The sequence below is a fragment of the Mchenga conophoros genome, linkage group LG4 (assembly GCF_057382185.1).
Source record: "Mchenga conophoros isolate Kocher_MC1m ecotype Shallow Benthic linkage group LG4, M_conophoros_male_GT1.1, whole genome shotgun sequence".
Lineage (NCBI taxonomy): Eukaryota > Metazoa > Chordata > Actinopteri > Cichliformes > Cichlidae > Mchenga > Mchenga conophoros.
This window is the reverse complement of record NC_140529.1, coordinates 25,999,861-26,136,146: the sequence shown is the minus strand read 5'-3', so window position 1 is coordinate 26,136,146 and position 136,286 is coordinate 25,999,861. Positions and strand designations below refer to the sequence as shown.

The 136,286-nt window shown below is 41.2% G+C and overlaps 1 protein-coding gene and 1 long non-coding RNA gene across 2 annotated transcripts; one reads left to right on the top strand and one right to left on the bottom strand.

Moving 5' to 3' along the window:
- The first annotated feature begins 38,079 nt into the window (after positions 1-38,079).
- Positions 38,080-41,996, top strand: LOC146576192 (transcription factor Sox-9-like). Its single transcript, XM_085271272.1, has 3 exons — positions 38,080-38,850; positions 39,200-39,447; positions 39,769-41,996. Exons 1-3 carry the CDS (start codon positions 38,423-38,425, stop codon positions 40,536-40,538), a joined length of 1,446 nt encoding a protein of 481 aa, XP_085127398.1. The 5' UTR covers positions 38,080-38,422; the 3' UTR covers positions 40,539-41,996.
- A 40,186-nt stretch (positions 41,997-82,182) lies between these two features.
- LOC146576191 (uncharacterized) lies at positions 82,183-129,174 on the bottom strand. Its single transcript, XR_014892225.1, has 6 exons — positions 129,077-129,174; positions 128,073-128,756; positions 97,226-97,287; positions 84,760-84,814; positions 83,933-84,003; positions 82,183-82,985 (listed from the first exon to the last, which is right to left on the bottom strand). It is a non-coding gene; the product is annotated as an uncharacterized LOC146576191 (long non-coding RNA).
- Between the last annotated feature and the right edge of the window lie 7,112 nt (positions 129,175-136,286).

Below are 136,286 nucleotides of genomic sequence, written 5' to 3'. Positions count from 1 at the left end.
TGCTGCAAAACTGACAGTGCTTCAAAGTGCAAATAGACCCAAAGCAAAAAGCAAATACAACCAGCATGTTTTCACTTATTAAATACAAAACTGGATGCATAGAGACCCATAAACGTGCAGTAAATGAGGGGGCTGCAAGGCCTAACAGAGTAAAAAAAGAGGAATCGCAGTATGTGGGGGTGGTCTGTTGCTTACAAAAAATGCACATCCACTTATTAAAAACACTTATCTTAGCCTGTCCAATGTCATTTAAGCACCTGAAACTTGGGCATTCTGTATAAAAATGTCTGTATTTTTTTTTTACTTAAACCTCCTGAACTATATCTGAAAGTCTATATTTCATTCACATCTTGACTGCTTGATGTAAATGCAGTTTAAGACTGTACAGAGCCAAACTTGTAAATGTCCATATTCTTACAATCTAAAATAAGCTACTAATTCATTTCTCCATTAACTAATGATTGCAGCAACTGTGGTACCAACATTATGACTTATAACAACCTTATTTTATTGCTTTTCTCAGGGGGGGCATTTTTTCTATCTAACCTTGAAACGCATCTACTTCCTTTTTGGCCTCACACACACAGAGTACCCTCCTACTCATTTGACCTCTGACAACTGGGGCCCCCTGTACCACAGACTATTGATTCCGTGGCATTGAACTTGAATCTTGGGGCTACAATCAAAGAGGCATTGTCTCTCTCAAAGACAGATTGCAGTCCAAACAATACTTGTTAACTTTCCCTCATTTTTCCATTCAGAGAAAGAACCACTTATCCTCAGCTGTCCTGGGCTTTTTAACCATTCAGTTCATGCAGAATGTATGCATTTCCTGTGCATAGAAGACGTCTTATTTACCCTGATTGATCACCGGATGATAACAATCTTCATACACCCTTTGGTGTAACCCAACCATGGTTGGTGGCAGGAAGTCTGAGAGGTCGCATTGAACCAGCTTAGAAAGATAGAACAAGTAATCACACTAGTTAACATCTAAATCCTAGCACAATGTGAAAAACATTCAATATCCACTTCCCCAGTTTAATTTCGATTTAGTATTAATCTACATATTTCCTCTGACTGCATTAGGTCGCACTAATTTCTTCATCAGCAGCACAGTGACAGTAAGAGTAAATGGCATAAATGAGCATTTTTTTCACTATAATTACAGGAAAAAGTAATAATGACCCAGTGAAACCAATGGCTGGAAAAATATTGTTTACTTTACAGTGAGCGCTGTTGAAACAAATCAAAAACCCATTTTCTGGCTTTGGCTGGTGTAAACATCACAGTGACAAATAAGATCAACGGCAGTCTGAAGAAGACTGGTGGATGCATGCTTCATTAAAAACCCATGTTGTTGTAAGTTTCTAATTAACATGGGGCACCTTAATGGTTTGCTTAATGTAAATACACAAATGAATTAACATGTGTCCTGATTAATGTGGAGTTATCCCAGAAACCACTTTCTGTACAGATACTGTGCAAAGACTTGGAAAAAAAACTTTACGAAACATGAAAAATTAAATACTGATAATAGACATTTGGAACAGTAATTATGGACAAGCATTCTTGAAATGAGTCAAATTGACAGAAACATTTGCAGTACTCAGACTTTTCTCTATTTCGTTTTTTTGACGTCATGGAAATATTGTTTCACTTTCCTGATGATTCTGTGTCACTGCCTTGACCTTCCAAATGGTAACAGCAAGGATGCTACTTTTAATTTCAAAAAAGCGCTCAAGTTCAAGAACCCTGCTTATGACAGTTAAAAATAGAAAGAGCAGAAAAACTTGCTACTGATTTAAAGGTTTGTAAAAGAACAGAGTTCCATGGAGTAAATGTCACTGATGAAAAAGACTGTGCAATCCACAAAACAAAAGTTAATAGTGTTGAACTGTTTCTTCCTTGTGATTGGAGAACTGAGCTCTGACATTATTTACACTTTATACTCAGAACGCTTTACCATCCAACCCTTTCTCCTGGCTGTACACCATATTTGGACGATCCACTTATGGTCCCCATGCACAAAAGCCTAAAGCTTAAAACTAACTTTTATTCCCTTATTTCTCTCTATAAAGATCTGGACATTACTAATATATGTTCGGTGCCTATTGGTATTTTATGAGTTGGTGCTTTATGAATAAAACTGAACTGACCCTGGGAAATCCTAATTCAATATATCCTGGTAACAAGATCACATTCACAAAGATTTCTACATTCCATCCGATGCAACAAGAAAAACTAGCCTTTCAGGTTGAGATTTTGCAGCACTATTGTCTTCTATGTGGCTCATGCAAACATGACCAAGCACACAACCTAAGTATGTGGATGAAGTTGAACAATGGCAAGCATTCCTAACAGAGAAAAAACTCAGGAGGGACTGCAACTGCGTAATTGTTTCCATCATACAGATTAGACAGTTCTTACTCAGCAAGCTCATAGTTATGTTGTCTAAATCTGCAGAGTCAAACATAATGCTCTCTGCAAAAAACAAGGGCTCTCAGGGTGTGGACATTTTTGTTCTCTCTTTGTGTCATCAAGGTCTGGACTATTGTTTCCTGCTGTGACTAGGCAACTGCCTAGTTGAAGTATCTTAGGATTTTTAGCCAGCCAGAGTCTAGGCATGGGCATGGCATGGGAAACTAAATGCCAAGAGTTATGCCATTCAATTCACATTTAGTTAGCCTCAGATCCTGTAGATGTCATGGTCCTGGGCCATGTGGGCCCAGTATTCTTAGTTCCTTGTATTTTTGTATTTCGTTCCTTATTTAGGCCATGTTTTCTGAGTTGCCCTGTTGTGTTGTTCCCTAAGTGTTTTCCCTTCATGGCTTTTACCCCCTGTGTGCCCCTCTGTGTATCTGTGAGCAGTGGCGTGTCTAGAAAATTTTTGTTGGGGGGGCCAGGTAGGGGCACAGATTTGGAGAAGGGTGGCAGATTTAATTGGCAGATAATGTTTAAAAAAAAATAATTCTACCAACCCTTAACCATAATTCAATAATCCTATAAACCTAATAACCAAATGCACTTTTAACTCTTATTAGAATGAGATTTTAACCACTACGGTGCAAAGTTTTTAGATACTGCGTTGATAAAGTACAAGAGATACAATCAGTGCTTTGTCAGTGCTTACTCAGCATTCAAGGACATCAATATTTGCATAGTATTTTTACTGACATATAGTGCACATATGTTTTGGGCAAAAACATTTTTGAAAATTAAAATACGAACATTTGTAACAAACAATTGACAAATTAGCCAATGCCAATGCAAAACTTTATCTGCCTGTTAAAAAAAGAAGATAATCTTCTCACAAACTGGTGTTTGATTTTGAAACAGGAAAAAAGTGGGGAAACAACTGAAAAGACTAACATTTGAATGAAACCTGAAAGCAAGTAAATACTTTCTATGCTGCCTTATGGTAAACTTTGGTAATATTGATGTATGAAGAACAACACTGGCTGATGATAAAATACAGTCAGCTGGCATGGTGACACTGCCAGTATTAACCTGCAGGGCTGGACTGGGACAAAAAAATTGGGCATTTTTACTACAGACCGACCCACCAGGTATTAAAGCCATAAAGCCTTTGAATGAAAACAAATGCTGTTGTGACAGTGATGTACAGTCTTGTTGGTATATGTATGATTTCTATACATTTTACGTCAGATAAAAACTTTGGTTGTAAGATTTAGATAATTATTTAATAAAAACTAGGTATTTTAAATGAGAATAAGAAAGAAAAGTATTTCTTTGTGCCCACCTTTCCCTGTTAATGCCCTACCTGGCCCACTGGCAAAACTTTGCTAGACCCGCCCCTGCACAGTTACCAGCTGTCAGCTACATAAAAAAGGATCCTGGTGTTATTTATCTCTCAGAAACAGTTGATAACTTCAACTCATTCATGTCACCTAAAAGGTAAACCTGTTTCTCCATCACCTGTTCAGCTCTGATGGTTCAGTAAGGACATCTCCTGGTTTCATCTTCATGTTTCCCTCTCACCACATATCTAAACCGATATCATGACCAGCAGCTTTACAGCTGTGGCTCCAGCAAACATCAGCTGATACTGGAAATTAATATTAAATAAATTCTAACAACAGCTGATCAAGCTTAAACGTGCTGCTGTTGTTTAGCGCAATATCCACTGGTTTCCTCTTTCTGGCGCAAAGTGGGCGATAAACAAACAAGAGAGAAAAGCCGATCAGCTGATCATTGATCAGTTTCATGATTGAAGTAGCAACAGGAGAGGGAGGGGGAGAGAATGAGAGAAGAAGAGGCAGCTGTGCAGCATAAAGACAGAATAAATCCAGCTTTGTGTCTTTTTCCATTCTAGCTAAAGTCCGGGACAAACTGCGTCTCTTCTCAGCTCAATACGAAACGCGTAATATTTTCTCTGAATGAGGGACCATTCCATTTTTTTAAGGAGCCGTTGGCAACTCTACTAACCTTATGAATAAAATAAAGTTCACTATCAGTAACATCATAGCACCCACCCAGCTGTATAAAAACTCCGTCAAACTGGCTAGAACGCAGTACAAGTTATTGCAACTGAGGGTAAAAAGTCAGCAACATGAAAATAAACTCCACCTAAACTTGGTTTATATCTGACCCAGATAGACTGCAGGTCATAACTTCTTACCTGAAGTTCAGTTCACCTGACACTCGGACTGGCGGCTGCTTCGGGTCTCTCCTCCTGCCTCCCCTTCCCTCATCCACCTGTTGCCTCTGTGGAAGCCCCGTCATAGCCACCACCAAACAACGGAGTTATTTCTACACATCGACCTGCATCTGGCCAATCCACCACCTCTCATTGTTCATGCCATTACAAAAAAAATAAAAAATAAGTCACTGGGGATATGCCCGGTATGCCCGATGGCCAGTCCAGCTATGTTAACCTGCAACCAAATCTGCAGCTCCATACAGCAATGTTACGACTTAGATTATATCTTATAACTCATAACTCTTATGTTAGCTGCCCTCAGTAGCATACTGTCTGAAATATTCCACAGCTGCAATAATTCTTTAAGTGTTATTTTTTTTCCTTGGTATTCTAATTTCACCGAAGTTTACTAAACTCAACAAACTTGATATTACTTACCGGGACATTTATTCTGTCCTCATTTTCTTTCACCGAAAAATTGTTTCCTGCAGTGTTGTCTTTCGCGCTTGGCTCTCCTACCTTTGCTAACGTGATGCGCATAGCAGAAGCGATGCTGCATTCAATTACACTCGGATATCTGAGCGTCACCGTGAAAACATAATCGGACATTTGATATTTGATTGAATTTTATTGTTTTGCCTTTGGGGTGGCACCTGGGGTGGCCAGTCTGGTTTGGGGGGTGGCCTGTGCCCCCCCAGGCCACCCCGCTGGACACGCCATTGTCTGTGAGCCCTCGTCTCTCCTTATGTTTTATTCCATGTTTCCCCTGCCCATTATGTCTAAGTTCTCCCCGTGCTCTCTCTCCCCCCTGTGTGCCCTCTATGTATTTGTGAGCCCTCGTCTCCCTTTGTGGTTGTTTCATGTTTCCCCAGCCCGTTATGTCTGTGTTTTCCCCGTGCTCTCTCTCCTCCTGTCTGAACCTCTGTGCCTGTACATGTCATGTTCAGTTCACCCCGCCCTGTCTCGTTATGATTATCAGTGTCACCTGTGTTCCCCGTGTGTGCCCACTTTCCTCGTTTACCCTCTGTGTATTTCTGTCTGAGTCTCCCTCTGTTCGGCGTCGCGTTCTCCCTCATGTTGTGTGTAATTCTCCCCGTGGTTCGGTTCCTTGTACAGCTCATGCTTTAGTTTTCCCAGTTTTAGGTTATTTTGTATGACTTCTCGTGGCCAGCAATAAAGCTGTGTTTTTTGAGTTTATCCCCGTGTCTGTGAGTCTGCATCTTGGGTCCTTCTCCTGCCTGCCACACAGCAAACCATGACAGTAGATTATATTTAATGAAGGTTTATTGTAGTTTTAAATGTCAAGACATAATAAAAAAAATCTACTCCTTATCAGGTCTTAGAATTTGACAACTACCGCAAATAACAAAACCTGACATATTACACTGCGTCATTATTTATTTAATAAGAATTAAGCTGGAATGCAGAAGCACTGTGTGAAAAATTAGTTAGAGCACCTAGTTCCTGATAATCACTTGACCTGAACACGACAGTAAGGTTAACTCATAATTAGGTGATTAACACAATGCCAAGGAAAAGAGGCAAATGCAATGATCTTACAGATGTAACTGTTGGTGCCCAACAGCAACAAAAGATATTCACAAGCAGATTTGGCAAATTTCAGGCAAAGGTCAGACCATGCAATACTCAGAAAAAAAATCCAAGTGGTACATCTCAGACTCCATGAACCTCAGCATGTTAAATGCATTAGAACTTTGACATTTGCATTAAAAGACTGAACAACTATGTTTGTAAAGTTTGCCAGAAGGAAGCTTCTTCTATATAAAAGGAACATGGAAGTATGGCTAAGTTTGAAAGCAAGTTTCATCTGAACAAACTGCAAGACTTCAAGAGGAATGTTCTTTGGTGAGAATAATGCAAAAGAGCCACGTTTGGTGAAATCATCACAAACACTTCACACCAACTATCAAGCACAGTGGGGGGATTTGGGTTTGGACTGCTGCCACGGGACTGCGGCATTTTGCGGAACTTAAGTGTTCACCAAAATTTTCTGGGGTCAAATCTGGCCAACAGTGAAAGCTTGGTCGAAATTACATTCATGCAACAGGACAAGGATTTCAAGAACACCAGGGAATCTAGAACAAAATGAATCAGAATACTTTATTAATCACTGAGGAAATTATGTGGTTACACTTGGTCCAAGAATGGAAGACCGAAAGAACAGAACAGAATGTTATTGCAGCTAAAAATGGTTCTGCTATGTGTTGAATCATTGTGTTTCACAATTAAATAGGAACACATTTTAAAATGTCATGTGTTGTTGTCTATCTCTGGTCCTATTTAGCAAATTTCAAGACCTGGCTAGAAGGTCATTTTTCTTATGGCTACTATGCAAAACTGTTGAACTGACAGCAATCTGAAAGAGAACAGATCAGGTTTATTATCCTCAACTTCAAGCTAAATAAGTCAGATTCATTTATCCCCTACATTTGCCATGCTATAAAACTGCTCTTACAGTTTTATAGTGTAATTTTAAAACTGTGTATGCACTGTATATTCTGTGTATTTATTATCTCATTCTTATTGCCTGTTTATGCCCGTCCTTATCTTCAACGTCATGCTACTCTGTTGTATCTTAATTGCCTCTTGGGGATAAATAAATTCTTTCTGATTCTGAAACTGAGAAATTGTTGTTATTTTCAGAATGTATTACACAAACTGCTCCTGAATATATGTGGTTTGTTGACTGACACCTAGTAGACAAAAAACTCTGGGAAAACTGAGATGAAGTCATTATGTCAAAAGTGATAAATCATGCACCAGACCTAATAGTTAAAACATTCATACCAGGCCAATTTCCAGGCCTTCAGTAGCATAGATCATATCAAAATGTCATAATAATTCTTGATAGAAACAAAGATTAATATTGAATCTATGTGCTGATTAAAAAAAAGGTTACCACAGAAATATTGGATTTCATGTAGCTTATGGATTGTATTTTTTTCCCTTAGTGTTTCTCTCCACAGTGTGAAATAGGGGCGCGACAGTGATTCAATCTCTCACACGTCAACCTTTTGCACACTTCCCTGTCCAAATAGCCAATCAGGATTCATTTAAGCAGCAGTTGTCTGGAACAGGATCTGACAGGCCTGGCAGAGGTGTTCTGCACCACATGTGAGTCATGGAAGTCCTCAGCAGTCCAGGTCTGAAATCCATACTGTGGTGTGCACAGACATTGCTGATTACCACACCGCTGTTGCAGACGTGTAGGACAAGGTTGTCATGCCTAATCGTCTAATGAACAAAGAGTGAAGTCACACCAATAATTAAAAAAAAATCTCGCGTTTTCTTTTCTTTTTTTGTTTTCAAGTATATATTTTACTCTGTCTTATTTTTTTAATGTTTACAGCACTTATATTTGATCGGTTGAATTATTTACTCGTTTCTTTCTTTCTTTCAAGGCTTATTTTAGAAATGTTAGAAAAGTTTTCTACTTAAAATTTTTTTTAAAATGGTAACGCACACATGTGATAAATTTATAATGAAAAAAAAAAGAAAAAGAAATAAAAAATCTCTCATGACTGAACAAGATAAATGCATGGTTATTTGGCACTCAGCACTGTTATTTTGTTCTTCATTATTTTTATTTATTCTATGTAAACTTCAGTACTTAGACTGTGGTTCTGCTGCCAGATCACCTTTCAGGAGGCCTGCAATTTCAGTGTCCTGCCTCGACGCTTGGATTAATTTGGTTTAAACAAACCGGCTCTGGGCTTTGTGAAGCCATTCAGAGCACAATCATTGTTGAGAACCCAATCACACACCAAGGCAAGTTTTTCTTGCCTCAGTGTTTTACACTTCTGTAGACATTTGAAGTATCTTTTTACATGAAACAATGCGATTCATAATATCATATTTGTCATAATTAGACTCATCCTGCAACAAAATTACAAGAAGCAGCGAGAGATTTTATCTCAGTATTCATCTCTATATAATTTTATGTGATATGTTTCATTCATTAATTTATTGTCCTATTGTTGTTATTAATGTTCTGTTTGATACTGTTATTACACAGTATCACACAGAGCCAAAGACATCAGCTCAAACTGACTGGATTAGATTTGACATGATTTCATGTTTTGAACCCTTTCCATATTGCCACATTAAGCAGCCTAAAATCTAAATAATGTCTGCTCAGAGTTTCTAAATATCATGGATAGCAATGAAAATATTTCTATGAGGGAAAAACTGGCTAACGTTTAGCTTGTTCTCAATCCAGTGCACAATCCCATAAAAAAGGTTATCTGTTTACATTCCATTCAACATCGCATCAGGATATTTCCAGACATGTTGGATTTGTGCGCCGAATGTTTGAAAAAGCACTTTAAATTTGAGGATATTATATGCCTCGCACAAGTTTTCTCATTAGTTGAAACGGGAGGCTTAGCTTTATTTGACATCTGAAAAATGAATTTCCAAAAGGTAATTTGGCAAAAAGGCAGGGTCAAGAATTTGTCAGGACTATCCTCCAGGAACGAAGCTGTTTATTAAAACTGAGAGCTTGACTGTTTTTGCAAACTAACCACACACTATATATTATGACACAAAGGTGTTAAGACTGTGTTTAATGATGCACGGGCACGGTCGTCACCAGTGTTCCGGTCGCTACTGGATGTATACAATACTTCTTATTACTTTTGTAAAATCTAATACATCACTTCACTTACTTCATGAAGAAGAATATTTGAGTCAATATATTTTCCATTACTTTTAAGTTACTCCACAAAATCAGCTGAAATGCTTTAACATATAATTGTTAGCAACACATCTCAACATAAACTCCTTTCCTGGTGATCACAGTAAAGATAACACTGGTTATTACATACTGAGGCCTTTTGTCAAATGTGATGTTTACCAACATGGAAACTTAATGCTTCGTGTTGTGGTACAAGAAGGGACCATGTGGAACCAAAAGCCCTGTAGCCAACGTGACTTTTTTCAAAGGCAGGACTTCTTAAGTTGTGCTTTATTGCAAAGACTTTGGCTCTAGCTCTAATTAACAAGAGCAATTTAATGAGGTTCAGTGAAGTTGACCTACATCTGTGTTCCCTGTTCGCAATACACAAAACAACTTTATGAATGGTCTTTATATGAGAGAAGTAATCGCTGAAGGAGCTTCTAACTTTGTCTGAAACTCACAAAGACTGATGGAAAGCAGGACAAACACAAAGACAAAGGGCCAAAGATTTCACGCTGCACATTCTGTTTATGACTGTGAAAGCGCTTTTCTTTTTTTTCCATGCCCAAGCATCCCACATACTTTATAAATCAAACCATCAGTGTGAGGACAGGTTGATGACGTCATTCACGGTCGATTTCCAGCAGCCGGCAGGGCTTTGATTAGAGCAGTAAATCTCCTCCTGTTTGACTGTCCTCCTGAGTGAAAGGGCATTTTAATGGTCACTCCTCCATATGTTTTTGGATTTTATTTGTTTTGAGCTATGCTTTGTAGGTCAAACTTGCATTTGTCATCATTGAGATGTTATTTTTATTTTCATTTAATCTACCTTTGTTGATAAAAAAAAGAATTTAGTTCAAGTTTGAATCCCTATAATCCTGATTCCTAATTTATTGTCGTATGCACCACAAAGCTATGCATATTCACTGAAACTACTTTTGATGGCTTTGACAAAAATGACCTTTTACACAGTGAGACTGTGCTATCTAATGTAATACAGGTTCCTTCACAATTGTTACCAAGCAACAAAATCAACACCAAAACATACACAATGGCTTCCTACACGTGGATGTAAAAAATCCCCTTCTCTTTGCATATAAGGTTAAACTGTTTCTTCATTAGGTATATACAAAACAAAAACCATTGATGAGCAGTACTGGGAAGAGGCTGGAGGAACATTTCCCCATTTTCTCCGGCAACTACTGGACTCACTTCAGTGGCAAAGAGGAGAAAATAGACCAATTAAATCAAAGATTTAAAAGAATTACAACTTGCATTGCAATATGTATGATATCTACATTGATATATATATTGCCTATATCATGGTGGCTTATCATAGACACCAAAAATGGTTTGCCCTCAAAGTTTCAGGTGTTATTCCACAGAGTCATTAGTGATGGGAGACCACTATTGCCTGATTTCTTATCAGTTCTGTGCACCACTTAAAGAGATTCCTGTTATGGGCTAAGAGTCTAAAGACCAGCAGTAAGAGCAAAGTCCAACATCAGGATTATATCACCGAGCACCAAAGGAGAAGGGAGGATACTATTAATATAAAACCAACTTCCAGCACTATGTCAGATAAGCTGGGTATTGCATTAGTTTCATGCATCTTGCTTGACTGATGAGGTGAACAGTGTTGAGTGTAATAGTTTACTATAATCACATTACATTTTTCTGTAACACAGTAATCTGATGTTTTATTGTCCTAAATCTAGTTGTTCTAAATTTAGTAATCACTTTGCAGTTACAATTATGTCATTAAATCTTGCGTTACAAAGGTTCTTAAGTTATCTGCATGATCGGCCAATAGAGCAAAAAAAAAAAGAGAAGCATTAAACGTGTCGTTTTAGACGCACTTGCAGTTTGTGAATAGCTGAGACATGGGCATTACTTTTATTTTTATTGACCCAAAGAACAACAGGGCGATGGTAAAGTGCAAAAACTGCATCCAGGACAGAAACAACTACATCATACTGCTAACACAATATCGACTCTTTGTAAACATTTGCACAGACAACAGAGAAGAACCCGGAGTTCATGCCGCTCCAGCTGATCTTCAACGTGAAACAAAGGCAGTGATGAGCTGTCAGGCTTTTCTACCTGTACATGTTCCTACAGCACAGTCTGTTTGGCCTGGTTTTTGTGTTAATATTTAAAAACTAAAGAAAAGTCGCGCTCTCAGATGAGCAATTATGTAATGTACTTTGATACTTTTAAGAAAAGTAAAAAGTAAAATTAATTAATTTCAATTCATTTTTTTTTAGTAACAACGAAAACACGGCACATGCTATACCGTGAAAGTCAAAATTCGGCCCACGCCACAGACTATAATGGACATCCTGGGTAAACACTGAGAGTAACGCTGCATCTCAACATGCATTTCACTGTTCAAGTTGTCATTGCTCCGTGAGCCTGTCAGTGTAAGTGCTCAGCTGGTAAACAAATCAGAGTTTATTAAATACACACTTGTCACTCTCCACTAGCCAAGCGTGGAAAAATTTATTTTGACAAACATTGCCCCACAAGACTTAAGTGTCCCTCGCTGACGCCAACAGATAAATACCTCTGAATTAGGAGATGGATTTCAGCAAATGTATGCTTTTAAAACATGAATTTCACGCTGTCCCTGTGGCTTATCTAAGGTCAATAAACAGCCAGTGAGTGACACACACAATTACTTAATCTAATTCTCTTCCTCAGGTTTAAATATCTGACTACTGTACACTAGGGCAAAGTGGTTAGCTAGAAAAAAACAGTCAGAATATATGCATCCACAGAAGTATGAATTAATGTAGAACAGTCTGAATCAATTCTTTTCTGTTTGAAAAACAAAAAAAGAACATATCTCAGCTTGAGCGTGTTTATTGCACCACATACTTTTGCACACTGGTGTTGACAGAAGTGCTGGAGTTGATGGTAAGCTGCTTGTTTCATGTTCTATAATTGAAGTTTTTAAACTAAATATAAATAATTCAGCATTTTATATAGTGTTGGTTATTTGGTTAGTTTATGTATTTATTTATTTTTTAGGGGACATGCTCAACCATCTGTCTAATCTTTGCAAGGTAGACAACTGAGCTGTCAAACCTACAGCTCTATAACAGTAGCAGTTATTCTGTTTGAACTGTATTGCTTTAACTGCTAGATAGCTTGTCTATCTAAGATTCTCTTGCTCTTCAGCATTGCTGAATGCAACGGTTAGGCTACAGACTTTGGGGAACTGCAATGAGAGCTTCCAGACCTGAAGGAGACCCTCAAATATGCACGCACACACATATCGTGTGAAGTTCCACTGCAATCATGGTATTTGACGCTATATGAAAACACCCTGGAAAGGTGGGAATGATAATAATAGCTGCTGTGCATTTCTTTACTTTGTACAATTCTGGCTGACGCTAACCTTTTCAGGCCTTTTTACAATTTCTGTGCTTTAATCGCACATGCTGGACTCTGTCACAAAGCTATGAAATGTAAGAAAATAAAATACAGTTATGTTTCCATTCTCCTCTTTTTTTTTTTCCACTGGTAATGTTTAGGTTTCAGTAGGGAAAAGGTCATCACAGCCTGTCATGTATCTTTGCTACTTGGTTTGTATTTAGACAACTTTTCTCTAGATCTCTTAGCTAGTGCTATCTGATACGTATGCCACTGTTGCATTCCTTATACAAATATCTGCTCTACCCTCTTTCCTTTACTCTCTTTCCATGTACCTTTCTCAATATGTCCACCTGAGCCACTTGTTGCTCATCTCCAGTTACTGAATCCAGTAATCTGTCAAATGTTCATCGTGATTTTGTTTAAACTTTCTCCATGCTCTTCTTTTCCGTTATCACTTTCTCTTATTTTTACCAGGTTAAGGGAGATAGCCACTCTCCATGAGCATGATTCTGCTGGGGTCTCCTGTCTCCAAGTCAAAGGGAAACACTGAATAAATTATTATTCTTGTGATTATTTTCAATTAATAATTTTCTTTTGTAATTAAACTCTGCATATATTAAACCACACAGGAGGCTTGCAACATAAAAGATCAGGGAACTCTGGACAACTACATAATGTATTCAAATTAAATTATATTTACCCTTAAACAAGCCCAGCCAGTCCTCATGTAAGTTAAACAAGACAGGGTTGTTTGCATTCCATATGGGACTGTGGCTGTGTGTATGTGCGTGCATGTGAGCATTAATGCTAGTGTGCTAGCTCTTTTGTTTGGAAAGACTGACTTGACTTTCTGAGAGGAACTCAATAATTAATTAAGAATTCTTTTATATTTTGTCCTCTCTTTGTTTCCTATTGGTTTTCTCTCTTTCAATTTTGTCTGCAATCAACTTTTAACATCTCTCCTTTTTCTTCATCCCTTGTGGGCTGAAACATTACCATAACAACAGTCAGGCACAAAAGCCCTGTGGGCATGTGACAGACTTGTGGGACGGGGACACATGGACTGCAAAAGCAAGAGAGAGAGACAGAGAGAGAGACAGAGAGAGAGACAGAGAGAGAGAGAGGGGGAGACAAAGGCAGGGAGAGAGAGGCTGCCCATGCTAATATCTGCAGCTGGGCCTTTGGTTTTGTTCTCTATGCAGCTGGGCTGGATGAGAGAGCCTGGATTCCAACACACCCCCGTCGGCATAAATCTTGCCATGCTTGAGGCTGCACACACTGCAACAATGCCACTGAGTCATTCTATGCCAAGTCGGCTGGCCCTGCACATACACACACAAATGCACACAGACGCACACATGCTCACAGATAATTTGTTGTTGTGTGGTCATGTTTATAGCTACCAGGACTTTTTTTTTGTCTTTTAGATGGAATATATTAAGCATTTATCATCTGTTCAGACTGAGGGTAAATGAAATCCCAGACGATGCTAATTATTCCTTTCAGCCTCATTTGCATTGTCTACAGAACAAGACCAGACAAGATTGTGTCATGTGCAGGGGTCAAGTCCAAGATTAATTTTGTCAATCTCTTGTCAGTAAAGGTCTGGAATAATTGCAAGATATCCCTGCAGTTGTTGATGTAAGGTTGGGTGAATACTTCTGTATCGAAGCAGATCCCGGACTTTAGACACAGTATGACAATTTGATGTGCCGCCTAACCGCTTAAAAATTCAACACCCACAATATTGCTCCTCCATACCACTAAAATGCATCCTTACCAGGGCATCGTGCATTAAAACAAAGCAAAACCCACACACAGTAGCAAACTTGTTTCCAAAACATTTGTCTGCAGCTTTCAGCCTATCATTAATAACCCCATAAAGAGGTCTTTATGTCTGAGTGGACAGTGTCACTTTTTGGAGTCAACTTTGACGAGATGAATGTGCATGGTGAGCTTGAATGCTTCGCAGCTGGGTGTGAGCAGGGTGCTGGTGACAGCGGGTACCAGGGCACAAATCCCATGGCAGAAAGGGCATCTTTGTTTGGCCCAGGTGCTCTCTCGATGCACTGCCCTCACATCCTGTTTAGGCTTATTCATTATGCATGAGCCGTACATTTAAAATCATGAGCTTCCTGTCAAAAGCCAGAAAGGGCCAGCTTGGCCAAGTGTGCTTTCTGTGGCTTCAGAGGGAGAATAGAAGCGTAACATTTTCAAGGCTCTGAAAAGGCTAAAAAACGAAGGCCATTGTGGCATGGGGAAGCCTTATAAAACACATTATAGCTCTTTCTGAGATACAACAAGGTCTCATAAACCAGTCAAAGCTTTCAGCTCTGTTGACATGGACTTTCATAGTTGTCTGCCGCCTCAGGCAGCTCTGTATGGACCACATAAATATGCATGATTTTAGTGACATGCAATGAATTTTGTGCAGCTTCTTGGGAAACTTTTACTTGTATCAGTTTGTCATCATCATTGGCTGCCATAATGAATAAAAATGCAAAGTCCACTCCCCTTGTGTGCCCCACTGCTCCCATGAGAAGATGTGGCTCAGTAATTACTGAGGGATTACAATAATCTACGTTTAGAAGCGTAACCTCCCCCTAGCCTTTGTGGCTCAGCACGAGATGAATCCAGTACAATTAAGCCATTTTGTTTCACTGCATGACTGTTAATTAGCATTATCTACACCACTGGCTTCAACTCTCAGACTGGGTTTCTCTAAGGTTCTCATCATTTCGTCAGTTCCCTTGGTTACAGCTAGATCTCCCAGGGTCTGGGGTCACAGGGGTCACCACCTAATGTCGTGATCAGAATACAAGAGTTTTGCCTTCAAGTGTTAAAACTATCTAAGAGACTTTTCTCTTGTATGTCATAGCCTGTTGTACTCATTATGTATGTCGTCACAATACGCTTGCTTAAAATACTAATGTGGCTGACTGTATTCTATAGTCAGCAAATTAGAGTCTACGCTTTGCAGTTCACAGTGGGTTAACCTCAGAGCAGTGGGTTACCACACCTCTGGTAAAAAGTGTCACAACCCCAAGTAAATGCCATAGCCTGGAGGAGCTCTCCCCAGTTGCCACCAATCAATATAACCAGGATCTGAGCAACAGTCAGGAGCACCACAGGTGGAGACATTAACCATTAAGAAGACATGTCTACTGAGTGTCTGGGGATAAAGTGGACCCTGTGGCCTCACTGCTTGAAGTGATCTTCAGGGCAAGTTAGCACACTTTGGCTTAAACAGGATTTGGGGAGTGAAAACCCCTTTATCATGGCTTACAAGGATGAAACTGTAGAGCTACTTAAAGAGATCCCAAAGTTCTGTGCTCTCTTAAAAGTGGAGACATAATAAAATAATAGTCTGTTATATGATTATGTGGGTCAAACTACCAAGTAGAAACAAAGATTTGCAGTCGTGCTGAATAATAATTGAAAAATATCACTGTGGACCCATGAATATATTGAATCTCTTATTTCATTTCACAAACAGACAAAAATTAACTCAAGCTACAGAAAGAAAAAAGCAATAATAGGCCTTCGTTTTCATCCACTTTAAGTGGCTTCATTCCAGTTCTTGTACAAACTTGTGATTAACTTTAATATGAGTCCATCATTTCTTAATTTAGGCCAAACCTGAGGTCACCTGGCCCACTGTTGTAGCTTTAATCATATCACAAGCAAAAGCTCAAGAATGTTTTACGCTTTTAAAATGTATTGCACATTGTTTCATTCGACGGCTATTCCAAATAAATGTAATATAGGAATGTAGGAATGTAATATACGCACACCCAGACACACACACAGAACAAAATCATACAAAAAATGCCTTTTAGCTCATAGCAGGGTGTGTCGATATTTAGTTTGAGCTTCCAAGTTTGACTTTCATTTGCAGTTCTTACAAGCTGTCATATTAAATATGTTACTGGTATAAACTGAGATCACCCATTAGTGAAATGGAAAAATTAATTTGGCTGCGAAGTAGATTCCACAGTGAAGTCAGTGTCTGACAGCTATAATCTGGATTGCTCGCAGCCTGCTGTGGGTCTGTCTGTCCCTGCCACAGGCAAGATATCCAGTCATAAGATCCAAAAAGAATGGCATCAGTCACACTTTAATGGATCCTGGATTATTGGGCCTTCATTCCTCCACCCCTACGGGGCCCAAGGGTGGGTGGTTGGCTCCGCCACAGTCTCCAGAAGCAACCTACATCTTCCCTTGTGACCCTTTCATCTGCCTGTGGGCAAACTCAGCATGATTGCTACTAACCACAGGGTCAGAGCCTGCTGTGTCATGCTGCTCACTGGCCTCAATTTTGTCAAATTAGTAACCAATCTTAACTCTTGTTCATTGAAAGTACTTAAAGTCACACTGGGAGCACTGAGGGATCGGTTTTTCCCACTGCAGGTGGACAGACAGAAACAAATGCACTCCCCCTTATCCTGCTGATAACATTCTTTCAGGTTAAAACTGGGAGGAAGCCACTCAGGATGTTTTTTTACATTTATATCTGATCATTAATGATTCAGTCAAACTCTATATTTGAAATTATTTACATTTAAACTTATACTTGCTCTCACTTTCATCACATTTTACAATGGTGGCTTTCAAATGAATGTGCATTATTGTGACTTATTTAGCCTAATACAGCCTCTCAAACCAAGGGGCTGCTATCTGATCATTGGTACCACTTAGTGCAGACCAGCTGAGACCTCTGTTTATGCTTTAACTGGGCAGCAATAATGAGCACTGGTCTCTCACAGTGCATGAGTCAAATTAAATTCCCTTGCCAATTAAAGAGAGATTTTCACAAGGCCCTGTAGCACTGACGCTAATCTACTTGGGTGATCTACAGTGTCCCTACACTAAAACACCCTCTTATATTCCGGACCACTGGTGCTAGCCTTCGTGCTGGGATTTGTTCCTGTTTTCATATGTTTCTGCAGGACTGGGAGGATGGAGCCAGTCTGTGTGTGAGCATCCTGCTTGTGGAACAAACTTGGTAAATGGCCTACTCAGGACATTTGACCCTGTGGATTTTTGATTCTTCGGTGTGGGTATTTTGGAGCTAAGACTTTTCCTCTAGCAAGGGCTAAAAGGCTCAAAAGGGTGGAAAGCAAAATATTTTTATAAGTCCTGGACGCCTGGTTGCATAAAAGGTTCCACAGGCGTTTGCATCAAACCTGGGCTGAACTGTTGAGAATACTGATTCTGTTTCACACACACACACACACACACACACACACACACACACACACACACACACACACACACACACACACACACACACACATATATATGTATACAAAACTCCATGATTTAGAGTCATGTAGAAACACTCTTAGCAGCACTAACCTGAAGTAACTGTTTTATGTATACTGATCAGTCTCTCCCTCAATAGAGGAATCTTAGCCCACTGTTCTTAACAATGTTGCTTCAGTTCATTGAGGGTTGCAGGGATTTATTTTTGCACGGCCTTCTTAAGGTCCTCCCCAAATCATTTTATTTGAGCTCTGGACCTTGATTGAGCCTAACACTAACACCTTGGTTATTTTTTTCAGCCATTTGTTATTGATTTACGAGTGTCTTAGTCCTCTTGCACAACCAAATTTAGTCCATGATCTGTGGCTGTAAAACAAGCCCAAATCACCACGCCTCCACCGCCGTACTTGACAGCTGATATGAGCTGTTTGTGTTGATATGCTGCGTCTGGTTTTCGCCAAATGTGTCACTATGTGTTATGGCTAAACATCTCCACTTTGTTCCTGTCTATTCAAAGTACATTATTCCGGAATTTGTTTGTTGCAACCCTTCTAACCAAAAAGGGTTGTTCAGTTGTTCAGTCTTCTTTTCTTTTTTTTCAAACTGCTGCCATGAACTTTAATATGTAACTTTCTAGCTGTGGCCTGCAGAGCCTAACATGTAACTCTTGGGGTTTTTGGACATCCTCCAGTTGTGATTACGTAGCAGTTATGATAACTGCCATAGTAACAGCTTTGTAACAGAGGTGCTAAATTAATTTGTCTAGGGAACACAAAAGGAAACCCCTAAGAATCTGGAGACCTCCCTTGTTTACTAATTCTTTGTGCAATTCTCCTTTGGTCTTATAGGGCAATGGACAAATCAGATATGTGTATGTGTGTGTGTGTGTGTGTGTGTGTTAGGGGGTGTTCCTCTGTCGGCTGTTCCATCTTCCTACTTTGCCTGATACTAGTGATTATAAGCTAGTTTGCTGAGGTTGTCTGGTCACAGTAAATGCAGGTTAGTTGTCAGTCACTCCGTGGTCTGTTGGTGGTGAAAAGAAAGAAAAACGCAGAGTGCTGGGAAGTATAGGATCCATTTAATCAGAGGGGGAAAGCGGACTCATATTGCATGGGGACTCTTCACAATGACGTGAATTCAAATAACTACAATATTGAAACGGGACTGATGCATCTCATAAATATCATATAGGATATTTTATACAGAACATGCAATATATTTACTGTGTGTCCTTATATATAACAGTGTTAGCATAAATACTGTGATTTTACTCCCTTTTTTAAAGGTTATTTGAGAGAACAGTTTAGCCATCAATCATTGCATTAATGAGGCTCACTGGTTACCCAAAAGTTAAAAAAAGAAAAATGTTCCAGTGATATTTGAGGGTGTGAAGTTATATAAGGCTGTTTATAACTTACAGCTTTATTCACTGCCTGGGCTTTCAGAGGTGGCTGTGCTGCCACCTGGGAGCTGCTAAGGTTGGAAAAGCTATGAATAACTTTTTACCACATTCCCAGCCTTAAAAAGAAAAGCCACAATATGGATATAAACTTGGATTCTGGGAGTGAACTGAAAAATCTACAGGTATGAACACAGGTATATGTTTACATAACAAGAGGATTCTAGGAATAAGGAGGTGCTCTGTACCCGCCGTGTATTATCAAGGTTATCGAGTCTTCAATAGGAGTTATAGGCTTCCTCGTGTATTGTCACTGCCTTCATTTTGTGTTTTCAGCGTAAGACTTGCTTTCGTGACTTTATCAGCGACTGGGATTAAGTATATTTGCTCAGGAACAAGAATGCAATTAGCACAGTCACACTCACTGATCAATGCTGGCCTATCGGTAACAGCTCATGAGCAAACACAGTTTTTTTTTTTTTTACTTTAAACAGATAGGAAAGGAATGTCAAATACAATTAAAACTCCAAATAGTTGACTGCAAGTGTTCAACTGATGTTATGTAAGAGAAAAATACAATTTCCCATGTAGTCTGGCTACAATGGCCACAAACCTTTGTGAAGTCGCCTGTCTAATGTGTGCTCACAAAGCCAGGGAGTCTATTTGTCACCCCTCCCTAGTTCTCATCCCTGTGTTTCAGGTAAACAATAGATATGGGACCCCCAGCTGCTGTGCCAGGTGACCTCATCACAGTTTCGCCAATCAGCCCTCGCTCACGCAAACAAAGGTCAGCCCGGTGAAAATGCCAGTGTCGGTTCTCACAGTCACCCCGATAATATCTCCGTCCTTCCAGCCACACACTCATTGACATGGAGCAACCACACAGATAGGGTTGCAAATGGGCACTTCTATGAGTCAAAGCAGGGGTGGGTGGGACACTGGACATCCCCCCAGCGGATACCTTGTTCTCCCATTAATTGATCGCTACTTGATCTTGGATGGTGATTCAGGGGTACTCTCTAGGGCAGGCCACCAGTCTCGGTGATATGTGTGGGAACTGTTCGGAGGCCACGAAGGTGCACCTGTTAAATGGCCGTTTCGACCTATTCCCCCGGCACTCTGCCCATTGTTGGGGATTTATATTCAGTTTCCTTCTCAGATGGACACACAGTAGAGGACTGGTGGAGTGGAGTACTCTCTTTTCAGAAAATGGGCTGCTTAAAGGCAGACCTGCTATGGTAGGGAGTAATGAAAGAGTGACATAGATCTTTATGATTACTTTATGTTCCACAGATCTGATCTTTTCAAATATTTCTGTAGCAGTCATTTATAATTTGATTCTGATGGAAATGTAATGAAACAATATAGTCATGAAGACCAAACAGAATCTTTTGTGGGACAGAGGACGATCACAAGCAAGCAATTAGCCTTAATGACAGCCTGATGTCCCGTGGCCTGCTTGTTGACCTATGACCTTCAGTTTAATGAAGGCTGTAATAAGTGCCATTACTCTGTCAGCGTGGCATCTCGGTCAAAGGTGAAAAGCTAGATGACAGGTAGCCACTGTAGTGAGGACTGCAGGTGGGATGACAGTTTAAACAGACAATGAGAGGCAGGTGCAGTAATGATATCTAACAGACAAAGTGTGACAGTTGCCAAAGTGGGAGGTGTCCATGCCAAAAAGTATTTGCTATGTACAGTATGCACATTATAATAGATGCAAATTTGTCACCATTTACAATGTTTTGCCCACTTTTTTAAAAAAAAATGCTGTTTTTTACCTCTTCGGTATCCACAGTATAATGAGCAAAATAGGTCAAATTAAACATTTGGAGGGAAAATAAAACTCTGTGCATCCTGAGATAATTATTTTAGTACATTTCTCTGTTAAACTGACTTTAATTTTATTGTTGCGCTCCTTTCAGCGCTCTCTCTGTGTGTGAATTAAACCGTAATCCATATCATCGCCGTGTCATTCTAGCATGTCCACGCTAAGCTGAAGCTGCTACCCACTGACACACCACTGCTGTGATCTTCAGAGAGAAGATAGAAAGGCAAAGGAGTGGAGGAGCGGTGGGAGTGGAGTGTTGTGGGGGGTGGGGAGGGGTAGGGAAGGAGCCGGAATTACCAGATTTAAATAAAGTCAACTTTCCGGCCATCTGGCCAGTGTTTGGGATAGAGGGGAAAGCCTTGAAGGCTTGTGGAGCCTGAGTGAGAAAGCTGTATTTTTAATACTCCCGATCCAAACCTCTTAGCAAAACAAGATGCATGGTAGGTCTACCTTACAATATAAAGCACCTTGAGGCAACTGTTGTTGTGATTTGGTGCTGTATTGAATAAATTAAACTTGCTTTTGTCCTTATCACAATACACCAGCTACAGAAATAATGTCCTTCAGTAGCATTTATGATGGGGGACATATTTGCCTAAGATCAGATACAAACAACTGTGATACTAATAATGAGGTTTAGTTATCAGTATCAACTGAGTGAATTTTAGATTGATGAGTCAGTCACAGCACAGCCTGGAGTCAGTGTAAGTGGATCTTGAGACACGCATCATGGTCCAAGAAAAGTGGCACATGGGCTGGTGAGAGGAAATCAGGAGAGGGTGACCAGGAGGACATATCCCTAAACCAAGCACTCTAAAATTAAAGACAAAACAATGTGTCAGGGCATGATTGATCAGTCTGTAGCGTTTTGTCAAAATTCAGCCGTCTTTGCAGCCCCACCCCCAGGCACTTCCTATAATCAAAGGCCATGCCCACCCATGGCTAATTAGACATTAAGCAAACGTCAAGAGGGTCTGATTTAAAGCAGCCATCCTAGACCTGAGCAAAACAAAGGGAGCAGAGTGAGGAAATGGGAAAGATCCAGATCAATACTGAGCGGGACTTTTGTTTGCTGAAATGCCATAGAGGCTGAAATAAATCAGATAGAGGAGGGAGAGAAGGCCCAGCGATTGCGTTCTCACGGCTCCCCGGGCACTGCACTGAGAACAGGCACACCTGGCCTAACAAAGCCCAGAAAAAGGGGAGGGATGAGCATGCAGGCAGGCATGCATCCACAGAACCACACACCCACAGACGCTATCTGACTTCAACTAAATCATTTGAACAAGAGGGGATTTAAAAGGATTTCCTATTGACGCCATCAGACATATAGCGTGAAGTCTCAGTAGAAGTAATACTAAAAATAAGAGGACAATAAGAGCATTCATGATAATCACAACTTTTATATGTATGTATATTAATTATTGTCAGCATCATTGCCAATACAACTTCACCATAAAAACACTCTGAATTCTGAATAAAGCGAAAGGAGAACAGCCATGATAATTTGATAAATTGATAAATTGAAAAGTAAATTAGAAAATTGATTAAAGGGCTTCAAAAGATATAGGTGGCATTTTAATTGGCATTTCATTTCATGTGATGATGCCCGGTGGTTTCCTGCTAATGCAGATTTAAGTAGTAATATTCATATGGCGGCACCACCTCTTGGTGTTCACAATGATGCCATCAAAAGGAGTTTAATTCAGCTTTGGGTTTTCCCTGATCAGTGATCACTCCAGAGTTTTCTGATATAAAACGCCTCACTTCACCCCTCCTTCCCCCTTTCTGCAGCATCTGTGGCAGGGCTCCCCCTGTAAATCATACTGTCACTTCTCACACTCGGCACCTCTGGAGCGTGAGCACCCGAGCTGGTTTCAATTTGTGCCTTGAGCAAAGTTAATAAGTTTGAGATAAATTTAGCTGGCCTGGCTGGAGCTGATTTGGCACGGTGTACGCTTTCACCCCCATGATTAGCCGTGGTCCTAAACTTCACTGGTAAAGCACAAAGAAAGAGTCTGTTTCACCCTAATGCGGTGTGACCCCATGCAGAGAAGCCTGTTATCACTGCTTTTTAGTGAGTTCAGGTTACAGGTGAGCCAGGTACTAAAAAGATAATACTGACATAGCGTATGCTGCTTATGTGGGCAAGGGGGGGTTCAGTTAGGAGGAAGTAGTAAGAACATCCACAAAACGTTCTCTAGCAAAGAAGAAATTCAAGCAAGTTAATTCGCCGAGGAAAGATGAAGGAGGAAGCTGTCACAGAAGAGAAACTGAGAAGTAGCACAAGTCAGGATTATACAATGACTGAAATTGTTCACAGTCGACGAGCTGGGTTTAAGGGCCACTGCCATTTAGGTAAATTTACTTTACATCAAGCTAATACTCATCTATGCTAACCTTCAGCAACTGGCGAGATGCTAGTAAGCAGTCACTTGGCTATTAACCAGCTGGAAGTGACTAGAGCCCTTTTTGCTTACAACCACATGATTGGGGGCTACCCCCAGTAACCTAATGCAGGGACCAATTATACATAATTTAAGACTTAAGCAATTTCGACAGATTTCTGGAAATTACTGTAGAGCTCTTGTTGCTGTTGCTGAAGAGAAATGACAGTGGGATATTTTGACAGGTTTTTACTACAAACCAGTTCTCAGATACACAAAAGTAGGGGTACATGGCGGCTAATATCCATGTGTTGATTGGGGCTAAAGTCAGGGGGTTAAGTAAGGTCTAGTTAGCTGGGTTCTGAATTACCACAGAGGAGGTTAAGCAAAACAACAGGCCTTCATCCCACCTGTCTACAAATTACTGCTACATAAACACGATGGCCGGTCGGCTGCATGCACACGCATAAGATAAATTTACCTAGGTGGTCGAACGTCACGTAACACAGCTGACAACTGGAGACGGGCTCAAAGATCGTGAGTTTGAGCCTAATGCTAAAAAAACTGCGAGCTGTGCCAATCTTTGTGTGTTTTGGAGAGGCTACTATTTTATTCACCACAACTGTATTCCATGGTTAAATGGTTGTCATTGACATTACAGAAAGAGAAGCGTGAAACTGGAACAAAGGTTTTCTATCATGGTGTAAAAATACAGTTCAGCCTGAACCCTATAACATGCACATATCTCCATTAGGAGCTGATCCTGTCTCCCCTGCTGTTTTTGGCTGTGTGATTTGGCACTGTTAACAGGTGGATGCCCCTATGTTTACTACCCGTCTCTCTGTGTTTGCTGATGGTCAGACAGGAAGCTGGCCAGACTGTGGTCAGCCTGAGTCAGTACTGGAAAAAAAGAGACAATTTTCAGATTGGTGTGAGGAAGACTTGGTGACATCACTGTTATGGGATAGCCTTCTGAAGGTGGAGGCAACTTGAGTATTTCTGGCTCTGCTTATATACACACTATCCTAAACATGAAACGCTGAAGTAGTCTCAAAATATCTGAGCAATGACATCATTTTGGATTGGAGCGGTATCTGCCTCCGTGTAAGCGTCATGATTAGGTGAAGCTTAGTATGTGCCAGGGACTTCTGTGGACATTAAATATCCCAAATTAGTCATGTCTAATCCCTATAACTGTGATTGTACTGCATACATATTAGTATTTGTGTGAATGTGTGTGTGTGTGTTTGAAAGCATGTAATTGCGGTGTGTGGTCCTATTCACATCACACATAGGTGTCAGCTCCCCACTGCTGGGCCGCTACCACTTCACCTAGAGACACAATTAAAAGCCCCGGCCGGAAAGCGGGGCTGAGCGGGTGGATGCTGAGATGAGACAGGCTTACTGAGCAGTTCCTTTCCCTCCTCGTCTCTGAAGGCTACTTGGCAAGACGCAGACGGCCCGACATGTCAGTTCCAAACAAAAGTCCAATCTGTCTCAACACAGTTGGTTGACTGCAGGACTTGAAGCAAGCCCAACACGTAGCATCTCTGTGCTTGCTTTGCACTGAGCCATGCATGCTCACACAAAGGGAAACAGGAAGGCCTGATCAGGTCAGCATTTCACAGCTATTCAGGTGGTCTGCATGTAGAGCTGCAGAACTCAAGGGACACAGCCACTGATAATTTTCTCTGGCATACGCTGATTTTTCTTTAGAGGCAGTGAGAAAAGTGTTCTTTCTCATCAAGGCCACTGCTACATGGTCAGTAATTACCAACAGATGCTTGCCCTTTATTTGTATATGTCTTTAATTTTATTTTAATATGAGGCATTAGTCAAACACAATCAATCTAATAACTGAGATTTTAAAAGGATTTTTTTTTTTACCGCTGGAATAGTTTCCTAGCAAACTTTTAGATAAACATCATAATTGATGTATGAATAAGCTGTTGATCCATGTGGCATCTTAATTATTAGATCTAAATAACATTTTGAGGATATAAATCAGGAAACTGAGACAAATCATCTGATAAATTTCTGTTCCTGGGATCCAGTGGCAATCCTATAAAATCCCACATATAGAACGCTGTTTTGTATTGCCTCTAGCAGTACATTAACCTCTGACCTTAAACTTACATTTAGGACATCTGGTTTGTGTACTGGGACCAGCGATCATTCACCTGTCATACAGTCTTAATGCACTCATATTAACAAGGCTAACAAGACTAAAAGAGCTTCTCCAAATAGATGAAATCAAATGAGGGGAAGATTTGTTTTCAAGCCTCAGACGTGTACTCGGAACAAACAAACAGATTTACTACTCAGACAAGTAAGTGCTAAGTGAAAGTGTTGCATTTTGTTAGGTAATCAAGAGAGTAATCATCAAACTTTTAAGCTTCTCTCACATCAAGTGTTTTTTTTTACTCTTTTTCACCCTTTGATGTAACGACAGAGAAAGATTTGCTTCCTTTATCAGTTATGGTCCCTCATAGCTCATAGCTTTCCAAAGATTACATTCATAGATTTTTTTCCCTCTATAAAAAGATGATTCCCAGAGTTTACAGGGGAATACTCAAATTCCCATTTCCTAAATTCTATCTAATTGGTTTTTGGCACTTCACACCCAGGTAACAGGTGTTTGTAGTATTTCCCTTCCTGAAACCTACAGTGGGTTTATTTAGGTTTTCACACTCACACTATATCCACCACCCAGCTCCCACTTTTCCCCATATAACAGGAGAAAAGCATCACTTGCGTGACTCACAGCCCAGCCAGTCTGTTACACAGCTGAGGTCTTGGATGCAACTTAGCCGTGCGCCTCTATAACACAAGCTGTAAAATGACACAACTCCTCAAGTAGCTCCTCAGCAGCTATCAAACCCCAAGTGCCTGTTAAAGCTCACTGACTCCCCCTCACCTCTACCATTCCACCCTTGTCTTATAAAACCAGGAGCCATAAAAGTGCCCCAGGGATCACTCTTTTTTTCTCCACGTGTTCTCAGTGTTGTGACAAATAGACAATTCATACATAAACATGCTGTGGCAATATTTTGGACATGATTCTTTCAATTGGGGATTAATAAGAGCTGATTTATTTGCTGAAGATCAGAGGTCAGACCACAGATGGAGAAAAATAACCACAGTGGATGCTTTGTTTCAACGTGAGTAATTTCCAGTATAAGCAGGAAAAGCAGTGATTATTCACTAGTGAGGGTCAGAATCAAGCTCGCCTGATCTGCAGTTACCTGATCTGAGTATGAAAAATATCCCAGTAATAAAGCAATAAGTCAAAAGACAATTTTATGACCAGTGTCCGTGTGGACATGAAGAAAATATTACAAGCCTAAATAGGGCTGAGGACTTGGAATGTCAGCTCCAGCAGCCCCTCCCAGCCACTGCACCACCCCTCCTACCCAGTGTTTCCACCCTTTTCCTTTTGTCACTCCTTTCCCTCCCAAACTTTTCCACAGGATTGCCAACAAAATTCAAGTTTTAGCAACTGCTGGCATTATTTTTAAAAGAAAAGCAAAAGTATTGATCGACTGATCAAATGTTATGAGATGAAATAAAAATTGGACTTATAGCACAAGTAATTTAACCACATACCAGGTGCAAAGTCTGCTGTGTTTCCTTCCAAGATTCCAAGATAGGGTTTTATACCAAACAGTCCTACTACAGGTCTTTTAAATTGCAACCTTTGCAATATTGCTTCAATTTGCATATGTTTGCAGACACTTGCAAAGAAAAAGCTGCTGAGTTCTTATAGCGCAACATGGAAATGATTACCTCCTGGCAAATGCAGATTTGTTGGCAGATTTCTGCTTGAGTATGTGTGTCTGTGCACATTCAAGTGTGTAGATACACTTGAGCACAAAGAGACTAATTGCCACTTAAACATCACTAGGTTTCATTTGACAAGTGTGCTGTGCATCAGCCAAAGCAACATCTGGACTCAAACAGAGAAATGAGATGACTGCCAAGCACATGCGTTACAGCTCAAACCTCAGCGCAGGAGAATGCCTGCAAGGCTGAAAATTAGCTGAGAAAGTGTAAAGGCTGCACAGCAGAAATGTCTTTCTGTCTCTCTTTCCGTGCTGATTCTGCAAAATACATTCGAAAAAGGAGTTGAAAACAATATGGCAAATGTTTTTTAAAGTATATGACTGTTAGATGATTTTCGAGAAAGCCTCCACAAATACAAATAAAAACTACCCTAAAGGTAAAGGTTATAGTCACCCCGAGGAAGCGTAAAAAAAACCCCTTTAAAATAAAGTCATCGAATACACAAAGATCTAATAAATATTCATTTCACTACTTTTAAGGGATACATTTATTTTACAAGTGGCTTTTACGACCAAATCGATGTACCCCTTACAGAGTGGTGTTTTCTTTTTTGGTGTGTCTGTGTTTTCAAGGATTCAAGCATGGCTAACGTTTGTGGTAATGACAAAATATAGTTACGATTAGTAGCTGAGGAAAGGTGAAAAGTGGAAGAAGATGTAACAGATAGAACAGCTTTGGAATGGCTATGGAAATATCATAAAATCTTCTCCAAATGAAATGATCTCAGGAACATTTGCCTTTAAATATTAACAGTAGCCAACGTGACAATTTTGACATGTACTTAAATACAAGGCTACAAGCATTTCCTTTTCTTGTCTTCTGTAAAATAAATTATTACTAATGATTGTAAATATGCCATACAATTAAAAACCATAACATTATTTGCTTGAGGCAAATCACACATTGTGCTACAGTAATGAAAATGGAGGTGCTATAGCCAGCCCCTAGGATTTAAACATTCAGGGTGGAACACCTCGTGCCCTTCAGGAAGTAAGGCAGAGGGGACCGTTCAGCTGCCCGGAAGACGTCGGCTATCCTCCCACCTTATACCAAATTCAAGTTGCAGTTGTTACTTGGTTTCTATAATGCTGCACACTCATCAATTCCCTACAAGAGTACGAATTGTAATAGAAACATTAAAGCAATGTTGATGTTTTGACTTCAAATACTGCTGTTATCTAATCTGCTAATGGTTTCATAATTAAAAACTTTATCATCAGACAACTTGTGTTTCCTGTCCAATGATGTTATCATAACCACAAAAACTTGCAAACTGCACAGAAGAAAAAGTGATAAACTGTTGTTGGACCCTAACTATCAACATTGGTTTCTTGCTGTAAAATTTTTCTATACATATCATAATTGTCATGTGCAATATTAATACGGCAACAGAGCTACATCTGAAAATGCAGGTTAATCGCTAAAGCTGGAACTCCTAATGCCACCGAGTGGCTAATCAGCTTATTGATGCATTTCTTTCAAACCTAAATGCATGCTTTTTTGGCAGCGGTCCTGCTCATGTGTCCTGTTGTAACTTTGTTGGCCTTTTTCTTTCAGGCAGGCGGTGATCACACATCTGTTGTTGGTTTCACCGTATTCTACCTTTTCATATGCAATAGGTAACATTTTGCAGAGCATAAGCAATAATTGGTGAGACAACTGTTAAATGGTGATCAGGCTCTGAGTGTTGCAGAAATCTTATGACAGACTGTAAGGCATATCTGGCCTCCATTAGTCTGTCTGAGTGAATGGCTGTGAGGTTTAGTAATCTGGATTTTCATTGAAGGGTAAAGCAGGGAGATTTTTTATTTTTTATTTTTTGGTTTTTTGGGAGAGGAGTAGAGGAAGAACAGGGAAGAGACGGTTTAGGGAATTGCAGGCAAGGACATTCCTTTATGGTTTTGATTTGGGAGTGACGCTTCATCAATTGCATAGTAAACTGCCTGAGTAGAAAAAAAAACTTAATACCACTGAGCATCGAAGTGAAGTGATGAATCCAGCAATGCTGATGCTTTTTTCCCCAAGTAATGTGACTTTTCAGGCTGCCTCAGTAATCAAACTGTGGATTTTATAGATAGTGGTGATGATAATGATGATAACATTGATGTCACAGAATGTTTTACTGAAAAAGATAAATTAATAATTCTGCTGTTCATAGTAAAAAACTGATCCAAATAATACAGATGGAGGCAAAACTCTGTTAGCATTGTGTCTACCCATTAAGCAATTTACATTAGAGGGATGCTAATCCTCTCTAGTCTCCACTACAGATGGATGAGAACATTATTTATGCAATTGGCTCCACCATTATAGTTTCACTGAAACTGTAATGGCAATGCAGAGCACTGAGATCCACCGTATTTGAGACAGCCACCCTGCCAACCTTCAGGCAAAGAGCACCTCACTGGCTAATTAAGACCAGAAGTCCTCCAAAAACAAAAGAAGAAAAAGAAGAAACCCAGAGGATTTTCTTTAATTCCATACACAGGAATCCAGGTTTCACTCAGCACTCACCCAGATGCAACAAAGGGATTACTTTAACCTTCAGCTGCTAAATATTCATAAGCAAAACAGTATCCATAACAAATATATCAGCAACATTCAGTCACCAAAGACCTATGTATCTTACATAAACGCTGATGCACGGCACAGTTCAAAAATGGATTGCCTTAATGCGAGGATGAAAGCAAAACAAGCTATGCAAACAAAAACAAAACAGAATAGTATCAACAGACTGGAAAATCCATTTTACTCTGCTAGATTTGCTTAATGATGGGTTAAGTAGTAGAGTAAGTAGAAGTAATAACTGCTTCATGATCAAGCCAAAAGATGGTAGATTTTGGACCGGTCTGATAAAGAAATACCTGACTTCAATCATGCCAGTGAGAAATGTATGCAGAACCCCAGAGAGCGGAGAAGTTGGGGAAGCGGAGACAGTTTTCAACACAGATAAAAATCAGCTGGCGCCTGCTGAGGAGGCGCCCGAGTACAGTATGTCCTGTCACCGCCATGGACAAAACTCTTCCTAGTCACGCCTAAAAAGAGGATTTACATCTCCATTTTCACATTTGGCTTTTGGTTCATACTAATATGAAAGTGGCCAAATGTGTGCCATGCAATATGAATGAAGGATTTCACAGCTGTTTCTTAAAATAAACAAATAGTTGTATATGTATATGCTTTCTGTTTTCTCTCTTATATCTTTAAGTCAAAGCCAGATGGCAAAATTCATAAACAAAATTCTTATTTAACTAAACTAAAACTGCCAAGTAACGTTGCGTTCTTTCCCTTTCACCTCATATTCTCCTTTTTTCCTTATGTTGTTGTTTTTTACTTGCTGTTAGCCAGCACTACTGCCCATTTTACCCCCTGTGGGACTGCACGCAGTCTCTGTTGCAAGCTCTCCCTCCCTTGCACTTGTGATCTTTGGGCTGGTGGGAAACGTGCGGAGGTATTCCATTTTCTCCCTGCTCCGTGCACTACTTTAAGCGCCATCCCAAGAGATGTGGATTGGGTTTACCGTCCAGACCTTCCACTCCCCACATGCTCATCAACACTGTATACATCCACTGGTTTTCATCAGCTCCTTCTCAGGGTCTGCCACCTGCATGTTCTTCTAAATAGATACTATTGTTAAAAAAAAAAAGAGTTAAGCTTCAGTGAGCAACTTCAACCAAACCAAAGTGCGCTGGAGCCACAGTTTCAGGTCACAGGAGTGCGCTGAGGTGTAGGTGCTGTGTAACTCTAGATGGTTAATTACAGTGTGTCCGTGGCAGTGAAATAAGAGGGTCATAGCTTCCCGATACTCTTTTTCATGATTCAAATGTTCCTTTTCTCTGTCCAGATGGAGTTATCTCTCAACTTCTTCTAAAATCAAAGCAAGAGTCACCATCTGCTTGCTTCTCTTGTTTTGGGTTTCATTCATTCAGTCATTCAGTAATAAAAAAAAAAGCTTGTTTGTGGCTAAATTTAATGATGCTTTCTTGCCTGCATGCCCCATCATTAGAGTCATCTGATCTGCTCCTCTGCTGCACCCGCCTCACTTCACCATCTCTTGTTTGCAAGAGTTTCTTTGAAGCTTTACCACAGTGGATTATATTTACCTGTTACTTTATTTTTTACTTCAGCTAATATAGAGAACATATTTATGCATTTGACTATTGCCTCCTTGTTTTCACTTTTACATGCATGCTTGCAGTTTCCCAAACTGACACGTTCAGACACTCATTTAAAGGTTAAAGATAAATGATCCAATTCTGCTATAGTTAATTATTTGTGAGCAGGAGCAGTGCTTTGCTTTGTGCTCCAGTAGTTCCAGTAGTTCTTTCTAATAGTGTAAACTCCTCTTTAAAATACAGGGCCAATAATCAGATAGCCCAGAAACTGATGCCCGGACACAGCAAGCTACAGCAAACAAGATGGTACTCAACTGTGCAGCAAATCCAGTAAATCAGTTAGAGTTTTCTTACTCCTACTAAGAAAGGTAACCAAACTGCTCAAATATTGGATATCAGGAAATAGTGGAGAACAATTTCCTTTCAGAGTAACATTAGAATGCATGAGCCTGGCTCCCGGAGGTTCAGGGCCAGCACCGCTGGGCTGCTCCAATTAGATGGCGCTTCCCTGCTGTGTCTGACCCAGCCAGAACACAGAAGCACCCAAAGGGAGCTGGAAGGAAGAAATGGAGGAATGAGAGAAGGGAGACATACATACACACAGGCGTGAGAGCTGTGTTATGTTTGGCACGTATCACCTTATGTCTCTCACAGTCTACATACGCTGCGTGTCATGCTGCAAAGTGATCATTAGATAACTCCAAAAGGTTTAGCAAAATAAAAAGATGAAAACTCAAAAGACTAATGTGAGGAGAAAGCCTCTCATATTTAAGAACAGTTTTCATGCTTTCTGTGTATGAAATTATTGGACTGCATGGTGTAGGAACAGTAAAGAAAATAGTAAAGGTGATATTGATTGCTCCTTTTTTTAAACCCAATTAGGTCATTTGTAACTTACTGAGTTTTAAAACGTTGTATTATTACACTTAACCCACTATGTAAACCATTAATAACAAGTTTTAACTATATTTTAAGAGGTCTTTGTTTTCCACAGCACATAAATGATAACAGTAAAAGCATCATATTTTGTGGAAATAAAATCCAAACTGTCTGGAGTCAGAATCTCGCAGTCAGTTGTCAAAATTCAAATTTAACCCCGTCTCCACAGGTTACAGTCACTAAAAGCAATTTGTTCACCTTCTCTTCCTTCTCTTTTTCCTTTTCTCTGAAATAAGTTTTAACAAGAATAGACTTGGCTTCCCCCCCCCCCTGTAATAAGACACTGTTTTAAAGCCCTTGAAGTATGTCATTGTTCATTTCACCTCTGCCCTTTCTGAATGTAATAATCTTATTGCCACGGTCTAATGCTGAAATCCCTGAACACTTAAGAAGACTAGTTTTTTTCTGACCACACAAGATATTCCTGCTTCTCCTGCAACAAGCGGTATCAAAGGCACATGGTGAGCAGCTAAGAGGAAGTGCATCTGTAGAGCATCCGTTTGCGAGATTTCTGCAAAGGTTGGGGCACTGGCTCTGATGCAGGTGCTATGCTCTGGAAGGTGATTAGATATCATCACTCTTTCATTAACTTGGTATTTCTAGTATCTCCATGACCGTGTGGAAAGAATGGCCCCTTTTCATCGGTGCTCCCAGAAAATGAGCCGTGCTGAAAGAGCCAGGTTAAGTTGGGAGGATAATGAAACAAGAGAAAAGGGGGGAGAAAGCTGACAGAGGAGTAAATAGGTGCAGTGTGGGTAATTTCTTCTTAGTATTTAAACCCATGTGTTTAACAGTGTAAACACTCTAATGTCACTGAGAATAAGCAAATATCAGCCAGCACATAAACAAATGCTGTACTGAGAAATAAATAAATGGGGATCTAAACAGGCGCAGGTGACGTAGACAAGAAGGGGAAGTAGGGGAAACACATTAAAGTTTATTTTTAGGTTGCGACAGTACGGGCGACAACAAAAGTCTCCATTTCACCTGATCGCTGAAACAGGTGGAGGGAGGGGGTATGATATTCCATTTCGTAGACCAGACCCAGGCGCATACAGGTTCAACGTGAAAAGCGTCTCTGTGGGTAGGCGCTGGTCTGACATCACCCGGAGTCGTGGATGGGAGCTTTTATGTGTAGTGGTGCCAGGAAGCTGCTAGCACTGTCAGCCAGTCTGAGTCAGCGCTACGCTCTAGACACAAACGTGCAAAAATCCATGACAGAGACGAGTTTCACAACTCTGCCTGCATTCTGCTCAAAATAACCTAAACAAGAAGGCCCGGCCCTTGGGGGGTAAAGTATTTCACTGGCAACAAAAAAGAAAAACTGCAATTTATTAGTGTTTGTTATGCAAATTGTCACTGTGACATTTTTATCTTGGTGATGAGGCTTTTTATGGTTGTTTGACTGTATATTACACTGAACAAGAGTACAGCTTATTGTGTATGATTTTCAACTTTCTACTTTCTTTACGTAGTCTTCCAAAACTTATCTACTGTGTTTCTTTAAAAAATAAAACTCTAGACGTCAAAAGAAAAGCAGCAGCTCATTAATGTTGTTCAAGTAATGCTTTGTGACTGTCACCTGCTCTCGTTCCAGAGGTCCCCTGTTGAGAGCGCAATCACCTTAGCGACCTCTGCAAAGACTCGGGTAATGTCATAACATTTTGTCAACACCTTCCGAATGAGCTATTGTCATTCAGACATAATTATAGGTCAAGGCCTGTCATTGGAAATGGAGGCCAGTGACCTACAGATATCACACTCTGCTTTCATTAGCATTTCATTGTCATTCAAACTGAGTCTGAGCCACTTCACCTGCAGGCATGAAAGGTACCTGAAAGTCACTCAGCTGAGTTCAATATTGGATTTTCTTTTCAGGTGTGCTTCCAGGAAAAAAATACTTTAAAATATTGTTTAAAAACTGATGCTTGGCAGTTGCACCTATCCAAACAGCTTATGTTTACCAAGTACCATTGGTTCCACTGTCTTCCCAAATCAGAGTGTGTTTCCTTCCTTACAGATACACTATCAATAGGTACCTTCAATGTTTCAGTTTACTAGAAGCCAAGAGCAGATAAGACTGAGATTACTGCTGCACTATCTCCAGGGGAGGTCAAAGCAAGAAGAAAATATGCAAGAAAGTGCACAGCAGTGACTAGTACACACAGCTGAACCTGTACAGGGGTGAAGGCCAGAATACATCTGCTTCTCAGTTGGAAGGTATTTCCTTAGTGACATAGATAAGCTATAATCTGATTTGACCTCATGAGTGAGGTGACTGCATGGTGCACTTTAGTATCATTTTAAATCAGCTTTTTAAAAATTATGTTAATTATAAATCAGAATTTTCCTGAAATATTGACCTCTAAATGTATCTGCAGTGTTTTGGGCGGAAAGCCGTTAGGCTCTGTTTTTGTCTCCTCTGTCTTTCTGATGAAGTGGAGCTGTTGTGGTTCTGAATGGGATATCAGGGAGGTGCAAGAGAGTCAGAGCAGGGAGTAAAAGGCTGGCAAATTCTTAAAAAGTCCCTCTTAAATTTTACTCACCGCAAAATGCCAAAGCAGTGCCGAAGCACTCTGACCTGGAATGGCAAACACTGAGGAAGCCCATCCGTATGAGAATGCCATTGACAGTGGGTACTGCAACCAGTGTGGTCTGTTTCAGACATAACTTGTTTAAGAATCAGTTACAGAGAAACTGAGGAAGTACCCGGAAGGACACTTGATTTGTTTTGCCAAAAAGGATTTTGTTAGTTTTCCCTCTTGTGGTCTTTTGCATTTCTAGTGAATTATGTGCTAGTTGTGGTACGTCTCAAACAGATGTGATGTCAGTTGTGAGTGCTTGAAGCCACTTCTGGGGGGATTTTTTGTTTTTATTTATTTATTTTATTTTAGATATTTGGATAAAATCTTTTTTTTTTTAAAGAACAAGAATATGGAAAACAAAAGATCAATGCCAATACCAATTCTCCTCATAAAAACTATAATTTCTATTTCTTTCACACACTTCAATGGGAACACCACAAAGATTTGCACACCCACTAAACTAACACATCCACACACAAATGAAAGGGGGAAAAAAAAGAAGGAAAAAAATGAGGGGCGGTCTGTTCAGACGGTTGCAGTGGAATCTGAGAGTGCTAGGAGAGGTGGAAGACATGATTTGGCAGTTTACCCCCAGTGTTTGCCTCAACATTTTGACGCCATGGCTCGAAGTCAAGCTGAGAAGTTTCCCAAGACCTGCTCAGCCTGCAGGTGGGTGTTCCGCGAAAGCGCTGAGCCCGGCCCCTGAGGATGTGTGTCCCCTTGACCGAGCGTACGCCACTGTGTAGGGCACCTCAAACTCTTAGCAGTCAGCACTGTGAGGGTGCGAACATGTCCCACTCCTCTGATGCCTCTGTGTTAGCCATCACAGGGTTTACTCCTCAGTGTGTCGAGACGAGCTGCCTCGCAAACTGACAAGGCAGCAGCTCTCTTTGCACTTCCCATGTCTGTTTAAAAGCTGAAAATTCTGTAAATTAGATCAAATATTCAGTTTCTAATGAGATTATGTATTAAAGGAAAAACAACAAACCTCTACTATGTTCCTCTACTGCTTGTATTTCTCTCCAACAGCCTTTTTTACATTTGAATCTATGTCATCTAGTTATATGAAGGGAAGCTGTAAGGGCCGTCTGCCACAACATCTGGTCGACCAAGAAGGCAAGGAGCACAATGAGAAGGGAATTAAAATAAATGTAATGAAAATCATGGGAACAAGACGGGAAACAATAGACCTTTACCTTTAAAAGAGAACACTTAAATGGGGGGAAAGGAGTTCTTTAAAATATATAGAGATTAATCAACATGTGTAAAATAGTTTATGTACATGTTTAAAACACATATTTTGACTACACCATACCATGACAAATATTCTCTATTTAAGCAACATTAAAGCTATATCAACATGTATTAACAGCAAAGATTTTGAGACTTCTCACAGTGGCATTTGTAAACGTTCACTAATAGAAATCCAAATCATAAAGTTTTGATAAAAATGGGAAGCTTTCAGTCCCTTTCTGTGTCTCCATGTGATCTCATAACTTACAGTTGGATTTCATTTCTAAAATTGAATACATGGATTAGAGGGACTGAACTCTGAACAAAGTGTCCTTTGTCCACAGGAAAACAAGTGTTGGAGGAAATCCAGAAAAGTAGATTTTGCCATTGTGACATGTTTTTCATGCACTCTTTTTTATAAAAAAATAAGTTGCCCTCACTTTGAATCTGTGAAATGTATAAACAAAATCAATGAATGTTTTATGCATTCTGATTTTTTTAAAGACAGTACATCTACTATTAGTAGAAGTTAGAGTCTAAATATGTAGAGAGTGACAAAACCTTTTTTTTTTTTTAAATATAACCTGCGTGTAAGTTCTTAAGACAAATCACCCGTCCAATTCTAAATCCAAAGCTAACCTACCTCACTCAAATAATACTGAAAGTCTGTCTAAATGACGTTAGAAATAACCACCAGTGATGTCACTTGTTGAGTTTGTTTAGGGGAAAACATGAGGGTGAGCGGTCAACCTGTTTGGACCACTAATTGTCCACAGATAGGAAGCTACAATTTTTAACTGGCGATTACATTTAAATTATTAAAAGAAAAGAAAAATTAAATACCCTCCTGATTTGTTTTAATCATTGCAGCACCGCCACAAATCCACGGCTTCCTCTCAAGTTTCTGGACTGCTGTCTCCCCCTGTTGGTCAATGTGCACTGTGCAGGGAGCTGAGATGACTGAAGGCTGCCGCTCCGGAGCAGCTCTGCAGGGACTCACTGGCAGAGCTGTCTCTGTGCAGCACTAGTTTTTTGACAATAACAGCCTCCCTGTATTCAAAGACCCATAAACATCAGCTCTACTCTTCATCGGTTCCTCAGCTCTGATTTAACGTAACTGACCCTGTATTTATAAAATATAAATAAATAAAATGTTTTACTTATTTCCTGTAAATTACTCACACCGCTGAATATTTATCATAGAAAAATAGCAGAAACACAAGGATAAACTTAGTTGGTAGAGCAAAGGATTAAAACTGCAACATCCCAAATCTACATTCCACCAACAAATGTATTAAAATAAATCTAAGAAGAAGAAGTTAAAGAAAAGTTGAAGATTTGTAAGTATGACTTCAGTAAAGAAACAAAAACAAACTTGATTTTATAATCAAGTTTTTAAAAAAGAAAAATACAAGAGTTTTAATGACAATCATACCTTTATTAAAGATGGGGCGGGTTTTGTGCCTGTTACCATAAAAAGGAAGTTCATCTTATCTGATTTTAATGTACGAGTAACTAAATCAGTTTATATCATAAGCATGCTCTTTTAAAAGTTACAAAGTTACAAAGTTGAAATGAAATGAAAGACAATAAGAGGGGAAAAACACGTTTTCCTAACTTGAGCTGAGTTTTCAGTTGTTGACTGCAAGACTGCTCTGGAGCAGAGTCAAATTACGTCCCGCCTACTAAAAAAGTTTCCCCCAATCATTTCCTTGCCGTTAAAACATAAATCCAGGCATCGCCTCCCGTGTCTATAGACTCTTCAGCAATCCTGCAACAGCAGTTCTCTCACGTTTGTCTTCAAAGTCACAGTTTCGAAGCTAAGTATTCGAAAGCGACCACTTACAGATGGTTTTCTTCTCTGCGAAATTGTGAGCATTCAGCGGAACAGAAATATTTCCATATTTACTTATTTTTTCTTATTTTTTTGTTTATTTTTATTTTTTCATTTTAAAGTTTGCCCCCGGCAAGCTGACACTGCAGCTTTGGGGCATATCACCTGGATATAGAAAGAAGGATTTTTCCTCCTATTTTTTTAATTATTTTTTTTAACTGCGAGAAGCTGTTCTTTAATTTTTTCGCATGAATCTCCTCGACCCTTACCTGAAGATGACAGAAGAACAGGAGAAGTGTCACTCTGACGCTCCCAGCCCAAGCATGTCTGAGGATTCCGCGGGCTCGCCTTGTCCGTCCGGGTCGGGTTCGGACACTGAAAACACTCGTCCGTCCGACAACCACCTCCTCATGGGTCAAGACTATAAGAAGGAAACCGAAGAGGAAAAGTTTCCCGTGTGTATCAGAGACGCGGTGTCTCAGGTGTTGAAGGGTTACGACTGGACGCTCGTGCCTATGCCGGTGCGCGTCAACGGCTCGAGTAAAAGCAAACCCCACGTCAAAAGACCCATGAACGCGTTCATGGTGTGGGCTCAAGCTGCACGGAGAAAGTTGGCCGATCAATACCCACACCTGCACAACGCAGAACTCAGCAAAACCCTGGGCAAACTTTGGAGGTAGGCTCGCTTTAGTTTATCGTTCACTTTTACAATGCACTTTTACGCGCCGCTGTGCGCGGCACATTATTTATTAACGTATAGATTCCTGCTCTTTCAAGTTTAGCTTTGCAGTATTTTGGTTTGAATGCTTTTACTCACCTATGCTTTTGATTTTATGAGTATTTTAAGTTCATTGTTATGCATACAATGACTTCTAAAGAATTACGATGCTAACTTTTTTTTCTTCTTTTTTGTAATGATCAATGCTAATTACCAACTGCACAGATTGAATCAGTGTGCTTAGCTTCTGCAACTGTTTACCAAGCGCAGTTTAACAAGTTTGTACAATTCCGTGTGCTATTTTCAGATTGCTCAATGAGGTAGAGAAGCGCCCGTTTGTGGAGGAGGCTGAGCGTTTGCGAGTGCAACATAAGAAGGATCACCCCGACTACAAATATCAGCCAAGGCGGAGAAAGTCTGTCAAGAATGGGCAAAGCGAACCGGAGGACAACGACCAAACTCATATCTCTCCAAATGCCATTTTCAAGGCGTTGCAGCAGGCCGACTCTCCGGCTTCAAGTATGGGCGAGGTGCACTCTCCGGGAGAGCACTCAGGTGAGGGAACAAGAAATAAAAAGCAAATATATTTTCTGTAATGTTTATGTTTTTTCAAAAGTTCCGGTTTGGATTAAAAATATATTTTTTAGAAGCCCTCAGGGCCTTAACTGGAGAACTGTTAATGATTAGTAGTTAATGATTATTAGGTTTTACAAGCCATCATGCAAATACACCTGCCTGTAGTTACAATAAACCTCTCCTGGAGGCATGTACAGTTAAGCTTTTATATCTCATGTGGGAAACATGTTCTTAAATTCAAACTTTTTTAACAAAAATGTTATGCTAAACAAATGTCTAACTTTGCCTTTGTCTCACTAGGTCAGTCACAGGGTCCACCAACACCCCCAACCACCCCGAAGACAGACCTTCCCTCCAGCAAAGCTGATCTGAAACGTGAGGGGCGGCCCATGCAGGAGGGCACTAGCCGCCAGCTCAACATTGATTTTGGAGCTGTGGACATCGGTGAGCTGAGCACTGATGTCATCTCCAATATAGGAAGCTTCGATGTTGATGAGTTTGATCAGTACCTGCCACCACACAGCCATGCTGGGGTGAATGGTGCAGCGCAGGCTGGCTACAGCAGCGGCTACCCTATCAACAGCTCCTCTGTCAGCCAGCAAGCTAGTGTTGGAGCCCACGCCTGGATGTCCAAGCAGCAGCAGCAGCAGCAACAGCAGCTCTCTCTGACCACTCTGGGTGGAGGAGGAGAGCAAAGCCAGCAGGGTCAACAGAGAACCACCCAGATTAAGACGGAGCAGCTGAGCCCCAGCCACTACAGTGAGCAGCAGGGCTCCCCACAGCATGTCACCTATGGGTCCTTCAACCTCCAGCACTACAGCACCAATTCTTACCCCTCCATCACCAGATCACAATATGACTATTCAGACCACCAAAGTGGTGCCAACTCCTACTACAGCCACGCAGCTGGCCAAGGCTCAAGCTTGTACTCCACCTTTAGTTACGTGAGCCCCACTCAGAGGCCGATGTACACCCCAATTGCTGACACCACCGGGGTGCCCTCTGTGCCGCAGACCCACAGTCCGCAGCACTGGGAGCAGCCCATTTACACACAACTTTCCAGGCCCTGAGGAGGCAGTCTGAGCACTGACTATATAACACATATATCCCAGACTTCTTTCTGCTCGGTGGCCTTTGCACCGTTACGTCACACACCTTTCATTGCCAACAGAAAAACATGACAAGAACTTTTTTTTTTAAGGTTCTGAAAAAACACATCTTTGGATTGGCTCACAACAGTGCCTTTTGTATTGGTTTGAATTGTGATTATATTTTTTTAGATATAATGTTTTAAAAAAAGTTAAATCCTCTGTGAGGACATACTGGCTATAAATATATTAGTATGTACTGTGTATGTGTTCTGCTCTTGTCATTACTATCATATTCAGTGTCATCAGCACCCTCGTCGTCACGATTTGAAGGTTTAACAAACGTAACAGAGCAGGAATGCCGGGTAAAAACACCCTTCAGTGGCCTTACTTCTGACTAATGTATTTTTGTACAGGAAGTAAGAAACCGTTTACTGACACTGCCGTCTCATAATAGCCTATATTCTGCTTTGAACTTTTGTACTGTACATATTTTAATGTAATTCCAATGAGATGCAAGGATTGAGCGACGCACGTTTGAAATAGATGAGAATTTTTGGCCATGATATGACCGTGTCATCAGTGAATTAGTCAAATATTCTACTTCTTGTTTGCTTTAGCTCAAGTTTATTGTGTTGGAAACGCTATAGCAGGTGCCATGTAATTCTCCTAAGGGCCTTACTGTGTTGCTAGCTGTAACAGCAATGCTTGCTTTGTTTTGTTTTCGTTTTGTTTTTTTGCCTTGAAACCATTGGTGCCTCAAGAGCTACGGCAGTGAGGCTTCGTCCACTTTGAATTGCAGTGTGAAAACTACAGCATAGTTCTGACTTCCTGCTTGATGAGATACAAGAAGTGACCTTTGACCCCATTATTCTCACCAACCATCAAGTCTGAGTCCGGTGTGTTTCTATCAAGCCTTCTGCCTCAACTTTCTTTTCCTAACCCTTGTCTTAATTTATTCTTTAGCATTAATTTTATTTGAAAATAACTATTTGCAATTGTCGTTTTAATTCAGCAGCAGCTAGCTGAGGAGAAATAGGTTGCTGTCATATGTGGTACAAATTTGTTTATTTATCATTTGTAAATGTTTTCCTTATAAAAGTTTCTTTTATTCATGATCTAGTTATGTACAGAATACTTATAATTACACGAGTAAGTAAAAAGAAAAACTGGAAGTCTTTCCTTTTGTCACTCTATTTCTAACAAATGTCTAAATGAATATAAAAGCAGCCGTTTTGTAAAGAATTTGCTGGAATCAACATGTTTTTTGTTTGTTTGTTTGTTTATCAAAAACATTGTGTTCCCCATTTTATATCCTGTCTCATTAGTTCCCATTTTGTCATCTTCTTAATGCAGTTTCCCTAGGTAAACATGGCATTTTCTTAAAAGCTTATCTTTTGTATTATATTTGTTTGCAATAAAAGCAAAACAGCAAAACGTCTTGTCTCGTCCTGTGTTTTTGTACAGCGCTGCTCGTGGTTTCCATCTGTCAGCATTTCTCACCAACACATCTGAGAGTTTCGGGGGCACTCTGGCAGTACGGGTACCTTAATACGGTGTGCAATAAGTAGTTATGGAAAAAGGCATCTAGTCATCACTGGAGATGGAGAATAACAATAGGTGGTATTTTTAAAAAAAGGATTTAGTTCAGCTGATGTGAGAAGAGACATCCCCATCAAACCAGTTACAAAAAGGTGCTGACATGAGATCAGCAGATTGGCGATGCCACTGGATGAGTCTGAATTACCTTGGAACAGAAAGGGGGGGGGGGGGGGGGGGGGATAATAGATTGCACAGATAATTTAATTTGTGCATTACTTGGAACCAGCTTGTCATCCACCAACAGCAGTAGTTTGGTAACGCTGCACATCGACACTTCTCCCTTCTCAGACCGTGAGGTCACAGGTCCATTATTACCGTGGACTACTGCCAAGATGTATGTCCACCCCCAGCCCCCCTCGCCTGTATACTCAACGGCTTAAAGAAACAAACTAAACACTGAATATTTTTTAGTCATTACTGGCCTCGTAACATTGGAGCACGGCTGACCTTAATAAATCAGTGACAGTGTAAACACAATCAGGTACTATAGGTTTGTGTTGAAATTTGAGGCACATTCACAGATGACGTCTCTTTCCTCACGTCAACTGGACTAAAATCTTTTTTTTCTTTTTCCTGCCATCCACTGCTGCACTTCATTTCACTGTGATGACTGGACATTTTTTTACCTTGTTCTGTAGCTACTTATTAGACATCATACTAAGGTACACAAAACCTGTATTATGGATAGAGAGCCAGATATATTAACTAGACCCATCAACCATTTCAACACCTCATTGTAATGCAGACTGGAATCGGTCTGAGTGACTTTCTCCCAAAGTTTTTTTATGTGTTTTTTTTCTTTCTTTTCTTTTCTTCTTTAACCATATTTTGCACTCTTATGTAAAGAGGGGGAAAGAGAAATTGCTTCTCTAAAAATATGTCCATCAGACTAATTTATTTATTAGATAATCTAAACTGTTTGCTATTCTGAGAGAAAAATGTCTAGTGGCTGTTTAACATTTAGTTTTATGATCAGAGTAATAAAAAAATACAAAAGTAATGCTTTGTGACATCATAACGCCAGCTTTACTTCGTTCATCTGGTCTGGGATTTTCTGTGGCTTCTGGTAAAGCGTTCAGAAACTGATATGCGGTCACTTAAGGTTTATTGTGTTGAGGACACAACACTGTCCTAAGGCTTGACTTTGGTGTCTCTGGTTAAATACAAAGGTAGTAAACTTCCCCTCTAACGGTGAGGAGCATGCGGGGCATGTGAGGCCCTGAACCTACCTCCCACAGAGAGCCCCTGAGGCACATCCATCACTGAACCTCCAGTGGCTCAAACGTGGAGCTAGGCAACAGGGCAGCAGGGCCTCAGGGCTTAGGCAGTTACCGCTGATTCAGAGCAGGGCAGAACGGTGATGTGGGCGTTCATGAGAAAAGGACAGAAGAACATTAAAGAAAAGCGCCCCTTTTATCATTAAAAGCACTGATTGTCAGAAAATCTCAGGGAAAAAAATCCATCAAGAGTTGTTAAGCACGAGTTCTTAATGAAAATAAAATGTTACCTGACCTAAAATGTCTTGATGCTGCCTGAGCTTGCTCCAGCAGGCGTGACTCAGTGCTAAGGACATGATTGGCTCCTCGTGAAAACTGCTGCCTGAAAGTTAAACTGGGGCCAACATTTCTGTTCAGTAAACAAAGAAAAAAAGTCAACTTTAGTAAACACAGGTTCGCTAGTTATAGGAAATGACCAAAACATTTTTGCTAAATTGTTTCACTCTCAGGTTGTTGGCAGTGTTAGTGCATGGGAAAATGTTAAGTGTTTACACTTGCAAGTCCAGCTCCCCCCAAAATCAATCCAGATCAATTCAGAACACATAAGGTGATCATATTAACACTTCTGGTAAAATATTAGCCTGCCTTTTTTGCTTTAATATTTCTAAAAAGTATATTTTTGATCATTTCTTTTAATTGATCCTTTCTCTGAGTATAGTTTCTGTTGTTCCTTCTATGCGAGTTAAACTCACTCACTTGATTCAGGGTGAATCAAGTGAGTCTAAGTCACTCTGTTACAGAGGAAAGGTGTTTGAATGTTTATCTTTTATTATTCACAGAGAGTCTGGATAGGACATGTTTGAATTTCTCTGACTTCAGTAGAAAAAAGAAAACATAGAGATAATAGAGAACAAGATGATAGTGACTTTCATCGTATTTCATCAGAATGATGTGTCATGTAGTTTTGTCAAATGGTAGCACCACGCCAGGAAATGACATCAGTACTGAGGTTTTCCCTGTGTGAGACCACAGTGATTCATTTCTCAGGCTTTTCTGCAGGCACAGGCGGTCTTGGCCAGAGGCGAGTCAAAAGTAATGTTAAATTTAATGTAATTCATCCCAAAAAATTGCCACAAGAAATGATAATAACGTTTTCCCTGATTATAACTTCTGTTAACAATTCAAAGCAACTGCACAACATCAGATATTCAGGAAACGACATATACAGTCACAGCCTATCATTACTGGGGATCTATATTAAAAACAAATCTGGGCACAGCAAAAAAAAAGAAAAAAGAAAAAAGAAAAGCATCTTTCTAAACTAAGCGTCCCAGCCTGCTAGCTAGTGAGTGGATTGGGGCTGAAATGGGTCTGCCCACCAAACAGCAGGAGTGCCCTGATGAATGTTTCCGAGAAGGATCGGAAACAAGACCAAATTTTTCTTTCTTTCTTTCTTTTTTTTTTCAGACAGGCCTTTCCATGGGCAATTTTCCCAGGACGACTCCATTATTATTCCGCAGAGACGTCTGCCCCCTCCGAACCCTATGGGTGGTCTTTCTAAAGGCAAAAGGAAGAGGAAAAGAAAAGAAAAGCTGAAAAAAATCTGGTGATACACCCACGGTGAGTGGACGACAATAAGATACACAATAAAGTAAAACGAAACAAACCAAAAGTCGATCTCAACAACATACTGGAAGCACACCGTACGCTGATGGACTTTGTGAGTGCGCTTTCTTTTGCTTGGAACATCAATTTTAAAAAACAAATACTGCAGATGTTCAATGAAACCAAATATTATGGATGATATTTAGTTTATTGATGACAGGATTGTTTCAATGTCCTGTATAAAGAATTTAAATTGCTCATCCAGTCCATAAAGTTGCTTCTGAAACTATTAAGACACATCCAGATGAACTACACTAAATCACATGGCAAGACAAGCTGACTACAAGGCTGTTTCCATGGAGGCTACACCCTCAGCTGAAGAACTACTGTGGGAGTAAATGGGGAGCAAATAAAGGGCACATTTCCTCCGTCCTGAACTGCATTAGGTGGTGTATAGCCGAAATCGCAATGTGATCTTCTTTCTATTGTGAGATTATATTTACAATAAAATTTCACAACCGTCACTGCTCAGTTTTGCTTTGTTACTGTTGGAGCAGACTTAGGAAGTAAGACTTTGCCCCAAAGCCATCCATCTTCCACAGGCCCTAGGAGGAGAGCGGCCTGTGCCAAGAGGCCGAGCCGGGCCAGCCTGCTAGAACCCTTGGTGAGTTTTGTGCCTTTGTCTGAGGATGTGGAAGAAACCTGGCACCAGCCCGAGGTCAGCGGCACAAAATTATATTACCATAATCCCATTAAGTGTGTCTGAGGCCTCATGAGCCCCAGCTCAGTCTGGGAGGAAGGTAGGTGAGGTCTGGCAGTGGGTGGTTTGTGCTAAAGTGCACAGCCAATGAATAAGATGAGACTGGCAGTTTAGGCATTTATATATTTTTTTTATTTTTTTTATTTTTAAGAAGTCAAAGATCAGTCAAAGATAAATAAATGAGTAAAATCTTGGTGTCAGTCAAAAACATGCCTAAAGCATGTGTTTTATATGAGTATGTGGTACGTAAAATGCAAAAAAAAAAAAAAAAAATACAAACAAAAAGCATGTATTACAGAAAAAAAACATGTATAATTGAATCCAGGGGCCTAAACAAGAACATGGATCAACTGGGTTTGTCTATAAGCTTTATTTAATCAAGGTTTCTCATCCTTATCTCTATTATCCCTCATTGTTCAAAGAAGGATTCTCTCCAGTAATAGAGATGAGATTTTCCATCCATGTTTCCATTTGTTTCCAGTTAAGACACTTAAAGTTTTGTTGACGAACCAGCCACAGATATAGTAATTTGTCTCTTACTGCGACTCTGTACCTGACAAGTCTTGACAGAACATATCATTTAACTGTCCATATTTGCTTATTTGGGACAGATTGTTTGAGAAAAGTCAAACTGACATGTCGGTAAAACTGATGCCATTCTCGCAGGGCATGAGGACTTGAAATAAGCCAAGCTCTGCTAGCTGATCCTTGAGACAAAGCCGAAGCTGTCATGTACATGGAGAAACTATGAGGCATGTAAGTCAGGCATGAAACCTAGTTCCTGTTTTGTTTCAGTGTTAAACCACACCTATTTATAAAATAAATAGAGTGGAATTACTATTGCATTCATCTTTTTAATAAGACTTTTTAGCTCATAAATTAGAAACAGGAGAAATATTAGGTTGCTTTTTTTCTTAGATCATAATTGTCCGTTTCTGTTATTGCATAAAAACGACGACTTCTTAACTATCGAGTTATCTAATTCTCTTCCTGGGGCACAGGCTGGGAGAATTTTTACATGAAATGGGAGTGCACTGTTTGTGTTTCTTATATCTTTGTTGGTTGTCTGCAAAGCCACTGCTGTGACACAAGCTGCAGAGCATTATTAGCCGTTCAGCAGCCTGTTCTTTACTGACAGACCCCGGTATCTCAAACATACCTCCCTTATGTTTGTCCATTCCATCTACGGGACAACCAGTAAGCCTTAATCCCCAGTCTAAATAAGTTAATACCTCAACCAACATGTAAAAGTAAAGTTCATGGCCAAATGCAGATTCCAGAGAAACAGCCACTACCTAACCTGGCAGTAAACCAATTAATCAAACACAGAGAGACTCTTTGTCACAGCAACAGAAAGTGACAACCAAACCAGCAGCCAGTTTGTACTAAAGGAAGAAATGAAAGAAATTTTGCATGGTCATGTGTATTTATTTGTTTTTAGCATTTATATGTGTCCTACTTTTTTCCTCCTTTCCTTCTGTACAGCTCTTTCTTTTGCTGAACCCAGTGGCCTGCATGTGTTAAGATATGAGCTGTCTCTTTTCCTTTGAGAGTGGAGCTTTTGAATATCAGCAGAAGGCCAGGAGTATTACTAACTAGAGCCAACAGCATATTTACCATCAGAACTTGCTTAAATCACTTTTATCATTATCATTTCACTGCGACCAAAATAATCAGTAGCCTGGTTTTAGTTTAGAAGCTAGTCTCTGACTTGTGTCTTGTGATTTGGTGCTCATTGTTTGCCGACAGATTATAGCTGCAGGAAATCTGACTTTTTACAAAACTGGCTGACAACAGGGTGTAAGCAAAGTCTACAGACAAAAGCAGAGCTCTGGTAATTATAACATTTTATCATATAATTTTATAGGTCTGTCAAAGAAAAATAATGTATCCATGCAGGCAGCCTCTTAAGAGCATTAATTGGTAGCAGTACTGGGATGGCGATCGGAAAGGGCTTGGTATGATTCAGCTGTGTGCCTCTATTATTTTCTCCACAGGTAGTTTAATGCTTTCCAACTACCTCTGAAGGATCAGCAATTTTAGCGTCATTGTGAGCAGAAGGGAATACTTTAAAACAAGGTGCAGGAGAGCACGCTGATGTTAGCTGTTCTGCAGCTCCGACTTTTTTGTTTTACAGATACTTCGATGGCCCCCTCCCTTTGCTGGTGATTGTCTGGCACAAACGCACCCTGTGATTTAAAGCTCTTCATTAGGTGTCAAATGTATTTCCAAGAAAAGAAAACGTTTCTAAAAAAACATTTCTAGTGTTTTTTCCCCACAAGAGGTTTGGAAAACATGCAATTCGGATGTCCTAGAGTGCAATGAAGCTGCAGCAGCTGCAGGGAACAGGTGTTTGTAGTGAGCACAGGGTGAAGGGTAATGAGGTCTGCAGCAAGTTAGATGCATAAAACACAAAAAGGCAACTTAAACAGTGCAATAGTGAAAGAGAAAGAAAAATATAACTTAACCTCAACGGGAGCCATGTTTTTGTGTCTCTGTCAGATTATAAGAGTAGAAGAAAGTAGCCAGTACATCTGGAAAAAAACAGACAGTGGGAAAAGAATTAAAACTAGAAGAGACTGGGTGTTTCTTTTTTCTTCTTCTTTTTTTCTTTTGACGTGGGCTAGATGAAGGAGAAATTTGAATCGCTCACTTTATAGCAGGATCACAGAGTGGGATTTCAATAAATGGGTGAGTGCTGTGCCCAGGTACAGAGCCAAAAGTGCCAGACAGTACATCCAGCTCTCTCTTTCTTTCTCTGCCCTTCTCACTTTCTGTAACTTGCTGTGAAATTCCAAGTAGACGTCAGGAAGTAGAGAATCAGTAGGGACACATTTGTTTTTCAAGAACAGAAAAGAAAAAAAATGCATGAATTGAACGAATAATTTTAATTTCTTGTTGTTTAACCCCTGGCATTGAAACTATACTACAGAACACTGTTTCTTCTGACGCTCTCATAATTTGCTTCTGTGGTAACGCAGCCCGGTGTCACTGACCACCAGAGAGTGACATGAAGCCCTGGGAAAAATCATGCCCCTTCCTGATTTATGATACCTGTGAACACTTCGAATTTCTCTCCCAGACGTGTCAACAAACATCACAGCGCAGGTCTAGTTATGCGTGTGCTTATGTGCGCAGATCCAACGTGCCTGTTTAACACCTTGTCAAGGTTTTCCTCTTCTTCCTCGCGCATTCTCTACCTCTGTACATCCATGCTCAGTGTGACCTTTTGATCTTTGGTCACTGACCTCAAAGCCCTGAAGTCCCCTTAAAGGAGCCTCCTAACAATCTTGGAACATTTGGCTTCCAGATTTTTTTTTGTTTTTGTTTTTCCCTGAACCCTAATCTAAAACTGTTCTTTATTATGTTTGACAATGGTTTTGCTGGACATATTTTTACAGCTATGAGCCTAACAACGATACATGTCAAACGCAGCCTCATCAGCATAAACTATAAAAGTGGAAAACAAACTTGTTTTTCTACGACTTTAAATCAAATTTGATTGGGAATAATTATATGAAAATACAAATAACATGTATATGCATGTATTATATGTGGTGGATATGTGGTTAAGAAAATGAACAGATGGATAGATATATATAGAAGCTATATAAATATTTGTATGAGTGTGTCCAATTTTACAAATAGAAATTGATGGGTCTGCTGCAGGCTATATGTATATGATAACATGGACCCAGGAACCTGCTTCCATGTGTCTAACCAGCCAAACTACACCACAAAACCCATGAGAACAGACTCTCCTGTAAGATCCAAGAATGCACTGTTGCATATAAATGACCCACAACAACACAGAAAGACAGAGAGCGAGAGAGAGACAGAGTGAGAGTGCAGGAGGGAGAATGAAAGACGGAGGGAGAGACAACAAAATACAGAGGAGAAAAGGGCCCCTTCCTTACTGAGGCACACACACAAGCACGCCACAGACACACACAGGCAGGCAAGCCTGTGAAATATGACAGCCCCATGGTGAAGAAGGTGGGGGTGAGGGAAGCCATATTGTAACAATCTGATTCTGTGGTCATTAATCGTATCCTGCTGTTCCAGTCTCCCCGACCGTGTGCGCTGAGCGTATGTCAAACACATTTCCCCTCTCGCGGTGGGCGCACTCCCAGCCTGCTCTAATGCTGCACAAAGACACAAACCCAGAGAGCTCCTGAAGGCAGACAGGCCAGATAATCTCCCCCTCGGACTCCAGCGCCAAGTCCAAAGCCAACCATAAAGACACAGAGAGACACGGGCATACAGGGAATGTCCTTTGGCCTGGCTGCCTCCGAAGCTGCTATTCTATTGTCACACCAAATGCTATGACAGATAATATCATGACTGAAAAGGATATATTTCGGCAAACTCCTTTAGCTACGTCCCTACTGGCCTCATAACTAAGAGCTACTGTTTAAATGTACACTGTCTCTGTTTCTTTCCACATGGCTTTCCAAATAACTCTAATCCTTTCAGTACAGTGGCATGGTTCAAGTATCTGTCCTAAGACGTCTATTCGATGAGATCAAAAGGACACTTAAATGTCAAATTAAGCTGGAAACAAAAGCAAAAGCAATCATTTAAGAAAAACTTCCTTTATGTAACTGATTATAGTTTTATAGGTCTAGTATTCCAGAGCAATCCTAAAATCTATTCCTTGATAAACATAGACAATCTCTGGGCAACCGTCGGTATTTGGCAACTATAAAGTGGTCTATCTTCCTTTTATCCATCTCTCCCTCCATACTGCTTGTCTTGTTCCATCTTTTCCCCTCCTGCTGTGAGCTCCCTCATTAGGGAAGTGATGATGTAACCCCTCTGTTTCATCAAACGCTGTCATTTGTCATTATGACTGATAAGTGCCGAGCTGGGCCAGCCAGGAGGAGGAAGGGTCTCCCTCTGACCTCCTAGCTGTGTCACTAGCTTCGCCTATCAATACAAAGTTCTATCACTTATCTGCCTCACTGCCCATCTCAATGCCTAAGTGTACAATGACAGAAGAAATGAAAAAGCTAAAATGCCTCCAATACTGTTTCCTGGCATCAGTACCAATGCTGTCAAATGTAAAAATATGACAAATATTGTCATCATCTCTCAATCTTTGCATTCCCATATTTTAAACTAGGTCTGAAAACATCTCTGAAACTGCACCGGATTACTATTGCCAGGAACCTGAGAAGCTTCTTGACATACGGAGTCTCCGGAGCAATGGAAAATCTGCCTGAAACCTCATCAATCACAGAAAAGCAGATTGGATGAAAAAAGTGCTTTTCATCAACTACTTTAAGATCCTGACAAGATAATACATTGTGAAGTTGTCACAAATACTTGACTGAAGACACATATTGATTGCAAGCCTAAGATTTTCCAGACTGCAGCTACTGTAAATGCTGCTATTAAGAGAAAATCTCTTTTATGGCTTTCATTAGAGTAGTGGAAATTGTCAACTTTGTAGGCTGAAGAATGCCACATTTATCCGAGTACATAGTCGTTTCCTGGATTTTCCACATGCGACTCTGAATCAGTTGGTTTAGGAAAATGAACCACATCAGAAACAAAGAGTGATACATCAGTAAGTAAGACTTGAGTATCTAAATAAGACGGCAGTAAGAAAATGAACAATGAACACTTGGTGTATGAAGACACACTTAAAGTGATCAGATTAATTTGCCTCTGGTCAAGGGATGAGTGTAAGGAACTGGAGATGTCTTGACAGAACCCTTGACCTGTGGGTCTCGGTTTGGGTGGGTGCTCGTCAGTAGGGACAGAAGAGTGGGGTGATTGATTGAGTTTCTGTTTGTGGGCTCAGCTGGACATCCTGAAGAAATTTCCCCATCCATCAGATCGTCCAGAGTTGGGAAGGTCTGTTTCCAGATGGGCATCATTGTTCCTGGGCCACCCTGACAGACATTTGAAGGACCCGGCGAGAGCCAAAATGTTGTTGACAGCAGCCACAGACAACCCACAACACCGGCAACTGCGCCTGTCTGTCAACAACCTTCAAAAGTTGTGGCTTACACCACCCTAATCGATAACATGCACCAGATAGGACATGTAGAAACAATAAGTGTCATTACAATTACAAGCCATAACTCAGTAATCATGCACAGAACGCAGATAAAAGGTAGCAGCAATGATGCCCTGGCAATGATCGCTGTGTCTAGTGACCAGTGAGGCGTAACATAGAGACTTAATTGTGGTGCGAGGCCTAATTGCATGGTCAGGATAGGGGGTAATGAGTTAATCGCAAGCCAGTCATCCATGATGAGAAGAAACAGGTCCCTTGCACAGTAATTACACGGATGGTCATTAACCTCTATGCTTCAGGACTTGAGAGAGGAGGATGTCTTTTGGTATCTTTTTTTACAGTCCAACCTGTAAGCATTTGGACAAGTATGCAGCCTTTTGTACTTGATCTTGAGTATATTTGAGTCAGTTTAATTGCATCTAACATATAATCTAGGGAGGATAGATGTTCATTCAGGGATGTAGAAGTACTCTTGTCAGTTTGCAAGTCATGTTGACATATTGAAAGAGCTATTCAAGAAAAAGGACCATGTAGATATTTAGGGGAAATAATGGGGATGGAAAGCATGTGATCCCACAGTTCCACTGCAAAAGGCATAACATTACTGTCTATTGGGTGATTTCCTCCATGTGGATCCAGGAATAGTGTGTGTGTGTTTACATGAGCTGATCCCCAAAATGTGTCCAGAGACTTGGCACTGCAACTGGCAAAGGCAACTGGCAAATCAGGGCACCCTAATGGAGATCCATTAAGGCCGTCTTCACAGTGAGACCAAGCAGACCAAGAAACACCTATGCACTTTGATCCATGCACTTAAACACGCAAAGCACTATGAAAGATTCCCCGCTTCATATTTTCATAATTGTTGGAGGCTACTTAAGTCAAAGCCAAGTCAGCAAATTTTACCTGGCAACGTATGAAGAGAGCCATTTGTGTGGAGAAGTGTATCAAAAAAATTTTCTTCAGTGTTTGCTTTATAACACTGAAGAAAATATGAAGGTGTCACATTGAGGTGGTAGAATATGAGCGTCTTTGTCAACCTTGGACTGAAGAAAGTGTCAGTTCACGTTAACAAGGTGTAACCATAAAGTCTCCTAAGTTCTGCTGCCAAACTAAATTCTAGTGTGGAAATTAGACCTGGTACGACTGACTGAATTACTTACAACTTCCTGTTTAAAAAAAGGAGTCAACTTTGAGCAGTAAGTACTTTTGGGGAATTTAGTGTTGGACACAAAATAAGGTACACTAAACTGCTTGAGGGATTTATATTAAAACTACTTGAGGGATCTCACAGTCACAGAAAAAATCTGCAATTTGGACAACCTACAGTTATCACGCCTTCCTCCTCTGTCTTCCTGATAGCGGTGCCTTAATTTACTGGAGATTATGTATCTGAATTTCAGGAGCGGGACCACGCCTCCAAACATGCTCCTTCCGGTTGTCATCTATATAGGTTCCCCCAGTTCTGCAAGCTGTTCATTCTCGTTTACGTGCTCCACCCTCACTCCCTCCTTGTTCCCAATTCTTAAACTCTTTCGCTCCTATTTAGTGCATGGGGATCTGCCAGGCCCAGGAGCTGTCGCCAGTCCCCTTTGAGGCCTTCCCCAAACCGCAGTTCAGTTAATGTCCAAGCATTCACCTTTACCTACTAAAATGCTGTCAAGCCTAAAATGAGGACGTGGGCCCAGCTAGTGAAATACATCATTTCACGATCAGCTTAAAAACCCCTCCGTAGATGTTTCGAGAATGTGGGCTCTCCCTATAGTCTACTTAAATAACCACTTCTTCAGTAATGAAAAGAGATCCACTGGAGGATCGACTACACTGATATCTCCTTTTCTACTGGGGCACCTCTGTTAGTGTCCCATCCTTTCTGTTTTCAGAGGCTAGACAGGATGGGATGTCATGGCAGAAAACTGCCCATTCCCTGTTGACTCAGAGCTGGAAATGAGTAAGCTGAACTCAGACCAAGTCTCACTAGGGACCAGCCGCACCTCACTTCAGACATCCAACCCTTGACATTCTTAAAAAGTCTTTGGTTATTAAGGAAAACAAACAAGGACATCAGACACACACCTCTCTGTGTGATACTGCCCTGGGTTAATCACAAAAATCAAGTGAAGCTATGATAATTTTTAACGTTCAGAAATGGTGACCACCATTTAGTCTATGAAGGAATGTGAATTTGATGCCAAATAATATTTGGAGTAAATGAAATGTGTCTATTTCACATGGAGGCTTTGCAGTTTGTTACCCCAGAAGGAGACACCATGTGCAACCTCACAAATATTTGCCTCAGTGCAAGGGGCTGCACGGTGGGATGTGATTCTCATTCCATAGGAGGGAGCTCTTTCACCCCTTCAACCTACCCCCACATCCTAAGCTCCTATTCTGCTTCCTTCCCTCCCTCCCATCTTGCCACACATCATTGCCCCACTAAACGCTGACAATTGGTGACAAATGGACTGCACTGCACACTGCGCGTCAGTTGCCCCAGGAGACAGTGGCAGACTCAGGGTAGCGAAGAAGTGCAGAGGAGGAGGAAAGGAGCAGGGAGCCCTCGCAGCAGCAGGGCGCCTGGCACAGGTGGCTGAAAATCAATACAGATCCGGCCACTGATTGGGCATGACAGCACAAGAGCAGTGGAGTGTGGGAATCCACTGAGTACCACACACAGCAGATTTGGATGATGGAGGGAAAGAGAGCAAAGAAGAGCCAAGGGGAGAGGGAGGGGAAAAGAAACATTATTCCACATTATTGCAACTAGGGCAGTCCCATTTAAAACATACTCGTTCCAAACTGTGTCTTGCAGCATGAGTGAATGATTGAAGTCATTAGCAGCAGGGAGAATGGGTTATGTCAGCAAAATACACAACTGATTTGGAATGACAGCATTTCAATGAAATGATTCAGCAGCATCAGCCTTGAACTGCAATCCAGATATATGACGTTATCAAGATTGATATCACACACATAGGATAGCATTTAACAACAATGGCTGAAGTGAGCCTATAGAGCAGAGCTAACACACACACATGTGCACGGCATTGCTGTTCTGAAAAAGACAGCTTTGAGGACACAGTTACTCTCATGGGGTTGAATGCATGTGTCTGTGTGCATTTGGAGCAGAGCTAATGCTAACCAAGCAAGCCACCCATTTTCTAAGAAGCTTATGCAACCACAGAGTCTAGCTGTTGTGGGACAAGAGGCAAAGTACTGCTCACTAGTCCATCACAGAAGGCACAAAACCGCATGCATACATTCTACAGCCAACTTTGAATTGCCATTTACCCTAACGTGATTAACTAATGTAGGACAAATATGTCACTCAACTTCACCCAGGAGGTCCAAATCAGGAACTTTCTAACTGTGACGCAACAGTGCCAGCTACTGTATCACCCCATGACAAACTAAAGGAAACTCCTTTTCTCTGACATAACCTTTGAGGTGATAAATACTTGGTGGGATGGATGATTGTTATTAAAGAACATCACACGTCAAGCGCTAATACCTTTTCCTACATTCAATCTCACTTTAAAATAAACTTTAGTGAGTAAATGAGCTCCGAAGGTTTCCTGCCGAGGTGCAAATTTGTGTGTTGGCTGAATGGGATGGAGATGGTTGTGGTCACAGTAGTAAATTTTGAAACCTGGAGTAAAATTTGTCAGCCCTCATGGTCTACTAACAAGTCACAAATTTACCTCTTTGGCTGCGAGTCTGACTGTTATGAAATTAGAATGGAAAATAACCTTTAACCAAAATATGAAGACAGCATTTTCAAACAACTTTATGACTGACAGTCCACTTCAGCAAGTTCCTGTTATCCACTTGCCAAGTCTGAAGCAAACAGTGAACCATAGAAAAGAGAGACCGTGTCGCACATACACTCAAACAGAGAATCCCTCATTTGTTAAATAGATTACATTCTGACAGGACGATAAGGTATACTTAATAAAGAAGGATGCAGTTGGCATTTGGGCAATTCAAGTTTTGCATATTTCTATAGCTTATGTAAATAAATTACACTCCCAAAGTAATCACACTGCTCAAGTTAACAATGCAGCTGCTGATATGTTGAGCATATGTTCCGGTTCAGTGCAAATAACAAGGATTCATGTATTCATACATACAAAACCTTAATGACTTTCTGTCAAACAAACTCTTGTTGGGCATTCCACAAATTTCACTCAAAGCTGAGTGCATGAAAAACTGTCACGTTGACCACTTCACTGCTGCTTGGCATAATCATGTGACCAGATGGATCTGCAGGCCAAGAGAGATGCAGGTCAGTGAAAGAAGAGATGCAACAGCAACAAGTCTTTAAAAACTACAAATAAACATTATCTATCATAAGCAGACATAAAATACATCATCTTATAATCACAGAATTATCAAAAATGATGTGACTGAGTCATTTCAGCAACTTGAAGAACTTAATAAACTTCATCCCCAATGGGAAACATTTTTGCACTGTCAGAAAAGATTTAAACTAAGTTTGTAACCTTACCTTAACAGTTTTCAAAGCTTAATTAATGTTACTAACACATTATAAGCTGTTTTAGAACATTTAATTTAGTCAAGCTAGAGGTTCATGTTATTTATTACCAGTAAGTGTACAGTGCAATGTACACTGGTGCATTGAAGTTTACCCTGTAAAACATCCCATTATTTTTCCAGTGGTTTAAACAGCTTTTACTGAATGATTGAATTACTCCAATATTAAAACTCATTGTGTAACATAGAGTAATAGAGTAGTATCTATTTGAATTGAACTTTCCCTTCTTCAGCTTAAAAATCACAAGGCGAAATATTTTCAAGTATATAAATTTCCATTTGATTTTGATGAATGGTGATTCTTTAACGAGTCTGATGCACTGGCAAACTTAAACTTGACATAAAAGAACTTGGGTGAGTTGGGTGAGTGGCATTCCCACCCTCGTAACCCCTGGCGAAGGACCCCTCCCACATATGACAGTACAAATTAATCACGATCCCAGACAAACCCTCACCCATCATGCAACAAAAGATTTTCCCTGGCACTGTATGGCCCCCTCCAGGCAATAAATTACACGTGGGAGTGTACGTGCACATATGAATGAAACATTCAACAACGGCATCGCATGTCATAAATTTTTATTCATGCATTAAATGTTTCATTTCATTTATTTAAAAGGAACAACGCAATTTAATATAGATCCAATATGAAGCATAGCTGTTGCTAATTTTCAGCTCTTGCTGTCCCTTGTTGGGCTTTACATTCACAAAAGACTCAATTACATAAAACCATTGTACACTAAGATGATAAAACTACAAAACTTACACATGAGCAAATATCTGTGTCCCACCAGCAATGTATGTAGAGTGCATGTGAGCATTGGGTTTGTAAGCGTGTGTGTGTGTGTGTTGACACAAGCATGTGAAGGAAAATTTTTTTGTGCAAGTGTTGTGAGTGGGGATGGGGGGGTGTCGCAGCAGGGGACCGCGATCAGCTGTGTGCAGGTTGCCGTCTTTGAGCTGTGGCTGGGTGGGGGTGTGTGGACATGTCGGCCCTGTGTGTGGGAACCCTGCGCTCCTCACTTCTCATACATTGTTCTCCCGTTCCTACAAACCGTTAATGCCACAAAAGATGCTCAGCCTATTGTGGCCCGGGACAGCTGAGGGAGGGGGGAGGCCAATGGAGCGAAGGCAGGCGAGGGAAGAGAGGTCTAGCCAGACCTGAGCATGGTATAGATGTTTTGGTTACCGGCCCACCTTTTCTCTCCTCCCATCTACACTCCTGCCCTCCTCAACTATCCTCTCTGCTTCCATGCTCTTTCCTCTCCTGTCCTCTCCTGTTCTCTCTCGTCTTTGCTCCCCTGTGCGCCCCACTCCTCTTCTCTTCTTTCCTCTTCTCTCTTCACTCATCCTTGCCACTTAGACCCTCTTGAGAGGATTTGGCTGGGCCGGATTTGGAGGGGGGGGTGCTTATCATACAAAAGAATTAAACCAACTCAAGGTCCAAGCTTTCTCTTCCAGTCTGCAATGGCTAATCTGAGAATCTGTGAAGGAGGGCTTAGGTGATGTTATATTTTCATTAGACTAGATGGCAAACAGGCCACTAATGGTAAGAGCTGTGCGTACCATTGTGATGCAAATGCTGATTATTTCTTTAATTAAAGCACTGGAGGGGGGCAAGAGGGGAGAAGGGGTGGAGTTGACACTGATAGAACTGCATGTACTTACCCCTACTAGACAAGAATTCTCACGTCCGGCCCAGACTGGATATCTGGGGCTTGGGGGGCGGCGGGGTTTAGCTGGTGTGTGAAGTGCTGGGGATTGAGGCTGAGTCTTTCAGTCTGTGACCCAGGGTTTTCATATATATTTATAATGCCTGAAGGCATACATTTTTCTGAACCTCAAAAAAGATCTTTGACTCAGTTACAAGAAAAGCTGACTAACTACACATCCAACAATACATAGAATGCATAACCTGCACTGACAATGCCTATTGAGCATTTACGGGTGAGGTAATATCTTTCTTATTATGTTTCGTATCCTGTTTGTACACATGTGTGTATATTATTTTTATTAATACCACTCTATGCATTTCCAAAGGGGGATTGCTTTGAGCTGAACTGGAGCTGTTCATGAAAACAAATAAATAAAAACAACTGATTGTTGCAATGCTTGTGCGGTTGGAAATTAAGAGACATTTGCTGATGGCTTATACCCATTCAGATAATGTGCATTACAAAGGAAGAAGGTAGAAAAACATTCACTGTTGTGTAGAGGAGCCATCCACCCTAAGGATCTGTACTGTTTGTCCTTGCCACGGTTCTGGTATTCATGGGAAGTCTCTAAGGCTGTAGACCAGATGTGGTCCTAAAGTGACTGCATAGCATGACAGGAACAACTGTAGGCACTGGAGACAGAGGGAGGGAGACAGAAACAGAGCGGTGGGTCAAATGGGTGCAAGAAGTCTCCCAAAACACCTCAGATGGTGGGTGAAAACTGTGCGTATGCATCATGATTGGTGGTGAGTGAGCGCTGCTGCTGCTCATGACTGTCGAAAGTGAATATTTGGAGGTGGTTGAGGGCGGGATAGGAAGGGGTGTGTGAGGAAACCCTGAGAACGTTTTTTTTTCTCTCTTGGCATAGCTGTGCTGCTCTCCAGGACCACGAAGTGTTGCACCCCTGCAGCTTAAGCCTCTGTCTCTTTTTGTCCTCAGCACAACAGCCTGTGGCATTCCATGGCAGCAAATCTGGCTGTGCTGTCACATGGGGGAGATTAGCCAAACTAAGACCTCAATAGAATGCTCACTTTACTCACCCATTCCAGTAGTGGCTGCCCCCCTCCGCTACACCCCCACTTTCCAGGGCCCGAACACCCTCACACACCCAATTTAACCGTTCCTCGTCTAGACAGAGTGCAAAGCGATTATTATTGTCATTATTAAGACTTATAAGCAATGCCCTTTTTGGTCATTGTCACATTCCCAGCAGTACACATGAGCTGCCAAGCAATGAGCCCTATTTCCCACTGGGAAGGAAACTTCCTCCATGGTTGGGCCAGTGCAGCAGACCACCCGGCCAACCTTCAGCTTCTGGGAGTAGATGCAAATATCTTGCAGTGGATTTACATCTATTTCCTATCTATTTTCTTCTCTAACTGTGGCTTCTCATGGCTTCTGGCTCCTCCGGTCCACCTCCCTTTTATAATGTAGTTTTTTTGGGCTTGGTCACAGATATTTCACAGGATTATTCTTGCAACACCGCCACTACCCACAATATCCTCATCTGGCTGGGGACACTGGGAGGAGGATCTTCTGGGAAACAAGGCTCAAGCAAGCAAGAGAGGTTTGTGGCTGCTTGAAGGGACCCGGGCTGAGCAGAACTCTCTCCTAGGGGGTACTGCAAGAACAAAGCCATCTGACTGCATTTACAGACAAAGAGAGAAACACATGTGGTTCATGTTTGTAGCATGTAGGACTTACACCATTTTTCCCTTTCTGTAGAACCCCTTCAGGCTCATTTGCATATGCATTCATGCCCAAATGAGAATTATTAGATTAAGATTTACGAGATTCTCTCTGATTTTCTTTTTTTGACAAACATCTTGCATCAGATTGGAGTCAATACACTGAAAGAGGACACTTCACATATTATTATAGTAGACAGAATCTGATCATGGTTATGATTTGAGAGTTAAGCGCATTGGTACAGTTATTGGCTAAGTGAATCACTCTTTCTTTTTTGGGTTAGTTTTACAGAGATGGGGAAGGCTGAGCTTCATTAGGCCCCGGAGCTGAGGCCAGAGCACGAGTCTAAGTTTGCAGCTGGGGATTGGGGGCCACAGTACAGCAGCTCAGAAAATAATTAGGTTTACTTTCACATAATGGTCTACTGGTCAGATCAGCACCATTGCTAAGCACAGGCAAAAAGCAATTTTATCGCTTCTACATAAAAGGATCTAGCTCACTGCCTCCTAAAATGGATGTCATTAATAGACCAGGTCTGGCTAAAAAGGGGTGAGGGCAGGGACACTGCAGGCAGGGTGATAGCCAATAGATTAGCAAATGATATATGGGCAAGAGCTGCACCTTTCAAACTGGGGAGCCACCTATGCTGTGCCTCAGTGGCACTGCCTCCACCTGTTTTGCATTACAGGCAGGGCAAAATAAATGGTAAACCTCAGACCACATGGTATATCTAAAGTCATATATACCTAAGTTGATGCATGCATGATAATATAAAAAATCAATGCTGCAACTGAGGATAGTGAACATTTTTACTACCTATCTAATCTCCCTTTCCTTCCAGTACCAGTTCAGTGCTTTCTCTGAAGAGTTTAACTATGGGCACATAATTCACTAACATTGTGCACCACAAATAACAGCTCACTGGTTACTGGTTTCACCAATATGTGTACATTAATTTCTTATAACATCACCATATTTTAGATTCAACTTTAAACACACCATGCAGGCTGACTTTGTTTATCCTCATCTTTCGGTCTGCTGCCTGCTATAGTCAGAGATGTCTGCCAGCTGCAGCCAGCTGTAGCCAGCTCAGCACACTGCAGCCCAGCAAAGTCCCGGCCAAGCCTATGCAGGCGTGTTGCACCAGTGGGCCTGCTGGCATTAACTGGACAGATTAAGTCATGCTTTTACACTTGGGAGATATTGCGAGTCCCAACAAGCATTTATGCCACTGATGATCTAACACACCCAATGAAAGATAGCATCAGCCACTCACTGAAATTAAGTAATTCCCATAATATCTCCTACTAATGGCCAAAAATGACTCCTATCAACTTCAATCACAGAGCTAAGCTTGGCTCTGATTATTCTTTTTGGAATAAAATGCTGTGTTGTTAAAAAAAAAAAAAAAAAAGTAAAACTGATAGGGCTAATATGACATTAATAGCTATGGCTCACTGCAGTGCTGGGGGTTATGGTTGCATAAATGATCAGAGTTACTGTGCTCTCTGTCACTAAATGCGTATGGCCTTTTGGGTGTGTGCCTTCATCTTTCACCTCCATGAAAAATAAGGCGCCAGAGTTAAGTTTACCTCTCTTTGTCAGGCTTTGGGTTCCTGTCAAACAGACAAACCCTAATCACCTCGTCTTGGCAGTTGACCCAGTTAGGCTGGCTTTGCAACATGGAAGCCTTGGGCATATCCAGCACATCCATTATGAATTAATCCCAACTCATTACATCCCCGGGGTCATAGGATTACTTAAAAAAATCAAAGGAAACAAGGAGCAGATTATTTATGGGGAGACCAGGGAATGTGTTTGTCAGAGATGACCTCTTGCAGCTCTTGTGACGCACTCAAGAGCAAGAGTGAAGTAAGCGCTTGGCAAAATGAGCTAGTCTAGCTGGTGTGGGTACCTGAGATGAAGGTTCCTGGCTCTCTGAGTTTTAGCTGTTTGTGCTCCTTTCCATGTTTCCATACTTCCCATTTTCCATTCACACACAACGGTGTCTTGCCAGTGGGGTCACCGTTTCACACGACAGCTTCACACTGCTGTATTTTCTGTAACATGCCAATTTTGGTAGTAAAAAGAAATGATTTTAGACAAAATTGACAGGTTTGTGATGTTGCTGTAGCAACAATTAGCCATTATTTGACAGTCCTACTATCAGGCTGTCCAACTGGCTTGTGTGGCACCCTTTAGCCTTATAGCATCATAAGTAGTGTACAAAAAAAACAAAAAAAACATCCTACACTTCTGTTTGCTTTCTCAGTGCTCGATACTTACCATGAATTTGGATCCCTACAACACTAACTTACACAAGTTTCACTAGTACTTCTTGTTTGTGACTGTGCGCATGTGCGCCTGCTCACAGTTGTTATGTACAAATGCACAGGATCATATTTGCTTTATTTGCATGTGAGATTCCTCGCAAAAGCTGCAATGCAAGAAGTGATTCTGGAATTTCCGAAACAACATTTGACCTTTGATGTTTGATTAAGTCTTGTTGTACTTTACAGGAAAGCTTTTGCTGATGCCTTTCAGTTCTGTTCTTGTCAAAATCCTGACATTTTTCATGCAGACACACAAACATTAACTTTAAATTGAGGCAAGTGGAAATTTTTAACCCTTGGTGTGGTCTGGAATTCATTCAGCCACAGTGGCATGTAGGAAATGGGAACAAGGGAGTAAACATGCTGAGGCACAAACTGTGAATCCCCATTTTTAGGAGGAGCTGGGAATGTGTGAAATATGTATAACCCATGACAAAAGGGGATGCACCTCTGAAGACCACAGGGCACTCCCAACCAGCTCCAGAGAAAAGAGAAGCACAAGCCACAGAGGTTATATTAGATTACTACTTAGAAAGAAATTGTCATGCATGTTACGTCACTGTGCAGTGGAAATGAAAAATGAAAAGTGCATTTAGGCACAGTGAGAGACTCAAACTTCCCCTCTTGAGCAGGGTGAAAAATAAAAAGTGCTTGAATCATATCAGTAATTTCAGACAGGCATGAGAAAGTAAAGAGAAGTGAAAGAGCATAATGTCTGTGTTCAGCCCACAGTGATGATGTCAAAGCGTCTCATGAAGATCAAAAATCTGATCACTCTGACATTGTCTCCACCATGTGAAACATGACTTGGGGGGAAAAACAACAACTTCTGAGCTTAAATATGATTCAGCCAAATTAAATTATTACCATCTGACTTTGATTTAAAAGAGACGCTATTAGTTTCAAAGAGGAAATTAAATGATGAACATGACTTTTAAATGACAGTCTGCAGTAAAACCAAGTTCTTTAAGTGTTTTATGTGTATTTGTTAATATCTAACTCACAGAGTTATCAGGTGTTTCATTCTCTTTTTTAAATGCATATTTTGGTAACTTTAAGAAGAATATGGGTACAGCTCTGCTAATTTAATATTTATAAGATAATTCATATATAGCTTTTAGAGGAAGTGAAATATTCTTTCCTCAGCTATACTCTTGGATGCTGTTTGTTTGTCTGTTTGTCTGAGTTTGTCTTGGCTACTAAGTAAATCTTGTACATGCTGTTGTCCTTGATTTATCTTGTACGTTCAGGTACCGCTGCTCAAAACAACAAATTGCCAATGGAACAATTGAAGTAGTTGCAGCCATAATATTGTACAATGATTTTTTTGGGTCTTTTTTAGCACTTTTTCCTGAGTGCAGTGGAACTAAAGTCTCATACTGGGTATCAGTTTCCACTTTCCAGCTCCCTATAACTGAACAAATTGCTTTGAATCAGATTCACTGGCATGGTCTGTTCTTTGTTATATTGGTTCAGTGTGATTACAGGATCAAGACTAGGCTTTGCATCAAATGATGACAGACTACATGGATTCTCCTAGTAATGTGTTCTCCTGTAGCCAGCCATATGTTGCTAAATTCTTGGCTTGTTGCTTGTTGAAGAGCTCCGCTGACTTTGGATCATAAAGGAAAGATTAGAAAGCTTGTATGATTGAATAAAAAGCATAATAATCAAAAGCATTATCCCATTCAGGTACTGGCTGCACTTGAATTGAGTGCAAAATGTTTTTCATTATAAAATCATTTGGAAAGTGTTTTTCAGCCAAGTTGTTAAGTTATTAATATGCCACTTGCTGCTAGTTACTAACCAAGCCACTATAAATCCCAAAGTAGATTATTTGACAAATGCATGTTACCCTTCATCTGAACCCAGACGCACACCCTTTATAGATACCTTAAAACATATGCAAGTGGTGATACATGCAATTGCACAGAAAGACACAAATGTACAGATAACTTCACTGGATGATTACATTTTATTTATTGCAAACTTATAATTACCAACGTTGTCAGCTATGGCAAATTTGCTCTTCATGGCAGAAGAAGAAAAGGTTCAACTTCACATATGAAAGGTACTTTCAACTACTCCATTATTTTCCAAGAAGTCATCACAGCAGTAGATCTGCCCTGCAGGTTTGATTTGGCACAGATATTGCACCGGATGCTCTTCCTGATGTAACCCTCCCAATTATCCTGGCTTGGGACAGGAACCAAGAGTACACTGACTTTGACCTCCTGAGGCTGTATTTTCGTCTCCTCCGGGAATCACACTGTAAGCCAGTTTCACATGAAAGGCAAATGTGTTATTCACTAACCATGGAAAAGCCATACTTTACAATACCTTACTTTATTATTATTATTATTATTATATTTATATACATTAACATAATCGAAGCATAGACACAAAGAAAAAACAATAACTGGGAGGATATTGAGATGTAAGAGCTGCTGACGTCTAAATAGCAGTGCCTGAGGAAGCCGGCACCAAAAATAAAAGCAAAGTTGGGGCAATGCAGTTCTACAAATCCTGCAAATAATCTTCATCAATCCATTAAAGAAAAAGCTATGAAAAGTTTTCTTTTCCCATAAGAAAATCACTTCACACCATGTACTCCATACACAATAATACTATACAATCCTACAAGTGCCTGATGTTTCTATTTGACAGACATTCCCATGGTATCAGCTGTCCTAGGTGCTTGCCAGGATGTTGCTGTCCCACACAGCTATTTCCTCTCAGGGCCAGGTGATTGACAAAGACACAACAGACCACAGAGCCAAAACGACCCAGTGCTTTACTGCCAAGCACTCTGGGTTACAGGACTATTCCCATACTGAACAAAAGCATTGAGCAACTGAGCACAGAGAGCCATATCAATTTCAGCTTTAATGAGCACCTTCTGTAGTCAAGCCTAATAAGCAGCGTCACCAGCTATCATCTCTGTGTATACTTACAGGAACATGAAAAAACACATTTTATGATTGCGGCTGTTACTCTAAGACTAACGCACAGTCAGCCAGTGGCAGATTTATGTTGCGATAATGATAATATAGTTTATATGGAAGTGAGTAAAACATGTTTTTCAGCTATCGTACTCATCTCATCACAGCACAAAACGCGATTGTGAAGCGACATCCGTCGGAAATGAAGGAAAAAGTGCAGATGTGACAGAACACCTATCTCTGGGTTTGGGGGCTGCCTTAAGTTGTAAACAGCTGCATGTCATCCAGCTTAGAGCAATGAGACGTGACCAAGTCTCCCTCCCTGCTGCACATCTCCCAGGACCTCTTCAAGGTGAGATACCATCAGAGTGATAACATCACATGCGGGCCCCAAACATCCCTTCGTGAACAATATCACTGATTTTCTTTTTTTTTTCTTTTTTATCTCTCTCAGTTCTCCTGAGTTCCACTGAACGTACGTAAGCTCTTTTTTTTTGTCAAGCGGAGACACTGAGACAAATTTTCTGTCAAAGCTCTTTTCCTTCAGGGCCCTTTCGTGAACAGTTTGATGTCCGCATCAACTGCGCTGACGATTCTCATCTGTGAGGTGCCTGTGAGTGCACAGTAAACATAAGCCCGTGCATTTCCACAGTAGTTGTTGAGCTCATCAAATTTCACAGGACAGGCTTTCTTTGACAGGTGTCCTTAATGTTTGAGTATCCGTGCGCGGGAACGCTTACGCACTCACAGTTGCCTATTATTAAAGAAAACAGTCTGCCGTCACCATAGCGATGGCAGCGCTCTGAGATGGCTGCTGGGAGCGCTGAGAGCCCCTTGTCAGAGCAGAGTTTCCACTCGGCCATTTAGGATCACACCATCTCTTCACCTCTACTCCACATTCTGTTAAACAACTGAATCTTTCTGTAAAATTACTTTTTTCTCCCTTTCCTTCCACTCATTTTCATTTTCCTCTTTCCATATAGCTTCTTATTGGCAGTAACTCTATTCGCCAACACGCTTACACTCTCTGAGACACACCCCTATTAGTTTTTAGCTTAACAGACAGACAGCACAAGAAGGAAGGACATTGGCTGTCCAAGTTTTCCCACCTTGGACAACCATAATATCCTCTTAAGGCCTCATTATCTGGCATTACTCAGGGGTTTTTTGCACCTCAAACACAGTTTTCATCCTCAGTGAACTACAAATGTGTTTTTAGATTATACAATTTATTCAGATAAAATAAAGCATGTTCCTAGCTGGCAAGTACAACCCACAATAAACACTGTCGCTCACTTTAACGTCAAGGCAAATGATTCTGTCTAAAAATACGTGAGTGTGAGTATAGCATAAAGCAACAAGTACCCGTTCATGTGTTTCACCCACCAAGCACAGTTGACTGGGCACAAGCTGTCAGCTTATGTGTTCTGCATGACTCAGATTTTCTGATTAGTGGCCTGTTTGCATAGATACTGAGCAACAAGAAACAAATGTGGCTGAAGAAAAAAGTATTCAATAAAGGAAAAGATTTGTGCAACTGAAGGTTCACTTTACCTTTGGCTTTTGACTCTTAAACTGACCTGGTTTAATTGGTTGTGTGTGAAAAATGCTGCAGATGTTCACAATCAAGCATCCATTAGCCTAAGATCTTACATATTCTACATTTTGCATCCTTGCTAAAGTGAGGTCACTTCCTGAATGTTGTGTATGCTCATCTTTGAATGCATAGCAACAAATGTGTCAGTCCTTTCCAACTCTTTCCAACAGGATGTCAGACAAAAAAGACAGTGATCTGTGTATCCGAATTCTTCACAATTACATGCTCTAATTTTCACTCTCATATGAAATGAAATATGCTGCAGAGAGCAGCAGCAGCAGCAGAGAGAGGTGGAGAATAGTAAGCTGAGGTGGACAACACACAGCAAAAAGGCTGGATTTTATATGGCTATGATAGGCTGTAACTATCAGATCATGGGTAAGTAATAAGATATTTTGTGGTATGCATGTTTAATATGTTCTTTTAATGTTTATGCATTGTTTTCTTAATAGTGCACGATATATATGCTAAACTTCACAAGAGATAAATTATTTCTCTATACCTGATTGTTCATGTCTTACAAGACATTGGATAAAGTTCATACATCAATTATGAAGCAGGTTACAACCTGGACAGAGCACCGTGTTGTTACTGACACAAAGAAACAGGCAACAACTCACATGCATATACACACCAACTTCAAGATTTAAGTTGCTGGTCCAACCTGGAGAATATTCAAGCCAATGAGGAAGAAACATCTAAACACCTTCTATCTATACAGCACTGCTGCATTAAAATTGTTTACAATTTATTAAAATGCTTTAAAAATATTTTTTCAGACATACCCCATCTCGTCCATGTAGCCTGTTTAGCTTTGCTTTGTTTCTTTTTTAATGTGTTCTGGCAATCCAGCATATTTCCAGGTCACGGTCCTGCAAGCGAGCCTCTGAGAGACTGGTCATAGTGCAGCTACATGACTTAAGAATAATTTTCCACTAATGTGTAATCATCACCAGTGTGCTTTTATGAGCCGGATAATACTGTAAAACTTTGGCACCCCTAGCCAAGTTCTTTCATCTCGTTCTCTTCACCCTTAATTTTGCTCTTAATTTTTAAGGCAGCGGGATAATAAAATAGCTAGTAAGAACTGGAATGGCTGCAATCTGATGACAGAACTTCGGAAGAAGCTTTTTATGTGATGCGCAATAAAATAATCACATTTCAAAGAATGAGGGAGCGCTATAAAACCTGCTGGATCCAATCTGTTAACACAAACAGCTGTCAATATATGCTGAGTACAGAAGAGTACACATCGCGCTGTACACATACATGAGCGTTGGGAGAGCATGACGATGAAGACAATACACAAACACACTTTATTCCTGTTAATCAATTTTGCACAGTCATGCGGTTCTAAAAAATGTATGCCAATTTGTGCAAGTGTGCAAACTTATACACACCCAGCACAAAGCCACTGGATATAGAGCTACTGACACTTCCTCTGGGTTGATACTCTTGAACTACAATGACAGGCAAAACAAGTCTTAGCAGAGTATATTCATGCACTATTTAATAACCCTTGGCCTAAGGCCTTCAGCATACTAGGCAGGCAGTGAAGGGTGTGGCTAACGTACTTATTAGTCTTGGACCAGACCTGGCAAGACAACAAAATATTCACACTTCTGGTGAGCAAACAGTAGTCCTTCAATTCAACAAAACTTTCCACTGATAATAAAAGCAGTATTTTTGAGCATTTTATTTGAGGATCTCTTTTTGATTAAATGAGATAAAAGTTTGTTTTGCTTGAAATGCCTGAATGTCAAGTCTTCTTAAAACCTTTGTGAAATTCAAGACAAAATATAATTGCTTAGTTTCCTGGGAAAACTTTGTATAACTGCTGCAAACTGCTGACTATTCCAATACATGACATCCCATAATTTGAGTTCCGTCTCATTCTCTAGCGGTTGTGTATCACAGAGACAACATCAACAGTAAGCCTGTCCTCCAAGTGAACTGAGCTCTGTGCCCTGACGAAGCGAAGGGGAACAACAGCCCTTATGGCTATGGGACAGGTAAATTGCACGGGGAGACAAGGAGCTGTTTGTGTGAGACAGTAACATGACACTTTCTAATGCAGGAAGTGATTTTTTTCTCCCACTGTAAAATAAAGAATCAGACCCTGAAAGGAGGGAGCGTTATAGAAACAATACTGGCACCTTTGTGTCTGTTAAGGTGTTAGAACAAGGTGATGTATGACTGACAAGCAATATGTTCCCAAGCCATGCGTGTCTCATCGTGTATAAAAGTTCACCGCAGTTTGAGCAGCAGTGGCGATATTACCATTCAACATGGTATGGTACAAGAAAATTGCCCTTGGAGCTTGCCCAGGCAGTAACTGAGCTGTGGAAGTGTAACAGACTTCTGTGTACAAGTCGCTGCAAAGGAGACCTGGAAGGAAATTTAAAGTTCTCCTCTTTCCTGTTTATAATTGCTTGTTGCATTGGATAACACTGTCAAACTAAAGCTACAGATCTGAATCCAGCATGCATTGTAATTTGCATTCAGGTATACAATTGTACCTGGTTGCGACTCATCAGCTTCCCTCCTTTCCTTCCCTGGAAGAAATCTCTTTTTGATCACTGAAAATAAACACCAGCACCGTCCCAATGATTAAATCTCCGTCTTAATGTCTGAGCTTTATGTCCAGTTTAGCAAGGCAGTCATGTAGAGAGATGAGGGATATGGTGCTTTCTTAGAGGTTTGGCTCGAGACTTGATAGGCCTCTGTGGCATGTAACTGTACCCAAACATAAAAAGCTCCTCTGCCTTACCATATAGCCACCTTGGCAGTGCTGGTGTTATGCTAACATATCACGTCATAGCACCATCCTGTAATGCCAAGAAGCAGACACACTAATGATTTCTGCTGTGTGAAGATGGATGTGATCTTGATGAGTAACATGACCATGATACGGATAACATATGTTCTGTTGCTTCTTCCCCAGATCAGGAGGTTGAAGGATGATGAAGTGTTAAGATGCCAGATCCCTGAAAGAAAGCCGGGTGATAGTAGAGAGAAAGAAGCGGGAGCAGAGGGAGAAGAAAAAGGAATGGGAGGTATGGGATTTAAAACAGTTCTCATGCAACATGCCAAGTATTAGGCTGGGGCACGCAGTCTATGACCTCACAGCGAGGTAGAGCCTCTCAACAGTCTCACTGCATCAGCCCCTCCGCTTTTGTGGTTTTGTTTGGGACGGATCAAGAAAGCCCAAATTGAGCACAGAACATGGAGGTGGGATGGCAGCCCGAAAATTTACTGAAGTCGGCCAAGCGCTTGTGGTCGTCTAGTCAGGTCAGCACTGGTCAAGGCAGAACATTGCCCCATCCATCCAGTAAAGCAGGCTTACCCTTGTTTTCTGGCATGACTGCGTCACAAAGAGAAGCCCCTGTTTCTGACCCAGAGCCTTTGTCTTTGAAACCTTTTTGGACAAAGCTGCCATGCTGCAGTAGTGGTGCAGACCCTGGACCTGGAACAAGAATCACAGCCAACAGCTTTTGAGGTGGAACCACTGCTCAAGCCCCGCACTAATGTGAAAAGTAAGGCTGGATGTGAGAGCAAGTAGAAGGACCATTTTGGGATTAAGGAACTGTACTCTTAGTGGATAAAGTGAGGCAACCTCACATCATGCTGAGGCAAAAATGGGAAAATGATTACAAAAAAAAAAAAAAACCGCTACGTAAGTTGAATATACAGTTTATTTTAACCTAAATCTCATTCCACTGACAGAGAGACTGGAAGGGGTTTTTCTCACAATTGCTGTCTCATTTTTTGATTCACAACTGGGAAATACATGACTGTCAGTTACTGTTTGTGTTCTCATCAAATATTGTGTATCTTCTCTTGTATTATTTGTAGGGCAGGTCCACACACAAACAATGTTCGGCGGGCCTGTGTGACGCAACTGCAAAGTGCACTCTGAACATGATGCTTGGTAAGTGAGACATTAGACTGTGCATGTGTGAATTGAGAACATTTGGTGTCAATCCTGTTATGCTTACATCAGAAATCTCCTTCTGTCTTTGTAGATTTTGCTCCTCTCCCACAGAGCTGAAATTTATCCAGCAGCAATGTCAGCTAGCCAGGATGCTAAACAGTCCCAGGTGCTGTCAGAGCTAAGCTAACACAATAGGCCCACCTAAACTGTAAGGCCTTTGGTTTTACCTCGAGCTGCAGGCACCTCTCACTTAAGCATCCAAACTATAACATGAAAGTAATGGGCTAAGTAACTGAGCTAACCTTTGTGCACTCATACCCTGTCATGCATAACATCTATATTTCAACTACTATGAATCTCAGTTACATTTCTATGTTTTATGGGCAGGGACTGTTTTGTTTCGTTAAGTCCTCTGTAAGCTTGTTCAATGGAGGTGCTCAGTGCTTGCTGCCAATCACTTGGGCAGGTTTAATATAACTAAAGGATGCCAAACCCAAAACCACTCTAGATAAATTTGTTGGCTTTTGTAAATCCTGCTCCTGTTTAACCAGTAAGGTTAAGGCATTTTGTTGAACTTCCTACATTACACACAATACTTCCTGTTTCTGTTTTAGAAATATATGTGTCTGCGTGATAAAAGAAGCAGAACAAACTTGACTTTTTGTTTGAGTTTCTGCTCTGAATTTGATACACACTTTTAATCTTCAGCAACTGAGCGCGGTGCAAAACCAGAGCTGTGCAGCTGCTACTTTGATGCTTGTAATCCTCCTGTTTGTCAGGTGTGGGTAGCATTGGAGTCAGTATGGTATCTGCACTGCTTAAATGGCTATTTGCCAGCAGTATGTGAGGGCAGTGTGATTGCAGACATAAGCAGGTGAAGGGAGGGGTGCAGTGACTACGTGCTTGCAGAGTGGTTTTACAGAGGCCAGGTTAAGGGGACAGAGGAAGAGAAAAAGCAGAGGATAGATCATGATAAACTACGCTCTGCCACCATGCTCTGACTATAGATATGTCATTCACATTATGCACAAATGCATACCAAGAATGAGGTAAACAATATAGTATAGTTCGCACCATCAGAGCCCTTCTTATATTCCGAAAGTCATAGAAACTCGCCACCTCTGCACCTACAACCTTTTAACCACTCTTATCTTTTCTTCCTTTTCCTTTTTTTCTTTTAGTTCTAGGAGACCAGCGGTTCTAGATAGCAGCCAAAATCCCTCGATGACATCATTGTTTCCACTGCTACCACATTACCCTAAAAATCTTTTCAACAGTGTTGTTATCTCCTCTGGCACCAGGCCAATCATTTGTTGATGGTGCTCTTTGTTACTCCATCCCCTAGTAGGAAACATAAGCATCCCTATACAGTGTATACACACACACACACACACACACACACACACACACACACACACACACACACACACACACACACACACACACACACACACACACAAGCATACTCGCTGCCACCTCTGCCATGGAGAATGAGCCAATGACATGTTTGTGAAAACATGTCAGCACATATCCACTTTCTCGGAGGCCATTTTAGCTCGTTTAACTTGTCTAAAACGGAACACAAACAGTGCAAAGCTGCTCTGAACCTGTCTTCCAGTGCAGCTGAAATCTTTTTCATATCGTTTTACATCAGCAGCACCACGCAAAGAAATGGGCTGGGAATAGTGCACATCTCTCTGACTTAAGCTTTAACACAGAAAGCATGTCACCATGCCAAGTGGATCCCACCCCACAGCTGCAACACTGCAGCTTTTGGCCTGCATTGGAAGCATAGACACAAATCACTAATGTAAACCCTCAAAGACAGCCAAAGAAATAAACCCAAGCAACAGCAAAAAAAAAAAAAGAAGAAGAAGAAGAAGAGAGGGAGAAAAAAATGAATCATTGCAAGAGATACAACCCTATTCCAACATAATGAGATCATTTACTTCATCCTTTCTCTTCTAAACAGAGCTCTATCACTTCCTCTTACATGTCTGATAAAACCAGTGTTTTCTTTTTCTTTTCTTTTTTTATCTCTCCAAACGTTTGTTGCAGCATTGCCGGGTCAGCCACAGGCCAACTGATGTCTTCCGATTGTGAGCTCTGATTTGTTGTAGTGTCTCTATCAATAGTCATCTTTATTCAGCTACTGTTTGTTTTTCAACCCACACAGAAGCTAGACACTTGTCAGCGCTCACACATGACATAATGAGCGAGAGGTGGCTCATTAGTGTGTCAGTTACTCGGAGGATACGACCATCTCGTGTCAGACAGAGAAGCACAGAGACAGAATGGAAGAAATGGGGAGAAATGCAGAGCACACAGTAGGCAACGAGTTATGAGGAAATGAAACATAAGCTGCCTTTAAAACAGTGCCATGTGGAGAGAAGCCCTACAGAGAGTAAGGTAGAGGCCTTTAGTTCCCTCTGTCATATCTTTCACAAAAAACGATCCTATCCTTAACCCTTAACAAACAGAAGGACCAATCTAATTGTTCAAACTGTGTTAAAAGGCTGCGGCACTATCGTTTAATGCAAAACTAACATTAAAGAAGTGTTTGTAGATGCAGGTAGATAGATTTGGAAATCATCACTGATGCACAGGGTAGGTAGGAAGGGTGATATGTTACAGATAAACCAATAAAGTGGTGCAAATAAATAAATTAGCTAATTAATTGAATGAATTAATGCTGCTGGATCGACAATTAAAACGAGACAAGAAATATAGGTGCTCAGACTTTGTCTTCACATGTCAGTCTTACATTATGTCTCTTTCCAGATGCTATCTGAGTTGATTAGTGAGTGATGAGTGTGTGAGTGTGTGGATGAGTAACTAAAATGGCATTAAGACAGAACACGAAAAACAAGTATTGTTTCCTGTCTGTCACTGGGAGCCATACATAATAAAGAACAATAAAGCTCAAGTGTTCAGCCTGCAATGACAAGACATTTGTTATGAATTCATTTGTGAATTTGTTATTAATTAATCTATTTCACAGATCATTTGTTCGGTGATTAGTTTAGTCTTTATTGTCTCCCTCAGGAGAAATATGGCTTGGACAAATGTGACTATGAGAGTGAGAGAAAGAGGAACACGGCTCTAAATTCACTGCTGCTGAAGTGTACTCAACATGTTGAGTACTGACAACGAAACTACGGTGCATGTGTGCGTGTGGGTGACCTGCCTGGAGTCAAGTTAGAAGGGCTGGAAGAAAGGAGGTGAGTTATGGGTAGTGTGGTGTTGCATTGCAAGCAGGCAGTGGGTGGTAGAGGTGGAAGTGCAGTGGAGATAATCCCCGGCTTTTGCCCTAAGTCCTGTGCATGCTGGGCAGATCAGTGGCGAGGGAGGGAGGAGTAGTGCTACCCTGTGATAGTCACCCAGCCTCAAGCCTTCCACCTGACCAGCCTGGAAGCCCTGCGTCCCGCAGGCCTGGAAATTGAGCCTTCAGCTCTAATCAGGAGCTGCTGAACAGTTCCTGCTAAGTCTAGCCGAACAGACTTTGAGCTTGTAGTTGGTGCGGCTATGTCCTAAACTGCCCCGTCCACTGATGATGCTATGATCTTTTGCTCACATGCAAGGGGACCATTTAGTCTTCAACCTATTATTCATTATATCTCACTATTTGCAAATCAGTGTGTATAAAAGCCATTGCTGCTACTGAGTGAAAATGGAGTGTACTAAGGAGCACAGAGCAGGTCAGTGGGTTAATGTGTTCAGTATGGCTATGGGTTTGACCCTGGGGAGAGATGAAGCTGATAGGTTAACCCAGGGGCCGAAAGGTCAGCTAACCCCATAGCACTCTTCGAGGCTGAGCCCCTATTCAGCTGGAAATCCTGAAGAGAGACCCCTTCAACCCACACATCACCCTGCATGCAGTTGCGAGCGCCAGCTGTTTAGAAGAGAATGGAAGGAGGGAGAAAAGAAGAGGAAGTTCAGCTGACAGGATGTGCTCCAGTCCCAAGACGCTCGATCACTCCCATCCATCCCACACTATTTGTTATCAATCATACCAAGAATTTTCTTATGTTCATTTCAAGCTATTCCCCCTCATAAAAGCTGAGTTGTAATATTTTTTTAGTATCACAGCTATAAATAATGCATTTAATTGGGATACCAGTTTCTGAAAAGGTTCTGGTGTTAAAAACAAATACATACAATGCATTCCTCCCAGTGGCAATAAACTCTGTCTCTTCCTCAGCCCATCATAACCTCTTGGTAACCTCAACACCATCACCACTGTCATTATGGCCATCACACTAATCACGCTTGGCCCCAGCTGTAAAGCCACAGTATAACTCCCATGTCCGTTGCTAAATAACTCCAACATGCCCCGGTTGTAAACATTTAAACACTTAGCACACTGCTATACTGGAGGGATTTTTCAGATTGCTAAGCTGACTTTTTTTCCCCCTACACCATAAGGTCATTGTTACTTCCCTCTGTTTACTGATTAAGTTCATCTCTTGCTTTCCCTCTTTCTGGGGAGTTCCCAGGTGCTTTAAAGGCATAGTGTGAAGTGTGAGTAGACTGTATCAAAACAGGAAAAGAAAGAGTTTGACATCACTATGGGGAATTTAATGCTGTGATTCTTATTCTATGTCAAGCAAAAGCTCAGCACCAGGATCAGACTGAATTTGCATTTGGTTTCTTAGATGTTAAGAGAAAGATCAGATGGGAGCGTAACTGTGTGAAAAAAGGTTGAATCACTGGTTAGCGTGCTTCTTTCTCACAGCAAAAAAGCAAATAATGAAAGGTGTTCAGTAAGAGTAGTACATTCTAGACGTTAGTTGCATTACATTGTATGCCATGAGAAATTGGGCCTAGTCCAAACAGGTGCCAAATAACAATAACCTGCAGAGATGACAGTGTCATTCAAGCTGCTTCTGGTGGAGATGGGACTGTTTTCTAAAAGCCATTCTCAGGAGGATTCAACATGGGTACTCCCATGAGTACAATGAAGCTTCACAAAAAGGGCTGAATCATTCAATGCCGGAAATTAGATTACAAGCACATGACAGAATCACATAAACAAATAAGCTCATGCACAAATACAACCTGTTACATTCTCTCCAACTGAGAAATAAACTAAATTAACAGTGAGTGTAGGTAGTTTTATGGCGCAAGTCTTGCAACCGTCATTTTACACTGGGAGGCAAATCCACCTCCCCTACAGAAACACATTCCCGAAGAGAGGGCATACGGAGCCAATTGCTGGGAAAATTACCCAACCAACCTAAAAGCCTGCTCACTGTCAGACACCGATGTACGTTCCTGGAAACCTCAGGAAAAAAAGTGTCTCAGCATCGGAACATATCACACAAAATATCAATATTAAGAGGATCTCGCTTTTTTAGAGAAAAAAAAAAGGGTTTTAGTATTTAACTTTCCCCAATCAGATTGTTTTAAGTGTTGTGTGACTACTACTCCTGCTGCATTTCACCCAGAACTAACTGACTGGAAGAGGGCCAGTGCGACGCGTTTCTCCATCCAAATAAATTTCCCTTAAATGTGTGAAATCATGCTTGATTCTGCACACAGGGGAAGTAAACTGTGGGAGTGGCTCAGCTAAGTAAACGCATTTTGTAAAGTGAATTGCTCAGTCATGGACAGACATTTTACAGATGTTTAGAAAATGTAGATTCATGATTTGATAGGTTGTGTAACTCAATGTTTTTTTAATTGGGGAGGGAGGGGGCAGGCATTATTACGCTATTATCCGTCATATTATTTAACCAGAAAAAAACATCTTGTCCAAGGTGCAGAATGAAATGCAGTGACACTGCATTAAAAGTGAAAAATAAATACAAATTTTCTATTGTTTGGAATTCAGAGTTTTCAGAGACGTGGGAAGCTTTTTGAATTTCTAATAAGAAAAGGGACGTTTTCTCTGATAAGATCACATAACATCAACTTTCTGGGCTACATTTCAAGCAGGATGAATATCAAGAGAAAGCTGCCTTTGAAATACAATCACAAGGGAAGAAAAGCCCTGAGTCTGCAGTATTTTTACATCCTCTGTTTCAAGATAAAAGCGCATCTAAGTTCGTGTCAGATTCCTATGATTTCTGCACATGCAGAGCGCATCATGGCTTTAACCTTATTTACCCACAGTTACCAGAATGTTAAGCCTTAATGGGGACATAGGAGTGTTGCAATATTTATTTTAGCATATCTCTTGCTTTTCAGCACATTGTAAGAGCAGAGGAGCCACTAAGCGTTCCACATTGAATGCAGGACAGGACTGGCACAAGTTCATGGTTTGATTTTCCCAAGCTGTGATTTTTTTTTCCTTGCAAAGTGCAAACATTGGCTATATGATGGCGACCTTGGTGTACATGCATGTGAAACGGTGTGTAGCAGCTGAATCAGAGTTGTGTGTTGGTACTGAGGGCCTCACTCATGTGTGTAGACTGTGTAAACAAGGGCCGGGTAGCTTCAGACCTGATGGCTATCAACCAGTCTAGATACAGGAGTGACAGGTCTTATCTGGCAACGCGATTGGCTGTGTACGGTACGTCTGTGTGTGTGCAACAACTCACGGTGTGTTTTAGGATTTTTCTATGCAGATCTGTCAAAGAGCAAGCTTAAGAAATAAATAAGAAAGCAAACTGCACACGCTGGCACCGCCACCATCTTTGTGCTATCATTGTGACAGATCACTACTTGAATTCTCGCTGCTCCGCGCCGCTCTGTTAGCTTTACACGTCAGGAAATGAAATTCAAGTGCTGTGTGTAAAAAGGAACTTTGGGTGTGTGTGTGTCACAGGGTCACTCTTTTTCCCTGACCAAAGAGGTCTGCTTTGGTGGGCGTGTGTGGGAGGTAGAAAACCATCATGCTGGTTTTTACAACGAAATGAGATCCCACAATATTTTTTAATTACGCAACAAAAAATGGTAAATTTACTATTTTCAGGAAGTAATTAGCTTCCTTCTTGTGCATACAGAAAATCCAGTCTTAAAGGTTGATTATAAAGACTTCAAGAACCACCTTTAATGATGAGGAACATGAACCTGTTTTTGTTTCTTGTTGAGTCAAGAAACGTCATAGAAATTTCTAACATACAAGCAAACAAACAAAAAAAGGTGTTTTACCTGGGATTCAAACGTGATGTTTCTTCCATTTAAAAAGGAAGTGATCTTTTTTTTTTCTCAAGCACTTATAAAACGTTATAAACTGTAAATAAACAACACATGGCTACATGTGCTTTTAGGGGAATTTTACTTTTACCCTAACTTACCACACACCTCTAAGGAGAAGTCTGACCACAGTGCCTTTTTTCTGAGCATTCTCACCATATTTTACGATACCTCTTTCTGACAGCTTGACATTAAGACATCATTTATCCTTGGAGCTGACAGGTTGACACCATCCTTCTAAATTCATCAGAGGCATAATGAAACATCTCTAGCTGACAATGTTTCTTTTGGTAAAGTCCAGAGTATCACCAGACTTTCTAACGAAGAAGACAAGTGCTGACCTGACCTTTGACTTGACCTTTTCTCCACAGAGAAAAGGAATGAGCAACACTGTTTGAGAGAACTGAAGCCCAAAAATTTTAGTCTTTTCCATTTAAATTTGATTCTTCCTCTTTATAAGTCGTTAAAGGTCACCCAGAGCTGATGCGGTGAATCTCCCTCTGCTGGAAAATTTTCAGATTTTCTGTGTAAAATTAGGAAAGGGAATTTAAAAAAAAAAACAATCATTTGTCATAATTTTCTTAGCTGAACAGATTCGGCTCTGCCAGCTGGCCAAAGTTCAAACGTGGTGTTCAGTGGCCTGGGAGTGACGTTCTCACCATGCGGTGACAAGCCCAGAGTGTTTGAGGTGGTCTCTCAGCCTGGATTCTGAATCCAGGAGTGAAATGGCCTGTCAGAGTGATGTATGATGTAGGAAGGGAAGAGGGTTGGCATCCTGGACTTGAGAACTTCTGCCATGCTCCTTCACTTTACACTGGCTCATATATGTCCATGCAACCTTTTTTCTTTCTAAAACATCAATTAAAAAAATACTGTACATACAAAAAACTTTCAGATTGCAGATGTGCCCTTAGCAAGAAGTTGAAAGCATTTTTTTAAAATTGAATAATGGTTTAATTTAAGTCTAAGTAAATTAAATAATCTCCACTGACAGTAATTAAATAAAAGCACTGACCTGGACCAAAAACAAAGTGAGAAGTGACTTAATCAGAGAAATAAAATGTCTGTTACAGATAGTCGTATAAATATATTATGGTAATCACTTTTCCAGAAAGCTAAAGGGAAATGTTGCCTTGAATCAACATGTGCTTTCTCATGAAGCTCACGTCATATTTACCATAATTGAAAGTAAACCCACAATTCTTTCTAATTCACCGCCTCTTCTCATTTTCACTCTTGGATCTGCACCATTATTTCTATCCTTGACCGACCCTCCCCCAACCCCCTTCCTTCTCCCCAATCCCACCCCCAAAACTCTCCCACACCCCTTGCCCCCACCCCTTGCCTTGCCACTGCCTCTTTGCATTGATGCTGATAATTACCACTGAATGGATCTGCAGATTCCCATGGATGTCAGTGGAGCCTTTGGCCTGCTCTGTCACTCCCCTCCTCCTCATCCTCTGCTGCTTACCGAGTCTCTCCTTCCCCTACTCAATGAGGATTAGGAGTGAGTAAGAGAGGCAAGTGATGGAGAGGATGATAGATGGTGCTTGCCCAGACCGAAGGATGGTTTGCCATGCAACCACCTTATCTGAGTCACCCCTCCAGTCCAGTCAAGGCTGTCACAGTGAATAAGTTGTGCAGTATCTGTTACCTTAATGTCACTCTCACTTTGAAGTCGTTTTTATTGATGAAGTTCTTACTTGGGAAAATACAGCCAAAATACACTCAAGGTAAATCCCATGACACGTGAAAACCTGTTGGAAATAGGTTCTCTCCATAAAAGAACAATTGTGGAAAATAAGGAGAAAGGGCAGGGTATAGCAGATTCCCACCATTTCTTTTTTGCAAGCAAAGCTGAGCGGATCGACGTCATGGACATTGGGAGCCCACGCATCCTCGGCATGCCAGAGGTAACCGATACCCAGTCGGTGTTCAACCAAGCTCAAAAACCCACTAAAGCTGCTTTCGTCCAACAAAGTCCAAAAAGGGGCCAACCCTGTGCACCACAGTTAATCACATCACACCACAGGAAAGACGAAAGGCAAAGTATGAAAACTAGAGAGAGGAGCACTTTAAAATGGGTAAGAGACTTTACATGATGGGCACGATAAAGACAAAAACCTGCATGGAAAGAAGGAAAAAAATGACCTTATATTGACTATTTAAATCAATACGTACCAGCAGAGGCACATGCGTCACACGACTCTTTAGTGCAATATGTAATGTTCAACATGAAGCATGGACTCTCTCCAAGACCAAGTGGTAATTGTGTCATTTTTTCTTGGGATACAGCACCAATTTGAGGAAATGGTTTGGAGCGTGCTGAAAGGCATCAGTGCTGCAGGAGAGTTTGGAACCAACAAGGTTTGGCTCAGAGCTGTATGTCAACCACCTTCAAATTATCCTCATTAATGACAATTCCAAGGGGAAATGGTCATTTGTATGTGTGTGATAGTCTGGTATACAGGGCCTGTAATATTTCTGGATGCATACCAGTATGAAAAGTGGCATTCATTAGTTAAGGACACAGGTTTTACAGAGCTGAGCCATAGGCAGCCAGCAGATTTTCTGGCTCTGATTCTGTGTGAGAGCCTAGGATGTATTATTTGATGTCATAGACCAGTGGAATGACAAATACCACCACTGCCCACAGTTTTAGAAAAAGTGTCATATTATGTCAAATTCGGAATACATATGCTGACATTATTATTTTTTAAAGGCAACAAGTACAAAGTACAGCTTTGAAAAATCATGTATTTTAATCATCACGTATTTTAACAGGATAAAAATCTGTAATTAATAAAAGCAAATTAGCCAATTAGCCATGCCTTGTGGGCACATACTCTCTCCTTGAACTTGAATATAAATGGAGACAGAGTAAACCTTATACCAGAACCATGTGGAGGCTTCAAGTTGTAAGAGTTCACTAGTTGACAAGAATCTTCACATCAAAGGTTTGTGACTTGACACTTCTTGTTGAAATACTTCCTGATGCTGATAGCTACATAAATACTCCATGTAGAGGAGAGGTTGAATGAAAAGGCAAACTATCATTATCCCATCCCTTCTTCCCGTCTCCCCCGTATCATTTCCCAAGACTGTTTACCACAAACACAACAGCAACGCTGCCTGAGCTTATTATGGACAGCCAAGCTGCAACACGTTGCCAAGTCCTGCCCCATGGCCTGGGCCTAGCTCTGTTGTCTTGGTAACACAGCATCCAAGAACAGAGGGGGGGTTGTGTGATAGTGCTGGAGGTGGTGGTAGAGTGTTTGAGGGGGAGGCTCGCATGATGTCATCTTGTGGCATGGAGGGGGCCAATCAAACCCTGAGAAAATTATGTCACCTTTTGTTGAGCCGGTCCATTCAAGGCTATAGAAGTGCAGTGAATTGAGAGCTGCCGAGAGGTCATTTTTTCCCCCCTGAGTTGTGTAAATGTGTATGTGTGTGAGAAAAGGGAGGAGAGAAAAAAGGGGGGAGGCAGACAAGCAGAGAAGTGCATTGTGGACATGCTAATGTTGTTGAACATAAGCAGGGCCATAAAGATGTCACAAAGCTCAACTTCCAAAACATCACCACCGGGGCCTTTATCCCGCTTGTCGGTTTTTTTTTTTCAGACGGCTATGACCTCGTCCACCTCAAATTTGAGTCTTAATATGATTCCTATGATGCCCGAGACAAGTTGTCAAGCACTAGAATAAAAGCCTGAACAAACTGTAATGGAACTTGCCCAGTCAGCTTTGTTTTATCACTGAGGCAAGGACAACAATAAGTAACCCCTTGAGGAATAATTACACCCTTAGCAACTATACACTCCTTCACCTATGTGCCATTCCCTCTCCCCACATGGCCCTTAGCTCCCACCCACCCTGACGCAGACTTTATTGAATCGTAACTGAAATGACAGCGAAAGACAGCTGAATGGGAAGTCACTGCTGAAATGCTGAAGTCACTCAGACTAAATGAAAACAATGCATGCATTAGCGACGTATGTTGAATATTTTTGGGACAAGACGAGGGATCTGTGGGGATTTCTTCCACAGTATGGTTGGAAACTCCCTGCATTTTGACACACGTTGACCTATTATGTGACATTAAGCACTTCTCCATCAACATCATACGTGACACGTTTGTAGAGTGTAAACTCAGCAAAATGATGTCATCTTTTTACTGTTACTTCTACAATTTTTTGTGATTATAGTAAGTGATGCATTTACACATTACATTGTAACATCAACCAAAAATATACATTCAGTATGTTGCGATTGCCAGTAAAACTATTAAAAATCACTGTTTCAGTTTAAATGTAACATATTACATTTTTACTGTAAAGTTCACCTTTACCTTGTCTTCCTTTGAAGAAAAAAAAAAAAGATAACACCCCATTTATTCCTCAAATGCTAGACTAGCACATACTGGCCTAACTAGTAAGGAAGCCAGCATGAATAACCGTAACAATGAACACCACTGAAACATCCAACCATTTATCTCATGTATCTGGAATGACAACACAAACAAACAGCAGCTTGGATACACCTTTTAATTTCTGCTAACAGGGCTTAACAAAAACAACAAAAGCTATGGAGTCATAAATCATAATGAGAATAAACTGCTTGACAGGATTATTAACTGAAATTAGCAGAAGCTGCCAATGTGTCACAAAAAAATGCAGCGTAAGAAGGAGAATTCATGGTTTTACATTAATGACAATGGCTTCTTTGTCGAAGATGAAAATCACATATCCACTGATTGAGTGATTCGTCTGATTAATCTCAATCACATGTGCATTAAGTCTTTATACACAGTAGGAGACATCTTTTGTGCTCCTCCCTGGATAAACGTTCTTATGCAGTTTTAGAAGAGCCACTTTGAAAACAGTCACATTACCAAAAATGACAAAAATTACACATTAAATGCTGAAGTTACTGAATGAGCGACACTGTAAATAAAATCTGCAAAACAAGAGAAGATACATAGATGCCGGGAAATTATCATCATAAAATCAATTAGAAAAATAAAGTCAAACAACATGCTGTATCCATCAAAGTAACTATGGTAAATATATGACTCTTCTATAGAGCATTTCTCCAGATGGGGCTGACTGATCTGTTCCATGATGTCTGAGCAGCAAAACGCGATTCACCGTCCTGCTGCGTTTATGTCATAGCTTCTCCAAGCTCACGCTGCTCACTGAATCCTGGGAGCTAGATTGCCAGTGTTGGAGCTCATGTTGTCGGCAGCCTTGCCAGGAGCAAACATCTGCTTCAGAGGATGCTGGTCCAACAGTCCAAACCAGGATTTAGTATGATCCTGGAAACATAATACAGAAACTAATGACTGACTGGAGCCCAAAACCACTTACTTGAATATTGAGACATTTCTCATACCCGCGCTTAAGAAAAAAAAAGATAAGTATTGGATCCTTTATAACAATGTTTTGCTTAAAATGTTGAGTCAACGTTTTTTAAAGTTACGTCAAATAATTATTAAATTAATAAAACATCAAAACTGATCAACTACTGCGCAGCTGATTACTTTAGCAGAACAGAACTGGCTCTTTTCAAAAAACTGCTGACAAAAGAAATGGGCCTGAGAAGAAGAATTATCCACAGCCTCATTATCACATTATGGTGTGTTGGCTAACTCCAGATGCCTTTGTTGGATACAGCGTACCAGGCCAGGTAATCATGCAAATGAAGCTAACTATTTTTCATAAAAGAAAAGAAAGATAAGTCCATCTTTAAGACTAAAGATAGAAATATAAGCAAATTGCTTAATAAGCAGCTGAACAGCTGAGTTATTTTCTGAATTCTCATCTAATCTGGCTTCAACATCTGCTTTTAAGATGACATAATACACAGAGGTGCTCTCCTGACAACCCAGGCTTTGCTTTACCCTCCACAAAATGACATGACGTTGTCTACCACCCACTCAACCCTGCATGTTTTATGGCAGAAAAGTGGCAGGACGGGCCTGCCCCGCTTGTTCTTTGCCCGGGGAAGGAACATGTCAGAGGATAAGCAGTCATCTATCAATGTTTCCTATCTTCTTTCTGCTTGTCTGCACCTCTGAGTTGGTTTACCTGTGAGTAGTCACGTTCCATCAGTGTACAGTATAGCCTCATTCTTGTACTCTTTCTTCATGCGCCTATTCCCGCTCTCACTTTTTGTTACCACTACACATTCTTAGCTACCCTTCTTTTTTTCATTGTGGCTTTAGTTTTGAAAATCAGGGAAAGGAGGACAGATTTCCTTTACCTGACTTTGTGCATCTCTTCTGGCCTCCATTCTGGATTTTCCCTTCCCACGTTTCTCTCACATGCCTCACCCTGGAGCACAGCCAAGCAGAGAAACATCAGCATACAGCACCAGGTTTCAACCTGCCTCTGAGTCTACGCCTGCCTGTGTATGTCTCTCTCTGCCCGAGGCTGCAACTGAGGCCTGCCCCTATCACCATCCCTCATCAGCACATCTACTGTACCTGTCTGCTGGCACCCTGCCATCCATACACAGTTCTCCATTTGGTGAGAGAACAAGATGGAAGGGAAGAAAAAAAAAAAGATAAGGCAAGCCAAAAAATCTACAGAAAATGACTACTCATGTTGAGGTCAAGCAGATCTGACCTCCAATGAGAACACCCAGGAGTATCCTGAGAGGCACAAATACAGTACCACTCATTCAGTTGGCTGGGTGCACTGTGCAATCCCATCAACAGGTTTCTTTGAAAGCCACCGACTCTGTGGTGGGCCATCAAAGCATATCTTCATTCAGTTCCACTGAAAGGATCTGAGGCTCCTGAGAGAAGTTGTGTTTGAAGTGATATCTCTGTGTCCCTGCATTCTTTACTGTGCTGTCATGACTTGGGTTACACAATAAAAAAAACAGCAAGAACACGGGCATGAATCCAGTGGCACCACCCTGATCACATCTCTCATATATGTGAACTACCACTTCTTCCTCTGTTTATTTAGTCAACATACCATACTGTGGTTGTTTATAGCAACGGTCGCTGCTCCTCATAAGACGACACTGTGTGTAATCACGTACTCCTAGGCTTTAAGATCAAACAAAAGACAGAATCTTACCTGTTGAATCTCTTGAGGTCATGTTTCCATTACTCAGCCCCTTCTTGGTGATCATCTGAAAAAGATAAAGAATGGCGAAATAAAGTGATTCAGAGAGAGGTGCACATATAAGACAAAAGAAAAAAAAACTGGAGTCATATTTTATCTCGACCAACACTGCCCAAACTTGTATTAAGAAACTTTGATAACTGTAAATGAGTAATGCCAAATGTTCCCTTGATTTACAGATGCCACAAGATTAACCCGCAGTGTTGTATAATCTCTGAGTCTTGTTGGGTGTTAAAATGAAATCATTTAGTACACTTGCTTGAACTGATTTGGATTATGTTAGTATTCCTATAATTAATTATATGGTTTCCCATTTTGGCCTCTAAATATTATAACAAGAAAAAACAGAGAGAAGGAAACAACAGTACAATAAGAATTACAGGTCATGTGCACTTTATCTTTTTAAAATAAATGAATAGTACATAAGACAACTTGCTTCCTCTCCAGTGTCTGTAAAAACAACAGGTCTCTCACAGACATACAGATCATAAGTGACTTGACTCATTTAGGGAAAGTCCCACTTACTCATGCAAAATTATATTTCAAATTAGAGCCAAAAAAGCTGCAGTATGTAGAAGTATTTTTTTTTTTTAATGGCATGTTCAGGGTTAAGCAGCTGGCATAGGCAGCTAAAGGCAGTACCGGTTTTCTAGTCTTTACCTCTGCTAATTCACTGAATGGGAGAAATAATATCCTGCTATGAGTTTGCACAATCTGTGCACAGAGTTTTGCTCTTTGCTCCACTGCCTGTGAGTGAAACCCCAGTACACCTCTGATATCTCTGTCTGTGAAATGGACCCATACAGCTGACAGATGTAGCTTGCTATCCTAGCTTGCTAGCATTAGCTGATAACTAATAGCTCAGAATTACTCTCTGGCCTAAACATAGCAACTTTAAGCTCAAGAAATTTAACATGGTAAGCCAAAGCCTCTTTTATATGGAGTCTATGGGCACTATCGTTTGTTAGCTCTAATAACTGAAATTTGTGAGCATGTTGTACATGTAGAAGTTAACCATATGAAAAAGAACAAAAGCAGAAAATGACTCATATATGCATGACTGTATATAAAAATAAGTGAAAGCAGTACTTTCGCAGAAACTAAAAAAAGTCAAATCCGGATTAGAAACTGAGATCTACGTTTCATCTTTGCTTAGTGTAAATCTAGGGTTTCAGGGGAGCTCTGCAAAACCTGGCATCCCAGGAAAATTTAAGTAACCAAAGTAGCTTTTCCATTGTAACATTTAAAATTTATTTGGTGTGCTGGTTTTATTTTATGAGGTCAAGAGGTTCAGGTAGATACTGAATCAAGACTCTTGCAGGTTTCTACAGCACATGCAAACACGTTAAGAGGCTGGACCAAAGACAGCGTCGGTCACTCTTCATCCATTCCAAGACAAAGGCGCTCTCTGCTTCTGAGTTTCATTGTCCCAGAACTGTTGCCTTGGCAACAAAGGCACTGTTTCCAAGTGACACAAAGCCTAAACTAAAAAAACTCTCCTTTTCAGGTTGAAGGCTCCAAGAGTTGAGGGGAAAACAGCAATAACAGGACGGTGGGGAGAGAAACTGAATACCGGCAAATTGCTTCCCAGAGTTTCTGGAGGACATGGTAAAATGATTCTTTCTTTCCTCTGCCTTTTAAAATACCTTTCCCTGGCACTAGGCACCATAGGTAGTTGTGTGCTGGTCCCATTTCTTTTATATCCTTTCTTATATTTCTAGCTATCATACTGTGCTAAGTGAGTTATCATGTACACCAGCAGACTGGAGCTGCATGTGGCTAGGCTAAGCCTCCAGATGAGGTAATGTTTAGAGAGTTGGTGAGCCAGCAGAAGGGTTGGTCAGGTCTTGATTAGCTCAGGGGTAGGGGCTCTCTTTAATATTGGACACCCCTTTGTCTGGTCAGATTACTACCTTATGAAAAACTACTCCTGCTGACACGCCTATTGGGATCAGAGCTTCCTGCTTGCTACATCATCCTGCTTATGAGTTCTCCACACACAGGAAAACACTTTCAAGCAACAGCACTTTCACACACACTTGCAACTCTCATAAACTCTCAGAAGCACAATTACTAAGAAACTCACAAGACCTGTGCATGCATTTACACGACACTCCCAGGAGCACTCATTGATATCACCTCCTAGGGCCTCCTCTCTTCCATTTGTGTATGCCATGACCGCAGTTGACGACCTCGAGATGGAAAACAACCTGCAGTTATTAACAAGGCCAGATGACACACAAACACACGCTCATGCACGCTCACTTGTTTTTATTGTGGTCGTCTCCTCCGGCCACTCTCCAATGAAAATCACATGATGGACCTCTTCCAGCTCAAAAAAAAAAACCCATCTGAGAATCTCGACCACAAAAACATCAATAAACATTTTTTTTCTATTTATGTAAAAAAAAAAAAAAAAAACAACCCAGCAGATTCATAGGGGAAGCTTTAAGGGGATTTTAATCCTAGCAGTCTTGTAAAAAGGGCTCAGGCTACAGGATGATTTCAATTATTTGATATAATTTCTGATGGTCCATTAGTTCAAAATAAAGCTCTGATTATAAGAGATGTGTAAACAGAAAGCTGCAAACAAAACCTTCATCCGAGTCTGTAGCAGAGCTTTGCTTTTTTCCAGATGTGTAATTGACTGTTAATTAGTGGTGGCTTTATTTCTGCAAATAAACCGTGTTTAAACTGAAGAACAACGGAATAAAAGCAAAACTCTGGTGTGTTTGACCACATTGCAAACTTCAACACCTCTCTTTTTCTAGTGGAGGCAAGCCTATAGTAGCAAATGATCACATGTCTGCGTTGCACTTTGTGAAAACAAATTAATACTTGTAGGTGTATACACACAAGTATTGAAGTACATATATCCACACACACACACACACACACACACACACACACAAATCAGTCAGGGACACTGGCACAACCTTGCGCCAGCGGTCCTTTAAACCAGTCATGTGAAACGACCCGTTCCTTTCTGCAAATCAGATTACATCTCCGAGCTGAGCTAAGGTCTGCAAGTCTACACACACATTCAAAGTTTGGTGGCTATACTCAGACACAAACACACAAAAACACCCACACACACACGCACTCAGTTAATCAGATTTTTCCCCACAAAACTTCCTGTCTTTGTGAATGTACAAAAAAAATTGACAGCATCGGACATTGGCCAAAATAATCATTTATAAAAATGCAATATCCAGTTAATTTATCGCAGATTCCTTTGATTCCACATTCCATTAAAAAGAAATATATATATTTTCATAGAAGGCTGTGAGATAAGCCTTCTTTCAGCAGCCTTCGACTGCTGTTTGGCAGATCAGCTATGGAATGAACACATGCGGAAACATGTTTATAGCGTATTTGGCAGGAATGCAAATGATAGATGATTCACAAATGATTCAAATCCTATTCAAGTTACCATGCACCAGAGAATTAAGCCAGGAAAATAACAGTTTATCAAGCTTAAGTAAGTGTCAATTTGGCTTTGGTCAATGATTTTACTTTAAACAAGCCTTATTATTCTATGGAGTAATGAAGTTTGGGTTAGCACATAAATAAGCACGGTGTGGCAAAGTTATTATACACAGTGTGCATATCCTTAATGACTGCTTGGTTCTATGATACGCTGCTGAACACATCTAACATCTTTGTGCGTTTTAGCTTCAGTGGTCAGATTCGTAACTATTTGCAGTTTTTTTTTAAGTTACAGTGTTAAAGAGGATGCTTGGCTTGATGCTGGTGGACTGTTTGGCTTAATCAAATCCAGACAGTTGGAGAAGTATAAATTGTCTCTACACAATCTATGTTAAGTCTCTACTTTTTTAGTCTACTCTCCGTCTACTACCACTTACCATTTACGTCTTTAAAAATGTTTTAAGGAAATCTAAATTACTTTTGAGTCTGGAAGAAGAATCAATGCTTTTCAATTTCCATTATAAAAACAAAGAAAGTTCTTCGTGGATCTACTGCATAGCTGAATGCCTTTGCCTGTTTTGCCCTTGGTGCCACAAAGGTCAGAAGGTGGGAAGCTGTGGGTGGCAGGTTGAGACAGGGTGCCTACAATGGGGTGTCAGGACTCTGTCAGTCAGTCCAACTCAACTGGGTCATTCTCTCTTCACAGTGACATTTGAGAAAACCAGCAATGGGGACCGGCTGCACAGGGAATGGAGGAACAGAGGCACCGCACCCTGGTTTAGGTTGCACTGGATGCTCAGATAAGACAACAGGAAGGGGAAGATTTGAGCAGGGCAACATGGGGAGCAAATCATGGCTACCATTACTCAGGAAGAATTCACTCATCCCTCAGATCACTTGCCACACCTGTGGAGGCCAGTGTCTAAATCACACAGTGCCACCAGTCAGAAGTTTAGAATTGGTCACCAAAGCCTCAGATTAGAGTCAATGTAAATTGAGATAGCATAATGCCCACAAAAAGCTATTGAACTGGAAGCTCTGGTTGCGTTGCCCAAAAATTAAAATAAACGATACAAATATTTAATATATGACACAAACCTTATTAGCTTCAACAATCCAAATCATGTCAATCAAGTAATAGTAATAGTAATTTATCAAAAAAGCTGATTTATCCCTGTATCTAAGGCAAGGTAACAACACAAGAAATTATTCTCTACAACCATATGCCTTATTTTTGTTATAACAGAACAAATGAAGGTGAAGGGTATCTAGTATCTGCTATGTAAGAGGTCCAGTGTCTAAACAGCTGCAATATGGTGCAAGACATTGATCAAAACAGTCTTAGCCACTGAGTTGCCAGTTGAATTTCTCATGTCTTATGGTTTTATCTGTAATATTTAGAATAAGAAAACGAGCAGTGTTCCACATTATAACTTGTGATGATAGCTGTCATTATTTTAGATATTTAGGATATTTGATAAAGTCATAGACCAATAGATCAATAAAAAACCTGTTATGATCCTACAATTAGAATAGATTGGTGGAAATGGAGATGCTGTGTGCTGTGCAACTCAAAAGACAGTCCTACAGTTCACTTACATTACAGTATGTGCACACCCACACACATAAGCAAAATAAACCACAATGTAGTGTCTTCATCTGGAGTTTATTTCCTGCCCTCCAGCGTGACATATGGTTACTTGTTTCTGTTTTACACCTCTGAATCTTTCTGTTGAAGTTTTCTGGCAGCACATAAACCATTCATCACCAGAACTGGGACCGAACTTTGGTGACATGGGTCATGACCTTAGCTCTAGGTTAATGAAAATGTCCACATGGTGGATTAGGTTGGTGTTTGGATATAGTTTTTATCTCACCAAGTACCAAGAAAGTACAAAAATCTGTGTTATGTTGGTGTTACTGACCCACATGGAAACTTAGGAGGATAATGAAGTTCAGGTGGTTCTAAAATAAGACATATTCAGTTCTAAGGGTGTGCAAAACCCCCCTTTTTGGAGGTTTGAGTGGGAACTCCCACTTGCTGTGCCATTAATTAACCATCATACACTGCACTTGAAGAATGTTAGACAAAGATCGAAATCGAGGCCTACGACTGGGAAAGTGTGAATCAAGCAAACGTGCTGCACCCCTTGCTCATTCAAATGTACCTTATGTCATTTTGTTTTCCAAACCTGGCCTTGAACTCTTCCCTTTATCCATGCATACTTGGACAAAAATGTGTGTCAAGTTTTACAAGGTGTGAAGTGAGGAAACAGTTTTATTCAGAATCAGCAGCGGTAAAGATTCATCTAGTCTCAGATGAAAGTGTCACCTTCTACGACCCTTTTAAACCAGAAGGTGCAGTGACCAAGAATTGTCACAAGATCCATGAAATGTTAGTTTTGGAGCAAAGGTAAACAGCTTCTCCCATGGTGGGCCTGTACCCTACACAGAGTAAGCACATGTTTCCCATTGTGGTTGAAAGGAAAGGGGATTAAAGTGTAGCACAGCCGGAGCCACAGCTATACACCCCATGGTGGGATCAGAGTACTCTCAGGTCTTTGAGTATTGCTGATACAGCCAGTTAAAAGTGACTGGTGTGTAGGGAGAATGCATGGTCAGATCTAGCACTGATCCTCTAGAGTCCAACATTGGGGCCTTTTCTGGCGTCTAAGGAGGCAGACATGTTACCATGTTGACAGCATGGCCTAACTATGGCCGATGGAGTAACACACACACACAAAAAAAACAGAATAGTTCAGGGTTATGGGAAGGCGTTGAAACAGAGCGGATTTTATTTTCAGTGACCCAATGCTGCATCGATGAAAAAGAGATCACCAACTCACACTGGAAGCAGAAACAGAGGGAAAGAGGAGAAATGATGGAAAAAACTGTAAGTAGCAGATGGTTAAAGCTTGCAAATACAAGGTTCTCACCCCGAGGCCTCGAGGTCAAACAGGCCACATTTAGGTTCCACAGGGGAGAGTTAAAGCAGGAGACTGTGACTGTGCAGCCAATTAAAGGACACTTTAAAAAAAAGCAAATAGTGGTGGGCACATTAAGGAAGATATGCATAGTGAAGCATATCTGCACATACCAAAAACTGCCAATTAACTAACACCCCATGAAGCTCAGCTGTGACTGCTTCAGCTGAAGAGCTTACATGTGCAGCAAGTAAAGAGACTTTTCTGTGGTGGGTCAGAAGGGATGCTGAAGGAGGGTTGAACATTCATTTTGTCAATCACACCCAATATTAGCATCTCTATCAAAATGTCCGAGGGATTTTTAATCTTTGAGACTTTACCAAATTTCAGCGGCGGTGACTCACTATAGACTTGATGGCTCTAAAATACAACTCGCTTTAAACAAGACTTTAAACAGAAACGTCAAGAGCTCAGTAATGACAAATCACACACTAACATTTTTTTTGAGAACCTTATACATTTATATAACCTTATATAATTATCTTCTTATATTATAAGAAGAGCATTTAGCCCTGGCTATATAGAACTATCATAACATCCTTAAATGCGAGATTATTTCCCTGAAAATTACCTAAAGAGACAAAAGTAATAAAAAAAGAGACTAATAATGTACTTAGAAACTAATGAAGTCTGACATGCCTTAAACATCCAGAAAGCAGCAGTTTTAACATAAATCTAGTGACTTACTGTACTCCTCCGCCCTGTGAGATCAGATTCTCACCCAACTTGACTACTCCAAACCATCATTCTTACACTTTTGACCTCAAAATTCACACTCGTACGCATAGATACAAACTTCCTATATGTCTGCCCATCTTGCAGCAGTGGTGCATGCTTCTGTGCATGTTTGTGGGGGAATTTGAGGAGCGTGAATTATGTGCTGGGCGTTTGTGCAGATTTGCAGGACTTTCTCACCCACAAAAACACTGTTTGGGTGAAGCAGTACGGCATGTTAATGAGCATGTGCGTGGTTGTGTTTTGAAACTGGAAACAGATTTATGTAGTGTTTGGGATCAGCTCTGTAAAGGTCATACTAAACAAGCTAGCTCATTTCAGTAAACCCTATTCCCTTTCTGATCCAGGTGACTCTCGGCCAGTAGTTTCACGGCACACAGAACTGGCATAAAATCGCCATTCTGACCACTTTCTCCATCTTCATGACATCACTAATTTCCGATTCCAGTGACGCCGCACTGACATTCAGCTTCTTTGATTAATTGTTTCCTACAGGGCTCTTGCGAGTGTTTCTGTTTGAAAAAAATAAATGACAAAAAATATTTTCTGGAGCCCTATATTGCTAGATCCAAACACTCCTTCAGCTCCAAGCATTGACCACAAAGATGACCTGGCATGGGATAAAATATCAGCCACAGCAATAGTTTTCCTACAGACCCTGATTCCTCCAATAAAGAAGAAGTTAGAGGGGTATCAGTCAAACTCTTGATTACAAACATCCTTCAGCGATACATGTGCAATAGCATTTACTTAAACACACATTCGCGCATTAGTGCACAAACCTAAAAGCATGTCTATGCATGCGCATGTTGTCAGTGCAGCCATTAGCAAAACATGCAAAATGTAAATGTCCCTAAATGCCAAAGTGGAAAAAGGTAGGATAAGAATCACCTAATCTGGCTAATCCAGCCAAAGATTAGGAGCAGGCAAATATTGCCAATAATAAACAAATGACTAACATTCTCAGTCTGTGTGGTTACAAGCCCAAGGGCTCCAGCTATATCCCAGCAGGGTCTGGATCCAATCCGTGCTGTTTATCAGTGCAAGCAGAAGTGGCCACTTGTGAAAGCTCTATGATAAACACTTGGGGGACAAACCGAGAATGGCTAACAGATCAGTATGACCAAATCACTCCTCTCAGTTTGATTTACAGATCTGACTTCAAGGACCAAAGCACGACATTCTCACCATATTATCACCACTTCATTACTCACTCTGACACTACCTTCATGATAGCCATATTCTGTGGGGATATGATTTAGCCTTGACCATCTCTAGTGACGGTCGCATATTTAGACACTTAAATGACAAGTTTGTCATAGCATTATGGCTGAATTAGTTAGCATGCAATCAGCAATGCAAAAATTCAGTAGATACACAGACAATGCGATTAAATAGACTTTTTTCCCAAGTCGTGTGTCCCAGTTAAATAGGTAACTGCGACCACATGGAGTTCAACATCACAAGCGGTGGTTCAGAAGAGCGACTGAACTAGTTTCCAAGTTCCTTAAATATGAGCATGTTTGTTTTTCTTTGTTAAAATATAACAAAAATAAATATAGTTAGAAGTAGTAGACAGCTGAGCACTGTATTTTGTTCAGGATGATTGACACAAAACCGTTCGCATGTCGAGGTGTCACCATGGAGGTTATGGCAAAATCATGTCTGATAGATACTGTGACTGACCATGAATTCCTTTAAGTAGTAACAGAGCTGAGTAAATAGTATCTGTGTGATGAAACATGACCTCAAAGGTAAAGCAGTGAAAGTACTGAATCTCACCTTCATGCAGTGTACATGTGTGTTTTTTGTGGGTGTGGTGAGAAGTAAAAGTTTCCCTTTGTTCGAAACCACCTATTTTCTTTTGGTTCAGTGTTAAGATTCAAGACGGAAAAGTGCAGAGCAGGCGGTGCTTTCATTGTCTCGTCCACAGTGCTTTACCTGCTGTGCCCAGGGACTCAACGGGCCTAAAGGACTCTGTCACTTTAACCTTGTCCCCAAGTATGTCCCTGGCCAGCACAAAAGCCATCTGGGGTGCGGCTGAAAGCTTAAGTAACAAAATAACTCTTTCAATCTGCACACTGCATGGTTCTGACTGCAGGGTGCTAAGGTTGCCAATACCAAGACACTGGACCTATTTCTCCTCCTTCTCCTCCACCCTTCTAATTCTGGCCTACATGACTAACTCCAACTGAAAGCCCCACACGCCAAAGGTGGGAGCCCAAAGCACTGTAAGATTCAAAAAAAGACCACCTGCTCATCAAACTAAATTGTACTCACTGAAAGCAAGAATAGAGAGAATGAAAAGGAGTTGAGCGAGAGGGAAACAAATGAAAGGAAAGACAAGTCACCATTCTCCCTCTGTGATCTTGGCAGACAAAAGAACAAATTGTGTTTCTGCCTCATGGCACCAAGCGTCAAAATTGATATAGGGTCCCACTCAGTGCTGTTTGTATTTGAGCATACTGATATAGGCTCCATCAGTTCCCACAAGAGAGCCAGAGAGGTGCATGGACCTACCTACCAGCCTTTCATCTAGGTTTCTTTTGTATTATGCCCACTTGTGTCTGTTGTTTGTCTTGAGTAGAATTGACTGTTATTATTCCAAACAGCATTATCTTTATTAATGCCACAGGTCTCAGGACTGTGCACTCCCTAGGAGTCGGGTCTGGACAGAGCTGCAAGCAATCTCCCTAGATAAAAGCTCAGTAGAGAGCTGTATGCAAGCCAGACAGCCGGACGGGCCTTTACCCTCCCTCCTCATTCTCTGAGAGAAGTGTAGGCCCTACAAAGACTGAGATTTGACTTTAATCTTAGCTCTTTCATAAGGCATCTCAGCTGAGGGCATGGCTCTAGAAGCCTATCAGAGTCACTTTGTGTCAGCCACGAGTCAGAACAAACAAGTGTAATGTTAGTAAAGAAAATAAAAAACTTTCTATAATAATTCACAGAAAGTAAAATATACATGATCAAAAAGTTTTGAGAACTTGAAATACTGAAATCACAATATACAGATACACAGTTTATAATGTTGGTGGCTAATATGTGCTCAGAAGTGAGGCCATTTTCCAAAGGCAGCCATGCATGATGAGTTATTTTAGAGGTGGTGTGGAGAGCTGACGTGTGGCCAGGTCAGGGCAGGGCAGGAGCTGGGGTCTCGGTTTAGTGCCTAAAGCTGCTTGCTCCAGTGAGGAACACAGCATCAGCTCCCGGCCAAACCCTGGACACTGATTTATGGGACATGCGGATTACCATCAAATCAGCCATAAGGACCACCCAGATAGTGGCACAGGACAACAGCCACACAGACTCACAAAAGGCGCACAGCTATTCGAATATACTTGCAGGCTAATAGTGACTAATATGGACATTGTTCAACAGACATCCACAAAACACCGAACCATTACTCAATGACACTTTAAATGCAAACACATATGCTGTTTAAGATGTAGTAAATATTGTAGATTAAGACTTTCTGGGACTAAATGAAAAGCTGCACATGCCATGGGTAATGGCTGGTTAACCACTCAAGTGCAGTGGGAGAAATGAGTTTGCTGAGCCTTCCTCACAACCACAAAGCGAGAGAGCCAGCTTCTCTCAGAGTTCATCTGCATCTACGGGATGTGCCTGGAGGATAATGGGTGATGTTCACACTGGCATTCATTTTCTTAACGGCGATGTGGACTCCTCTCACTCATATGCCATCGTTAATACTTTTCCACCAAGTCACACAATCCAATAACATGTCCTGAACCAAAGAGGAAAAAACACAAAAAAGGACATTTCTCACTTGAAAGGGCACAACGCAACTCAGCCATAAGGGACCAGTTTGATGAGCTAAACAATATGTGTCATGACAAATCGGACATGGTACATTCCCTAGGCAAACACTGATCTCATACGGGGAGACTGCTAGGCAAATATTCACCTGCCCTAAGCTAATAACATGTGTGGGAGCAAACACACACTTAAGCTCGTCAATACTGAGACAATGATGGGAATTAGATTGCACAATGACTAAATGAAAAAAGCATCAGAATTTTCTTTTAAAGGACCATCTCAGTGATAGTCACATGTAACATTTTTAATGACAAACTCACCGTATCATGAAAGAATGCAAGATTTGTATCAACAGAGGTAAATGGTGTTAACTTGGGCCATCACAATGCCTTTGGTAAGAGGACATGCACAGTGTACATTTTATTGTGCAAGAATCTAAAAAAAATATCTGCATGCTTTGTGTGTCAGGAAATCCTACTAAACAAATGGCACTTATTTGTCTCTAAGGCCTTTCTAACCTAGTTGAGCCAAGCTCCAGAGACAGCACCACGCTACACAGTGGGCACCCTTGACACTTCCTGACCACGTGACTCTCTCCAGCTGCCTTTTGATTGGTTTCTCTGAGACCAAGGGATTGAAGAGAAGAGGAAGCGGTAGTGGCAAAGGGTGGCGGGTAACTGCCTGGCAGCAGACACATGAGAAAAAAAAAAGAAATTCCTGCCCCATTGCCATGGAGATGAGTCAACAGCAGGTCGAGGGAGAGCAGAGAGGGCTGGGGGGCTGCAGGGCACTGGCTGACCTGCTGTAGTTAACAATTCATCCCCGTATCCGGCTCGCAAATGATTGGGCAAACATGGAGTGCCCTGGAGGCAAAAGGGCCCCAAGGGGCTGAGAGAGGAGCATTACCCTGGGGTGACACACTGACAGGCAGACAGAGGGTGGACCAGCTGAAAGAGGGAGTAAGGGATAGGGGCTACCAGTGTGGGGTGGGGGGGTGAAGAGGCCTAATTGGAAGTGGGATAGTGGCGAGGCACACCGAGTACTGGGGGCTACAGTACAGTCACAAACGGTACTGATGGTTGTGCCCTTTTAAAGTAGCGTAATTAAACGACTTGTGTTAAGATGCCATTTTGAGGATGAGAACAATCTTTTAAGGACACCACAACAAACATCACCCTGGAAATTTGGTTTCTATTCGTCATTCTAAGCTAAATGGTTAACAGCACTTGGCTACTTATACTGTTGTGCCAACAGTAAAAGCAGGAGTTACGTCAGTTTTATAAGCCTAAACCACAGTAACACCATAAGTCTTTGGCATGTATCCTCTTTGCTACAGAAGATTTTGCCACAAATGCGGCAAATAAAACACTCATGCACACTTTAAGTTCACGGAAGGTTGATTTGCAATGGTTTAGAGGAGAAGACTCTAAAACTAAAACATCCCAAGCTCATCAAAAAAGTCTGCAGTGACTTTGGAAACACAAACTCACCAGAAGATCGCTAGCATGCAATTAAAGGTCGAACTCTCATCTCGAGAATTTGGATTCCTTCACTGTAAAGACAAATCAGAAGAGGAAATATGTCAGTTCACACCTTGATAATATGCGGTACAATTACATTGCTTACACTTCGCTCTCCTTAACAGTGACAGAGTAGCTAATACTCAACAGGTTTCGAACATTACCCACTCTGCAGTGGCGCAGACTCACATCCATAATGGATCAGAGTAAAAAATAACAGATGAGCGATGGGTGGATTTCATCAATGTCACATCATACAGACAAACCACAGGACTTCAATGCTGCACCTATTTTGGGCTAGACTTTACGTAGTGTTGGGTTCTGTCTCACTCAGCAGAAGTTCTCATATGTAACTTTATGCACTGTCACAACTTGGTCTGTTCCCCAGAATGGCAAACCAAAATTCATTATCCAATTGGCTGTCTTTGACTTTGAAGGATTGAAATGCCACTATTACAACAGGCCTTTCACTGGGCAGTGGTGTTTAGAGGGTGTGTTAACAGAGCAGACCTTTTACTGGTCCTTCACTTCTACTAACGTCAGAGCACAGTGTTTTCAAAAACACAGCTGAAGCATGCCCTTCCTTTAGAATCCTCTCAGTAATAACGCAGCCAACAAATCTTATAAATGAAAAACAGAGCAACACTTACTGTGTCTGTGAGAAGGAAAACAAAGAGAGAATAGAAGGAAAACAAGAGGAAAAAGTGTAATTATGATAAACATAGCAGATGTTAAGAGTCACTTCTCGAAAGGTGTGTCATTCAGGGAGTTTGGGACAAACTTTTGGCTGCGGCTGAGCTCTAAATTTAGCATATTTGCTAAAATAAAAAGTGAGTTCAGTCGCTGGCACTGAGAGTTTGTCCTGCCCATTCATGACCTCAGTGGTGCAGCCGGCGTCACTCGTGACGAAACACAAACCATATAAAACAACAAAAAAAGACCTCCTCAAATACTCAGTACATAAGGAAACAGGCACACTTTAGCGTTTCCTGTAAATTATCCGGTTAAATAAGGCAAGCCAAAAAACAACAAAAAAAATATAGCTTCCTGCTTTCTATATTTAGAACAAAGTAAAAGTACAAATGTGCCTTTTACATAACTTTACAGAAAAAGATATATAAAAAAAAAAAGAGAATCATCTGTCTTCAGTTTCTGTGCATATTAGTTTTGTGTATCTAACGTGAATAGGAGACTGAGGATACATGAGTTTGCTGTATACATTCTGGAGATCAGCCTGTGTGTGTGTCAGAGCTGCAGAGGATGCCCTCGGGGATAAGATGAGGAGTAAATGAAGCAGAAGTCCCATCTAAGCTCAAAAGCATGTGTGTATCAAGGCTGTAACTAAAACACAAGCATAAACACAAGCGATGTTAGGGATTACACCCTGCAATACCACCGCAGGAAATCACTGACAGCACAGGTGTAACCATCATCGCGGACGCATTCTTCCCCGTCTCCGCTCTGCCAGCGGAGGCCTGATTGGCAGCTCATTCTCCACGTTCGTTGGCTGCTTGAAACCTGTGTAAACATCTTGTGGGCATTTGTGTGTGGGACATACAGGTGAGGAGAACACACACAAAGAAGGATTACCGTGGCCTAACATCGCGTCAAACATGCCTTGCAGCACAATACCACACAGTCTCTCGAAGACTTATTTCCCCCGAAATCCTTTCCTTCCTTTGCCTTTAGAGTCGAGTCCGATCTGAAACATACAATACGTAAAATATCCACTAAATGTGAGTTGTTGTATCTATTACGATCTTCTTTACGCTGGTCGGATAAGTTTAAGACTTCACGTTTAAAAAGCAGGAGGAACAGAATTTAGTGTGAGCTGCAGGAAAGGAAAAAAGGGAGGAAAGCACATTTCCTCAGCAAACAGCACCCTCTAGAGTGACACAATTCATTCAATCCTGCATCTCACTCCTGGTCTCTGCATGACGTGCAGAAAACGTTGCTCAAGCACAGCATTAATCAGCAACATTTGCTTTACTTAAAATGCAGATAATTCCGTTTAAAACGTCAGGCTTGCGGTTATTTTTTTGGTTTTCTTTGAGACACTAACTAAGCAGGTTGCCTTGTTCTCTGGATTATTTGTGAGCCACATTATAGAGGCAAGAGTGAACCTTTCGTTTTCCCAATGCGAGCTGATAATGAGACAGGCCATTATTAAGATGTTTGCTTTAATCGTGTGCAGGGTTATTAGGTGCAGTTTACAGTACACAAGAGAGATTAAGTTAGGCCACGCATGATGGAAAGAGCTGAGGAGCCCCACGATAAGCCAGCTACCCCACAACTGTGAAGTGGGCTGAGAAATATGAGCGCACAGCAGGACATGAAACGCAGCAAGACAAACCATTTTCCCTCCTCTCTCTCTTTCTCCCTCTCTCTCGCCTTCTTTCTATCTCATTTTCTCTCCTTTTGCCCCAAATCATGTTACACAACTGCCAAGGAATGCCTGCTATATCAAAGAGAGACTTAAAACGAGCACAAAAGAAAAGAACAGTAAAGAGTGGATCGCAGAGGCAACTATGGAAGCTGTAGGTGTTTGATTCTTTTATGTTTGTAGAAAAGAAAAACATGGCAGGGAGCTTGGCATTAGTGTAACAGTGACACACAAGTCCGGACACATACACGCCTGACTGCTTAACAAATGCTTGTATAAACTAAATCAGACTGAGACACACAGCACGGAGCACCAAGCAGGGAGCCCTACATGTTTCCTATATATTTTTTTTCCATGCCATTAATAAAAAAACACATTGGGCTGTTTCATTACATTTTGTTGGAATAAAGGGAGTGCTTAAAAATCCATCATTTTATGAGTGCTCAAACTTTCCCACAGAATTCCCACCATTTTCCGTGCGTTTGACCCAAACGCATTAAAGTAGCACTCAATTAGGCTGGCACACGGAGCCAAACCGGGGCGTTCGTTTGCTGCTTAATCATGACACACAGCAGCCACCAACAGAGATCGCAAGACCTGTTGTGCATGAATAGAAACAATTCCCTGCATGAAGACAATGGGGAATCTAAAAACAGAATAAATAATATGTTTTAATGTTTAGAGAGAATGTAAGGATTCAGCTAAAGTTAAGAATGAGTGGGACTGTCCTGAAAAATCAGGTGGGTCACACTCACATCCTTTAGCAAAAGGTAAAACGCTGTATGTGTGTGTGACTGCATGTTTGTCTGTGTGTATGTCAAGTTAGCAGAAGGTCGGAGCGGTGAAGTATTAGAGCGCTGTTTGCTCTCTTCCATTCTTCCATGTACTCTTGGGGATCAGTTTGTTTGAGAGTTTGAACAGTGACGTGTGAAACCCGTAAAAACAGGACATAGCGCCACACTATTTGCTCAAGAACACCCAGAGAATGGACTGCCATTACAAAACAAATCCCTCAGCCCGCATTCCTCCTGTCCATCAAACCCTACCTGTTGAACAACATTTGACATGGAGCGGAAAAGGTAGCTTGCAGAAGGACTTCAATTTATTAAAAGTGTTTGACACTACAGGTCACTCCTCCTCCACGTACATGTCAATGCACACATCCGCAAAGTGTAATAGGAACACAGTATCTGCTCTGGACATTATTTATAATGTTTGAAACTTGCTGTACTTCCACAAAGAGGATAAATTGAATGTCACTGAAATTTGATACGTCAGTGGCTATTTTGTAATGTTGAATTTTTATCTCTTCTGTCTGTTATCAGTGTTTTCAGCAGACGTACCCAAAGTGCTATTACTGCTATTAGTATTTTTATTATGCGATTTCAAATGGGGATGATTACTCAGCTTCATTATGCAATTTTGATTCTTAACAAAACTACAGATGACTGTGCTGAACACTGTTACTGTAACAGAGTGCATATTACTCATCTCTTCATTGGTTGCCAAACATTTTAGAGGATGTTGGAATTCTTCTGGTATCTTTATGTCACATGAAATCAGCTGATTTGTCTAAAAAGCTGTTAAATAATTTTTAGCATTTTCTTCGTTTATTTGTTTGCTTGTTTTTTTTTCTTTTTTATTGAGAAACAATGCCTAACAAATGTGTGACATGTCAAAAACTTTACATTTTTTTGGTTGATGGAATTAACCAACTGGAACAGAATAAGTGGAAAGAGGCAGAACTAGATTCCAGTCCCTTCCCCTTTCTTTCCTGCTGTCACCCTCATATTAGAGGAGCCACTGGGAGAACTGGATGTGATTTGTATGTGTGTTTTTGAAGAGGGGTGCTCATAAACAGCCATGAAAGGGGCCCCTCTATTCAGCCGGCCAGGCGAGATGCGCTTCACTGGGCCAGCCTTTTGTTTTCCCCTGGTTCACAAAACCTTAAGCATGGAAAAAAAAAGGGGGTTGATTCTCTTGATGTGTGCAGGCCCAAATGATGCCATTAGATTGGTGCCCGTTTTGGGTGAAAAAGGCTTCAGTAGCGCTTGAAGTGATTTAAAAGATGCAGGAGAGAGCGGCCCACAAATCCTGTTTGATAATAACGCTGAAGGAGAATGGGGAGGCAAAATGCCAAGCTAGTGATCATTCTATAGTATGCAAAATTGCTCTCAACCCTATGAGTGCCATGGATGTTAAAACAAAAGATGAGGAACATTCCTTTGTCACGTGATGAGGGTCAATGTGCTGTGGTGGTGTGTGGGGTCAGGAAGTTCAACAAACTTCCCACGCTGCCTTTCACCACAAGACCATGGTTAAAGCCTGTGACACTTCATTATAGGCAGGAGAATTTTGTTTCCCAAAGGGGCAGTGCCTCAGTGCCCATACAAGGACGAGCCATAAGGAAAAAGAAGAAACAAAAAGCAACAATTAAAAAACAAAAAACAACCATACTCAATTTCCTCATTCACGTGGCAGGACTAACACATCAATTACACAAAAGAACGTCTGGGAAAACATTCCCACACTGTCCATCACGTGGAGTCTAGAGAAAATATCAAGGTACTGTATTTTAGTGTCACAAGAAAAAATAACAATAATCTACTGAACATGTGTTTCTGTAATGCGACAAAGATGAAATTTTCTTGAACATCTAAAATTATTTCGGCTATTATTCCGGTTAAGTCGATGGTAAAACAGTGTCACCACAGTCCTGTCTGTCAACAGCAATCAAATAAGTATGAGAACCTGGCAGTGTCAACAACGGGGTAGTGCCAAACTAAACCACTTGTGAGTAAAAGAGCTCCTGATCAAGTCCGGTTCCACTACACTCCTCTCAGCCTCATTTCCAGTCATATTACAACTTATCCCTTTCACATCTCAGATCAGGAAGAAGCTTTTCTGGTTACTTTTTTCTTTCACAATTTATGTGCTAATTTTGGAAGTTACCTACATTACTCTCAGATGGCCTTTTTATGGTCTCTGTCTTTTTTAATATTATTATTTAAATCTACTGCCAAAATCACACTGTTGTTGCAGCATGATAATCTCTTTCATTATATTTTCTGTAGGAGAAAAACATGTATGAATTTTATTAGGGGAGACTTTTGACATGGATTAACATATTCTGAATTAAAAACTTTACTCAAATGTGCTTCAGGTTGTTGGGTTTTCCCCCACTTGGCATGATTATCAGGTGTCGGTCCTGCTGAGCAATATTACCTAGACTGAGGAATGGCCCAAATACCTCTCTTATCAGTGCACATTAGAAACACAGTTTAAAAAGTTTGAGATAAAGTTTCCGCTGTAGATAACAGTCACTTCTTGGATGTATAGACAGTGTATCCACATGAAGATACTGTTTCCTACATGATATCTATCAGCTTATTCTCAAGGTTTGTGCTTCACTGAGGAGGATACAGAAGTTCAGTCCTATCAGTTCTACCATAAGTAATTATCTTATTACCTTTAGTTTTAGGAATAGATCTGGTGGCATGGCACCACTGTGGCTGTTTCTCAAAAGCTTGAGAGCATTATGTTTCCCACACTTGTTTATTAAAATGATATGGAGATATTTTTTTCTTTCCAGGAATGCAACCACAGCTGTCAGATTAAATATCTGTAGTCCATACTGATGGGGGGAAAGCCGTGTTTACATTTATACTCTGAATTGTTCGTAAAATGAATCTAGTCTCTAGTTCATTTGAAAAAACAAAACTAAACAAGAAGTTAATTTATTTCAGAATTTTATTATCAAAGGTGAATTTGAATATATTCTATATTTCAAGTGTTTTGTGTATTATTTTTGGATGATTATAGCTCACAGAAATCTGAAATTGTGCATCTCAAATTCTTAGAATATTCCATTTCAAGTTTGAGGAAATGCATCAAGAGCCACCATGCACAGATATTTTATGTTGCTGGTCTAAAGTCCTCTTTTCATATGAAATTATATTTTGCATTTTATTTGGAAATTAAGATCCTAGCTTCTGAACACAGTGTGGAAAGAAACAGATACAAAGGTCATCTGTTGGTTGCTGGTTTACCCTGTTTTTTCAAGTCCAAAATCAACGTAGATGTATGCCAGAGGATTTTAAAGCACTTCCTGCTTCCATCTGCTAGCAAGCTTTATGGAGATGCCAGTTTCCTTTAAAAGCAGCACTCTAACATCTGCCCACAGAACCAAAACTACAACCAAATGATTTGCTGACTATATTATTACTGTCTTTGGCTGACTACACAACATGCTTGACCTGAACCCCATAGAGAATGTATGTAGTATTGTCGAGAGCAAGATGAGAAACACTCAATCCAAAACTTACAGAAGCCCGCTATCAAAGCAACCTGGGTTTCAATAACATCTCAGTAGAGCCATAAGCTGACAGCCTTGATGCCACACTGCACTGATGCTGCTAAAATTTCAATCTATTAAACAGTTGTGAGAAATATTGCAGAAATTCAAATGTTGACAATTTATTTATGGCCGAAGATGTCTTGGTTTTGTGCCTGCTTGAATCACATTCATTTCAGGATTTTCTGACATATTAACATCAGCACGATGGAAAACTGGACAAATGGACATACAACCCCAAAACACAATGTCTCCAGGGTAACGGAGTCATTTTTGTTGTGTTTACTCTAAATGCAAAAATTCTCACGACACCCCTACATTTACAGTTTCTGCCCTTGATAATGCAAAACAACACAGGTTCTCATTGTCTTAATGTTTCTTTGCAAAACCAAGTAGCCAATTCCCACCTAAGCCCATGGTGTCAGTGGAAGTGTTTTCCAGGATGCTTATGGAGCCTCCTAGCAATAAGACTGAGAGAAAGTCAGAAGGAGACCCTCAGCAAACTCAGTGTTAGCTAACAATAATGCCTTAGTTCCAGATATCAGGCCATCTCACCACAGACCACATGTGGGATAGCCGGACACAGGTAATCAGGGCTGTCAGAATAGGACCAGTTCCTCTTGCAAAAACTATAAACCACCAGCTACACCCTACTAAACTATTTCTACTGTATACACAAGATAGAACATTGTAAAAAGAAAAAAAAAGGAAAGAAAAAAAGAAAACACATTATATGATTATCATTTTAAAGTGGTGACAGCTCAATTCCTATTTCCTAGAAATCTTTAAACAGGCTCACTTTGAGCCACAGTCAGTAATATAAAGCAAACATTTCCCTCTTCTCCTCTCAAGCGACACTCCTTCTACAAGTTTTGCTACAGACTCTCTGTCGAACCGGTTGGTGGTGAAATATCTGTCCATTGTGAAGCCTGTTGTCATAGATACACCCAGGTGTAGCTCGTGGGCCAAAGCTGAAGAATCAGAAAGCCAAGGCACTCGCTAATCCTTCGCCATACCACAGTGTGTCAATAATCAGGAATGCACTGCTTAAACTGAAGCATTGTTCCTCTGCCAACAAAATCACAAATATAAGCACTGATACTGCCTTTGGGCACTGCCGTCTTTGGGACGGGAGAAGAGATGGATTGAAGAGAAACAATGAGAAGTCAATGATGGCAAAAGGAAGCTTTGATATCTTTCCAGGGAGCTTAATACTGTCTACAGCATAAAACTTTCTACTGCGGTACGTGGGGGATATGTACAGTTGTGAATGACAATAGCTTCTTCATACAGTAGGACAAAGTCGGAGGGCCAGAGAAGACCAGCTGCCGTCAACAGTTGGATTACTTTGAAGTAGCTCTGTGCTGTAAGACAGCAGGAAATATCCTCTTGATGTCTTTGAACCCATTAGACTCTGATTCATAATAGAAAGTTTAATGAAAAAATAATCTCACAAGCACTTATACACATGCACCTGACAAAGGGGGTCTGATCTTGGTGGACAAAAGCCCTCTGAGACAAACCAGTGATTCCCCGGAGTTTATCTGTCAGACTATTATTTTTACGACTTTTATCTTGAGGATGGAATGTGGAAAGCTGCCATTGAGGATGACTCGAGAGGTGTCTAAAATCATTTCTCACTCGTGTCATTATCTTTACGTCTCCCACTTTCAATAAACTAAATGGTAGCTGACACATTGAAGAGTCATCTTGGCAAACACCACTAGGAACTAAACCGTCTTAAACCACAGACATGCAGACATGAGCAGTTCTGAGCCTATCCTATGTACGACAAGACAATAGCTCGCCTGTTGTCTCTGCTTATCCTCTTTCTCTTCTTCCTGTGTGTTTGCGAGCGCATATGTGTGTTTTCACATATTGCGACATCACAGAAGAAAGATGCGCAGAATGGGGCAAACGGATGCGGCCAAAGTGGTGAGACCATTGTGGAACGCCGTGGGGATGAAAAGGTCCTCCTGAGAGCTTTATTGTGTGATGGGACTTGCCGCAGCCAGTTCTGTTTCCCCAAGATGCAAGGCCTTGGTGCAAAGCCGCAACAATGAGCATCTTTGTCAAGCAGCGCTATTATCTTTATACATTACTGTAAATGACAGGAGAGTGTAGTACAGTGCATATTACATTTAATGAGCTCCAGGTATGTGTCTGTCGTTAAAAAAAAAGCTAATTTAAACATCTGCAGATCTTAGCTCAGTGTTTAAGAGGATGTACTGTGTTGATCAGAAAGCTTATACCAAAGAAAATGAGTGCATTACACAGTCCACGCAGTCTGTTCAGTTATCCGACTACCATTGTTTCTAAAAGCACCTGTGCAGAAGATGCGCAATTAAAACTCTTCATCTTGGGTGACGTAATAGATAAGTAGATATGGTGCAAACCCCACGAGCACAAAAGCTGCAATGAGCTTCTCTCTCATACTGACTATGATCCTATAAATACAAGTTTGTGTTTTTTAGACATAGTTTTGCCTTTGAATATTTGAAGACTTAATATATGGATTTATATTGGTCACTCTTCATTTTGAAACCAAATAAACAACAACAAAAACCCTATAGCTTTTACTCTTACCTGCACACACTATAGATTAGATACACGATTAAAGCACATTTGGTGCACATGAAAACTATGCAAATATTCTCAACTGAACAAAACACTACTTATATGTTTATATGCACACACTTGGCACTCTTTACTCGGTATAAACGCCTAAAAAATTAAACACAACTCAACTTGTTAAGTCAACGGGTCAAAGACAATCAGACAGGAAGCACTTGACTCTCTCAGCTAAATTACACCTCAACCTGAACTTGACCTCTCAGTCACCTGATTTAAGCACCTGCATATCAGACAGAGCTGCTTGGTTGAGGATTATCTGACCCCAAACTGAAGAACTTGGCCCTCCTCACTTGGCAAGTGCTTACTCGTCCTGATGTCATGCATCTAATTGCTTGCACTGCGTGGGATATGAAGTCTGATATAAGGTACATTGTTGTGTGCACAGGCTTGTGTGTGTGTGTATGAGTTTGTCATCAAGCTAACACTTGCCTGCAGCAAGATACACATATACACTCATGTCTTCACCTGCCACAACCTATCATTACCACTGTCACGTAGCCACCTCCGCAGAAGGCCTCACAAGTCCTAACAACCACCGGCGCACACACCTGGAGGGCCAAACACTTAGTTCCCAGCCCTTTCCTTCATAAAAACAGCCTTTTAACGCACACATACATAAACAGACATACACACACACACCTATTCATATCCTGCAGCCTCAGCTTCTGCCCTGCACCTCCCATTTGCTGTAAAATCTGTCTCACTTTTCTATCTCCCAAACCGCAAATGTTTTAGTACTATTTAATTTATTTCCTTCGTTATCATTTCCCCACAAGGTGAGTGAACCAGCACACAACCTGCAGAGCCCAGTTGGCAGCCACATCCAGGCTGCTCCTGTGACTAGACAAACAACAGGCCACAGTATGTACTCTAAAGCAAACAGTTTGGAGAAATGGAATCAGATAAGTTGAACAGTTCAACTCAATGGAAGAAATGAACTCTCTCATACAGTTTCAATAGCAAATTATGGATCCTTAAACCTGATATTTTAAATGCGATGCCTTCCTCGTGTAGATTTCTTCATCCAGGATGGCCATTGTTATTTGAGAGTGTACACAGGTGAAAGAACATATAAACCCACTAAGTAAACGTGGATAACAATACACACAGTACACACGGCTCAGCTCACCTGGTGCACATATACCACCTTAAGAAAAAAGAAAAGAAAAATAAGCAAATATCTGAAGATCACAGCCTGCTGTTTAATGGGTTCTCTCTGCAAACACATCATCTAATCAGGGTTAATCAGAGGATCAATCAAAGAAGGCTGCTGGGATGCGCTACCCCAACAAACTCTTTCAAAGGACACGGATCGCTGTAATGTTTGCCCCCCTTTATCTTCTGTCACGTTAACAGAGTTGTGTTAGGCCCTCGCTTGTTCTGCACTATGTCCTAGTCAGAGATGGCTTAGTGTGTAGCAACCTGTTCTGATAGGTATGTCAAAGCTGAAACTCACAAGCTTTACAGGCAAACTGTGCAGAAGGAAAATCAAGAAAAACAGCATGTCACACCTTACCAGTTTCTAATCCCAGAAACCAAAAGCAAATTATCTCAAGTGCCAATGTTCTTAAGACTGACAAAACTTTCTGTAGGAAATTGTAGCATACTGTTTAGCCATATATTACAGATATTGGAGGTTTGTATAAAGTACAAATTGGCTAAAAGTAGAAATTTGCTGCTGCACATTGAAGGTTAAAGAGTCGTGTGCTTTCTTTTACCTGTCTTAAAGGACAACCAATTTTGCACCTCTTTGCAGACAGAAGCAATGGTCTTCAGCAAGGTTAGGCTTTCTTCTCTCTGCCTTCATTATATCTTGGCATGAGCATGCTGCTTATGCACATGTATATAGAACACTGTGTGTTATAAATGATCTCCTAGAATACACAGCAAATGGATCTGGGTAACATCAGTCGCAAATTTTGGCCCTTAGAGCTTCAATAAACGTTCTCTGCTTCATTAACATGCAACAATATACAGGTCCACTGTCCACACTCACTAACACTTACACAACCAATCCACGGCATGCTAAACTTAATGTTAGTCAGAGCATAACTGCACAAATATGTATGTGTGTGCATGTTTCTTTGTAACAGGCGTGAAAACACGGCAAAGCATGACGTGGCAAGGTGGTTTTGTTGCTCACAAATCAATAACGCTCCACTTTTTTGAATGTCTTTATAGCTTTTGGGCAGACATCTGTAAATATACTCCACTTCTCCAAAGGTAGAGGCAGAGGAGGTGAGTGCTGTGAGAAATATGCAGAGCTGTCTCCATTTAGAGGACGGAGAAAAGATCCAGCCTCAGGATACGAGTATGTGTCTGTATATATGTGTATGTGTGAGTGTGTGTGTGTAAATGCAGAGGGCTCAGGCATGATCAAACAAAGCACACCCAGGTACAGTATGCCATCTGCACTTCCCCCATCCCCCCCCCCAAAAAAGTACTCTCCTCCACCCTCTGCATCTCCAAGTGGAGTCTTTGCACTACATGGCGTATCAGAATGAAAGAGGCCTTGTCTAAGAGGCTAATCCTTGGGCGATTAGTCAACGCGTCTCGATTAAAAGCTAGCAGAGCTGCCACACCACACCCCCATCCTTCAACCCCCCTCAATGGAAATGGCAGTCCACAGGTGTCCCTACAATGCCTGTCTCATTAGGAAAAAATGAGAGATGGGAGGTTGGTCAGAGCTGACTTTCACATGAGACAGAGGAGTGGAACGCGGCAGGGGCAAGGCCCGAACAATCTCTCATAGACCAGGAGTAGCAGGAATGCCAGCGCAGCAACTCTGCAAGAATATGATTTTTTTTAATGCAACAACAATAACAACAAAAAAGATTTTGTTTCCATTAATTTTGCTTTGCACACGGAGTCAGTTGCATGCATTGATTAAATCTGCCTTTTTTTTCTTTCCTAAAGATGCAAGAGCAACAGAAGTCAGTGAGAGAGAGAGAGAAAGTGAGGCAAACAATGAAGGAGTGCACACTGTGCAGTATATTTTTGACAGATTATCCCCTCATCAGCCAATGTTTTCAGTAAACAGTCGTTTGAATTGGAAGGATTGAGAGAAAAGACGGGTGTTTCGAGTAATCAGCCCCATACACCCTCACTTTCCATCAACATAAACACCTCACTTCAGGAGTATTCCCATGCCCGAGCATGTCGCCATGACTAAAATATTGTGATTGATGACAATGTACACAATTTGAATGCTTAGAAAAAAGCTTCAATGAAGACACAGTCCACAGCAAAAATACAGTATGTTTGTGCTGAATTACATGACTGAATCCAAGACCTTTATACTGAGCTTGAAAGTGGGATTTTTATATTGTGTTCTTCAGCGTGTAAAGGCATACAGTAGGTGCTTATTAGATGAGAGGTGTGTCAGAAGTTGCTACGTGCATCCTGAAAATCTCTCCATTTTACAACTGACATTTTTTTCCACCTGTCAAATACAAGCCAACAAAATGATCAATTTATGTGATTACAAATAAATTGTACGTAATTATCAGGGCTTCACTTCCTCCATTGTCATTGTGAGTCTGAGCCATTTTTCTTAATCTGCTCCTAGTTAACCCGTGGCAGCAGGAAATGACCTTTGGGCCGGGTGACAGACTACTGTACTTCCCCAATCACATCCATCGTGTGCCTAACCTTGAATGAAAGCTGAAAAGGGGAGGGGTTTTTCTTTGGAGTCTGGACACAGGGAGGAATCACTTACCACTTTCCCCAAGAGACCCCAGTGGAGCTAAACAGAGACGGGATTCAAATAACAATAGTGGAAGGGGGAGGGGCTGAATGCTTCCTGAGATCACATGTTGTTAGAAAGACCACATCACTTGCCAGCCGGGCAGCCAGGCTGGCTGTATGCGGAGGTCCACGGGGTGAGAACACACATGGTTTCAGTTTGGTCTGGTGTAGTACCGGGAGGAAAGAAGGGGCCTGGTAGCAGGAACCCTCCAATTCTCACTTCCTGCTTCTGCTGGAAAGATGATCTGCGCGCCTGCCATCACCATCAACACAGAGCACAGTGTTCACGCAGCAGCCGAGGGGATGGCATGTTCATGCGCAGGGCAACCCATCACACCAAATCAGGCTGTCAGCACCCTGAAATCCGGGCTGGTGTATTTCCCCTAACGAGATGGCGGAACAGAGCAAAGACAATCCCATTCAATCATGCCGCCAAGTCTCCTGTGACACACAGGAGCCTGTTAGCTGTGTCATTTATACAGGAAGTAGCTTTCAAACAAATTAAAATGCATCAAGTTAAACAGAGTAGCCGCGATATATACTGTATATACATATACTTTTTTTGGTTGGCTTTTTTTTTTTATTAGTATTATTATTTTCTGAACTACATGTGACACGTAGAAATTACCGTGAGTGTGACAAAAGGGCTATATACTGACAAAATGGAGAGAAGGCATAATGATAGGCTTGTGCAACCGTGTCAACTAACTTTACTACCTGAAAGCCAGATCAGTGTCACTCAAACAGCTTCTGAATGAAAGAACTCCAGGTGACCTCTCGGTCCCTCCTCGGCAGCGGAAGATGACTAACCTCCGCAAATCACGGGTTGCATTTGAGTAAAATAAACACAGAGCACTAATAAAAACCACTGGAGCGAGGAGTTTGTATGTATGCAGCATTGACCCAAATCTGAAGTAAAGATTTTAAAAATCAGAAAAAAAAACAGCTGCAGTGAACCGCTGCACAATTTGCAGAAATAAACAGCTTTTGGGTACTGACAATGTATGATGTGTGTGGTAATGTGTGTGCTTTCATGTGTGCTGCTAAAGCCTTAGCAGCATTGTTTATACTCTGCTGTGTCTGGGTCAGCAGGGTCCTTGACTGAATTCTTGCCTCAGCATGCAGACAGTTTTAATAGTGTTGTTGCAGGAGGAGGAATGATTACATTATAAAAAAATATGCCACACCATATGTCCTTGTAAGAGCCCAAACCACACACAATAAAATCCAGCAGGCCTTCTAACGTGGCTTCTGCACTTCACAAGCTGACACAGCCTCGCTTTGGGCATTTCACCAGAAGTTTTTTTTTTTTTTAAAGAAAAAAAGAAGTTATCAAAAGGGAAAATTTGTGCTTAAAAAGTGTTAATTCTCTCTATTTGTGATTTCAGAATCTCCCAACCTAAGAACTACATACCAAAACTTGTACCGCTCTTGACATGTTGCCAGATACTGCAGTGGGCTTGTGTAGTGTGTAGGCTTGATGGTAGTAGTCAACTGTGTGAGGTGGTGCGAGAAATGGCGTAGAAGAACAAATGCAAATCTTTGGCCAGATGCTAAGTCCAACTTCACACACACGTACATAAAAATGGCACAACCAACTCAGACATTTTTATTCAAAGTTGCCTCTTCTGACTGGAAGCCAGCTTATTACTTCGATCAGAACCTCATTCTCTACGTTCCTCATCTCTGGTTCACTCTCTCTGTGCTCTGTGCTCTCCTTGTGTCTCACAACAAGACAGAGCATGCTCACTGTAAACCTCTCGGGGGGGGTGAAAGGGATTGGGAGATTAAATTTATTTTGAATTCCTTTTCCTTAATGTGCCAATTACCCCCACCCTTCCCTCTCCTTCACCTCTTCTCTCCACCCCAAGCAGCACAGCACAGAGTCTGTGCTCAAAGCACATCTCGTTTATGTTTTGTACACAGAAAACATTTCTTTCACCCCCAGCTGCATCTCAAACTTCACAGCTGTAATGGGATGCTATTCGCTGAAAAAAAGAGGGCGCATTAGATATGTTTGCACGGCTAAAAAGTGTGGGATAAGTGTGGGATAATAAGAAAAAAGGTTTGCTAGTTGTCAGTTTAGAACACGAGTAACTCTAAAAAAATGTTTTAGAGTTTTTTAATTACAGGTATATCTCATTCTTAAGGTTAGCAGTTGTAGCTTAAAGTTTATGGGAACTCACGGCTTCTACTAATCAAACCAGTCTTGTGCAATATGTTTTCCTGAATTAGACAAAAGTAGATGGCCCTGAGCTCTAAAACCGTATTAAACCATAATATTCTACAGCGTCATAATCCCGGTCATTTATGTCTAATCTTAGTAAGCAGATCAGAAACCATGCGTGTACATGTGCTTTTGCTTTGAAAGACATTGCCGGGCAATTTTTCTATTTTTTTTTTCTGCATCAAAGGTCAGGAATGCTAAGGTCAATGTAATGCTACAGTTATAAAAGTGCCTGATAATGACGTCTGAAATTCCCGATCTAACCCACTTGTGTAACAAAACGAGCTTAGGATGTGAGATTTCTCGACTCCGTTTTTGTTCCACTATTCAGAAGTTTGTTTCTTAGCTCTCAGAGGCAACAAAGACTATGCTTTAGTAAATGAACCCTGGCAAAAAGCTCAATTTCCCTCTTTTCTTTGGTTGGAGGACCAGTCACAACCCTTCTTTTCACTACATTTTCACACATTCCATGCATCCAAAATGGTCTTGTTTTCTATCAACTAAGTCCCTTAATTGACCGTTCTATCCAAGGAGGGATTAGCTGATAAGAGGGGGTAAAGCAGAGAGTGAAAGCAAAACAAAAAGAGGAAGTAGACGGACAGTTGGGGGTGGCAACACACCAAAGGATTACCCCTGTCATCTGTGCTCTGATAAAAATACATCTTTAGATGTGTGAAGAGACTTTGTTAGGCATCCAAGAAAAACCTGCGCTATCAGGCACTTTGGGGGCACCTTCTCTCCAGGAAAGAACAGAGGAAGGCCCCTGCAGCGAGGATTCAGTATTTCCTCCACCAGCAGCTACAGTTAAGACACTCCGAGGACCCAAAGGTCTTTCCAAAAGCCTGTCTCCGATGTTCTCCCACAATGCTTGGCCCCACTTTCTGTTTCTTTATGTCATTTTACACAGCTGCAGGGCCCATTCTTGCACTAAACATTTTGCCGTCACATTATGCTGTAATGTTTTAATCTGTTCTTTCCATTGTTTGCCGAGGTGCCAGCGTGGTTCATGATCTTCAGCACAAACAAGGAAAGTAGAGTTGTAAAAGGTGGTTTCGTGCTGTTGTGAGATCTCCAAACTCTTTAGAGCAAATCTGTAGAATGACTAAGTACAACAGGGACTGATATAGTACATAACCTGTGAGCACACACACACACAAAGTAGCCAAGTGCCACCCACACTGCTGACGTAGGTGGAGTCCGAGCATCAAGCCAAAACAGGCTTTTATAATTGTGCTAGATTTATAGGTGTGGCGCCTTGTGTTCTATATTTAATTACAGATTTTACAATGAGAGCATGTTAAGTGAAATCTAATACAAGAACATCAGAACTATTGCCTTGGCCTAGATGTAGCAGTTTATGCAGCCCTACCTTGTAATTTCACCATATAAGGTTTCTGCATAAAATGCTAATGTATGCTTCATCATTAAGGGTAATGTGAGTAACAAAAAGTTAGAAAAGTGTGTGTGTCCATCTCTGCCTCTCCTATGCTTTTCATCTACATCTATACGCTCTCTTTTTTGTCATTTTATGCACATTCCTTTGATCTTGTATTTGAAAAAAAAACGAAGCTGTTAAGCGGCATGCCTTCTCGGATTATTTAATTAGGTTAAAACAAGTAGAAATAGCCTGTGCTGACTCCAGGGAAATTCCACCTGGGGGATGACAAGGGCTGTAAGAGTAGTGGGAGGGGTCGGGTGAGGGCGATTTGGGGAGGGGGGTGAAAGTCGAGCCCCATCTCTTTTTGACAGATTGGTACAGACACGGGAAACTTTACACGCTGTTTATTTGAGCACACTTTCTGTATGCACATATCATATTAAAAACCACAAATGTCAGGAGAAGAGTCAGAAGAACGCGCCTTTCCTCCCCTTAACATTACCCGAGCTGCTCCGGCTGATTTATGCAGCACAAAGGTCACGGCGAAGAGAAAAAAAATACACACTTTCATGTGTCAGTCACCAAGTCCCCCTCTCTCTCTTTACTTCCACTAATGATTGGCAGTGACACATTCAAACTGTTGTGTACACAAATACACATGAGCACATGGGCATAGGCACACATATACGCACACTTTTCTAGAGCATCTGTCGGTTAGTGCAAGAAACTTCAGTGTGACACCTGGCGATCAGCAAACAATTCTAAAGCAATCAAGCATGAAAAGCTGAAACCAGCTAAAGGTAAAAGGTGTTGAGTGTTTTCAAGTGCTGTAAACCAAAAAATAAATAAAGCTGTTGAAACAAATTATCAGAATATTACAAAGAAGACAAATGCCGTATGCTACTTTTGAACAAACTGAAAGTAGCACTATTAAACATCATAATACATCAAACTGTGCTTCAGCTAAGCTCTGAAGAACAGGCTCCATGTCCCCCAACATTTGCAAAGCAGATGTCTTGATTAGTGCATACCAAGAAAATCTGTCATTCCCTCCAACAAGACAAGGACCATAAAAAGTTAATAAAACTACGAAATGTTCTGCATTAAACAGTTCTGCTTTTTAACAGAGAAGAAAAAAAGCGATTTTACACGCAGATACCTGAAAACACAGGACACCATAGTGCATGCAGTGCATGCATTAAAAACACTGGGATTCTTTCCAAGATGATTAGTGAAGAAAAGTGAAGCCCACCCATGTTTACTCAAACAAAAACCCTGGCTATCCAATCACATTTTGTGGATCAGGCTATTTAAGAGAGTACCTGTAAAGACCAGAGGCAAAGGCTCGGGCACATGTTTTACTGCTCTGTTTGAATAATCAGGTACAAGTAAAACAAACAGCTACAGAAGGGATGTTTAGCAAGTCGCTCAGGATCCAACTCAGGGCAATAAGTGTTCATTAGTTTTAATAGCCTGGCTCCCGGAGCAAATGAAATGAAGACCAGGAGACCACATCCAGCTAATGTAAATAAACCAAATAAACCAAAAAAAACTCATCAACTGTCTGTTGTGAGAGAAATTTGAAAAAAATATTTAAAAATCATCCTGACTTTTCTAAGAAGTTTGCATAAGAGTAGAGGAGGAATGGGAGGAAATAGCCTATTTCTGAAATTAAAACTGTGTCCTCATATAATTGATGAAAAAGTATTTAACAGATGAGTTAATTCACTGTAGGATGATGATCGTAAAATACTAAAAGTGGGAGGGAGTACTCGAGGAAAACTTTAAAGTTACATCTCAAAAGCCCAACTATGTCTTTAGCCTGTGTTAGTCTGTTATGCTGGCGGCACATCTTGATTCCACCTGAGCTCAGAGAAAGGTGGTGATACACTCCCAGTGGTCCAGATGGTCCCCCCCAACACTGGCCCGAACATAAACATGGCTTGGGTCTGGTTGAGGAGAGGGAGACCCCGTTTATTTATGGACATGTCTGGGTCTGGGACACAAATATAGAAAGATAGATCGACGAGATGAGGGACAAAGGAAAAGAGCAGGGAGGCGGTGTGCTCAGACTTGTGGACGTCTTCCAGTATGGTCAGATGGTGTGATATGGCCCACCTGCACAGGAGCTGAATATTCATGTGTCTATGTGCAAGTGTTTACAAGGTTAAAAGTGCATATTCCCATATGCCGCTTCTCTTATCTGCAGATTCAGTCCAATGTACAAACTATAAAGCAAAATATCTTTTTAACCCGAGGAGCTAATTACACCCTCCGTGACGTCAAATGTGCCGCAAACAAGCACATGTAGCCAGCGGTATTGGCTGTCGGGCGGCAAAAGTAGAGCGAGGGTGTGAGGCCGGGGAATTCAAAGAATTTTCCTGTGTGCTTACCGGCACAAACCAAGCCCACTGTACATCTATGAAAGTATGGCTGAGTAAGGCCCTTTTCATCTTTGCAGCGCTCTCCTTAAATAAATCGGTTCAATCTCGATTTTTACAATAGGGTTTTACAGCTTAATAACCTGGCTACAGAAAGCCAGACATCGTAAGGTGTTTTATGGCTCTTGTAGTTCCTTTATGACCCAGCCAAATCTCATTGCTTCACTGTACACCAAAAGGGGCAGATACTTCTCTAGAAAACAAGACAGTTATGATGTTTTGGAACTTTGTTTAGGCTAAGGAAGTGTTGATGAGGAGAGGATTGGTCCTCCCACACAGAAAGGTACCATTTGCTCTCACAGACTTCTACTTGAGTTCCACTAGAACACAGTGCTGCACAAAGAAATCTATTTCATGCATTTTTGGTGCTGTTTTGTCACACACACACGACCTATCTATGCTTAAAACCAACTTGCATAATCGCACTGGACCTACCCTTATGGAAGACATTTTGAGATCGCGTAATCATGATGCTGCTACAAAGCAAGATGACGTACATTGATGCTACAACAGCAGCTGTTTTTCGTTGCTATAAGTCATTAAAATCACTATTCGTCCATCGATCTTCTGTCTCCGTGTGAGGGTTCTTCGCTTGTCTCGCTTCGGCATCGTTACAACATCGCACGCGGCAATAAAACTAAGGATAGGTGATTAGCACTGTGGCCTGACACAGCATGCACTCACTGAAATATAAACATTACACAATCACACCAAACATATGAGCAGCTTCAGCTAATTAAGACCACGCTGCTTTTTAATGCCTGTTTATATCTGACTCCTAAATGAATGCTACCCCTGGAGCTCCCTCCAAAACAGGTCAGCCAAAGAGAAGAGGACAGGGGAGGAACGGAGGCAGGTTGGAAATTACAGGCAAACCAATCTGACCTGCGGTGCCCGAAACGAAAAGCTTTACTAAAAGAAATGAAATAAATGCAATGAAAATGAAAAAAGTCCTAGCATGAATCTTGATTATTTTCATAAATCTCTCGGAAATCTGATGATTAAAGAAGTTTACACAAAAGCACTTGAAGTAAGCAACCATTTTCAACTTAAAAATGACCAAATGTGCTGGACATATCTGAATTTCTTTGATCATAAAGATTTAGGAAATGTGAGCTTTAATACTTCTCAATCAGTACCATGTGGAGCTTTATTGGTGTACTGCTGCCATTCTTATTGCCTTGGCAGGCATGAAGGACACAGAAACCCAGGAGACAGGGGGACTGACCATCGCTCTCTAACATCATTAAAAGCGATAAGCTGGCAACTGGCAGAAGCCAAGCTTGCCATTTGTAGCCGCTAGGTCCCTGGCCACCTTACTCAAACTTTCCAAAATGTTTTCACAATCTAAACTCTGCCTCTCCTCCCCGGTTGTACACGACTCAGCCCTCAAGAGCTCAGTGAAGTTGATCTTTTGCATGGCGCCAGAGTTCTGGGAGAGGGCCAGCCTCACCTGAATGACCTCTGCCTTGTCTTCAAAGCCTTTAAGATTGTCTGCTGTGACCACGATCAATACTTCCACAGACCTCCCCTTGCTTTACGAGACAAAGAAAGCACGCTATCTACATACAATAGAGCACAGCATTGTCACATTTGTAATTATATTGGAAGGCGTATTACCTGTTTTTATATGCACACATTGTGGTGCACGGGGGTTGGATTTCAAGTTGCAGCTTGTTGAGACTTGGGGATTTACTGAGAAGGTGGGAAGGCATGTGAATGTGTGTGTGACAGGGAGAGCGAGCGAGAGAGAGAGACAGATGTCTGGAAGAAGCTAGGCTGGCAGAGTTTACAGTGAAGGAGGACTGGCTTTGTAAGCAAATGAAGGAACACACACAAACGTGTGTTAACCTCACACCAACTTTTCTCCTTACACCACACTGAATGCCAAGCTCACAACAGACATGCACCAGTGCTAACCTGGTGTCTGCATGCAGGGGCTGGTGTCTTTGTGTGCATGTACATGTCTGCCTCTAGTTCACCTATGCTACCTGTTGGGCACTAGACTCTCGCTCTGTTAATAGTGTTACGTGCTTTTACAGAAGCCATTAAGAGCATTAGCAGATGGGCAAGATGTAGTACTTTACTGTGGTAGGATTTCCCCTGGTTTTAAACTGAGGTATTGCCAGTGTTATACCAGGGAGGGCTTGTGTGGAGGTGACCTGCTGGAAAGTTTAACAAATAAAAAAAGAAGCTATGTGCACCAAAAAAGGCCAGTCAAGGAGCTGCTGCTCTTAACACCCCTTTTAAAATCAACTGTAAGGAGCCACGGCACAGAGCAATAATAAATAGCTACAGAGAAATGTAATTCTTTACTGCCCAGCTGCAAAATGTGGTTAATGCAAAAGCCAACCTTCTGAGGTTTGAAATCTAAAAAATGCAGCTAATGAACAAATGTTTTCCTAAAGTCTTGGCCTCTTACAAAGTAGAGAAAGATGGTGAACTCCGGCATCAATGATTAACTTGAACAGTAGACTGGGGTTTACCTGAGCCATTGACTAGACAGGCACATAAAAATACACTACAGACTTCCTCCTTCATATCGCTACCAAAGCTCCACCCTAACTTGCTCATTCGGCAGCTCTGCCATGCCTCAACAAACTGTCTGCAGTAAACAGCTTGGGGAAAAACACAGATCTTTACCGTAAAGGCAAGTGAGCTCCTAAGATTCCTGCCTGACAGTTTCGAACACGCCGGGTCAGGTTCTGAGCTCTGCTAGCCTGCAGTAGCTGTTATCAAAAGCTGCTGAAGGATTTCAGTGATCGATTATTATGAAGAGATGAGTAATTCTGGAGAGCTTAGAAGAGATGGAAAGATAAGCAGCTGAAAGCAGTGTTGCAATCATTTGCTTATGTTGTATACAGCAACTGTCTGAGAATGAATGAGTTTTAATTCAGGTGCGATTGTCAGCGAGCTTTCCACAAAGACCTGAAAATAAAATATGGGCAGTACAAGTTTGCACTTTCACTGAGAATAAACAGAAAGTATATGGAAAATGCAACAAGAACAGATATGAATGGTCAACAGCTTTGATAAGCCCGCAGGTTGGAAATGTATTTAGGCTTTGGTGAGAAAGAAATGAGGCGATAAGAAGGACCTACAGTACATGAAATATGACTAAAGTTAAGAAGGCTTTGCATATCTCAGTGTGTGTGTTCAACTTTTTTTTTAAAGTGTCAAAGGTCCAAGTTCCATGACTGACATACTCAAAAAGAGAAATCTGATAGGCCGTAGATTATGGATGACTTGATATAGTGCATTTGTGCATGACTTGCAGCTTTGCATTTAAAATGCACACACTTTACATATACACAAATGCATGCAACAGTAAATGTCTAATTGCACATGTGCACATACTGCATTGAGAATGAATGCACAGACTGTTTGAGAGACATTCTGAGACACGTCAAAGACACTACAGGGCCAAAAGGTCACATAAAAATCCTCCTGTGATTAAAACCTGTTCCCATGACACTCTTTTCCATCTCTAATCTCAAACTTTTTCAGGTTTATCTAACCTGAAAAACTGCATAGTTTCAAACCTGTTTTGTTTAAAGCAAATTGGTCAACGTACAACAATGTGATGTACACAATAAGAGGACATGGAAAACTTCACCTTTACAAATATGCAAAAGCTGCAAGATGTGTAGACCAAAGTATGACTTTGGCCTACACGCAATTTGCGCAGACACATGCATATGGGACACCCGTGGGAATGAAAACTCTACTTGCATTGTACTAATGACTGTGCTGTCACTTTGTCATAAGTTGCCCCACCTGTTCCTGAAGTAGGCCAGTTTTATCTCCGCTTCATTCATTCTCTGTTCGTTAATGTCTGAAGTTTATAGCAGAGCTGAAGTACATGAATGAATTGATTGCTCAGTAGTTGTTAAATCTAAAGGACAGAGTGGGCGTTGAAGGCTGTTTTTGTTTTTTTCAGCACTTTATCAAATTATCAGGTATTTAAAACTTTGTTGAAATCGTTCAGATTATCTTGATAGCAGTAATCAAAAATGCTGCATATTTGAGTTTCCTGTAATTTGACAGCAACTTGCAGGGCTGGAAAAGGGTCATGGGAGACAGATGTACAAAGTGAACTTTATTGAACTTCACTCTGATTTTATCGGTGTCGGTACACACAGAGGCACACGGCCACTTTGATCTTCAAAGGGAGATGAGCTAGAATGAGGGGCAATAAGAAGATAATAACGCCAATCTATATCCATTACTCCATAGATCACAGGTTCACTGCAACATGCAAAGTAGCTTTCCTAGCTTTTATTTTCCAGACAGAGAGCCACATTTCATGTTACCACATTGCCACCTAGTGGTCGCATGTACCCGGACCAGCAATGGAAACCTACTGCAAATCTAGCCATGCATTCAGTTTCTTAACAGCAAACCTAAACCTTCTCCATCTTAGGTTAGGTCAGCTGGATGCAGACTCGAGCCCATCTAAGATGTCACAGAGCAAGCTGCAGGTTACACCCTGGAAAAGTTTTCAGTCAATCCCAGGGATAAAGCAGAGACATGACCACCATAAACTCTTCCATCTATATATAAAGCCAATGTAAAATCACCAGCAAGTCACTGGACTGTGTGAGGAAACCAGAGCACCAAGAGAAAGCCATACAGCCACAGGGAGAACACGTAAACCCACAATGAAAGGCCCAGCCAACCAGGAGATTCAAGACCAGAAGCTTCCAGCACTGCATTCTACAAATACTGCAACAAATTGAAAAGTGAAGGATGTGAATGAATGCTATTCAAAGCATTTGTAAGTATAAAAGTATAAAAATATTAAAAACACTTTTAGTGATAAAAAAAAGTCAACCTCTAGCAGTAGAGGACATATTGTACTAATGACTGTGCTGTAGTAGAGGAAAGAAAGCTCTGCTGTGATTTACAGTTAAACCGAGGGCAGAAGAGTCAGCGAGGTGTAATAACTGTATATGAAACATGCTTATCTACTGTGACAGGTGACATATGTAATCTAATTACACTTAATAATACAATAAAATACAAATAGAAAGTGGGGCCTTGAGAAACCCCACAGAAAAGATCCAATTGTGACCTCTAGTGGTGAAGTCAAGGAAGTGTGTGGGGGACGTCACAAGGCACAGAAAAACAAGAGAGCAAGCGAATGTGTCCCCAAAATGATATTTTTTAATTTTCTTTTAACTATTTTATTATGTTTTATCATTTTTTTAGACTCTATTTACATTTTATTTAGCTTGTGACATAAAATTAAATTTGCAATGCTTAACAAATTTAAGTTTGTCTCATTTGCTTAATAAAAACAATAAAACATTTAGTTTCAAACAAGATTTTAACAGATTTCCTTTTTTTTTATGACAGACTGTCATATAAATTTGTTAAGCACTGTAAATTAGAAGATCAGATTTCAAAGATGGATTTTTACACTACTACGACAGATGAACATTAGATAGATTCAGTGTAGTCAGTGTACATTACAATGGGAGACCAAGGTAACAGTATGAAAAGTAGAACATGTTATAGATGAACGCACAATCTGTAAATGCCCCCTTTTTTCAGTGCAGCCTGCACATTTAAATATATATGTGGTGGTGGGTGATTAATCACACGCTGTACAAACAGCACAAAGTGCCCGAGGGGGCACCCAAATCATAAGGCCCACAAAGCATGAGTAATACCTGGACCCCAGTGTCATATCTGATGGCAGCAGCTCAACATGTACTCCCCTACTACTCTGGAACCCTCAGCACACAGCGTGATCAAAGAGGGTAGAAGAGTAGGAGGATATCATCAAAGACTCTCAAGTTGTTAGCCACTAGAAAATATTTATTAAGTTTAATTTCTAAGTGTTGTTTGTTAGCATGCTAACTCATAGTAAGCCAAAGTTGTCTGAACAAAAAAGGGTGATCTCTCCAGCTGTAGTTTGGAGAGCCAGAATTACTGGAAGTTTTAATCAGTTAAGGTGACAATGCCATTGTTGAGATTTTCATAACTCCTGAAAGTCATTAAAAAAAAAAATCACAGACGTGTGAAATGTTTTGAATGCCTTAAAAAACATTTAACTAGTAATTATGATGATTTTGTCATTGATTTTTAATCTCTCTTTGATTTCAAACCCCGATTTTCTCTCTTCAAAATAAATGAAGATATTGTGATCATAATTCGCTGGATAAAAGGCACTAAGAAAACCACCACAAAGCTTAAAAAAAAAACCCTAATGAAAACTAATTTCCCGAGGGATAAACCTTCTTCTTCCACAGGGATGCAGACAGATCTGCATGTTCGTTGTGTCATAGATTTTTCACTGGATGCCATCCCTGATGCAACCCTTCCACTTCTGCTGGCTGCCGGAGGTAGGAGTAAAGTTCCAAATTAGCGCCACACATTTTAAGTGGCCACAGAAAGAAATGCAGGCCAGAAAACCAGGATTATGTTGTTGCACACATTAACCACAAGAGTGCAGCAGAATGTAAGGCATGCATCAAGATAATCCGAAAGCTTGACTACAGATGGCACTACAGCACAGCAATTCTCTCAGTGTTATTTTACACAACTACTAACATCACACCTATGAAGCCCAGATTTCATTTTAAGCCAATGTAAGATAACAAAATAAATCAGTCCCCTGGGAAACATGAATGGCTCTGCTTATTTGACTGAAGCCTTCTGATGACAGCCCAAGTAGAGGACAGCTTGCAGTCAATTTAACTACTTTGGTGCTGTAAGTCTGTGACTCTGTTCAGTGACACTGGCAAGCAAATTCTTCCCTGTCTGTCAGGGCTCAAAGTAATAGTTTGACAGCACAACACACTGGCCTGCTCAGCATCTGCCCCCCTACTTATCAGGCCTAAAATTTGAATTCAGCAATGAGCCTCTATGCGTCAAGAAAACCAAAGGTATCAAACAATCAACCTTAATCAAGCATTTTATGTGGAGACGACTGCGAGTTGACGACATTCAATCTCTTTTAAAGGAACTAAAAGCTTTCACAATTGCACGGATCTCCAACACGAGCACATGACTTAACACACACATAAACAGCGGTCTGAGGAGCCTGGTGTTCTGCTGTGTCCCAGGGAGGTCACACAGGAAATTTCACGCTCCTCTTCACACTGAAAATGTCTCCTTTATCCTCCCGACTGGAGACAAAAGAAAAGAAAAGAGGAATGAAAGACCGAACTGGAAAAGAAAGGAAACCCACTCTGTCTTACTTATGTAGGTGTGACTCGCTGAAACACAGCCATGGCAACCCACACCCAGCAAAGTAAAGGAGGAACGTGGTCACAGGTTCAGTGGAATGTGACATTTATGAGAGCAAAACACAAAGGGAGGAATTTTCCTTCCAAAACAGGAGCAAGAAAACTGAAGGAGAAATGTCAGGAATTTAAAGTATTTCTAACTCTCGATCAGATTTTTTTTCCATACAAGGACGGTTAAGAATGCACCTGAAAGTTCACTCCAAGTCTGTTTTAAAAGAAATGCATTTTAAACTAGTGTCATCATTGTTACACTGCAAACTATCAGAGCGGGCTGTTTGTATTTGAGTTTTACTATTAAAGTAAGAGTCTTTATTTAGCATCGTTCCTCTTTGGGACAAGTTTGAGGTACGTAGAGCATCCTGTGAGAATGGAGAGCTGTCTGCCCGTGCTGACAGAGGTGCCCCTGTAATGTGGCCTGCTGAGCATTTTCACTGTTTGCTCTCTGGTCTTAACATTTGGGCTGACACTCTATCTTCTATACTCCTGCAGAGGTCAGTGTGGTTTTTCTTATGCACAAAAGGTAAAAAGCCCACGGGGTAGTAGGATCACAATTACAGTTCCAGGAAACATACCGTTTTTTATCACATAACAGCAAGTGACAGGCTATATGACAGCTATGTAACTTCAAAAGGTGTAAACACAAAGTGCACTGGGAATTTTTAACCAAAGAAGTCAGGTTTCGTGTCATACCTCCCAGGCATCGCTCCAGAAAACCCCTCCACCCAGGTTTGCTACTTCCTCTAAAACAACCTTCTTCATTCTCACCTAAGCACAGGCTGGATGCCTCTCTCAGCCTCACACTTCCTGGTAACTCCTACACCAGGATAACACCACCCTGAGGCAAATATACACACACGAGCCACCTTCTAAGTTGTGGTTTCCCTTTAGGAAATCAGCAATCTGCTGCCATTACCCACCAGCATTTACACCTCCTCTCTGCACCCTTTAATTTTTCTTTGCCCCAATGTTTAAAACAAACAACTTCTCTCCCTTATGAGAGATCATTACAGGAAGAAAGCACCACACAGACTGTTAAAAGACGCCAAAAACAGCTAATAAATCTAAGGCGGTGATCTGGTGTCAGAGCATCAGGGTGTTATCAGTGTTATTAACAAAAGCTATGTACACATTCTGATGTGACTGCTCTTGAAGGACGTTTCGTGATTTCTAAACTTCAGAATATTCTGCGAATTTGAAACTGTGAGCAAGACGAGAGGACCGTTCAGAAAAACATGACATGATGTTGGACCGTTTAGCTGCTGTGTCAGTTCAATTTGCGCTCTCTTCCTACCTTCCTACCACAAAATTTTAAACACGAGACAGCACATATGGAGACACAATTGCCAAAAGCCCTGAGAAGAAAAACACTTTATAAAGCGCTCCAGCTTTTCAAAAGCTCTCTCCTTCTCCCTTTCACACACACACACACACACACACATAAACACATAGACACAAACACATACACCTCGAAACAAAGGTGCCATTTTACTCAGGAAGGGTCAGCAGTTCTCTCCATCAGACAGGGGCTTGTTCTTGGTCAGAGGCTGCTGCCCAATCTCAGGCCACCCTCCCCTGGCTCCACTGCCCCCCCCCCTCCGGCCCCCACCACCCCGGAGACAAGCTCCCCATTGTTCCCGCACTACTAATAAATGACAGTTCTCCTGTTCAGACAAACTTTAGGGCCCATTCAAACACACACACACACACACACACACACACACAAAAGTTTAAATGGTGCTCTACATAAAAAGATACCAGGAGCATTTTCTTTTAAGACTGGTATTTCTCGAGCTCATTAAGTGTTTATCTGACACTAATGATGTAAGGATGTCTTCCTGCGTCTCAAGCTTTGAACCTGAGGACAGGATGAGATAATCCTGAGGGCCGTTTGTGTAATAATGAATAACAACTGTTCCTATTGCCTTCCATTTCTCTTCGGTGGTCAAAAGCAGTCATGACATTGAGTCATAGTTCACCAGGAGGTCATGCTGCTCAGTGCGTGTTGTCACCCTGTGAGCTCAATCGGGGGCCAGGGAGCTGAGGTAGGCCTTGAGTTTAGACATGATAAATCACCACTCAGCTTAAGCTCATAAACACACCATTAACACGCTCGACCACATGAACTCTATCCGTTTACCTTAACCGCATGGTGCTCGGGACTATCTGCCTGTGATAGCACTCTTAGGGGTCTGATGCACATGGCTGTCACAGCTACATGAGGATCTGTGAGGAGCTACATGAGATCCTTTCCCATCACTAGTAATTAGATATGTAATGTGCTTCAGACCGCAGTGTAGAAACAGTGCACGCGCTCCCTGATTTGCTTAGGTGACATTTATATTCAGGGAGTGTAAACTGGTGTTAATCGTCTAATAAACATCAGCTGCATCTTACTAAATAGAAACAACTAGATTAGCGTATTATATTCCCGACAACACAAATCAACTTGAAGCTGAAACTCAATTGCCAGTGATGACAAGGTCCTCCTGAAACGTTGATTGGAGTAAATACAGGGTTGTTAAGTCTTGCCCCGGTGTGTGTATATGGTTCTTTGCTGTGGTTCACCACAAACATATCATATGACAGCACAGAAAACTGAGAGAAAGCAAATTCCTGCTATTTTTAGCTATGACAAACATAAACAAAAGAATCAGAAAAAGAAATACACTTGCTGAAGCGTCATGGCTGCTTTGATGTCTATCCGATCACTCGTGGGCTTCCATTTAAGCATCTTTATTTTTTGATGGGCTTAAACAGGAAAAGGGGTGATGCTGGCCATGCGCAGGACAGATGCTGGACAACCGGGGTCAGATATTGCTCCCGCTTTGCCGTTTAAATAACAAAAGGAGGCGGAGGAAGAAGAGGCAGAAGTTGTGAGAAGAGGAGTAAGGGGGAAAAAAGCCCCAGTGTTTAGTCAAGGCCTGCTCACTGACACAAAGTCTGTCTTTGTCTGCCTCCCAGGGTGCCAGATAAAGGAATTCTTGTGTGTCGGGGGCTCTGACCGAGTTTATTTGACACTTCAGCTCCTTTTGTGAAGCAAGTGTCCCACCGTCAATGCTGGCCATGAGAGTCACTTGGCATTAGACAGAGGGTCGCTCTTCAGTGGAGAAAGGGGGTCTTGTTTGGAGAAGATTTTTAATAGAGGTGGTGTGTGTGTGTGTGTGTGTGTGTGTGTGTGTGTGTGTGTGTGTGTGTGTGTGTGTGTGTGTGTGTGTGTGGACAGAGGGGTGCTCAGTCGGTGCTCTAAGCTGTATACGGACATATAGTGGAGCTCTGTGCCCTCCCACAACCACAACAGGAGAAATTCTTCATTGCTACAGAAGTGCGTGGGATTGAGAGGACTGGGTACTGAAAGATGAAGACAGGTGAAAGTGGAGGCTTCAGCAAATGAAGGAAGACACACACACACACACACACACACACACACACAGCACCCATTATGAATGCAATGCCGTTAAGTCACACAAGGCTTGTAAAAGATGGACATGCTAACTTGCAAAGCAGGTTATCTCACGCTATTTTGAGCATGTTTATCAGTTGGGTGATCACATGGACCTGTAGGTTCAACATAATCCAATTACATTCCATATATATATATATATATATATATATACATACATACATATACATACATATACATACATATACATAGATAGATAGATAGATAGATAGATAGATAGATAGATAGATAGATAGATAGATAGATAGATAGATAGATAGATATGATTGACAGGTGTTCCACTACCACTGAGGTCAACGTTATAGTGCTCAAAGCACTTTCCTCTCACCTTGAATGGAGTTACTGTATGAGCGGTGGGAGGGCCTGCTCCTTTTTATGAACACTGTATCCACACTGTGGATTTATTTCAGCTGCACCTGGTCTTTAACAACTTATAACAGGTCATTGCTCTCTAGGCTGTGAACACCCGGCAGTGCAGGTGCATAGCCAATGGCTGTGCTCAACACATGCATGTGAAATATTAAATTGAGCCATTTCCCCTCTTCTTTAACATTTACAGATGCATATGTAGTGATGTTAGAGAATAATAAAGAAGAGTTCTCACCTACTGAACAGGTGAACTTAATGAGAGTTTGGCGAGGCTTCCATTGTCAAAATACGCAGCTCCCAACTGACAATGAGCAGAAACACACCTTCTGTGTTTGTATGTATAAGTATGTTCCTAATGAGTCCACTTCCAAAAGAATTTCAGTATAAATTATAATTTGGTAGAGAAGATATGGGCACCCATGTGGGTGTGTTGAGAAGATAAGAACAGAACCTTTGGCCAAAGCAGACAGTGCTGAATGCATTGTCACGTCGCGAATGTATAACATAAATACAAACCTCCATAGGTCAAGCATACTTTGGGGTTTTTATATTGACGTTGTCCACATACCTGCGGAATCAGGAGATGCGCACATATTATCCAAATCACTGGACATCCACTGGAGCACAGCTTCCAAAACATAATCCAAGATATCCAACTGTGCAAAAAAAAAAAAAAAAAAAGAAATCCACCAAATACAGATTTCATTTCCGAAATCAGCATATAACATTAACCATCTATGAAAATGTCAGCACTTGACCACGCGTGTATCCCAAATATCCCAAGAGACTTGTCCAGCAGCTGAATCTGTGGCAGGAGTAGAAACTCATCCCAGACTGAAGTCAGCATTTCCTTATAACACGCGAAAAGATCCATAGCTGGAGTTTTCAATCCATCAGCTGCTATCATCGTGATCACGTTTAAACAAAAACACAAAACAATAATAACTTCTCCACGTTTGTCAATGTCGCGATTAATCCCGTTAATGCGTCCAAAGAGCCCCAGCATTAAACGATTTACGCCCAGGCAAATCCAGCAAAGCAATCAGAACGATTATTTTCGAAGATGCTGATTCCTCCTTAGGGTCCAGCGCAATGATGGTATCTGCGGCAGCTGCAGCCAGAGTCTCTGCTGACACGACGCGCTCTCGTCAAGAGCCGCAGCTTCACTGAGCCATAGTTTGTGCGGAGCGCCTCAGCACATGCTGCTTTCACCAAACGTAGATGCGCAATGCATGACGGTAAGTGGAGTTAACTGGAATAGGAAAACAGCAGCAGGTTTAAACCTTAAAAGCAGTTTTTAAAGACAAAAAAAAGAAAGAAAGAAAACACGGAACGCAATGAAATGATTTCACAGGTTAACCTTAAAATAATGAAAGCAAAGTAAAGGTGAAATAACTTTTAAACTTTTAAAAGTTTTAAAATAACTTTTAAAACAGTTACAGGCATTAGAAATTAGATCATATTATCATTATTATTATTAGCAGTAGTAGTATTAGTATTATTATTCTATAAATATCAGTAAAGCTGTCATGGATATCAGCTGTTACAATCTCTGTTGCAATCGTTCATCACCTGTTAGTTTCATTCCAGGTTGCGTGTGAGCAGTGTGTGTGAGTAATAATGATCATCTGTAGCTGTGCAGAGATACAGAGATGTCGGTGCCTTGAATCACCTTCCCATGAATGAATCTCTTGTCTTTCTTACCTCACTTTCATGTCCTAACCACCTCCAGGCTTGCTTGTATTGCCGGGATCACGCTCTCAAACTTCAAAACAAGGCCTGGATTCACGGGAATGGAGCACAGATCAAAATCAGAACAGAGCCCACTTAGTTATAATAAGGTGAAGCTAAGTAAAGCTGGACATTTCTTCTCTGTTCTACTGTGGACTGTGGAGTCAAAGCTTGCATGCATGTTTGCTGTTATTTGTGATTTTGTTGTGTTTTTTACTTCATCATATTTAAGAAGTACTCGGATGAAGTGTTTATGACTAAAACACAGCAGAGAGGATATAAGTGACAACAAAGCTGGGATTAAGGGAGTAAAGCTGATAAACTCTGACCTAAACCAAAGGGGAAAAACCATGAATAAATAAAAAAGTATATTCACGTAGAAGTTATATCAGTCTTTATTATACTTTCGTTCCTCATACATTACTCCTATTCACACAGGGCCTGGCACTGTTCCATTCCACTTTTTACTTTGTTCTTTTGGCTGCGATCCAGTCCAGTCCAGGAGTACCTGAATTGCACGCGATTCTGTCAATTGCAGGTACTTGATGGCTTTCTTGTGTGCAGGGGTTGAAAAGTTGCTGGAGGTTTGCGCACACAGCATTGCGTGACTAGCGCTGGGGACGAAAACACAAAGACATTGTTTTCAGTGATCAAACCCCCTTTATAGTAACTCAACAGCATTCCTGTCTCACATTCCTAAGCCACCGCTGCAGTGTGAAGGGTTTTTTTTTCTTTCCTTTAAAAAAAAGGAAGAAAGGAAAAAAGAAAGAAAAGGAGGGTTGCACTTTTTTAATCTGGTTCACTGTGCTTCTTCCACAATTTTTCTCGTAGCTCATTAATCATTAATCAAGGCTGAATTAAAGTATTAGTTGAGGCAATTATCTGCCATGGGGTAATTAAGAGGTGTTTATCCCTTATCCAAAACAATGTGATGAATGTAAACACAGTGTGCCAGCTTTCATGTTAAGCCAGCAGCCAGCTGAACAGCAGTATTAAATCAAATGAAAATGCATTGCTTCTCAGTGTATCCCCTTAAAGCATGCGCGGGTGGGATTTCCAGGTTGTTTGTGCAACAGCCTGCAAATGTGTTTATGCTCACTTGTGTGCATCCTCCTACACCGTGTCTCCACTCACGCCAGCATGCGTCTGTAGGTATGTGCTAATGTGCACACAAATGTTTTCCACATTGGTGTGACAAGGATAATCATATCCAGGGAGCACAAACCCATGCTGAATGCTTCTCACACAGATGGGAGGAAAAAGGAGGAATGCATTAAAAAAAAAATCCAGAGGAAACGAGACTGAGTGTACACCCACAGACAGTCGTGCAAGTGTAAAACTTATGATATGTGGAAATCTACTGGCAAAGGAGCCAAGCGAGGCCGCCATCACCTGGAGTGGGTGAAACAAATCTAATATTTACTGAAAGCGATGACCCTCATGACCTTCTGCTTTCAACGTAGAAAACATAGAGACGAGGACAATTGAGTCAGTCATATCTCCAGTGTGTGCTCTGAGAGTGATTAAGACTAGAGCACATTCATTACTGGCCCAGCTCAGACAGAGAGGGGCTTCAGAGCAGAGCCCTTGTGTTGGACTGTTTGGATGTCCTATCCCCTTGTATCTCTTTGACTACTTCCAACACAAGGCTCTATTCAACCAGACTGGGAACAAATGTTTCCTTATGTGACCCTGAGTACCTAAGCTTCAGCAGGATATAGAGAAGAGCCTATGAGACTGAAAGAGAGACATTACTGAAGGCCATACCTCTGCTCTTATAGAGGGATATAAGCTGGATCACAGGTGGGGACAGGGGGAAGGATGGTAATGACCTTACAGAAATAACAGGGTGGATGGCACAATGACACATATTTCCCAATAACTATATGCTGTTTCTCTGGTAACCACAAAATTGCTAGTCTGCTTAGGTTTCCGTTCTTTATTTTCTCACTTTCCCACTTCTCATGAGTGTTATTACTTCTACATCCGCCTGGGAATTAATTGGGTAAACATCAGCCAGGAAACATGAGGTTAGATTCCATGTTGGCAGCTCATGTAATTTCACATACAGCCAACATGCAGATTTCCGTCTGTTTTTTTTTTTTGGCACGCCTGTGGGAATGGGCAAAGTGTAGCAAAACAGAGGTCAAGGCAAGGTTTCTCACTGAAGTGGGTGAAAATTTCTCATGTGAAACTAAAAATGGCTTTCACCAGTTTTACATAATGAGACACAATGTGGCATGTACCTCTTTTCTATAGAATCACCCAGGATAAAGAGCTAATCCTCTTGTGCTATGAGACTGATAGAGCTGGATTCCTTCCAGCACCTTAGGGAGTCAGATCTATGGAAGAGAGAGCCTTTCAAAGAAAACCATGTAATCAATGGCACAATCCCCCTCAAACCCCCTCATTTGATTGATGCTAACCGTAAAGATTTTAGTAAATCAGTTCGCTCAAGCCTTTCCCATCTCATCTTGCATTAAGATGTCAAACTGTAACTGGAGTTCCAGTGTTTACCCAACCAAGTTTTCTCACTTGAGGAGAAATTAAATGAACTTTTGGCCTGGACTAGGCTTACAGAACCACTGACATGTAGCCTATATGACTCATTCAGTCTTTCACTGGACACAGGCGGAATTTATTCGGAGAAACACACCCTTGCTGGCGTGTAGCATAGTTTGACCATTGCAGGTGTCTTGGTTTATTGGGTTTCTATGTCAAAGAGCAAATCTTAGTCTATAAAAACCTAAATTTATAGCTCTAATTATGAACACACTAAGCACCAAGGAGCATGCAGCTGCATACCTGTGCATGCATTTCAAGGAGCATGAGTTCTGGCTTGGTGACTCTACAAAGAGCCCTCATGAAGTTTAAAATTTTAAACAGGAAAAAATGAAGGTGAGGCTAAAATTGTTCAAATAGGGGAAATACTATGAGTAAGTTTACACCTCTAGTTGGAGAATAAGCATATGAAGCCTTTTTTAAAATTTTTCCTCTGGATGCTTTTCTAAATGTCTGTGTGTGTGGGGAGGGGTCAGGGGGGTAGATTTTGGTGCAAGCAGTGTGTAGGCAGCTGGGAGTGTGGCAGGGCTATGCGTGACTAGGAGAAATACACCTGTCTCTGTGCTCAGGTATGGAGGGGGAGTCGGCAAGCAGGGGCCTGCCAGGTGAACAATGCTCCCTATTGTACCTTGCGCTCTGACTGCTGATACTCGCAGGAGAGGAAGCCCTGATCCCAGTGTGTGCGTAGCTCGCTTGCCCGTCTCTCCCTCCCTGCTCACACAATCACACGAGATACACAGCCAAATTATTTACAGTACACATATTGCGCTGACCGCAGGCGCCCTGAGCTAAATCCCAACAACTCTGCCTTTTACACGCAAGTTGCCAATCAGAGCAGTGACTGACAGATTTTTTTATAAGATAAGATAAGATAAGATAATCTTTATTAGTCCCACACGTGGGAAATTTGTTTTGTCACAGCAGGAAGTGGACAGTGCAAAAGTTATGAGGCAAAAATTAGAATACGATAAGAATAAATACAGTACACAACTGTACAGAATAGAATAAAATAAAATACTATATACAGTAGAATAAAATAAAATAAATATACAATAAGATAAAAATAGAATACAAATACAAATACTATATACAACTGAGTAAAAATACAACGATGACAGAAAGGATTATTGCACTTAGTGTTATTGCACATGTGTGGATGTGTGTGCTTGATCAGTTAAAGTCTTTATTATGGAGTCTGACAGCAGTGGGGAGGAAAGACCTGCGAAATCTCTCCGTCCCACACCGTGGGTGCTGCAGTCTCCCACTGAAGGAGCTGCTCAGTGCTGTCACAGTCTGCTGCATGGGGTGGGAGATGTTGTCCAACAGGGATGACAGCTTAGCCGCCGTTCTCCTGTCACTCACCACCTCCACTGGGTCCAGAGGGCATCCTAGAACAGAGCTGGCCCTTCGGATCACCCTGTTCAGTCTCTTCCTGTCCCCAGCAGAGATGCTGCCGCCCCAGCAGACCACACCATAAAAGATAGCAGAAGCCACAACAGAGTCATAGAATTTCTTCAGGAGTGGGCCCTCCACTCCAAACGACCTGAGTCTCCGCAGCAGGTACAGCCTGCTCTGCCCTTTCCTGTAGAGGGCGTCTGAGTTATGAGTCCAGTCCAGTCTATTGTTCAGATGAACACCAAGGTACCTGTAGCTGTCCACAGCCTCAATGTCCATACCTTGGATGTTCAGTGGTTGCAGTGGAGAATGCTTGTGCCTGCGGAAGTCTACCACCAGTTCCTTGGTTTTACTGGCGTTGATCTGGAGGTAGTTCAGCTGGCACCAGTCCACAAAGTCTTGGGTCAGACCTCTGTACTCCTTGTCGTCCCCATCAGTGATGAGGCCGACTATTGCAGAGTCATCAGAGAACTTCTGCAGGAAGCACTGGGTGGAATTGTGGGAGAAGTCTGCAGTGTAGATGGTGAAGAGGAACGGAGCCAGAACTGTTCCCTGTGGGGCCCCCGTACTGCAGACGACCCTGTCCGACACACAGCCCTGAGTCCTCACATACTGTGGTCGGTCGGTGAGGTAGTCCAGGATCCAGGTAGTGAGGTGATGGTCCACTCCAGAGTTCACCAGCTTGTCCTTTAGAACCGAGGGAAGAATGGTGTTGAAGGCACTGGAGAAATCAAAGAACATGATTCTCACAGTGCTTCCAGCGGTCTCCAGGTGAGCGAGGGAACGATGTAGGAGGTGAATGACGGCATCATCCGCTCCAATGCCAGGCTGGTAGGCAAACTGAAGTGGGTCCAGTGATGAGCTTATTAGGCGCCGAAGCTGAGCCAGGACCAACCGCTCCAGGGTCTTCATCAGGTGGGATGTCAGAGCCACCGGCCTGTAGCTGTTGAGGTCCTTGGGGCGTGAAGTCTTTGGCACTGGTACAACACAGGAGGTTTTCCAGAGCTGTGGAACTCTTCCCAACCTCAGGCTCAGGTTGAAGAGGTGCTCCATCACCCCACACAGTTGGTCCGCGCAGGACCTGACGACCCTCGAGCTGATGCCATCTGGACCCGCTGCCTTCTTGCCATTAATCCTCCTCAGTTCCCTCCTAACCTGGGTGGTTGAGAGAGACAGGCTGGAGCCTTGTGTTGAGTGTGTATTGGATGCTGTTGTTGGGGGTGGGGGGGAGTGAGCAGGGTGAATAGAGGAGGTGTGAAGTGTCTGAGGTGGAACAGCAGCAGTGGGGGTGGGTGAGTCTGCAGCCGATGTTGCAGACTGCCTCATGGCTGAGTCAAATCTGTTGAAGAAATGATTCAGTTCATTTGCCCACGTCACATCCCTCCCAGGCAGAGAGTTCTGCTGTTTGTGGCCCGAGATGGTTCTGAGGCCTCTCCAGACTTCACCAACGTTGTTTTGTTGAAGCTGGTTCTCCATCTTCTGCCTGTAGCTCTCCTTCCCATTCCTTATCAGTTCCCTCAGCTCTCTCTGCACCCTTTTCAACTCCTCTTTGTCTCTGGATTTGAAGGCCCTCCTCTTCTGCTTGAGGACGGTTTTAATTTCTGGGGTAATCCAAGGTTTGTTGTTGGAGAAACACCGTACAGTCCTGGTAGGTACAGTGTTATCCACACAGAAGTTTATATAGTCAGTAATGCATGTAGTAAGGCTGTCGATGTCCTCACCGTGGTCATCACAAATCACCTCCCACACAGTCGACTCAAAACAATCCTTAAGAGCCTCCTCGCTCTCCTCTGACCATCTCTGTACTGTGCGGGTGGCTGGTGGCTCCCTGCGCACTAAGGGCTCATACACAGGGACAAGGTGCACCAGGTTGTGATCAGATCTGCCCAGGGGAGGGAGAGGTGATGAACTGTATGCCTCTTCTGCATTGGCATACAGTAAGTCCAGTGTTTTATTGACTCTGGTTGGGCAGGTCACATACTGGGTGAAGGTGGGCAGTGTGGAGTCCAGTGAGGCATGATTGAAGTCCCCTGATATTATGAGAAGTCCCCTGATATTATTATATCCAAAAAGTTGAAATGTTGGATTTTGTAAAAGTTCTAATTGTGTTGAGGATATTTTGTATGTGCAGTATTATGAAGGGGAATATACAACACACTGTCATAATAATATAAATGGTAAAAAAAAAAGAAAAAAAACATGTCTTAATAGGTGTGAATGTTATTCGTAGAGAGATTATTCAGAGGTGTCACTTTAAGGGTCTATAATTGAGAGCACACAATGTAAATACATGACGTGACTGTTGATAGTAATCTGTTATCAGTTCTACGCCAACCCATGTTTTTCCAGCCTTTTTATTCTCGTTGCAGATAAGGCAATTTTGACACGGAGAGTCATGCAGATACTGTAGATTGCAGATTGAGAGAGACCCCCAAAGAAAGTAAAAGGGGGGTCGCCTATTGGTGAATTACTGACACTCTCTGTACTTTCAGCAACAAAAGCTGTCTCTCATTTTGTTGTGATTTGTTGGGCAATTATAGAGGGAAAGAAATGAACAGGGTAACTATGGGGAGGGTCTGGAATGTGTGGGAATGCTAAACATCTGCTTTGAGAAGTTCTGGGTTGAGCTTGGACAGTCGCAAGTAAATATCTCTGCCAAACAGAAACTCCAGCTGTTCCACAGATGGCATCAGTTATTTTGTCCCATTTGTTGTTAAAAAAAGCCCATGTTTGCCTTAAAATAATCTAAGTGCCTTTGATCTTCCTTAACCTTTTCCATTGTGTGACAAGGAGAGCTGCAGTGTAAATGCCACCACTTATCTATTCCTGTTAAATTCCTCGACTTGTGTCGGTGTGTGCTTGTGGGCATGTATAACACCAACGCTATCTCATGTGAGTGTGTGTGTGCTCACTGACTAATGAAATACAGTCTTCATAAAGGTAGTATTGTTAAGTTGCGTGCGAAGCTCATGCTTTAGGCTTTGGGTCCCCGCCCACCCCTGTAAACCACGGCCTTTTTTTCCTCTCCTTTTTTGCCTTCTACACCTTCCCCTTTCTCTTTGTTACAGGTAAACATTTGATGTCCGCACGCAAT

What these genes read in the sequence shown, in the direction of transcription:
- LOC146576192 (XM_085271272.1), top strand. Translation starts at nt 38,423, where the DNA reads ATGAATCTCCTCGACCCTTACCTGAAGATGACAGAAGAACAGGAGAAG. An exon ending in ACCCTGGGCAAACTTTGGAG is followed by an intron (nt 38,851 to 39,199) that starts GTAGGCTCGCTT and finishes TGCTATTTTCAG; the next exon opens with ATTGCTCAATGAGGTAGAGA. An exon ending in CTCTCCGGGAGAGCACTCAG is followed by an intron (nt 39,448 to 39,768) that starts GTGAGGGAACAA and finishes TTGTCTCACTAG; the next exon opens with GTCAGTCACAGGGTCCACCA.